Source organism: Balaenoptera acutorostrata, chromosome 2, assembly GCF_949987535.1.
Source record: "Balaenoptera acutorostrata chromosome 2, mBalAcu1.1, whole genome shotgun sequence".
Taxonomy (NCBI): Eukaryota; Metazoa; Chordata; class Mammalia; order Artiodactyla; family Balaenopteridae; genus Balaenoptera; species Balaenoptera acutorostrata.
The window spans coordinates 103569729-103713907 of NC_080065.1; the positions used below are offsets into that span (position 1 = coordinate 103569729).

Genomic DNA, 144179 nt, shown 5'->3' on the forward strand with positions numbered 1-144179 from the left:
CATAGTATAACTTTATGGTCTACAGCAGGATGGTTTGATTTTTTGATTTGCATATACTGTGAAGCAATTACCACAATAGGCTCAGCTCACATATAGATACAATAAAAAGAAAAAATAAGCAAAAAGGAAAAAAATGTTTCTCCTTGTTACGAGAACTCTCAGGGTTTACTCTCTTAACAACTTACCTATACAACACACAGCAGTGCTAGCTGTAGTCATCAAGTTGTACATTACATCCCTAATATTTATTTATCTAATAACTAGAAGTTTGTACCTTTTAACCACCTTCCTCCAGTTGCCCTTCCCCCCACCCTCAGCCTCTGGTAACCACAAGTCTGATCTCTTTTTCTATGAGTTTGACTTTTGTTTTTTAGATTCCACATATAAGTGAGATGACACAGTATTTGTCATTCTCTGTCTGATTTATTTCACTTAGCATAATGCCTTTAAGGTCCATACATTGTCAGAAATAGTAGAATTTCCTCATTTATCTGACTGAATAATATTCCATTTTGTGTATAGATACAACAACTGCTTTACTCATTTTATCTATCAATGTACACTTAGGTTGTTTCCATCTCTTGGCTATTGTAAATAATGTTGCTATGAATATGGGAGGGCAGATATCTTTTGAGTTAGAGTTTTCATTTTCTTTGTATATATTCCCAGAAGTATTAGAATTGCTGGGTAATATGGTAATCCATTTTTAATTTTTTGAGGATCCTCCATATTGTTTTGCAGTGGCTGTACCAATTTACAAGCCCACCAAACCCTTTCTCCTCATCCATACCAGCATTTGGTATCTCTTGTCTTTTTTATAATGGCCATTCTAACAAGTGCGAGGTGATGTCTCATTGCAGTTTTAATGCATTTCCTTAGTTACTAGTAATGTTGAGCATTTTTTCCATGTGCCTGTTGGTCTTTCTTATATCTTCTTTGAAGAAATGTCTATGCAGGTTCTTTGCCCATTTTTTCATTGTTTGGTTTTTTTGCTGCTGATTTGTGTAAGTTCTTTATATATTTTGGATATTAATCTCTAATCAGTTATAGGGTTTCATATATTTTTCCCATTCCATAGGTTGTCTTTTCACTTCGTTGATTGTTTCTTTTGCTGTGCAGAAGCTTTTTAGTTTGATGTAGTCCCACTTGTTTATTTTTGATTTTGTTGCTTGTGCTTTAAGTATCATATTCAAAAAATTACTACCAAGACCCATGTCAAGGAGCTTTATTCCAGGGATGGGGGGGAGGTGAAGTCAAGATGGCAGAGTAGGAGGATGCAGAGTTCACATCTTCTCACAATTAGGGCACCTACCAGGCTCTGGTGGGGGACCTTGGACACCTAAGGGGACGGGAGGAACCCCTGCACAACCAGGTAGGACGTGGGGGGTTGGGCAGAGGGAAGCAAAAGTGGAGGCAGGATGGGACTGGTGCTCCTGAGGGGCGGCTGGGGGAGGGGAGGGGTTCCAACACCCAGAGGGGCCCACTCACCACTAAGGGATCAGCGGGGACAGGGAGATACCTTCGGGGGATCAGAGGGGAATGTGGCCAGCATTTCCCCCACTTGCTCGGGCCCCAGCAAGCCTGCTGGGGTCCCAGGCCTGAACCTCCACCCTCTGGGGCCCCCTCCAGTCACGCATGTCCTGGGGGCATGGGAGGGAGGGGGGGAGCAGAAGTAGAGGCGAGAGAGAACCAGTACCTCAAGGGGCAGCTGGGGGAGGGGAGGGGTTCCCATGCTCGGAGGGGCCCACTCATGGTGAAGGGATCAGTGGGGATGGGGAGAGAACTTTGGGGGATCAGGGAATCAGAGGGGAATGCAGCCAGCATTTTCCCGACCTGCTCGGGCCCCGGCAAGCCTGCTGGGTCCCGGGCCTGAACCTCCACCCTCCAGGACCCCCTCCAGCCACACTGAGCCTAGGCCCAGCTGCCCCTGCCTAAGCCCCGCACCCCCATCTAACCCCCAAAGGCCTTTTCTGGCATTTTTTCTTTTTTTTTTTTTTTTTTGCTGTTGTGGTTCTGTTTTGCCTTCTTGTTGTTGTTTCATTTATATTATTATTTTTTCTAATATATTTTTTATTTTTCTAACTTTATTTTATTTTTTATTCTTTGTTACTGTTCTGCTCCTTTTAGTTTGTTGCCTTCTTTTTTTTTTTTTTTTTTTTTTTTGCTGCACCCTGCAGCGTGCAGGATCTTGGTTCCCAGGACAAGGGTCAGGCCTGAGACCTGTGGTGGGAGTACTGAGTCCAAACAGCTGGACTAACAAAGAACTTCAGACCCCAGGGAATATTAATTGGTGTGAGGACTCCCAGAGGTCCTCATTCTGGCACCAAGACCTGGCTCTACACAACTGTCAGCGTTGGACTGCGAACTCCAGTGTTAGACGCCTCAGGCCAAACAACCAGTAAGACAGGAACACAGCCCCACTCATCAAAAAAAGTGAGATGACAAAAAAATATGTTACAGAAGAAGAAGCAAGGTAAAAACCTAAAAGACCAAATAAATGAAGAGGAAATAGGCAATCTACCTGAAAAAGAATTCAGAGTAATAGTAGTAAAGATGATCCAAAATCTCAGAAATAGAATGGAGGCATGGATTGAGAAAATACAAGAAATGTTTAACAAGGACCTAGAAGAACTAAAGAACAAACAATGATGAACAACACAATAACTGAAATGAAAAATACACCAGAAGGAATCAATAGCAGAATAACTGAAACAGAAGAATGAATAAGTGAGCTGGAAGATAGAATGGTGGAAATAACTGCTGAGGGGCAAAATAAAGAAAAAAGAATGAAAAGAAATGAGGACAGTCTCAGAGACCTCTGGGACTACATTAAATGAACCAACATTTAAATTATAGGGGTCCCAGAAGAAGAAGAGAAAGAGAAAGGGTCTGAGAAAAAAAATTTTTTTTTATTAATTATTAATTTATTTATTTATGGCTGTGTTGCATCTTTGTTTCTGTGCGAGGGTTTTCTCTAGTTGTGGCAAGCGGGGGCCCCTCCTCATCGCGGTGCGCGGGCCTCTCACTATCGCGGCCTCTCTCGTTGCGGAGCACAGGCTCCAGACACGCAGGCTCAGTAATTGTGGCTCACAGGCCCAGGTGCTCCGCGGCATGTGGGATCTTCCCAGACCAGGGCTCGAACCCGTGTCCCCTGCATTGGCAGGCAGACTCTCAACCACTGCGCCACCAGGGAAGCCCCTGAGAAAATATTTGAAGAGATTATAGTTGAAAACTTTCCTAACATGGGAAAGGAAATATCCACCCAAGTCCAGGAAGCACAGAGAGTCCCATACAGGATAAACCCAAGGAGAAACACACGAAGACACATATTAATCAAACTAACAAAAATTAAATTCAAAGAAAAAATATTACATGCAGCAAGGGAAAAGCAACAAATAACCTACAAGGGAATCCCCCTAAGGTTATCAGTTGATTTTTCAGCAGAAACTCTGCAGGCCAGAAGGCAGTGGCATGATACATTTAAGGTGATGAAAAGGAAAAGCCAACAACCAAGATTACTCTACCCAGCAAGGATCTCATTCAGATTCGATGGAGAAATCCAAAGCTTTACAGACACGCAAAAGCTAAGAGAATTCAACACAACCAAACTAGCTTTACAACAAATGCTAAAGGAACTTCTCTAGGTGGGAAACACAAGAGAAGAAAAAAACCCACAAAAACAAACCCAAAACAATTAAGAAAATGGTAATAGGAACACATATATCAATAATTACCTTGAGTGCAAATGGATTAAATGCTCCAAACAAAAGACACAGACTGGCTGAATGGATACAAAAACAAGACCTGTATATACACTGTCTACAAGAGACCCACTTCAGACCCAGAGACACATACAGACTGAAAGTGAGGGGATGGAAAAAGATATTCCATGAAAATGGAAATCAAAAGAAAGCTGGAGTAGCAATGCTCATATCAGATAAAATAGACTTTAAAATAAAGACTGTTACAAGAGACAAAGAAGGATACTACATAATGATCAAGGGATCAATCCAAGAGGAAGAAATAATAATTGTAAATATTTATGCAGCCAACATAGAAGTACCTCAATACATAAGGCAAATGCTAACAGCCATAAAGGCAGAAATCAACAGTAACACAATAATAGCTGGGGGGGAACTTCCCTGGTGGTCCAGTGGTTAAGAATCTGCCTTCCAATGCAGGGGACGCAGGTTCGATCCCTGGTCAGGGAACTAAGATCCCACATGTTGTGGGGCAACTAAGCCCATGTGCCGCAACTACAGAGCCCATACACTCTGGAGCCCATGTGCCACAGCTAGAGAGACTGCGTGCCGCAACTACTGAGCCCACATGCTCTGGAGCCCTGCACCACAACTAGAGAGAAGCCCGTGCACCGCAACAAAGATCCCGCATGCCACAACTAAGACCCAATGCAGCCGAAAATAAATAAATAAATATTTTAAAAATAATAATAATAATAGTGGGGGACATTAACACGCCACTTACACCAATGGATAGATCATCCAGACAGAAAATAAATAAGGAAACACAAGCTTTAAATGACACAATAGACCAGATAGATTTAATTGATATTTATAGGACATTCCACCCAGAAGCGGCAGAATACACTTTCTTCTCAAGTGCACAGGGAACATTCTCCAGGACAGATCACATCTTGGGTCACAAATCAAGGCTCAGTAAATTTAAGAAAACTGAAATCGTATCAAGCATCTTTTCTGACCACAACGCTATGAGATTAGAAATCAATTACAGGAAAAAAACCGTAAAAAACACAAACACATGATAGCTGAACAGCATGTTACTAAATAACCAAGAGATCCCCGAAGAAATCAAAGAGGAAATCAAAAAATACCTAGAAACAAATGACAACAAAAACACGATGACCAAAAACCTATGGGACTCAGCAAAAGCAGTTCGAAAAGGGAAGTTTATAGCAATTCAATCTCACCTGAAGAAACTAGAAACATCTCAAATAAACAATCTAACCTTACACCTAAAGCAACTAGAGAAAGAAGAACAAAAAAAAAAAAGCCCCAAAATTAGTAGGAGGAAAGAAATCATACAGATCAGAGCAGAAACAAACTAAATAGAAATTAAGAAAACAATAGCAATAAATAAATAAGGTCAGTAAAACTAAGAGCTGGTTCTTTGAGAAAATAAACAAAATTGATAAACCTTTAGCCAGACTCATCAAGAAAAAAAGAGATAGGACTCAAATCAATAAAATTAGAAATGAAAAAGGAGAAATTACAACTGACACCACAGAAATACAAAGGATCAAAAGAGACTACTATAAGCAACTCTATGCCAATAAAATTGACAACCTGGAAGAAATGGACAAATTCTTGGAAAGGTACAACTTTCCAAGACTGAACCAGGAAGAATTAGAAAATATAAACAGACAAATCACAAGTAATGACATTGAAACTGTAATTAAAAATCTTCCAACAAACAAAAGTTCAGGACCAGATGGCTTCACAGGTGAATTCTATCAAACATTTAGAGAAGAGCTAACTCCTATCCTTGGCAAACTCTTCCAAAAAATTGCAGAGGGAGGAACACTCCCAAACTCATTCTACGAGGCCACCATCACCCTGATACCAAAACCAGACAAAGATATCACCAAAAAAGGAAATTATAGGTCAATATCAATGATGGACATAGACACAAAAACATTACAATTTGCATTTCTCTAATAATTAGTGTCAATGTTTTTCAAGTTGCCTAGGGCAAACAGGAATTCACTGAAGGGCAGAAAACTCATGTCAGTTTGCCATTCTGTGTTTTTTTTATATGTTGATCTTGCTGTTCCCTGAACATATTGTTCCAGAAGGCAGTATTAAAGGACAATTTCATAGGAGGTTGGAGCACTATATTTTCTTCATCGTGAATATGCTTTCAGGGTTCACACAGATGCAGGTTTTTTTGTTTAAACAGAAAAGAAGGAAATAATTAGTCCTTCCTAGATGCAGAATATAGGGATTTTGATCTGAAAAGAGTGTGAAGAAGTTATGGGGTATCACCTCACACTGTTCAGAATGGCCATCGTCAAAAAATCTATAAACAATGAATGCTGGAGAGGATGTGGAGAAAAGGGAACCTTCTTGCACTGTTGGTGGGAATGTAAATTGGTACAGCCACTATGGAGGACAGTATGGAGTTTCCTCAAAAAACTAAAAACAGAATTACCATATGACCCAGCAATCCCACTACTGGGCATATACCCAAGGAAAACCATAATTCAAAAAGACACATGCACCCCAATGTTCACTGCAGCACTATTTACAATAGCCAGGTCATGGAAGCAACCTAAATGTCCATCAACAGAGGAATGGGTTAAAGAAGATGTGGTACATATATACATTGGAATATTACTCAGCCATAAAAAGGAATGAAATAGTGCCATTTGCAGAGACGTGGATAGACCTAGAGTCCGTCATACAGAGTGGGGTAAGTCAGAAAGAGAACAATATCGTATAATATCTCTTATATGAAGACTCTAGAAAAGTGGTACAGATGAACTTATTTGCAAAGCAGAAATAGAGACAGAGATGTGGAGAACAAACTTATGGATACCAAGGGGTTTGGGGGGGGGGATGAACTGGAGATTAGGACTGACATATATACACTACTGTGTACAAAATAGATAACTAATGAGAGCCTACTGTATAGCACTATAGCACTAGGGAACTCTACTCAGTGCTCTGTGGTGACCTAAACAGGAAGGAAATCTTAAAAAGAGGGGATATATGTATACGCATAACTGATTCACTTTGCTGTACAGCAGAAACTAACACAACATGGTAAAGCAAATATACTCCAATAAGAATTCATTTTAAAAAATAACACTTTTTTAAAAAAGAAAAACATTAAGAAAAGAAATAAGGAAAAGTGACTCTGCCAACCAAATGTAAATTGGAAGAAAATCACAACGTGCTGGAGCTAAAAGCAATCTTAGCAGTTGAAATACATGGCATTAATGTCCTCAATTCTTTACCCTGCCCTTATCCACATCCTTCACATACCACCTGGCAGTACCTTCTCCCAGGAAAGAGACAGAAGATACTTCCCTACCCCTTGCTTTCGGGTTTGCCACATGATCTGCCTGGGTTAATGGAATGTTAACAGAAAACTGTTTGTGCTATTGTGCCTGCTCTCTTTCACACCTGTCAGAGCAGGAGAGTAAGCCTGGGCTAGCTGAGGAGGAGGATTAGAGACCTACAGGGCTGAGCCAGCCAGGGATGTACCCAGCCTAGAACAGGAGACCCTCAGGTGACCTATGGATTTGTGATCTAGGTAAATGCATGTTGCTGTGGGATACTGAGACTATGTGGTGGATCGTGCCATATATTAGTTGATGCCACACCCAACAACGTCAACTCCTTCAATTTATAGAGGAGAAAACCAGACCCCCAAGTGGAAGCAGATGGATAGTAGTGGCAGGGCTGGAAGTTAGGCCCTGAAACAGAACCTTGACTATCTGAATATTTACTCCAGGCTCAGATATGCACTGGCCACATGGACATTGGAAAGCCAATTAGTTTGTCTGAATCTCAGTCTTTTGTTTGAAAATGAAGGTAACATGTACCCTAAATAAAAACTAGAAATTGTCTGGTCTAAATAAGGTATTCGATGTGAAGACACTTTGTGAAAAAGGGATAAAGACGCTCAAGTGGTTAGTGTTTAATGGATGCCAAGTGCGTGATGAAACTTTTGCTTACATGATATTATTTTATCTCATTTAACCTTTTAAATACCTACCTATTAATAAGGTAGGTGTGCACTCATTTGTTGAAAATCAGGTGATTACCATGTGCTTACAGAGCCAGGTCCTGTGTACACGTAACGAATAAAAAATTCATGCTGAGGGAACTTAAGTAACTTACCCAAGTAACTTAACCTCAAAGAACTTGGCACGTTTTTATTAATCAGTAGGGAGCCTGATGATTGTAGCTCAGGAAAACTGTTAACTATTGCAAAATGACTTTCTGCTACTCGTCACCCAGAAACATACTACAAAGTTATTCAAATTAGAGTGTCTGCTTTTAGAGCTTTGATCTGAAAATTTTATTAAAAACATCTGTTTTTACTATCCAAATGTCATGATATATATGCCATGCCACCTACCATTAACAGTCACTGGGGTCTCTAATCACAACATTCCATCTGCTCTGGAAGATGATTACCCTTCTCTCTGGGGCACTCCCAAGGGCATAAGGTGCATTTCAAATGTGCCACATGGCCTATATTTTGATTCAAACTCCACCCAACATACCTTTAAAACTCAACAATATGTATCTTAGGTTTAACTTCTCAGCATGAGAAGGACTGACTCTCTTTTAAGGTATCCCATAACACTTTTCAAAATTAAATACATCAATATAGGCCCCTGCAAATGTGGGGGGGAAAACATAAGAGAAAAACAGATTTGATTTGCACCAACAAATATTATTTGGGAAAACAGGAGGTCAGTGCCCTAAATTACTGGGAATGCTTATTAGCAATAGAGAATCTTGCCCTGAGTGAGACTTAAGAAAAGCCACAAAAAGAATGAAAATTGTGTAAAGGCAAATAAACTTCTTTTCTCAGCTTCAAGAGTACTGAGCTCAAACTCCATTCCTGGCTTCCTAATTGCACTGTGGTTTAACATATGAGAATGTTCTCTGAGGTGAAATCTCATGTAATTTCTTAGGGTCTTCAGGGATTTTAGTTAATCCAGATTAAAGTAAATCGATCAGAATATGAAAGGGTTAAGAAAATATGCTTTTATTCCACCTCAAAATCTCTTTCCCAATAAAACATATTTGATATAGATTCTACTAGCAGGTCTTAAAATTTACAATATTCCAAAGAAAATGAGGGATGATGCTGGAGGAGGACAGTGGAACCCCGCCAGCATTTGAGAGGACTTCCCTCTGGGCAAGGTTTCATTCTGATTATTTTCATTGCACTGAGTCACAAATTTCAGGACACAAAGAAATGAAGGGGCAAGGAGTAAGGGCTTCCTCTTCAACTTCCTGCAAAGCTTTAGTTTTGAATAGAAACACCTTGAAGTCATTATTGCTGAACAAAAATGTGTTGCGGACAAGAAGTCTGCAAACATTTCATATTCTTTTCCTTGTTGAAATATTTATAATGGGTATTGTGGAAAGAAGCACACATTTGGAAAGAATCTCTTTGAAAACTTGCTTAATTGTGATAGCTAAATAGCTTCATAGTAAATAACTAGTTTAATAGTAAATATATTATGTCTATAAAACCACATAAATATAATAGTATATATAATGATATATAATAGTGTAATATTAGTGTGTGTGTGTATATATATAGTATATAGGGACAGTATTCCTGTTCAGAAAGGGAATTTTAACTTAAAAGGTCTTCATTAACAGGCAAAATGCATGGAATTTTCAGCAGGCAAATATTAATACACATTGTGAAAGACAACTGTGACTTTGTGGTAGTATCCTACTTGCATTTTGTAAACTCTATGAAGTGCTTGCTTATCCCCTGCCTGCATTTCAAGCAACACTTACCAGTGACTGTACCAGATTTAAATCATAATTTACAGTCACCAATACAAAAGTGCTCCTGAAAAAAAATTATTCTAGTTTTTAGCATTACTGAGGTATAATTGAGAAATAAAACTAAGATATTTCAAGTGTACAATGGGATGATTTGATAAAAAATATTTATTTTAAATGGAACTCATCTATGGGTAGGAAAGTGAGTTTTGTATTTGTTATGTTTAATCTCTGCCCAAATCAACTTCCCTTTTATTTGAGGTTAAGGAACATAAAAAGTAGAGCTTGGGCTTTTATATCTTTTAAGTGGGTTTCTGCTTAAAGATACTAAAAGACAGCATCTACACTAAAATGCCTTCTTCAGTCAGCATGGTATTTATGTGGTGGCACAATATTTTGAAATATCAGCAGAAGTTCTCCTCTTTTAGTCTTTTTTTTTTTTTTTTTTTTTTGGTAAGACCGTGGCCTTTTCACCATTCACGCACCTAAACTGTGAGACATTCATAAAGAAAATAATTTTATAGCAAAAAGAAGCCATTTGGGATTCTAAAGGCAAAATCCTGAGTCTGAATAGATTTGAAGACAGAGAGTTAGAGATAGACTTCCTACCATGACACCATGACAGCCAAAGATTCTCCTGATTTGATGGTGGCAGGCAGGGGACAGGAAGGGCAGTAAAGAGCCCAAATGGAGAGGAAATAGGAAGTAGAACTTACAGTTCCCTAAGAAAGGTGAGTCCTGTTCCCTGGCCACAGTAAGCTGAATAATTGAAAACCAGATTGTTTGAGGATGGTTATAGATGCACCTGGAGATCATTAAATCTATTTCTAGTTACCATTAAAGGCAGGTGGGAAGGCAGCAAAGTATTCTAAGGAGCCTCTATTCCCGAGGCCAGCATGATATTGAGATCTACTTAGGTGAAACCTGAAGAAAGAAGCACACTAAGGCTTGGCTGTTAGCCTGCGCTGCTCCAGAAATAGTTCTCAGCTACAGAGACCACAGCAAATAAAAAAGGAGAGGACACAGGGTAGAAAGTGAAAGGTTTTCAGTTCTTCTTAAGGTTCTTGGCAACTGGTCTGCAATCCACAGAGACCCACCTTGGTGTGGGGTGGGTGGAGGGATAATTTAATGAGAAAGGGAGAAGCAGGCATGAATCCTCAAATAGTAAAGGAGATATTTGCATTTGAAAGTGATCGGTAGGGCAGCAAGCACAGAGCTGAAATAGGTGGAAGCACTCTAGGCTGGTGTGTGTTATGCCTCCCTTGAGGGTGACTTGGAGGCTCAAAAGAGCCTGACAACCAGGAATGTGTTGCTTACTTATGCTAATTATGAGCAAGAGCTCAGAGTTCACTGCCCCAGAGAAGCTGCTGAATAAATACAATTCATTGCCTCTCATAAAGCACAGCTGTGTGAAATACCCTGCAGAACCAGATAGAAGTTTGGGGAACTAAAAGGGAACAACTTTCTATTTTTCAATCTGGTCTTTGAAAATAGTTTTTATATTTAAAAAAGAATCCACTAAGTACTTTTCAAATGATGCCAATAAAATTTACCTGGGATTCTCTGTAAATATCAGACAACCTGTCCTTTTTTTTTTATCATAGAGACAAAATAAGCCAGACTATCTAATAAATGGTCAAAGAATTTGACAGCTCAGAGGCACTTCATGTTAGGAGCATGAAATATTGTACATGCTTTAAGAGGGGTGTGAATAGAGATTAATATTGCGAAAAAAAATGGAATTGTCAGTGTCAAAAAACTGGGACAGTGTCAAAGAAAAACTGCATTGATGGGGTTAAATAGGCAAGGAAGACTTCATTCAAGACTATTGCTTAGGGACTTGCCTGGTGGTGCAGTGGTTAAGAATCCACCTGCCAATGCAGGGGACACAGGTTCGAGCCCTGGTCCGGGAAGATCCCACGTGCCGCGGAGCAACTAAGCCTGTGCGCCACAATTACTGAGCCTATGCTCTAGAGCGTATGAGCCACAACTAGTGAGCCCACGTGCCACAACTACTGAAGCCCAAGCACCTAGAGCCCGTGCTCCGCAACAAGAGAAGCCACCACAGTGAGAAGCCCACGCACCGCAATGAAGAGTAGCCCCCGCTCGCCACAACTAGAGAAAGCCCGTGTGCAGCAATGAAGACCCAATGCAGCCAAAACTAAAAATTAATTAAAAAAAAAAAAAAAAAGAGTATTGCTTAGGGGTCAAGACTACTGCAATCACGGAGAGAAATTGAACTCAGCTCCGGAAACAAAAGGCAGGAGAGAACATTAAGGCCACCTTGATCAGAAGGTAGAGTTGAGTTTGGAGAGAATTCGGAAATATGTTCCCCTCCTAGCAGAAGCACAGTCATAGGGAAATGGGAACTCGGGACTTGTAGTGTCCTATTCTGTTATTTGGGAAAAGAAAAAAGAGGATTTTCTCTGTCTCTGCCTGGACTCTTGGCAGTGGTGTGCTAGTAAAGGGTTAACAATTTTTTTTCTCCCTCCAGAAGAAAACAGAGCCTTTTTTTGTAGTGTTTGTTAATTTCCACGCTATAAATTTTCCCAAGATGACCTATTTCAAGCTATCAATTTAATGACACTGCAATGTGAATTTGGGAAGAAAGGCTCACAATCAGGTCTTCAGAGGTAGAATCAGCCAACTCAACCACATCACACTGCTTTTTAGCCATACACACTGGCAAAAAACGAGAAGCAACTGGAAATAATAATAATATATTCTAAGGATCCAACTCCTCATTAATGAGGTTTTACACACGTACATAAAGAGAAGACGTTTAGGGTAGGAATAGCTTAAGAATTATAACACAGACATTAATTTATAACACCTTACAAATTGCAGCTGATTTAATTCCCATTACTGAATTCTGATGAGAAAACCGAGGGTCTCAGCTTCACATAACTAGTAAATGGCCAAGCTGGGAATGGACCAGAGGACTAACTGCTTCCCAAACCCTCTCTCTCCATGAGCTCAACTCTGAACAACATTCACAAATCCTTTTCTCAAGACCTACATCCTCAAAAATATGTCTTACCTAGAGCCCACAATTCTTACAGGTAGATATATCCTTTAAGGATAAACACAACCCAGGATGCTGAAAATATGAAAATTTGTCTGTGAGGGACATCCTTATTCCATTAGCATCCCTTGCACATAAGTGGGACATATTCTGACGTGATCCAATGGAAGAAGAAAGGAGTAACTTTTTGATTTGGAAGGAGACAGTTACAGAAACTTCAGTAGTTTGAAGCCCTGTTGTGATAGATGGGAAAGCAAATGTTAAGTCTAAAATGAGAAGAGAGGCAAAAATAAAAGCCCCTGGAAACAATAATCGGCTGACTTATTCATCTTTGTATCCCTCCGGGTCAGAATGTGGCTGAACTCAGAGCAGGTGCTGGCTACTCGTTTGAAGAAAGGAGAGAGAATTGGAGGGAAAGCCAGATGGAAGGAAAGGTAGAAAGACACAAAGAAAAAAGGGAAGGAGAAAATTCAGGAGGGAGCGAGGGGGACCTGGTGGGTGTACTTTTAAAAATGTGAAGAGTGTCCAAAACTGGAGTAGAAAGGCTGTCGTCACAGCTGGGAAACGTGGCCTGACTTTGACATTCACCTGAGCACTGGTTTCTGCAGGCCCACAATTGACTAAATGTTATTTGTAATCTTCACCTTGCCCACCTTGTCACAACGTGGCACTCTCTTGGTCACACCCATTTATAGGACATAGTTATTAAATATTGTGCAAGACAAAGTGGGTTCTCATGTTATGTCTTTATATTTGTCTATTTAATAATAATTAAAATGAAGTCAATAAAATATGTACATATTTTTATTTTAAATTGCATAGACAATGTACATGTGTTTTTTTTACTTTTCTATGAAAAATAAGGGCAATTGTCTTATTTAAAGCACATAGCAATGAGGAGTGAAATAAAAATGCTATAAAATACTCTCTTTTTATTCAGTTAAGTAAATGAACTTTCTACCTGGAAGATGATACTCTCCTTGGCATCACTGTCATAGATTAATGGCAGATTTTTGGATGCAACCATTGATAAAAGATTTTTTCTGGCTTTTAATAAAGTACTGTTCCATGAAGGATATTATAGTCTCCCAACATGGTTCTTTTGTAGAGTGGTTCAGTTTTTTTCCACTTGCATAATTTTCATTTGTTATCAGACAATAAAACATTTTGCTCAGAATATTTCTCCCCTCATCTTGCTTAATTGCAAATAAAATTAATGGGGATAGTATTGGGGGGCAGGGAAGAGAACCAGAATGTGAATACTCATATCATAATTCCTGTTACACACATACATCTTGAATGTGATTATCTAAACTGACTGAGATAGTCATCCCTGAAGGGGTCTTGCATGTCATAGATGTTGAACGTGGATTTGTGGGGAAAAAAAATGAACAGAAAATAGTTCTGTCTAGGAAGAGTTCTCCATTCACTAGACACCTCTGCCCTTCCCAAGTTATCGGCGCTACGTCACACTGTGTAGTCAGCCACGAGCATAGTCAACTATCAGAACTGGAAAAGAAACATTAATGAGCCAAATTCCTTTAGACTCACAGATGTTTGTTGCATACATTCTAGAATGGCAGTATTTTTTCCTCTTTTAACTGAATCTCCTAGGATGATAGAGTTCGTGCAAAGCTAGAGAAAAAAAAGAGCATTATTAAATTCACTCAGTAAACACTTTTCAATACCTACGATGTGCTGACACTAAATCACTAAAAATCCTTTTGAGAAGTAGGTAAAGAAGGATGCACCAGGCACTAGTCAGCCATTAGAGATGCTAGACAGGCAACGACGACTATCATACAGTATTGATAAGTACCAAGATGGGGATAAATGTTTGGGTACTAGCTATCGGCGCAACACAGCATGACAGTGCATGCAGGGATAGGGGACAACTTTGGAAGTTTTTTGGATTTACTGATGCTGAGCTGAGTGAGTAGCAGTGAGCCCCTCAAAGGGAAGAGGGAAAGGGTGCTCCAGGCAGTGGTGGTTTAAACTAGTTATAAAGGAAACAGGCTGTAAAGTTATAAAGGGCAAAGGAGGATCAGAGTCTGAACTCCCTGGTTTAATAACTATTGGGTCTGGGCAGATGACTTTTCTTCTACGCATCTATCTACTCATAGGGAGCCTTAGAGAGAATGAGAGAGTAAAAAAGAAAAACAAAACAAAAAAGAGTACTTGGGGACTGCCCTTGTGGCACAATGGTTAAGAATCCGCCTGCCAGTGCAGGGGACATGGGTTCGATACCTGGTCTGGGAAGATACCACATGCCACGGAGCAACTAAGCCTGTGTGCCACAACTACTGAGCCTGCACTCTAGAGCCCACGTGCCACAACTGCTGAGCCCATGCACCACAACTACTGAAGCCTACGCACCTACAACCCGTGCTCTGCAACAAGAGAAGCCACCACAATGAAAAGCCCGCACACCACAATGAACATTAGCCCCCGCTCTCCGCAACTAGAGAAAGCCCGCGCGCAGCAACGAAGACCCAACACAACCAAAAGTAAATAAATAAAATAAATAAACTTATTTTTTTAAAAGCACTTGGCAGCATGTAATTACTTAATAAATTGTATTTTATCTGCAAAATTTTGGTGATGCATTCAGGTAACTGTATTTCTATAAATCTGGAGTGAAAAATTATCAACTTAGATAATGATCATTGAGGCAGAAAAGAGAGTTGAGGGTTAAAGGACTTTCTGCTAGAAATTACTAGTTGTTGCAGGTTGTAATTTCCAGAAGCAGATACCATGTAGAGTATGCGGTACAAGATGTTCATAAAGGATCAAAACCTATGAAAGAAATGGTGAAACAGGATAGAGAAGAGGAAGAAGTCAACTGTGAAGCAAGCACAAGGAAGCCCTGGCCACCCCAGCAGGGAGTCCTCAAGTGAGCAGTGCCTCTCGGAGTTATATGCATGGGCCAAAACGGCCATGTCTTTATCCCTCTGCCTCACTCAGTTACAAGTGGGCTACCCCAGGAAAGTCGTGACCTCAGACAAGGCAGCTCTCAGCCACTGAGACAGACAAGTTCTCTGAAATTGGGCAGCAAGCCCTTCCTTGAAGGGGGATCCGGGAGGCACATCTCTGGATCTATTACAATAGTGTTCCCTAGAAGTATGTCCTCCTCCCCTTCCGGGTGAATGCCAGATGGTGCTTCTCAGCCCCTTACAGATGGGCTGGGCACCCCACTCTTTGTGGACAATGGAGACCCTACTTGGGAGTCTTCTGTTTCTCTCCTGCTGCACCAAGGGGACTGTATGTTCCATACGGCAGAGCTGAAGGACAGAGAGCCTCCCTCCACCTGCACTGAAGAACAACTACATGGACATGATCCTGAAGAGGTCAACCTTCAGATGTAATGCAATGAGGAACTGTGATAAGCTCTTAAGGAAGATGGTGACATGATTAGATCTGCCTTTAGAAAGATCAGTTTGGGGCTTCCCTGGTGGCGCAGTGGTTGAGAGTCTGCCTGCCACTGCAGGGGACACGGGTTCGAGCCCTGGTCTGGGAAGATCTCACATGCCGCGGAGCAACTGGGCCCGTGAGCCACAGTTACTGAGCCTGCGCGTCTGGAGCCTGTGCTCCACAACAAGTGAGGCTGCGATAGTGAGAGGCCCGCGCACCGCGATGAAGAGTGGCCCCCACTTGCCGCAACTAGAGAAAGCCCTCGCACAGAAACGAAGACCCAACACAGTCAAAAATAAAAATAAATAAATAAATTTAAAAAAAAAGTTTAAAAAAGACAGATCAGTTTGGCTACAATATGCAAAAATTTTGAAAATCGATGAGGCTGGAGGCAGACAACTCATTAGCTACCACTTTTTGAGACAAACAGGACGACAAGGGAAAAGGATTTACAGTCAAGGAAAGAAAGTAAAGCTACAGCTAAGGGGTTAACTGTACTATTTGATGACAGATTGGATGGAGGTCAGAATACATAGTCTGGGGTGTGAGGCTGGGGTCTTCTATTGTGTTTCCCAGAAGAGCGGCTTGATAGGACAACAATAGCAGCTAATATTTACTAAATGCATTTGGGCACCAGCCACTCTGCTCATCACTGCGCATGCATTGCCCTCTCTTCTCAGCGGTCACAGTTATCCTTTCTGCTCTGCTGGCAGAAAGCCAGCTCTATTTAGGAACTAGTTTTTTGTGTATCTTTAAGGGGCTTCCCTACCCCCAGGGGTAGATGCTCATCAGTCTATGCCAGCCATTATAATTTCATTTCCCTTATCAGTGATTTGTTACACATGGTCAAGTATTAGAAAAACAAGACAAAGAGGAAAGTCTAGTGAGAGGCCTCTGGGATTGTTTTCCTCATAATTAAAAAAGGAGAAATAAAATAGGGACTTGCTTGTTCCTGCCTTTGACACTGCCACGTGAGGCCTCTATGTTAGGACCTACTTGTATTCTTTTTGTGCCCCAAAGGGGAAAGTCAAGAGACTCCCAGAGAGAGTGACCAGGAGCCCTCACATCATGGAGCTGAGGAGGTAACCAACTCTGATAGCGCCGACCTTGGGACTTCCTGTTATGCGAGGTAGCGAATTATTCTCGCTGTTGAAGCCACTTTTCATTTATTCAGTGACTTGCACCTAAAGGATCCTCGCTGATACACCTGTTTTAGTGTTATTATCTATGTTTGAAGGAGGTAGGAGAAGGAGTGAGGGGATAGCCCAAGCTCCGCAGATCTACCAGCAAGAGTAGGAGATCCTCTCACGACCTTGGTGGTCACCCCCGTGGAAGTACTAGCAGCTTAAATGCCAGTATTTGGGAAAATAATCTGCTTTTTTCACTTTCTTTTTTCCTGAGACCCGACCTCAGGCTTTCACAGTCTCAAGTTTTCTTCTCATTTGTAAGACATCCTTTGTTTCTGGGGATTTTAAAGTCACAGCTTTTTTCCTCACTTCTTGCTCTGGCCCTTAAGTATTTCATTAGCTCCATTCACCACATTAGATGAAGAGTGTCTTTAGCTCCGAATGATTATTAGTGGCTGTTCAAGAACTGACAATAAAAAGTCAACATTTCGGACTTCCCTGGTGGCCCAGTGGTTGAGTCCGCCTGCCAATGCAAGGGACACAGGTTCAATCCCTGGTCCGGGAAGATGCCCCATGTCTCGGAGCAACTAAGCCCATGCGCCATAACTACTGAGCCTGCTCTCTAGAGCCCACGAGCCACAACTCCTGAGCCCATGTGCTGCAACTACTGAGGGCTGTGCACTTAGAACCTGTGCTCCGCAACAAGAGAAGCCACCACAATGAGAAGCCCGCGCACTGCAACAAAGAGTAGCCCCCGCTCGCCACAACTAGAAAAAGCCTGCACACAGCAACCAAGACCCAAAGCAACCAAAAAAGAAAAAAAAAAAAATTCAACCTTTCACTAGTGACTGGCGTGCAATGGTGTATAATTTTGTGACACCTAACAGGGTTCTATGCTCTGTAGATCACAGGACTGGGAATGGCTGTTACTATGGCTGCAGATTTTTCAAGGACGGTATTCTTTTGAACAGAAGACCCTGCAAACAAATTCTCAGATTCTGTCTTTTGTTTCCAGTCTCATTTGTGGCTCAGGTGAAACTATTTTTTCCAACAGGATAAAACTGTTTAGAAGTTTTTTTCCTTCAATAAATACAACCGTAAATAGTATAACCTTTAGAAAATGCTCTCTTTTCATTTTAACTTTAGAGTAGTTATCTAATGAAGGCAAGATATTCCTGAAGGATAGGCAAAACTGGGAAAATTGTGTGTTCCAAACCAAAAAAGAAATCACAGAATGTTAACCAAATCTTAACTTGAACCAAATCTTATTTTGCTAAGTCTTCTTTTTTAGTTCTAAATTGAGTATTAAAGCATAGAGCACAATGACATCAATACATTCTCTTAGCATAATGCTATGTATCCCAAAATGAAGCATGGTATTAAATACGAATTCCTCCACTTGGGGTTTGCATCCCATGTTTTCTCAAAGACTTTCCTCAAACACCCCCTCTCCTGCTTCAACCAATTCTCAGTTCTTGATGGAATATTACCATCAGCATACAAACAAGCACTAATACTGGTTTTTTTCAAATCAAATCAAATAAAACCTCCCATGACTTTGACCTGAATCATCTTCCCACCACTCTTCCATTCCTTCCCAATTCATTGTACGTTTTCTTGACAAATATAGAGTCATGTCAATATGATCTTCTACATCCAGTCCAATCAAGTTTCCACCCCTTCTATTCCAGAAAAAGATCTTGTCAGGGTCACACACACACAAATTTATCCAGTGGTCACCGTTCTTTCCTTAACCAGACCTTTCCATTGCTTTCAACATAACTGCTCACTTTTCTTCACAAAACTCTCTCATCTCTTAATGTCTAGGACCCCATGTGCTTGTAACTGAGTGCCTGCATTGTTAGCTGCTTCATCACAGTCTCCTTCGCTGGTCCTTTTCTCCTCCTCCACCACTAAATGTCCTGGGCTCTCTAGGTGACATTTTTTCAAGCCTATGGCTTGAAATAGAACTTGTCCGCTATCACTTCCACATCTGTACCTTAAGATTCAAACATGCCCTAGAACTCCAGAATCATATACCCAACACCCTGCTGGATATTTGTCCACAGGTTTTTTAAAAAGCATTTTAAAATTAACACAGCCAAAATAGTACTCTTGATTCTCCATAGAACTCAATTACCAAACTCTTTTCTCACATTAACTGTTCTGAATAAATAACACTATCCAATTTTTTAAGCCAAACTTTCAGGGATTTTTCCTTATTTCTCACTGTCCATCAGAATCCCCACTCCCAAATGTACACATATAAATTATCCACGTATCATGTAAAATTTGCCTTCAAAACATATCCTAAATTTATCTTCTTGTTTTCCATTTCTACTGTTTAAACCATCATTGCTCAGATTATTCACAGCACTTTAGCTAGTCTCCCTGCTTCCATTCTTCTCCCTACACAATAGTTTTCTGTTTGTTTTTCCTTATTAACTTTATTGAAGTGTGACTTACATGCAATAAAAAAGCACCTATTTTAAGTTTGCAGTTTGATGAGCTTGTCAAATGTATACACCCATATGATCATCAACCCCATCAGGATACAGAATATTTCCATCACCCCCCAAATTTTCCTTGTATCCATTTGCATTTTACCCACCCTCACCTCTGGCCTAGGCAACAACTGATATGTTATCAGTTGTTGCCTAGGCCAGAGATTACTATAGATTAGGTTTACCTCTTCTGTAATAGTATATACATGGGTTCATATGGTATGTGTTCTTTTGTGTCCTAGGTAGCTCAGCACATTTTTTGAGATTCGTCAATGCTGTGTGTCTAGTAGTTTGTTTCTTTTTATGGTTTGGCTATACCACAATTTGTTTAAGAAAATATCAAAGAAAATCTTTGTGATCTTAGAGGATAAAACTACTAAATAGGCTATAATAAAAAATTAACACCATCAGTTCATCATGATGAACTGCCCAAAATTAATGTATTAAATAACTTAGAGCCCAGGGAGATGATGCTAGGAAATCTACCAAATAAACCATCTAGTCTAAAAATCATATAATCATGAGGAAGTATACTTATAAGCCCATTCTTCAATGGGGAAGTACTAAGGTTCAGTAATTAAACATAAGAAGTACATAAATAGTGAGTTTGGGGGAAAAGAGATTGTTTTCTGGGATAATCACACATAGGTGACAAGCTAAAAATGGCATAAAGTCCATTGAAATTGGTTACATAAAATTACAAGGTATCTGAGGCATCTGCATTCGAGACAATATTCTCCTCCAGTTAAGGTATGGAAAATTAGACATAGGGCATTTCCAAGTAATGTAGTCAATACTACTGTAGTATTAAGTGGACAGGAAGTCCTGCTTTTAAACTGAAATTGTTCCTATTAGCTTTAATAACTGATGTGAGCACTTTTAAAGTCTGGATAGCCATTAAGGATTCATTTCCACAATATGCCTCCATTTAATGTGAAATCAGATGGAAGGTGTCCCAAACAACTGTTCAGTTTCTTTTTTTTCAGTTATTCATTAATTAATTTTATTTTTTGTTCCACCTGTTGAATGTGCTCTTTAAAAAGACTTTGTATGTTCCATTGTTCAGTGAATTATTCTATAAATTTCAGGTATGTCCTGCTGGTTGATATTTTATTCACATCTTTTATATCCTTAGTAATTTTCTGCAGAAATTTCAACTATAATGTGGATTTGTCTCATTTTGTTTGCAGATTTTTTGCAGTTTTTGCTTCATAGATTTATGAATCTCTGGTACTAGGTTCACAGGGATTCAGAATTGACACTTTTATTTTTATGAAATTCCCCTTCTCATCTTTGTCAATATTCCTGGTTGTGAGGACTTCTCTGTATATTTTCCCATTCTCTTACTGTTGGACTATCTGTAACTCCATATTTAAAATGCACTTCCTCCAGATGATATAAAATTGGATTTAGCTCTTAAATCCAGTGTAATATTCTTTGGCTTTTTTTAAGAAAGTTTAGAGCATTTATAATTAATCTAATGATTTACATGGTTGTTTCTAAGTGTACCATCCAGCTATTTGTTTTCAATTTGTCCCATACGTATACTTTTTTGAGTTTTATGGTTTTATTAACACGAATACAATGTGCACACAAGCTGCCTCTTCATTTTCTTCGCTGTGCAGCCTGGCATTGGGATTAGTACTGACAGCCAGCTAGGCTGCTTTTTCCACAATGGCTCTGTGGTTCTTAGAGGAGACGATGTGAGAAATCACAGCCCAGTAATATATGTTCCAGATCAGCAGCATTTCAAGCTCCTTGACATTGTGGACAGAAACTTTCAGAAGTCACTGGTCAGCAAGTGCTTTGTTTTCTTGTTGTTCCAGTAACCAAAGTTGGACATCAAAATCTGGCCCCTGAATCTCCTGCACACCCTATTGTCATGACCCTGGGCTTCTGCCAGTTCTTAATTATGACATATCGGTCTGACTGGTGCTGGATGGATTTGTTGGTTCTCTTTTTGAACTTTGGCTTCATGAGAGGTCTGAGGGTGGCCATGTTGCTGAGGAGGACGTGTCCCATATATTTTTTGTTCTCCGTCCCTGCATTTTTTATGACTATTTAAATATTTTCAATATTCAATTTTTCTTTACCATGGTCTTACTAGCTATAACTTTTACGTTTATGCAGTAGGAGCTCTAGGGTTTGCAATATGCATCTTATCACAGTCTTTCTTCAAGTAATATTATGCCTCTTGAGTTTTAATGTAAGAAATGTATAACAGTATATTTCTATTATGCCCTCCTCTTATTTATACTTTTATTGTCAAATAATCTACATCTTCATATGTCATAAACCCCACAAATATATTATTTTATAATTTAAACAATAAAATACACTTTAAAGAAATTTTAAAATGAAGGAATTTTTAAAAAATTTACCTACATAGTGACTATTCACAGTATTTTTTATTTCTTAGTAAAACTCTGGTTTACTCTTTCTTCAGCCTGAAGAAATTTACTATAAATTTTCTTCTTGTGCAGATCTTTGGGTGATGAGTTCTCCAAGGTTTTCTTTTCCTGAACATATTTTTATTTTAGCTTCATTTCTGAAGAATATTTTTTCTGGATATAGAATTTTAGGTTGACAGACCTTTTTTCAACATTTTAAAGATGTTGTTCCAAAATATTCTGGTTTGCATTGTTTCCGATAAAAAGTCAACAACTTTCTTATGGTTATTCCCCTGCATTTAATCTCTCTTTTCTCTGACTGCTTTTAAAATTTTCTCTTTAACAATGATTTTATAAAATTTGAATTATGTGCCTTTGCTTTTCTTTTTCTTGATTAGAATTTTTTGAGCTTCTAGGACATGCAGCCTTATAATTTTGAACAAATTTGGAAAATATTAGCCATTATTTATTCAATTCCTGTAAACCTCCTTCCTGGAACTCTAATAACACTATTGTTAGAGTTCTTAGTACCATCCCATATTTCACCAAAGCTAAATATATCTGTATGGATAATTTCTATTGTTATGTCTTTAAGCTCACTGATATGTTTTCTGTGGTGTTTAATCTGCACATAACGTATTTTGGGTTCTAGACATTCTATTTTGTTCCTTTTAATATATGGAATTTCTTCCTCACTATGTTCATGTTTACATCAACACTTGAATGATCTGGACATTTCCCTTTTCCCAGTGCTGAGGCACCTGAATTAAAGTTCAGGGGTCACCTAGGTAAAGTACAGGGGAATTACTGTTATACATTTGTCACAGTGAAAAATGATCTTTCATCATAGGCCTCTCTTCCAGTCAATGGGTTCATGGTCTGAGAATCAGATCACATCTGGAATCTAGGGGGAAAAAATTGTGGGCAGCTTTTTAATGGGCAGCTTCCCTCTGCTTCCTTATCATTTATTTTTATTTATTTTGATTGTACATATTATGCAAAATGCTTGCTTGCTGCATATTCAGATTTCTGTAAGGACTAACATATCCTGTTAACCATTTCTATATCTCACTGTGAGTCAAGCTTCCTCATCTGCCACACAGATCTTGTTGCTCGTTGTGATCATTGCACTTACCTTGCTTTTGATTGCTAAGCACTACCATCTCCGCTTTGTTATTTTGAGATGCAATCAAATTAATTGCTATCAGGATTCCCAGTCCTAAAACAGCATCTTTTACTGTCATTCATAGCCTAGAGAGAACAGCCATCCCTGAGCTCCTAAACAATTTTTGTTCCCCTTTCACCAGTTACTTGCTTAGTACTGTCACCTGGCATGTCCTCTAGGCCTTCGCATGAAATACTGTCAGCTGTTTATCCAGCTTTATGTAATATATCCTACCTACCTCTCTTTCGGAATCCTTTTTCCATCATCAGCCCTGATAACTCCGACATTCCTACCTAATTTATTTTGTGTCACTATTTTTTTTTTACATGTTTCTAATAGCTATCCTAGGAGAGAATAGCATGATCTCCCACTGTAGATGCCAGAGTGTTAAATTCTATTTCACAGGACTATCTCCCATATTGATAAACTCCCCCATCCCCAACTTTCTTTTTTGTTCTGTTCCCCCTCATTCAGCATCCTCAACATATACAATCCTGTGCATCTACTCTTGTCTCCTCATGCTATATTGGTACATATTAGCCAAATCCTGCAGCAACGGCAGCACATAGTTTTCCTCATTCCTTAGCAAGCCTAATAGTTCTCCATATGGATGTTCTGGGATTTGTGCTGGTACTATCTTAGATCGGGTTTCCTGAAAATGGGGCTTTTTAATGGGAAAGTTAATGGACAATGCTCTTAGGAAGTTCACCTGGAAGAATGTGAGAAAGGCAGAATCTGGCAGAAGGAGAAGCTGAATCACAATGTACAGTTGACCCTCGAACAATGAGAGAGTTGTTGAACAACCCTCCACACAGTTGAAGATCTGAGTATAACTTATAATTGGCCCTCCTTCTATGTGGTTCCTCCTTATACACAGTTCTGCATCCATGGATTCAGCAACTGCAGATCGTATAGTACTGTAGTACAGTAATGACCTATTTCTGGATCTCAGTGCTGGTTACACAGTATGTTTAGTGTAAGAAAATCCACTGAGTTTTAAATTAACAATAGATGGAAATTAATGCAGCATATTGTAATTCAGTGAGTTTTTTTTATGGGTTAGAGGTTTAGAAAACAGTTTTTAAAAATCTTTATTAAAAGATACTTTTCAGAGCCAATTATTTTCAGAAAAAAAAAGTTTTCTTAAATGAAAATAAAGATGAAAAGACAAAACTTTAAATACTCTAAAAAATTTCCCCAGAGTTGGATTTTTTCAGTTTATATAATGCAATCTGCTTAAGCTGATCTATTCTAAACAGTCTTTCACCACTGTGACAGTCCAAAGTTAACAACTTTTATTTATATATGTAAGGTCCTTCCAGGGTACATTTGAATCATCAAAGACAGACAAAGATGTGTTTAATTTCATTGAAGTCTATTTGGTTAAATTTTCTCTCTTTGAACATCAGTAGAGCCATGTGTGATATCTAATGGAAAATATTTCAGATTATTTGCTTAAGCAGATGGTCATGTGTGAGTCTATCGTCTATTATTTATATTTTAAAGTCATTTAATTTTAGAACTATATAATTTTGTTCTCTATTTTCTTCCTTCCTTCTTAGGTGTACACCTAATACATAGATGGATTACAAAAGTATAGGAACTAGAATGTTTATAACATCACTGTTTATAATAGGCCAAAACTGCCAACTACACTATTAATGCGTATCAGCACTAGAATGGATAAATAAACTGTGGTATATGTCCATAATCGTAGTATGTAACAATGAGAATAAAAATCAAAATCCACGTACAACAATATAAATGAAACTCACAGACATATCAATTGAAAGAAGTTCAATTATTCATGAAATACTCATGAATTCAAAGTTCAATTATTCATGGCTGAATAATATTCTGATGTGTGTGTGTGTGTATCAAAATTTGTTTATCCATTTAGCTGTCAACACTTAGGTTGTTTCCATGTCTTGATTATGAAGTAATGCTGCAATGACCATGACACTGCAGATGTCTCTTCAACATAATGATTTTGTTCTCTTTGGATATACACCCAGAAATGGAATGGCTGGATCATATGGCAGTTCTATTTTTAATTACTTGAGGAACCTCCAAACTGTTTTTCATAGTGACTATATTAAAACACTTCCTGATGTGAAATTCCTATACACTAGCAATGAAAGATCAGAAAGAGAAATTAAGGAAACAATCCCATTTACCATTGCGACAAAAAGAATAAAATACCCAGGAATAAATACCTAAGGAGGCAAAAGACCTGTACTCAGAAAACTATAAGATACTGATGAAAGAAATCAAAAATGACACAAACAGAAGGAGAGATATACCATGTTCTTGGATTGGAAGAATCAATATTGTGATAATAACTATACTACTAAAAGCAATCTACAGATTCAATGCAATCCCTATCAAATTACCAGTGGCATTTTTCACAGAATTAGAACAAAAAATTTTACAATTTGTATGGAAACACAAAAGACCCTGAATAGCCAAAGCAATCTTGAAAAAGAAGAAACGGAGCTGGAGGAATCAGACTCCCTGACTTCAGACTATACTACAAAGCTACAGTAATCAAGAGAATATGGTACTGGCACAAAAACAGAAACATAGATCAATGGAACAAGATAGAAAGCCCAGAAATAAACCCACACACCTATGGTCAACTAATCTATGACAAAGGAGGCAAAGATATACAATGGAGAAAAGACAGTGTCTTCAATAAGTGGTGCTGGGAAAACTGGACAGCTACATGTAAAAGAATGAAATTACAACACTCCCTAACACCATACACAAAAATGAACTCAAAATGGATTCGAGACCTAAATGTAAGACCGCACACTATAAAACTCTTAGAGGAAAACATAGGAAGAACACTCTTTGACATAAATCACAGCAAGATCTTTTTTGATCCACCTCCTAGAGTAATGGAAATACAAACAAAAATAAACAAATGGGACCTAACGAAACTTCAAAGCTTTTGCACAGCAAAGGAAACCATAAACAAGACGAAAAGACAACCCTCAGAATGGGAGAAAATATTTGCAAACGAATCAACGGACAAAGGATTAATCTCCAAAATATATAAACAGCTCATGCAGCTCAATATTAAAGAAACAAACAACCCAATCCAAAAATGGGCAGAAGACCTAAATAGACATTTCTCCAAAGAACACATACAGATGGCCAAGAAGCACATGAAAAGATGCTCAACATCACTAATTATTAGAGAAATGCAAATCAAAACTACAATGAGGTATCACCTCACACCAGTTAGAATGGGCATCATCAGAAAATCTACAAACAACAAACGCTGGAGAGGGTGTGGAGAAAAGGGAACCCTCTTGCACTGTTGGTGGGAATGTAAATTGATACAGCCACTATGGAGAACAATATGGAGGTTCCTTAAAAAACTAAAAATAGAATTACCATATGACCCGGCAATCCCACTACTGGGCATATACCCAGAGAAAACCGTAATTCAAAAAGACGCAGGCACCCCAATGGTCATTGCAGCACTATTTACAATAGCCAGGTCATGGAAGCAACCCAGATGCCCATCGACAGATGAATGGATAAAGAAGATGTGGCACATATATACAATGGAATATTACTCAGCCATAAAAAGAAATGAAATGGAGGTATTTGTAATGAGGTGGATGGAGTTAGAGTCTGTCATACAGAGTGAAGTAAGTCAGAAAGAGAAAAACAAATACAGTATGCTAACACATATATATGGAATCTAAGGAAAAAAAAAAAAAAGGCCATGAAGAAGCTAGTGGCAAGACAGGAATAAAGACACAGACCTACTAGAGAATGGACTTGAGGATATGGGGAGCGGGTGGGTGAGATGTGACAGGGTGCGGGAGTGTCATGGACATATATACACTACCAAATGTAAAATAGATAGCTAGTGGGAAGCAGCCGCATAGCACAGGGAGATCAGCTCGGTGCTTTGTGACCACCTAGAGGGGTGGGATGGGGAGGGTGGGAGGGAGGGAGATGCAAGAGGGAAGAGATATGGGAACATATTGTATATGTATAACTGATTTACTTGGTTATAAAGCAGAAGCTAACACACCATTGTAAGGCAATTATACTTCAATAAAGATGTTAAAAAAAAAAAAAAACCAAAAACACACATGCACCCCAATGTTCATTGCAGCACTATTTACAATAGCCAGGTCATGGAAGCAACCCAGATGCCCATCGACGGACGAATGCATAAAGAAGATGTGGTACATATATACAATGGAATATTACTCACCCATAAAAAGGAACGAAATTGAGTCATTTGTTGAGACGTGGAGGGATCTAGAGACTGTCATACAGAGTGAAGTAAGTCAGAAAGAGAAAAACAAATATCGTATATTAACGCATGTATGTGGAACCTAGAAAAATGGTACAGATGAGCCGGTTTGCAGGGCAGAAGTTGAGACACAGATGTAGAGAACAGACGTATGGACACCAAGGGGGGAAAACTGTGGTGGGGTGGGGATGGTGGTGTGCTGAATTGGGCGATTGGGATTGACATGTATACACTGATTTGTATAAAATTGATGACTAATAAGAACCTGCAGTATAAAAAAACAAACAAAACAACTAATACTAAACTTTCATTGGGTTAACTGTATGGAAGTATGTTAATATAAATGTTTCAGACATTACGTGAAATTTCTAAAAATCTTGTATGTTCTGGTATAATGTCATAATTCATAATTCTAGTTATTACTTTAAAACTTATATCTCAGAAAAAACTAAATTTCCTTATCAATTGCACTATTATGAAGTTTCATCAAATCTTTAACCATGGTCCTTTTGAAGTCTTTTGTCAGTTACAGACACTTCTGGGTGTACTCTGATGCTTTTGCAAATATGTTCCTATAAAAGGGTTTCATCTCCAAGGAATTCATAGAAAAGACTCTGACAAGTACAGGTTTCTGATAACTGACTGTACTGCTGAACTGAATGAATAAGCATTTTCAGAACTCTAATGAAAAACTGATGAACTCATAAAAGTGTTAACAAAAGATCAAGATGAAAAAGAAAATTAATTACATGGGACTGAGTGAACTGATGAGGATGATTATAATTTTAGTGATTTTCTGCTTCAAATTAAAAAAAAAATCCCCACAAGGACTCAGAGGCAAAGAATATAGAAATCAATTTTCACTGCAAAGTAAAGGAGCTGTTACAGTGGAGGATTGATTACTGGACTGAATGTCAATATTATGACATAGTATGAGTGTGTTTCGTGTTTGGTAATTGCAATCATTGTTGCTTTTGTTGTGGTCATCCATTTACAATGCTTGGTGTCAGTCTATTTATCTCTTGTCAATAAAATACAGTGTGCCTGTGTGAAAAAAAAAAAAAAAAAAGGCGAACTCATAGAAACCGAGAGTAGAAAAGTGGTTGCCAGTGGCTGGTGGTGGGGGAAATAGGGAGAGGTTGGTAAAAGTAAAAGGGTATAAATTTTCAGCTATGAGATGAATAAGGCCTGAGGATCTGATGTAAAACGTGGTGACTCTAGTTAATAGCACTGTATAGTGTAATTGAAATTTGCTGAGAGTACAGCTTAAATGTTCTCCCACATACAGAAAAGGTAAATATGTGAGGTGATGGATATGGTAATTAACTCACTGGGGGAATCATTCCACAATGTATATGTATATCAAATCAGCACGTATGCTTTAAGTATCTTACGATTTTATTTGTCAACTAGACCTCCTTAAGGCTGAGGTGGAAAAAAAGAACAGACACACGGGAGGAAGCCACAGGTGAGTGGGGGAGGAGCCTTCCAGGCAGAGTCCAAAGGTGCTCAAGGTAGAGGCCTAGAGGGTTTTGAGATAAGACGTGAGAGATAACGAAGGCATCAGCCATGCAAAGAGCCAGGGCAGAGGGCCCTGGGCAGAGGGAACAGCGTGAGGTGTGTTCAAGGAACAGAGAGGGTCCAACCAGGAGAGCAGCGTGGGCAGCTCTTGGTGGGGATCCTCCTCTGCCCTCTCCCCTTGGGCGGAAAGACTCGCTCCCTCTCCAGAGTGTCCTCACTGACGGAGCTCCAGCCACATTAAATAACAGTTAGTCTAGTAAGAAAGACAGTAGTTTAATATCCCCAGCAACCGCTCAGTGCCTGGAGCTTAGTAGGTGTCTGTAAGATGAGTGTTTGTTGACTGACTGACTGATGGACTGACTGGTAGACGACAGGCTACTTCTATCTGACTACAGACAGCCTAAGAGGAATAATGTCTGGCTCTAGCTTTACTCTCTGCTCTTGATATTTTCCCTTGTGAGAGCCTATTCCCCTGAGGCACAAAGCAGCCAAGACACCAGCATATTCCTCCCTTTGAGCGTCCTGCCCGTGGCTGGAGGAAAGGCAGCAGGTGTACGCACTCCTGTGTGGAGTTTCTCTCCTGCCCAAGCGGCAGTCATGACCCCACCTCAGTCCTGCCCTTGTTCCAGGGTTTTCTGCCTTTTCCGGTCCTACCAGCCCTCAAACCGCCAGCTCCTGCCCCTTCCCTGCCTCTTACTGGTGACCAGCTTTTACTGCACAGAGGAGGCCGAAGCCACTGGAGGGAAGCCCACAGCCCCTCTCCCGCCCCCTCCTCTGCGCTCTGCCTCAGTCCCCTCTCCCTCTGGTACCGGAGAGGGACCTCCGGCCCGGGTCCCCATCTCCTCTCTCAGTGCTTAACACACCAGCAACTCTCCCCTCTCCACTGCAACCTTCCACCGCCACACAAACATGGTCTTATTTCTTCTCTTTAAAGGACAACGACCCTCTCCTAGCCCACTTCCCTCCCAGCTGTTGCCCCATTTCTCCTCCCCTTTGCAGCCCCGTCCTCGAAAAGCTGCGTGTAATTCTGTGAGAGAACGAAACCGCCCGCCTCGGCCCGGCACGACGATGACCACTTGCCTGAGGCGTCTCACAACAGGAGGTCCCGACACGGAACTCGGTGCTGCCGAGGAAAACTAACCAGCAGGACTCGGGAGGGGCCAGAAGACGGCGGAGACGACCAACCTCGCAGAGCCCTTCGCACTGGAATCCATCTTGGCTGAGAGATGCACGCGCCACCCGGAAGGACCCTGAGGCCGACTACAGGCCAAGCGAGGTGATGGGCCGGAGGCAACCCGGAAACTAACCCCGTTACCGTGAAGCCCGAGACTGCGAGGCACGTGGCAGAGCAGTCCGCCTGGGTTCCCTAACCCTGCTGCTCTCCGCCCGGGCGCTCCTTCCCAATAAAGCCTCTTGCTGTGTCAGCAATTAAAAAAAAAAAAAAAAAAGTCACAAGACCTATATAAATTATTTAGAGTTAAGCATATGTAAAAGTAAATATAACAAACTGAGTATGACCAATTAAACTCTGCCCAACCCAAGGATTAAAAAAAGACTGTTCTTACTTTATGAGAACAGACCCTCTTCTTAAGTAGCAGATCAGAAAGTGAGAGTGAATCAAAGAAACACAGCATTTGAAAAGTCAGCTAGTCCAAGCCTCTTGATCACGCATACAGAAGCTGAAGCCCACATAGGTTGAGTTACTTGGTAAAGGGCCCAATGTCCTGACTCAAGGACTAGCATTTTTCACTAATTCATAAGACACAATCAAACTCAGTACCTTGGAAAGAGATGGGAAAAAATGAAGAAATCAATCATAGAGTTACTCATCTTTAAGTAGAGAAATAGCCATGACAAAATTACAGGTATTGAGGGAAAATTGAAGTGCAGAGTTTAAAATGTCAATAATCCACAGGGAAACGGGAGACTATTTAAAATATTAATATTAAATCCCTATCTAAAAGACATTAAAAGATCTCCAATCAAAATGTTAATTTTAGAATAGATATGGTATGATACAATTTATAAATCAAAAATACTTAGAAGAAACACAATCTGGTTAACAGGTTAAGTCACAAGGCAATTGCAGGAGAAAAAGAGTATCTTTCTCGAAATGTCCATCAATAGGGGAATAATTATATTATGATTTGTCACTAGAAGTAAATAAATAACATTGGCCTAAAAAATGGGATAGACCTACAGCAAAGATTTATACTAAATCTCTATATTAAAGACATCAAAATATCTCCAATCAAAATGTTAATTTTAGAATGGATATGGTATGATATAATTTATAAATAAAAAATCTCTGTAAAGCTATAAATCACATATAAAGCACCTACATATGTAAATTCATGGACCAAAAGTCTTGAAATCAGACAGCTAGTGATCAATAATCTCTACAAAAGGAAATAGTCTTGACAGTGGGGTTGGGGGGTTATGAAGGGAGAATTTTATTGTACTTTTATACATTGTACCCTTTAACATAATTGTTTTTTTAATTAATTTATTGATTTTTGGCTGCTTTGGGTCTTTGTTGCTGCTAGCGGGCATTCTCTAGTTGCAGTGAGCGGGGGCTACTCTTCACTGTGGTGCACGGGCTTCCCATTGCAGTGGCTTCTCTTGTTGCAGAGCACAAGCTCTAGGCATGCAGGCTTCAGTAGTTATGGCACGGGGGCTCAGTAGTTTTGGCATGGGGGTTCTAGAGCGCAGGCTCAGTAGCTGTGGTGCACGGGCTTAGTTGCTCTGCGGCATGTGGGATCTTCCCAGACCAGGGCTCGAACCCATGTCCCCTGCATTTGCAGGCAGATTCTTAACCACTGCGCCACCAGGGAAGCCCAATAATTCAGTTTTTTTATAAAGAGAATATTCCTAATATTATTCCTAATTTTTAAAAATATATAGTTGGATAACACTATGAAAAATTAACTGATATATTTTTTATTATTTCTCTTTGCTCCCTGGATTTTTTTCCCCCATCCAGTCAGCTAGGCACTCTGAGTTCACTGCATTAGGAAGGTAAAGACTCAGCAGAAATGAGGGAGAAAAAAAGAAACTTCTCAGCTTTGGAATGTTAAAAACGGAGGCCACAGTAGAACAGGTGAGAATTCTGTGAACAAAATATACATCTCATCTCAAATGTAAAAAGTATTCTCTGCACTAGGAGGCAGGAGAGGGAGGGAGGGAAGGACTGAAGGAGGGAGATCAGTGTGGCCAGGGACATGGAAACTGTGCTTGAGGACAACATGCCCAGGAAGAGTATCAGAATCTGGAGGAGATCCAGCCTGCACGTGATCATTGCCTCCAGCCAGCACCCCCATCTCAGACCTCGGGCAATTCACAGAGTGAGTGGGAGTAAGTCAGGAGGGCCACGCACATAGTCTGTGTGGCAAGGGTTGTGGCCATTCCCTATTTGTGAGAAGTCCCCAGCAGTTTTCAGGCCTCCTTCTGGAAAATGCTGGTGGACGTCCCTAGTGCTTATGTGAAAGCTTGTTCACGAACCCTGAAAGATACAGATGTAGATGACTGATAGATAGATGCATAGATAGATAAATGTAATTAAATGAAACATCCAGGAAAGGTTTGGAAAATGCCCTTTATTGCCTATGATATTTAGACTGTCATATGATGTTAGACTGAGTGCTGGGCCCTTCATCCTCCTTCAGACCACTGGCACTCTGTCTGCTACTACTATCCCGAGGGTCCTTTCTTCTCCCTGGAAGGGATAAAACAAATGAGGCAGAACAGGAAGAGACAAGAAGCACTATAAGCTCTGCTGGTCGGGGTTACCCTCCAGCGTTGCCTTAAAGCTCAGAGCCACACACACCACAGTGAGCTTGGCTCCAGATCAACTACCGCACAACGAAGCTTCTGGAACATTTCCATATCTCGGGGGACCTCATTTCCACCTGACTCCCTTTCACATTTCCCTTTGTCCCAGAAGGCTAGGTACACTGGTCAGGGTGAGATCTCAGCTCAGGCCACAGGCTCTCAGACCTCAAACTTCTGCTCCTGCGGGGCCCCCTGTCCTCTCTTCAGACCACCCCTGGCTCTCTCTGCCGAGAAGGAGCTGCTGGCAGTACGTCCTCTTAAGAGCTGAGGTCCATCATGCAGACCCTGAGAAAACTCCTAGTCAAAACGCTCCACATTCTTGTTTAAGTCAACAGAGGTCAATTCCTTTGGAAGTGCTGGGTGTGTCCCAAGTTGATGCAACTGCAGAGCCATTAGATAAACCAGCACATCTCTGCGGCCCCTTCCCTTACACTCCTCGGGGCCCTCGTGACATAGGCTCAGAAGACTGTGCCAGCCTCAAGCCTTACCTCTTCCAACAGAAGGCCACACCGTCTTCTAGGATCTTGTCCCATGAATCTCAGTTGCTGTGTGGAAATCAAAAGAGAGAAAAACACTTCTTCGCTAAAGAGAATTTCCTGTGGAAGCTGAAAAGCTCAGGATCAATTCCCACTTACAGTCATGACTTTATTATTACATGACTGGGCCAGAAGCACGGGAGCCGGTTATCTCCCCTTCAGTTCCCCCTGAGGTGCTAAAGCCCCCAACTCTCCCTTATGGAAGCATGAGTCTGGGGTGGAGAGATGGGACTGGCTCGGAGAAGGTACAGCTCCCTCCGCAGCCCAAGCCCCTGCTCACTTCCTCTCCTTCGGAGAATGTAACACGCAGCCTGGACATTGGCTCCACGGTCTCCTCGGGCTGAGGTCTTCCCCCGTGGGCTGCTCCTCCTCATTCTCCTTTGCTCCTTGCTTCTCCTCCTCCTCTCCTCCTCCTCCGCCTCCTCCTCGGTGGTGCTCTCGGATTCCACATCGCCCATCATCTGGGCCATGGTGAGATGAAAGACATGGCAGCTGAAGCCCTCCTGGACGCCGTACCGCACGTGCTGCCGGAGGATCTCCAAGGTGGGGAACACCCGGCAGCAGGCCATGCACCTGAAGCCGGCCTCCATGGTCACCAGCCAGTCCGGTGTCTTGGCCCTGGGTCTCTCCTGGACTGCAGCTGACCCTGATGGGCTGTATGGCTCTGCCCTTTCCTCACACTCTTTCTCCGCCCCAGTGGGCTCACTGTCAGACAGGCGGTTTCTGGTGGACACAGCAGAGCGGGGAGAACCTACCCGCACATCCTCAGGAAGGGTCACTTCTTCTATCCTCAGCCGCTTTTCTAGCAACCCCAAGGGTTTCTCTGTCTCCCAGGAGACAGCTACACCCTTGATCGTTTTCACCCGCATGTAGTATATTTTCATGCCTCTTTCCTCTTTGTTTGTATACAGAGAGGTCTTACTGAATGAAGGGGATGAGAAGGCGACACACTGTGGTGGGGGAGCGGTCTCCCCTTCTTCCTGAACCCGGGCTAGGGCTGCTCTAGGCCAGGGAGTGTCTCGATGTAATCTCCAGATTCCTGGGAAAGGAAATTAAAAACATAATAACATGCGCGGGCCATGCTGGAAGCTGAGGGAGCAGGTGTGGTAGATGAGAGAGGGACATTTGCATGACGTAGCTGTGTCATGAGCTTGGTGTCTGTTGGCCGTAGGATGGAGTGGTGTATCTGGTGTCATCTGTGGGCTTTTCATCTGCGTGTGGGGGGATACTGGAGCGGTGTCTGTATACAGGGGTGTGGAGTATGGTGGCGAGGGCTGTGGTATGTGAGGGATGTGGGAGGATGCGTGTACTACGAGGAGTGTGAGTTTGGGAATATCGGTGGTGCATTACTTGTGGAATGGGGGTGTAGGAGAGGAGCACTGTGGATCACGTGCTTGGGGTTTACGTGTGCACTGAGAATGGCTGTGCCTGGAGAGCGGATGTATGTGTGAGCTGGGTGGACCTCAGCTGGATGGTCCTGCTCTCAGGCTGGAGGTCTATGATGAAGAACTCTGTCCTTCTCAGGAAGCAAAGGCAAAGGCAAACCCTACATTTTCCTCTGAAGATGCTTAATCTGGTCCCTCTGCCCTCCACCTCAAGCCCAGACCTTTCCGGCCCCTGCTCCTTAACTTCCCCACCATGGTGGTACCAGGATTCACACGCCCCCAGACTCAGCTGAGATCCACGCCCTCATACAGCTCAGCCATCCTGCTCAGGCTCCTCCACAGAGCCCTCAGCGCCTCTGATGACCCTGGGTTTCCTCTCAGCCTCCCTGGGATCTGTGTGCCTCCTGCCTCCCAGCCAAGCAGCCCCTCACCTGAGGAGCCCCGCGCCCTTACCACCACGGATGAGCTTGCGTGGAGAAGAAGCACAGAAGTATTCAGAGGCAGAGGGGACCTCCCCTGCCCCTGGGCTGCAGCCTTGGGCCACCACAGGAGATCCAAGCTGAGGGGGATCCTCTTGTGACTTCGAGATTCCTGAGGGAGGAATGAAAGGCTCAGGGTGGGTTCCTCAATCCTCTGGCCACAAATATTTACTGACGGTCTGACATGTGTCAGGTGCAGTGAATACACACAGTTGAGAGTGTGGTTCCCAGTGGATACTCCAGTATTTAATTAAAATCAATACTTATTCTGTCAGTGTCTTGTGGGTAATGTGGGCCTAGGTGGTGACTGTGAGTATGTGTGAAGAGTGAGTGATGTCTATCACTTAAGTCTGTGGTAAGTGTGGGGTTGGCGTGGGGAGCACAGTGCAGATGTGTGTATCTGTATCTGTGGCCTCTGTGTGCATGATTTCTGTTCACAAGTCAGGAATTCTGGGACATGTAACTTTTCCTCATCACACGGTGTGGCTTGTATTTATGGTGTGTGTTCATTCATTCATTCACCAAGGTTCAGTAAGCAGCTACTCCTATGTATCCGGCACTCTTCCATTGTTCTAGTCTCTGGTAAGGCTGCACATTCTAGTAGAGGAAGACAAACACTAAACAACAATACAATCAATATATAACACATCAGCTGGCGGTAAGTATATAAGGGTTGCCAGACTTAGCAAACAAAAATACAGGGCACCCGGTTAAATTTCAATTTCAGATAAACCCAGAATAATTTTGTAGTGTAAGTATTCCCATGCAGTATTTGGTCTTACTTATTTTTCGTGTAAGTATGGCCCGTACAATATTTGGGACATACTCATACTGAAAAATTACTTGTTGTTTATCTGGAATTCAAATTTAACTGGACAGCCCATATTTTATCTGGCAACCCTGACATGGGTTAGTGAGACTGTGCTTTACTGTGGTTTGTACAAAGCGGGTCTGGCATCACTAAAGAATGTGTTAGAAGTGTGGTGTGTATGACATGTGACTGGTTCTTACAGAGGTATTTAGAGATAGCTGAAGTTAGCTGTGTTTGCGAGAGTTGAGGAGATACATATATATATAGTGTGTGTGTCATATATATATAGTGTGTGTGTCTATATACATATCTCATCTCCAGCGTTTGGTGTTGGAGGAGAGGATTGTGACACAGGTGGGTTGTATGAGAACGTAGTACAGGAGTGATGCGTGTATATACCTACATGTGCTGTGTGTGGTTTAATAAGGAAGTTATATGTGGGGTGTGTGATATATTTGCTGTATCAGAGTGTACATGGGTGTATGAGTTACTGCCTCATAAAACACCCCTAACAAGAATTCTGTACACACTCTTACATACACCGAGTGTCACCCAGGTCCAGGCAGGGTGACAAGAACTTTACCATGCAGACTTTATATCTGATGAGCACTCTACCCCCATTCATCCCGCTCTTCTCTCCACTACCACACACACACACACACACTCACACTCACACACACACACACTGGAACATAGAGAAAAATATTCTGAATGGTGAGACAGGGGCAGTCATTGCCTTCCCCAGCCTGTCCCAGCCACTGCCTGAAAATCTGCCTGCTGTCTAGACCTCCACTCCCAGGGCCCATCCTAGTCTCCAGGACCCTAGGCCTGGTAGGAGCTACTGGGCTCTAATCTGGGGCAGAGGCCTCCAGCTGGAAGTCTGGGGTAGGCTCCACTCTGCCCCACTTCCTCACGTGACCACCCCTCTCCCAGGGCAAGCTACTCGCCTACGTTTAAGGCACGCAGGCACCAGGTGGCCCGTGGCTCTCAGAGCTCCCCGCAGGACCCTGAGGACATCTCTCACCCCCGCCCATGCGGGCTCAGTCTCTGGAAAGCCCTTCCCTTCCCTTGATCTCCTTTGAGAAATTCTTCCTGTCGAAGGAATAAAACCTCCTTGCTTTCAATGACACCATCCCTAGACAAACAATCTCCTTTCGAACTGCATTCCACTTCTCAAGATACTTTTCAACAAGGCCTTCAACTCATGGGGCTTCTCTTTCCACTTTGGGAAAAGGGGCCAAGCAGCTCATGGGTCTCTCTCAGCATCCTTGCATCCTTCACACCCCCCACCTCGTGACCCCAGGGGAAGATCAAAGAGAATAAGAGAGAACTCGGGGACTGAGAAAAGCTGCACCTCTAGGTCTGTGCAAGCAGGATGCAGCCTGCTGTGAGTCCGACAAAGCTCCAGGCCCGGCAGCCCCAGGAGAGGGTCCTCAGACCAGCGGAGCTGACCTCCCATCTCCCAGGGGCACCTGGCCGTTCTGTGCCGTCTCACACCACAGGGACCCTCTGCGTGGATACGGCAGCATCAGTGAGACAAGGTCTCTCGCACCCTGCTTCACAGGTGACACGTTCTCAGTACCCCCCTTCCTAGAGAAGGCTCAGTTTGGCAGAAACCCATGTTCCCCCCACAAGTTGCCCCCCACATACCTCCTCCCTTCTCGGCAGTTTCCTGGGACTCTTCACTTTCCAGATGTTTCCTCTTTTGTCGCCGTCTCATCGTACCAACTGGAAGATTCCCTTAGAAGATGCCTCACGTCCAACTCCTCCTCTTCCCTACAGGTTGGCCCTTCTTGGCTTTTGGGAAATCCGTTGAAATGATTCAATACAAATAAAAATAGTCAAGTCTCCTAAATGGCTGAACAACTTGGACCACTTAGTGAACAAGCAGTACTGCTTAGTGCTCACCAGGGCTGTTAAGTTTCAAAGGTTGCCAGGCCTACAGCAGAATTCTCTAACCTCAGTGATGACATCAGAGCATTCTGTGGACCTAGGTTCAACAGTCTCTGCAACAGCACAGACCCCATTTTCAAGAACAACTCCTTTTTCCCAGCAGAACCTTTCCCATGAATTCAACTCTCACATCTTTCAAATGTGGCAGGATACTTTGAGATGTTAATCTGTTCCTGTTCATTTTTTTCCTTTTCTTCCTTTATTTCACGTTTTCCCTTCTGCATTCAAGTGGGTAGCAGACCCTATGTTCACTGGCCAGTGGAAGAGCCCGGCAGGGCATAGCAGAAATAGCATGCTGATCATCTTGGCTTTTATTTCTAAAATCCCAAACTCCATGGAAAAGAGAGGATACTTGAGCAGAAACATAACAGAAGCAGGTTTTTGAAATTAGGTACTGTCTTGTTTCCCTACTGGAGTGTTGAAATGTGCTAATTAAGTCAGAGAGAGATGTCTGTAAATCCTGGAGGAGAAAAGGCCTCTCAAGTGTGGCTGGAGGGGTAAATGGAGCAAAAATTCCAAAAGGAGATGGCTGTAGCGTGCATACAAGCAGAATCATGGCAACCTGTCCCACGCATGGCACAGGAGCCACCAAACCTACAGGAGGCACGGCCCCCGAGCTGATGGGCATCTACACTTACAACTGTGGGCTCCAGTCCACAATGATCATGCTTCCACCCACTCCCTCAAAACCTTGGCCCTGTATGACTTCCAAATAGGGATGGCGGAAATCCAAACAGGACACCAGCAGGATCAAGGCTTCAAATACAAATTACATGGAGTTATAAAAAAATTTTCGTACTATTTCTTGCACACCTCTGCTTGTGGGCTGTAATTTATACCAGTTATAAGTGGCAATGCATCTGGATCCTCCTGATTCCACTCTAGAATTAGAGACACCTCATTTTGAGGTAGTGGCCAGGATGATCCAGTGGGAAGATTGGTGCACGGGATGAGGTAGCCTCCCAGAAGTCACTGCTTTCATTAGAAATACCACATGGACTGAGGCGGGTCCCAATTTGAAAAGGCACTGCAGAATGACTTAAAGTTTCAGGCACCGAGAGAGTGAAGAGAGGACAACCTCAGCCTTGTGAGGGTTTGCTGATGAGATTCAATCTTCCTGCTTCTTGGAAAATCTCTAGAAAAGAAGGGACAAGGAGGATTTTTTTTCTTAATTTTTTTGTGGTAGAAATTTTCAAACATACACAAAGTAAAGAGAATGATATAAAAGGAATGCAGCACCATTTACCCATCACCCAGTTTCAACAATTATCAAAAGTCTGCCATTCTTCTTCTGCTACACACACACACACACACAAACACACTCACTCACTTGCACACTTTCATTTCTTTGTGTATTTATTTTGGTTTAGGAGTTTGGGGAGGGTGGGGGAAGTGCTGTTTTTTATTGTAAATCTCAGACATTATGTCATTTCTCCTTACATGCCACAGTATTTACCTCCAACAGATAAAAACTTGTTTCTAACATAACATCATTCTCTCGCCCAACAAATTTAATCATCATTTCTTTTACCACAATAACTAAGCCATACTCAATTGCCTCCCAAGGTGTTTAAATGTCTTTTTTATACATGATCTATTGAAATCAAGATCTAAAGAAGGTCCACGCCTTGCAATATGTCCATGTGTCTTTTAGTCTACAACAGTTCTCCCTCCCTTTGATTTGGCACCGATTTATTGAAGAAACTAAGTAATTTATCCTGTAGAATTTTCCACAGGAGTCTGTTGATTGTATTCCTGTGATGTCATTTAAGATGTTCCCTATTACCTCGATTTCCTTATAAACAGGTAGTTATAGCTAGAGAATTAATTAGATTTAGATTCGATTTCATGTTACTACAAGATTATTTTATAAGTGATGCTGTGTACCTTCCTATTGCTTTGCAACAGTAAGTACAAAAAGTTGTCCGGTTTTTAATGAAGTTAAGATTGATCAGTGAGCTCAGGTACTGTCACCTTGGTCCCTCCATCCATAATGATGAGGAACCACAATGCTCCTCACCAACCATTCAACAAAGAGTGTTATCAACCGGTGATAATCACCACTTCCTTAGGAGCTGAACTTTCATTAGAAGTTCTAATGCCGTCATTCCAAGGAGGATGATTCTTAAGGCATCTTTCTTAGACCCTGAATTTCTGAAAGAAATGAACCTCTCCTCAGAAAAGGAAAGATGATTCCAAACGTACCAGCTCAGGTTCTCCAACCTAGAGCCAATGGGTTCATCACAGCAAGCCCCAGCTAGGTTGGGACATACTTTTGTCATTCCTTCATTTCTCTGTCCATTCTTCATTATAGAAACCGTTATTTAGCCCCTACTATGTGCCAGGCTCTCTAGATTCTGTACTTGAACATTTAAGAACAAAAAAGATGCAAAGAGTTTCTCTCAAGGAGCTTAATTCTAGAGGAGAAGATAGACCATTTTTTTTAAATAAGTAAAATACCTAGTAGGTTAGATATTTGCAAGTACCATGATGAAAAAGAAAACAAGCAACTGGATATGGGACTATAGGAAATAGGGCAATTTCTATGCTGAATGGGAGATCATGGAAGGCTTCACTAAAAGGGCCTCATCTCAGTAGTACCTGAGGGCAATAAGGGAGCTTAGAGCCAAGGTTACATTTTTCAGGCAAAAAGAGACTGGAGTCTGGGTCAGGGGTTGCCTGGCCTGTTTGAATACCAGGAAGAAAGCCAGTGTGGCTGAGGGAGGGAGAGAGTGGTAAGAGGGGAAGTCAGAGGGATAATGAGGAACCAAATTATATAGGGTTTTAGAGGCTACTGCTCAAACTTTGGCTTTTACTCTGAGTGACATGGGAAGCTTGGAGAGTTTTAAATGAGAAATTACATGTTAAAAGATCACTCTAATTGCTTTGTTAAGAACAGACTTTTGGGAGGCAAGGTCAGAATCAGAGAGAACAGTGGGCCTATTGCAATAAACCAGGAAAGAGATGAACCATAAAAGGAAAAATAGGTAAACTAGACATTATCAAAACTAAAATCATTTGCTACGTGAAAGATTCTTTTAAGAGTATAAGAAGTCAAGCTAGAGACTGGGAGAAAATATTTACAAACTACATAGCCAACAAAGAAGTAAGTCTATAACATATAAAGAACAGACATATGGACACCAAGGGGGGAAAACTGCGGTGGGGTGGGAATGGTGGTGTGCTGAATTGGGCGATTGGGATTGACATGTATACACTGATGTGTATAAAACTGATGCCTAATAAGAACCTGCAGTATAAAAAAACAAACAAAACAACTAATACTAAACTTTCATTGGGTTATTTGTATGGAAATATGTTAATATAAATGTTTCAGACATTACATGAAATTTCTAAAAATCTTATATTTGTATTTGTATGGAAATATGTATGGAAATATGTTAATATAAATGTTTCAGACATTACAGGAAACTTCTAAAAATCTTATATGTTCTGGTATAATGTTATAAGTAATAATCCTAGTTATTACTTTAAAATGTATATCTCAGAAATAACTAATTTTCTTGTCAACTGCATTATTATGAACTTTCATCAAATCTTTAACCATGGTCATTTTTAAGTCTTTTGTCATTTACAGACAGTTCTGGGTGTACTCTGATGATTTTGCAAATATGTTCCTATAAAAGGGTTTCATCTTCAAGAAATTCATGGAAAAGACTCTGACAACTACAGGTTTCTGGTAACTGACTGTACTGCTGAACTGAATGAATAAGCATTTTCAGAACTCTAATGAAAAACTGATGAACTCATAAAAGTGCTAAGAAAAGATCAAGATAAAAAAGAAATTAATTACATGGGACTGAGTGAACTGATGAGGATGAGTATAATTTTTGTGACTATCTGTCTGAATTAAAAAAAAAATCCCACAAGGACTCAGAGGCAAAGAATATACAAATCAATTTTCACTGCAAAGTAAAGGAGCTGTTACAGTGGAGGATTACTGGACTGAATGTCAATATTATGACCTAGTATGAGTGTGTTTCATGTTTGGTAATTGCAATCATTGTTGCTTTTGTTGTGGTCATCCATGTACAATGCTTGGTGTCAGTCTATTTATCTCTTGTAAAAATAAAATACAGTGTGTGTGTGTGGAAAAAAAAAAAAAAAAAAAGAAACTAAAAATGCAACTACCATATGACCCAGCAATCCCACTACTGGGCATATACCCTGAGAAAACCATAATTCAGAAAGACAAATGTAGCACAATGTTTATTGCAGCACTGTTTACAATAGCCAGGACATGGAAGCAACCTAAGTGCCCTTCGACAGATGAATGGATAAAGAAGATGTGGCACATATATATAATGGAATATTACTCAGCCATAAAAAGAAACGAAATTGAGTTATTTTTACTGAGGTGGATGGACCTAGAGTCTGTCATACAGAGTGAAGTAAGTCAGAAAGAGAAAAACAAATACCGTATGCTAACACATTTATATGGAATCTAAAAAGAAAAAAAAATTGGTTCTGAAGAATCTAGCGGCAGGAGAGGAATAAAGATGCAGATGTAGAGAATGGACTTGAGGACATGGGGAGGGGGAAGGGTAGGCTGGGACGAAGTTAGAGAGTGGCATGGACATATATACACTACCAAATATAAAATAGATAGCTAGTGGGAAGCAGCCACATAGCACAGGGAGATCAGCTTGGTGCTTTGTGACCACCTAGAAGGCTGGGATAGGGAGGGTGGGAGGGAGACACAAGAGGGAGGGGATATGGGGATATATGTATACGTATAGCTGATTCACTTTGTTATACAGCAGCAACTAACACAACAATCAAAAGCAATTATACTCCAATAAAGATGTTAAAAAAAAAAAAAAAAAAGAAATCATGATACAGTAAAAAAAACAAAAAAAAAAGTTAGGGCCTAGGAAGGAAGCCTTGAGCCAGGCAGACCTGGGTGTCTATCCCAGCTCCACCACTTTCTACGTGACCACGAGCAAGTTATTTAGGAGACCTGAACCTAGATTTTCCTAAATTAAATGTAGAGCTGTTACGCACAGTAGAAATAATGGGATAGCCTGCTTATAGGTACTCGACAACTTTAAGCTGTTATTATTGTTGGTGGTGGTATTTAAACTGCTCGACACAAACCATCAATGTAGTACAAATGATCAGGCCAAAAAGTGTCACCCTGGTCAATTGTATTAACAAAAATAATCTGTAAAAAACTTATAAAAGGCTGATTGCATGTCCTTTTAGTATTTTACTGGAGCACTGCTAACAGCCTCACCCCAAAATTACTTAACTCTATAGGGAGATATACTCTGTCTTGTTACTTACTATTAATTAAGCCCAGACTCTGTGACATAAGATGTTAATTTGTGTCACATTTTCATTTTATATCTGTCTGAGAGTCATGCCTTTAATTTTCTGAAGATTATATTCTGACAACAACTTGAATGATGGGTTGAGCCAAAAAGATATGGTTGGTTGGGTTTTCAGAAATGCTATGTAGACAGGCACCAATTTAGCTGAGAATAAAAAACAGAAAATAGCTTCTTTTCGGCCAGAACCTCCATCTTCCAGTAATTCGCCAAAATGACCAACACAAAGAGAAAGAGGAGGGGCACCCGCTACATGTTCTCTAGGCCTTTTAGAAAACATGGAGCTGCTCCTTTGGCCACATACATGCAAATCTACAAGAAAGGTGATATTGTAGATATCAAGGGAACGGGCACTGTTCAAAAAGGAATGCCCCACAAATGTTGCCATGGCGAAACTGGGAGAGTCTACAATGTTACCCAGCATGCTGTTGGCATCATTGTAAACATACAAGCTAAGGGCAAGATTCTTGCCAAGAGAATTAATGTGCGTATCGAGCATGTTACGCACTCTAAGAGCTGAGATAGCTTCCTGAAACGAGTGAAGGAAAATGATCAGAAAAAGAAGGAAGCCAAAGAGAAAGGTACTTGGGTTCAGCTGAAGCGCCAGCCTGCCCCCCCAGGGAAGCACACTTCGTGAGAACCAATGGAGAGAAGCCTGAACTGCTGGAGCCCATTCCCTATGAATTCATGGCATGATGGGGGTAAAGAAAATAAAAGACCTGGACTGTAAAAAAAAAAAAAAAAAAAACAGAAAATAAAAAACAAGGTACGGAGGCATCTTATTTTCAATTAAAAGTTACCACTGATTTTTTAAAAAAAACTTTCTAAGTTTTATCTCATATCCATAATATTAACCAAAACAATGCTAGGATGGAACATAATTATAGGATACAGTGAAGAGGGTAACGAAACAATGTACCTCTAACTACGTTATCCATACCTTGGTTTGGAAATGGATTCTATTTCCTTCCTTCCACATCTCAGTTTGTAGAGTTTGTCCTGGATATACTGGTTTTGCAAAACGAACCTTTAAAAAAAATGTGTTTTAGGGTTAAGAATGTTTTAATATGAAACTTTTCCACTTTGCAGGGGGGTGGTATTTGGGGGGAAGGTTGGAGAGCATAAAAGGAAGAAACAGAGACTGGACTATACTTAAATTCATAAAAATAGTAGTATGATAAAATTAGTAGAGATATAGTTAGTAAAAGTTAATTCTTTATCTTTTAAAATATAGAATCAATAAATAGTTTAATCTTGACAAATCAAAACACAGAAGAATAATCATATTAAGTAGAGTTATATAGGTAACCACCAGAACAACTTAAGAGAAGCAGTTAAAAGTAGCACTAGGGGCTTCCCTGGTGGTGCAGTGGTTGAGAGTCTGCCTGCCAATGCAGGGGACATGGGTTCGAACCCTGGTCTGGGAGGATCCCACATGCCGTGGAGCAACTGGGCCCGTGAGCCACAACTGCTGAGCCTGTGCGTCTGGAGCCTGTGCTCTGCAGCGGGAGAGGCCGCGACAGTGAGAGGCCCGCGCACCGCGATGAAGAGTGGCCCCCACTTGCCGTAACTGGAGAAAGCCCTCGCACAGAAACGAAGACCCAACACAGCCATAAATAAATTAATTAATTTAATTAATTAATTAAAAAAAAAAAGCACTAATTAAGTCTGAGGAATAAGACCTGGGGTTGTTGTATAGGACAGAATAATTACATTTTTTATTTCTTAATTTTCTATACTATTTTATTTGCTCTGTGTATATATTATTCGCTGGTTTTTAAAATAATTATAATAATAACTATAAAATAGTTATAATAATGAGAATAATCAGTGTTATCAAAGGCAAGACATCAGAAAATAAATTTCCACTGCTGCATGGAGTACAAACTGATAAAAGCTTTTGGAGCTATTTGACACTGCCTTAAAGTTTTGTTTTGTTTTGTTTTAAGTGTATGTCTTTCGATTTATGCAAAACTGTGCAGAGTCAGTTTTCTTTGCAATTTATAATGGATGAAAACTTGAAGCTAACTTAAAAGTGCAAAACTAGGGCTTCCCTGGTGGTGCAGTGGTTAAGAATCCGCCTGCCAATGCAGGGGACACGGGTTCGAGCCCTGGTCTGGGAAGATCCCACATGCCGCGGAGCAGCTGGGCCCGTGAGCCGCAATTACTGAGCCTGCACGTCTGGAGCCTGTACTCTGCAACAAGAGAGGCCGCGATAGTGAGAGGCCCGCGCACCGCGATGAAGAGTGGCCCCCGCTCGCCGCAACTAGAGAAAGCCCTTGCACAGAAACGAAGACCCAACACAGCCAAAAATAAATAAATAAATAAACTCCAATCTCTTTAAAAAAAAAAAAAAAAAGAATGGAGGCAGAGAGAACACTTAGAAAGTGAGAGATGATGGTGGTCAAAGTGAGGGGGACAGAAATAGGATTCTAAATGTATTGAAGGGAGAGAATCAAAGAACTTGGTACCTGCCTGGGTGTGAAAGATGGTAAAAGAAACGCTAAGGATACCTAGATTGCTGTCACTTTCACCTCCTAAATCTCTCTCTGCTTCTCCCACTTCTCTCCATCTCTCCACCACCACCTTAGCCTAACCTACCATCATTTCATTTGAACTACCACAACAGACTTCTAACTAGGTACCTGCATGTCCACTCTGACCAACTTTAAAACATGCTCTCCTATTACGTCTGAAGTTATTTTTTCCCAAAGTCAACCTGATTACCAACCTCATTATGCCAAATCCTTCTATTTTAAGTTCTAATGGTATCATGTATGTTTCATCTGTAATGTTCATCACATATAGTTGCAAGTGTACATTTATTTGTGTGGCTTTTTGATTACTGGCTGCCCTCCCCACCAACTAGGTTATAGGATCCATGAGGGCAGAGTCCAGATTTGTTTCCATTCTCCATTTATTCACAACCCTAGCAGAAAGCCTAGAAGTTAGGAAGTAATCAAGAAATAATTGTCAAATTGCTGATGATCTCCTCAGGTGATCAACTCCACATCCAATCAAACACCAAGCCCACTCCCTACATATCTCTATAATTTCTCCACTTATATCCATCCCCATGCCCACAATCCTATTCAATCAACCACGGTCTCTAACCTAGATTATTACAACAGTCTCTTAGAAAATCTCCTTCTCTCTATCTCATTCCCTTAAAATCCAAGCATTACAAACATGAGCCAGAGTTGATGCTTTCTAAAATCCATGTTTGATCATATAATTCTCTCCTTTCAGTCCTTCAGTGGTTATCTATTGTCTTTAAAATAAAAGCCAAACTTCTTCACCTGACCACACACTGCACACTGCCTCAGGTTAAAAAAAGGGCTGTGTGAAAACTTAGGCTGTAATACTAAACTGAAGACTCAAACTGAGACGGTGGAGCAGGAGGACACGGAACTCACCTCCCCACCAACAAACACATCAAAAATACATCTACATGTAGAACAATTCTCACCGAAAACTAAGTGCAGACTAACAGAAAGACCTGTACAACCAAGACTATAAGAAAGACCCACCGGTAATTGGGTAGAAAGGGAAGAAAAGCGATCAGGTCAGGACCTGTGTCCCTGAGAGGGGACTCAGAGGAAAAAGGAGATTACACGGGAAGAGACCTTCCCTGGGGAGTGAGCAGTTCAAGTCACACATTGGGCGCCCCAGCCCTGGTGTCCAACAAGGGGAACACGAGTCCCCTTGGCTGGTTGGAGGGCCAGTGGGATTAACAGGAGGGCTGTGGGAAGCCTGGACTCCGGGAGCAGGTGAACACTTACGTGCCCCCGAGGCAGGGCAGAGAGGGCAGACTGAAACCACTTGGGTAGCTGACTGGTTTCCTACGACTGCCCTGGTCGCCAGCCTGAGCTGAGAGAACACGCCAGCACCATGAGCCTCGTGTCGCAGCTTCACACTCTGGGCTGCCATGATTGAGGAAAATGCTCAGCCATGAGACACTGAGGAGGTTCAAACTCTACGTGGCAACTGAGCAGTGAGGGGGCAGCAATTACTGGTGGCTGCACAGGGGCCCCAGATCTCTGATGGTGGCCATGCCAAACGAAACCCATGCTCCGGGAGTATTACTCAGCCATAAAAAGAAACGAAATGCAGTTATTTGTAGTGAGGTGGATGGAGTTAGAGTCTGTCATACAGAGTGAAGTAAGTCAGAAAGAGAAAAACAAATACTGTATGCTAACACATATATATGGAATCTAAGGGGGGAAAAAAAAAGGGTCATGAAGACCCTAGTGGCAAGATGGGAATAAAGACACAGATCTACTAGAGAATGGACTTGAGGATATGGGGAGGGGGAAGGGTAAGATGTGACAAAGTGAGACAGTGGCATGGACATATATACACTACCAAACGTAAAATACATAGCTAGTGGGAAGTAACCACATAGCACAGGGAGATCAGCTCTGTGTTTTGTGACCACCTGGAGAGGTGGGATAGGGAGGGTGGGAGGGAGGGAGATGCAAGAGGGAAGAGATATGGGAACATATGTATATGTATAACTGATTCACTTTGTTATAAAGCAGAAACTAACACACCATTGTAAAGCAATTATACTCCAATAAAGATGTTAAAACAAACAAACAAACAAAACAAAACCATGCTCCGACCGTCACTGACCGTCACCATGCTCCACACCCGCCCCTCTTGCTCCACCACTGCTCCCCTCTGGAGTAAGGGTGCCAGTGCTGGGAGGGGGGGGAAGCACACACTTAAAGGAAACTTAGCCAGCTCAGACCCGACCCTCAGGGCTTCTGCTCCAGCAACTTGGGACCTGCCCCCGCACCAAATAGTGGGGTAACAGCCACGAAGCAGAGGGGAAGCTCTACCTAACATCTGGCTTGGCCCTACCCCTCCATCTCCAGCCCCACCCCCTACCAAGATGACAGCTGCCAGCACACCTTGAGAAAAGACATAAGTTGTGCTCACATCAAATCCAGCTCTCCCATCAATGCCACTGGGCACATGCAGACTGTATAGGGACATGCCCACAAAAGAACACCCCTTCAAGACCACCATAGGTAACTATTTCACCAAATTTCAATAGATAAAGAAATAGATAAGCAAAATGAAAAGACAGAGGAATCTGTTTCCACTGAAAGAGCAAGAGAAAACTCCTGAAAAAAACAACTAATGAAATAGAAATAAACAATTTACCAGATAAAGAATTCAAAGCATTAGTAATAAGAATGCTAACTGAATTATGGAAAAGAATAGCTGAATACAGTGAGAGTTTTAACAAGGAGCTAGAAAATTCTAAAAAGAACCAATCAGAACTGAAGAATACAACAACTGAAAAGAAAAACACACTAAAAGGAATTAACAGCACACTAGGTGATACAGAAGAACACATAAGTGATCTGGAAGATAGAAAATGGAAATCACCCAATCAGAACAGCAAAAAGAACAAAGATGAGAACATTTTAAAGGATCTTTGGGGTAACATCATGCATACCAACTTTCCATTATAGGGATCCCAGAAGGAGAAGAAAGGGAGAAGGGGGTAAAAATATATTTAATGAAATTATGGCTGAAAATTTCCCAAGTCTGAAGAAGGAAACAGATAGCCAGGTACAAGAAACACAGAGGGTCCCAAACAAGATGAATCCAAACAGACCCGCACCAAGACATATCATAATAAAAATGGCAAAACTTAAAGAGAGAATTCTAGAGGCAGCAAAAGAAAAACAAAGAGCATATACAAGGGAATGCCCATAAGGCTATCAGCTGATTGTTCTGCAGAAACTTTGCAGGCCAGAAGGGAGTGGCATGGTATATTTAAAGTGCTGAAAGGGAAAAACCTACAACTTAGGATACTCTGCCCAGCAAGATTATCCTTCAGAATTGAAGGGGAGATAAAGAACTTCTTGGATAGGCATCAATACTAAAGCAACCCTAAAAGAAATGTTAAAGGGTCTTCTCTAAGTGGAAAAGAAAAAGCTATAACAAGAATTAAGTATATAGAAAAGAAAAAATCCCATTAGTAAAGGCAAATATATAGGGAAGGCTGAGGCTCAACCACTTAAATAAGCTAGTACAAAGACTAAAACACAAAAAATTGTAAAACCAAGTATAACTACAATAATCAGTAAAGGGATAAACATGAAGATGTAAACTATGACATCAAAAACACAAAGTATGGGGGCTTCCCTGGTGGCGCAGTGGTTGAGAATCTGCCTGCCAATGCAGGGGACACGGGTTCAAGGCCTGGTCTGGGAAGATCCCACATGCCGCGGAGCAGCTGGGCCCATGAGCCACAGTTACTGAGCCAGCGCGTCTGGAGCCTGTGCTCCGCAACAAGAGAGGCCTGCGCACTGCGATGAAGAGTGGCCCCCGCTTGCCACAACTAGAGAAAGCCCTTGCACAGAAACAAAGACCCAACACAGCCATAAAAATTAATTAATTAAAAAAAAAACAAAACACAAAGTATGGGGGAAGCGAGTAAAAAATGTAGAGCTTTTAAAATGTGTTTGAACTTAAGGGACTACCTGGTTTAAAACAAATAAACACAGTCATAGATCAACATCTATGAGCCCCATGGTAACCACAAATCAAAAATCTACAACAGATACCCAAAAACAAAAGAGAAAGGAACACAAGCAAAAGAAAAGCATGAAACCACAAAGGAAAAAACTAAAAGAAGAAAAAAACAGGGAAGAACTACAAAAACAACCAGAAACAAGTAACACTAACACTGAAACAGAACTATTCAGCATTAAGCAATACGAATTTTTTTTTTAATTAAAATCTCAAAAAAAATTAAAGTACAATTCTAGCTATTTGCTGACCTCTACATTATATAATGTGAAATGAAAAAGACTTTTTTTTTATTTTACCACCTTACATGGTCAGTATATAATTAATATTCTGACATCAGAGTAGCAACATAAAACAAACATATCAAAGTAAAGTGAAAAGATAATGAGAAGATTTACTGAACAAGTAAGATATTATTGAGAAAAATAAACTGATTATTAAGACAGCCTTGGTTTTACTTACTCTAAAAGAAAATAGAAAAAAGTTAATTACAAGACATTCTGTATCTTTTAACATTGTTTGCGTTCTGAAAGTCAGTACCAACACAAATACCTGACAAAAGAATGAAGAATCATATTCATGGGAATCATAACTGATTATACACAATCACTAAGTTTAGGACACACACAGAATATGCTCCTTTCAACTGTTGACCAGATGTTTAGTATTTTGAAGTAATTTATTAAATAAGACTATTCAAATAGGACAAAGTTTAAGGCAACCAAAATAGGTACTAGTTAACATCAATCTACTCTAATGGCTGACATGCACATGAATAACTTATAATATAGTTTATTTAGGTTGCTCTATGCCAGTTTAACACATTGACACAGTTTGGAAGGTTAGTCAGAAAATAAAACCATCAAGAACTCACCTGCTCTGGGAAGTGGTTTATATAACTCCAAGTACTGCTCCCCATGAAGAACCTACGTTAGGGTAAGCAAAATTTTATTAGTAGACTTTCTTTTTCCACAGCTTCTTCTGTGGATACCGCTAATCACAAGTGGCATTTCACTGTCCACACGTTCACGCGACTACTTCCCCCAAACTATCTGTCTCAAACTATTTGGCTCCCACTTCTTAATTATATGATTCAGAAATAATCAGTCCCCCAATCTAAAGACTGTCAGCTCTCTAGAATAGAAAAGATACATTTGTGTTCTTTCTTGACATTCATAAATTTTTGTTGACTGATAACTGTGGATTATTTGCCAATGGAGACACTAAACTAGGCGTATTTCCAGTGCTCGTCACTGCGCCTAGCACACAGCAGGTATCCAATAAATATCTATTGAATAAAAATGAACAAATAGGTCAGTACTAGTAAAGTAATTTCAGGTCACACCTGCCAAATACAAATGACACAACCAAAACATTAATAGAAATCTTACAACCACATTCAAGTAAAAGCACTGCCAATGTCAACATTTCCTTAGTGTAAGAGTAAATACTAAAGACCCTGTGCAACTTCAGAGCCACTTAACTTCAACGTATCAAAGCAAGAATATAAAAATATATGTAGGAATACAATAGGACAGTAAAAACAAAACCTGACCCATATATCCGAATGACCACACTCAACTGCTATGGGACAGTTTAATTCCCAGTCTTCCTCAGAACCCAGAAGGGAAAAAGAAAATGGGTGAGGGTAGTGATGGGAGGACAAATGAAGGACTGCCTCACTATCATACGACCTGGAAGCTCAAGGTTAGGAAGACTGGGATTCAAATCCCAAGACGGCTATCATTCCCAGTGACAGATTTTGAACACTATTCATGATTTCCAACTCCTTCCAAGTCTGAGGAAGAATTCTGAAACATTTACTTCAATTGTTTGTACTGACATTACCCAAACAGAAGAACTGTATGCAACAAATACAATGAGAGAGTGATGAAAACAACAAACTGCCTGGCATCTATTTCTTGCCTCCCTCCCAACTTCATCGAATACTTTAATAAAATAACCGTAGATTCTCATAGACTCAGAGCAGCAATGAGCTAATCGATCCTCCAGTAAATGGGTTCTCCAATCAGTCAAAATCACAGAAATCAGTTCAAAAGTCTACGATTCAACAATTATCAACTGGACTCATGGTCTGACCCTTACTTCAAGAAATAAAATAACCGCAAAGCCTTCTCACAATTGTTTGCTCCTCCCTTCTTGAAATCATTTATTCACTTTGCTTCTCAAATACCACACTCTCCTGATACGCCTCATACCTCACCAGCCACTCCTTCCCAGTCTCTCTTGCTCACTCCTCCTCATCTCTTCCACCTCTCACCTCTCACCAAACTCAGGCTTTTCTCTACTTACATTCACACATGGGTGATTTCACCCAGCCTCATGTCTTTAAAGCTCACTTAAATGCTACGAATCCCAGTAGGGCCTCCCCCGCAAACTCTAAACTCACATATTTAACTGCCCACTGTATACCTCCACTTGAATGTAGAATAGGCATCTCAAATCTGTCCAAAACCAACTCCTGATCATCCCCACCTTAAAGTAACTGTATATATCTATTTTATTATACATAGTAATATATCATACATGTTACTACTACTATACATGTTAAATACATTGTACATAATTAATTCTAAATATATGGGTATATATGCATATATATCATCCCAGTTAACCAGACCAAAAACCTTCCTCCTTGACTCCTCTTTCTTTCCATGCATATCCAGACTAGTGCTGGAATTACCATAATCAACTCCAAATTGGTTTCCCTGCTTCCATGCTTGGCTCCCATAAATCTATTCTCCACAGAGGAGCAAAAATGAGCCTGTGAGTGAACATAGCCAGATCATACCACTCCTCAGTTCAAAGCACTACAAATGGCCTCCCATGTTAATCAGAGTATGAGGTGAAATTCTTATGATGACTACAAGGCCCTCTTCTCCTACCACTGCCCCCTTGCTCATTCTATAGCTGTATCAACCCCCTTGCTGTTCCAAAAACAAGGTAAGTATGCACCTGCCTCAGGGCCTTTTACACCTGTTCTCTCTGCTTCAAATATTCTTCACTCTTGCTCCTTCATCACTATCGTCAGGTGAGGATTATCATACCCACTTTATACATAAGGAAACTGAAGCTTAGAGAAGTTATTTACCCTTGGTCAAATAGCATGTAATGGCAGAGAGAGAATTAATAACATTATGCCAGGGTTATGGACTGTACATAATTATTGTTGTCTTCTTTTTGCTTGCCTTTTCAACTAACTCTCTACCCTTTTTTTCTTTTTAAGAAAAATCAAAAGACATGCTAAATCTTTATCCTTGAATCAACCACTATAAACTATTGTATTAAGACACCATACACACACACACACACACACACACACACACAGCATGTGACATTTACCAATCATATTTAAAGAAAGAGAAGAAGAGCAAAATAAAGGTTTCTTATTATGCATACCTTTGCCAAGTTGACTGAGAGCCCAGGAATCTCTGCTAATCCTCCACCCATTATAGATTTCTGAGCTAGAATAACTCCGAAGGTAGGCAAACAGGAGAAATCAGAACTCCCTTCATAAATAAATTTCAAATCTTTCGGTTCCTTGAGAGATGCTCCCACTCCAAGGGCATACATAATAGTGTCCAGTTCCGTATAAGAAGAAGGAAATGGAGGAAGTTTATGGCCAATAGCTCCAGCCTATGGAACAATTGTAGAAAGTTATTTTTTTCACTGATATTCTTGTCAAATCTTTAAATTTCTGACTTTTCAAAACTATTAACTGCTACATACTTAGCTTTGTGAATAGAATGTCATTTTACTAAATCTGATAGGGTATCATAATTGTTTCACTATATTTTTTAAATAAAATCAATTATAATGTATGGAAAAAGACCTCATTTACAAATAAGTACTTTTTTCTTGCCCGCTTCTTGCTAACAGATAGTACATCTCATTTTCAACTTTCCTGTCTCTGCTGATGGAAAAGCCTATTAATACAGTGACTGTTAGCTACTCAAAATTACAAAAAATAAAAAAACTTATTATAAACAGGGATAATGAATGGCTCTATAAGATCTATTTTATAAAAGTCAGTATAAACAGATGAGCAAAACACTGCTTAATGCTTGTAAATCAGACTCCCTCATAATGGTTTTGGTTATAATTAGATTTTACTGTAAGCTCCTACCCAGGACTGTCCTTTATCTAATTGGATATTGTATTTTTCTATTTAGTGATGACATGCCTAGCTAATTTGTGAAGCATATGTTAGGTTATAAAAGAATCATGTCCAATTTTTGATCACTTTCATTCTAAAGCAAGAGTCAGCAAACAACAGCTGAGAATTAAGAATGGTTTTTACATTTTTTTAAGAGTGGTCTAAAAAAAGAAAAAGAAGATTATGTGTCAGAAACAGTACGTGGGCCATAAAGCCTAAAATATTTACCATCTGGCCCTTTACCAAAAAACTTTGCCAACCCCTGCTCTAAAGTAAAATCACATTTATAAACTGATCATATTCTCAGGGTTACAATTAGATTGTTTATTTCATCACTATGTCTCCCCTAAGTCACAAAACACCACAACTGAATGTGTCAAATGACTTATTTCTTATTATTTATGCACTATAATTTTTTTTTTAAAAAAGAAGTACTGGAGATAGTTAATCAGCAAACTTCACAAGAGCTATAACCACAGCTCTATTAGAATTTCTGACACAATGGGAGACTTTTTACTTGCAGCCATGTTGAAATATTTCCAAAATACAACCTATCAATGCTTTTCCTTAAAAGAAATGACTCAAAAGAGGCACTAAGTTAAATATCCTTTTCTAAAGAGTTAGAAAGTGACTGAAGGACAATTATCAAAAATGCTCCAAAAAACAAAAAAAAAAACACTTGTTTATTACACTGAAGAAGAGAAAGTAAAAGTTACATTTAATATTTTAGCTTTATGTTCATTCAAATTTTATAAACATTCAGTACATGTTCTATAAAATTTTATGGTCACTCACCTTTCCTATTTAACAATAAATTAATAGCTTGGAAAAGCATTTTTTGCATAAAAGAAAAGAAAAAAGAAAAAAAGGAAAGAAAAGAAAAAAGTTTCCAGAGAAGGCAAAGCGTTAGGCTTTCTCTTCCACTTACAAATCCTGATGTAGCTGTTGATGTCACATTACTGGTATGATTTGCCGAAACTCCTCCATCTGAATCTATTTTATTTAGAGCTTCAATTATACCGCCAATTGAGTCTAAAAAAAGGAATAAATAACAATAATAATGCTTTTTTCCATCAACAGACGAATGGATAAAGATGTGGTACATATATACAATAGAATATTACTCAGCCATAAAAAAAGAATGAAATAATGCCATTTGCAGTGACATGGATGGACCTAGAGATTGTCATACTGAGTGAAGTTAAGTCAGAAGGAGAAAGACAAATATCTATGATATCACTTATATGTAGAATCTAAAAAAATGGTACAAATGAACTTATTTACATAACAGAAACAGAGTTATAGATGTAGAAAACATACTTATGGTTACCAAGTGAGAGGGAGAAAGGGAGGGATAAATTGGGAGACTGGGATTGACATATACACACTACTATATATAAAATAGATAACTGATAAGAACCTACTGTATAGCACAGGGAACTCTACTCAATACTCTATAATGACCTATATGGGAAAAGAATCTAAAAAACAGTGGATATATGTATATGTATAATGGATTCACTTTGCTATACAGCAGGAACTAACACAACATTGTAAATCGACTATACTCCAATAAAAATTAATTAAAAGAAAAATCAGTCCCACTAGGGTGTGGGAAGAGCATTTGCATATGTGAAATATCTAGCCAGTTATTTTACAGTGCTATTGAAATAGTGACCCACAGGACAAACTTCCAGATTTTTCCTATATAGTTGAACTATATTTCATTTGTACTGAAAAAAAATTTAAATCATGAATGATTCAAGTCAATCAACTTCAGGATAAATAAGGATGAACGAACTGAATTTTCTCTTTAGGATCACTGGAATTTAAATAAGACAGAGTGCTTTGGTAAACCTATTACATAAAGATCATAAAAGCATCATCTTTCAAATATCCTAAAGAGCTAACATTCTCCTGGTGAAATCCAAATAAATGTAAGCTATTTCCAAAAAAAAAAAGCTTTTGTTACAGACGTGACTAAGAAAAGCTACAATGCTTTAGACAATCATTCCTATAACATCCAGCAAGCCTGCTGCAGAACCTTCGCTGGCATTCATGAACTGACTGTATGATGTCAGGCTATTGCAGGAAAAAATCGTGAGACTCTGAACAGACCAAAGATAACTGGGTGTTTCCAACATACTCTCCCCACGTTATGATTCCAAAGAGGCTCTGAGCTTTGCAGTCTTTGAGTGATTTTTACAACTCTGTAAAGTCGGATCCTTGTCCACAGATGTGCAATTTCCATCTGGTGGAGGGACAACCAATTTTCCTTCTCTCCCCACCATCACCCCTCCTCCAGGATGCAACAATGTCAAGATTACCCCCCAGGTCTCTGTACAGGTAACTGCTCAGAAAATATTACTGAAAATTCTTCCAGAGAAAACCACCATTATGACCAGTGCCTATGGACAGAATTCAGAAGCTGCTATTCTGGGGTCTAAAAGGTTAATAAAGGAGATTCACAGAGTATCCACATATGCCATAAGGTTCCAAAAGCTCTGGGACCTTTCTAACAAACCTCCTTCTAAACTCAGACAAAAACTATAACTAAACTACAGAATGTGAGATGACCAGGGCTCTCTGCCATTCCTGGTGACACTAGGTAGGTTTCTTGCCTACCAATCCTCCTCTTACCACCCCATTTAGGCTGCTGCCTAGATGGGATGCTATTTAACTGAAAGTAACCTCGGTACAGGCTGGCGGTACTGCACTCAAAGACAGACCACCTGAGTTAACTCTTGGCTCAAACACTGAGAAAGCTTGGGCCACTTACTCAGCTTTTCTGGGATTTAGTTCCATCATCTGTAAAATGAGAATGATGAAATGGGTGCTTGGAAAGTCGTGATTCTACAGAAAGTGTAAGATTTTTTTTCTAACTGTACTTCAAATACTAGGGGTATCTTTTCATTTATAACTATATAATTCATTGTTAGCTTTTTCTTTATATTAGTCTAATACTTCTAAGGCAATAAAATGGAATTCTGACCTCAGAGAAGAGTTTTTAAGATACTTCTTCCTTTTTCCTTTTCCTAATTTTCATTGATAGGTGACTGCTATTCGGAGACTAAATTTATCTCAAATATCAAAAAAAAGAATACAGAAAATGCTACCGCTAATGACATAACAATCATGTTATCCTCTGATTGAGAAAAGTACAATGAATATTTCAGTGAGTGTACCAGCAGACAGGAAAGTAACATTGGGATTAAAAAAAAAAAAAAGAACAGTCATTTTTCAGATATATTCTTCTATCAAACATTAAATATAATACTAGGAAGGGAAAAAAAGATTTTTCTATAAAATAATCCTGATTCATGATCCTTCCCAGAAAGGTCCTTTAAATTTCATATATTATATACATATGTGAGTTATACTAGAAAAAATAATGTGACTTTTATTGGCCATCTCTTCCTGTGGCATATCATAGATGATTCAATAATTCAAGGTAACAAGCATTTACTAAATCCTTTCTATGAGTTCAGCACTATACTAGCACCAAATACAAAAGGACATACAAGATACATTCTCTGCCTCCAAAGGAACTTACTATGCAGCTAAGAAACCACACACTTATGAAACAAAAGCAGTGGAAAGCAGTCATGATTAGACGCTCAAGTTGTAAGAGTTCAGCTAAGAAACAGATCAATGAAGCCCAGAATATCTGGGGAGGTTTTGTTGAACATCTGGGGCTTGAGTTTTTCCAAAGAAGCACCGAGATTAGCAGAGGTGATAAAAGGAATAAGAGGCATCTTAGAAAGGCAGAGAAACAGTAGCAAAGACAAAGTGCTAAAACAAAGCAAAATCTATTCACTAGAGAGAAAAGACCTAAGCCTAAATAATATAAGACTTAAATAAACTTTTGGGGAAATAAAGAAAAATCAGGTCAGATAAGGAGCATGTGATTAGATAAGGCAAGACTTTGAAACCAACCACCAGATGGGGAATAGATGCATTGAGCACAAATGGGTAAACACCTCCTACCATCCTCTCAATCACACATATACCAAAAAATCAGGATCATAAGAAAACTGAAAAACTGACAGTGGGAGTAACATACATACCTTAAATTGGAGAGTTCTAATACCTACTGGAGCAGAAAATGTGCTCTAGATGATTTGAGCATCTAAGTTATCACAATTAAGAAGACAATTCCATAAGAGAAGAGAATGCTTTGTTGCCTCTCATTCCCCAACCAGGACTGAACTGACTTGGGACTCTTTACCTTGAATTCTCTGAGGCTTGGTGGCATTATCAAAGTCACAGATCTTCGTCCAGTTAGCCTTCACCGCCTCAGGAGTCATTGGCTGAGTCCTCTGTCTTACAATGGCTCCAAGGGTCCGCTCCCATTGTACTGGTTATAGAAACAAAACTAAGATACTGAACACACAGTTTAAGAGCGAGACAGAAAGCAGAATTCATGAGTCCCCTGAATTTTTTTTTTTAACTTCAAGAAAAATGGAATTTGGAAAAAAGATTCTAACTTCTAAAGATTTTTACTACAAATTTTTTTTAAAAGAATAACAAACCCATTAGGATGTCAAATTTCTTTTTCTAATATTTGAAGCTGAAGGGAAAACCTCTCCCTCCTCTGACTATGCCAGATACTACTAAAGGTAGGATGAAATGCTGAATCAGAAAGTTAAATTATGTATAATCACACCAAAAGACTGTCTTCGTCACCACAGATCACTTAGATAATACACTTTAAGGTAACAGAACAGAGTAGAGCTTTGTTGAATAGCAAACTGAAAACTAGTGGTGATAACAGGCCAAAGACTCCAGATAATCAAATTAATATATCAGACAACCCCACATAATTCTCCCGTTTCCTCCCTTTGCTCTTCCTCCTTGTCCATGGGAAGTCAACTAGATTGCCCAGATTCACAAAAATCATCATTGCTGCATAAGTTCCATGAAGATAATTTTTAACACTGTGTCTTTTTTAAAAAGCCTGAGGAATAAACAGAACCTTATTTAAACAGAATGGTCAGACTTTGATGATTACTAAATCGAAGATTTGTCCTGGGGAATGACAGAAGCTTCTAGAGATTTCTTATTGATAAAGTCCCATATACAGCTTTTATTGCAACAACTGATCTTCCTTTCTTAAAAGATGTCATAAGACACTTAAAAATGTTTGAATAAGTTACTTCATAACTTAGAGAACAGTCATTAATAATATTCTACAATATGTTGTAACAATGTCATCCAGTAATGGCAGCCTTTTAAATAATTCAATTAATTTTGATACCAGCATCCAACTGAAAACTTGAATTGGGATATTGGAATGTTCACAATTTTTTTTAAACACCATAAAGTAATTATCCAATCTGGAGCTCACAAGGTTTAAGAACTGGGGGAAAAGAGGACTTAAGCCAGATGAATTTACTGTTGGGCTGAAGGAGAATAATTTCTATAGATCAGCTGCAATTTCTCTTCTAGAAAGCTGTCCAGTGTGATTCCCCACTGTCTCCTTCTGATGTCTCATGCTCCAAGGAAGAAAAGAATCACTGAGAGAATTGGAGAACTTGCCTAGGACAGAGCTCTTCCCATCTTCAAAAAACGCCCTCCCTCCCACTCACTACTCTGCTGAACAAGCATGTGGGGTGCCGGAGACATGGGAAGACAAACATCAATATAAAGAGAGACTGTGCTGTCTGAAAAAACAGCCAGTTCTGAATAGGACAGGACAAATATTGAATAAGCACTGCTAATAGGAAAAAAACTGAAAAGATCCTTGAAAATACCACAGGCCTGCAGGACAACTTCCATGTTTTAGAAGACCTGTTGCTATTACAATGTTTGAGTTTGATTATGCGTGCACTAAATCCAATGGTTCGGCATTTGACAAGGTCTTTACCCAGCTCTACCTGGATATGCAGGTTTAAAGATATGGAAATAATGTATGGCAAACCAAAAACCAAAAGAGACTTACATTTTCCAATCCATCCTGCTCCAACCTACCAAAAAGAGGAGGAAGAAGTTATACCATCTAATGTGAAATTACTAATAGAATTTTTATGAAATTAACAAAACAGGCAGCTATCTTTTTACGAGTATCCGAATGCTAGATGACAATGGATGAAAATAATGCAGCTCTACAAAAGTCCGTTGGCCGGCATGACTTTGCACTATTCATGTTATCAGAGTAGAAAAATAAAGCAACACAATATAGCAGAAATGCATGTAGTAGAAAAGCATGACTTTGCACAGAAACCAAGGTGCGATACCAGTTCTTCTACAGACTAGCTGATTCCTGGTCAAATAATTTGACTTCCCTAAACTCAAGATTCCCTTTATATAAAATCAGGATAATAATACACTCTTCATGAAGTAACCATGAAGGTTAAACAATATAAATACCAAATTTGCCCAGCACATCACTTGAAATACATGTCCTTCTAGAAAGACTTAATGAATAAAAAAAAATAAAGAGCAAAGAAAAATAAAGCCAGGATTTGACTTAATGAACTACATATACTCATTTTAATGAAACACCTTTATATAGAAATATGGCAAATGACCAAATACATTAATCACCGTACAGAAAGATGGTATTTTTTCTAGAAGACATTCAAGGAAATCCTCAGAAGAAAATGTCTGATGTAAGAAAATCTGTTTGTCATATCTTCAAACACCACAACTACAGTGTTCCACATGCATATAACAGAAGAAACTGTACCAGCAGACAGCACACTTCTCAGTGGCTCTACGCTCAAGGGTATGGCTTTTTAAAAATCACTCATTCCTTTACGTATATGAACAGGACAATCGGCCTTGATGCTGTCAGAGTAGTTAAAGTGGCAGTGGTACTGATAACAGGCAAGAAAAATATCATCTTTTATCATATTTGGGGAGTGAAGCAACAAGCTGCAAACTCCTCGCAGGTGCTAGAAATGACAGCTCCAGTCGATCCAAAAAATCTCTATCTGCCACTCTAGATATCTATCAAAACTTGGCAAACAAAGTGTCAATTTACATTCAAGGTTTAAGTCAGGATATTACACACCGCTCTTACTGTATTTTGCACTCAATCTCACACAGCAAATGTCCCTTACTAAAACTGTTCACAATATAGTAAAATAAAAGAACAACATACAAAACTTCATCTACAGCATTATCCTAGTTATCTGTGCATGTCTGGGTATGTGTGTAAATTGTATACCTAAAATAAAAAGACTACTCATGTAAAATGCACATCTAATAAAAGACTGGAAAAGAATATCCATAAAAATATTAATAGGAGTTATCTCTCGATAGTGGTAATGTGGGTGATTTTTATTTTCCTCTATAAACTCCCCTATATATTTGAAGTTTTCTACAAAAAGCATATATTATTTTTGTTCACAGAATTAATAACAAATATAAATGTAAAAGACAAAGAATTTTTGTTTAATTCCTTAATGAGATAAAAGACAGGCAGACCAAATTTGGAGCTCCACATGGCTTGATATTATTAAATTTCTCTTCTGTAAATCTAGAGTTGTAAAGTTCTTTCCACCTCTAATTTTCCACAATTCACAATCAACGACTGTGATTAAGAAAGCAGAGGTGCCTATCTCTGCATAGACAGGTGTAGACTGTTTTTCATTTACTAAACAGCTTTTTATTCAAATACATCAGGCTAATATATCATTCACTTCAAACTGAGCCAGGTAATTTTGCTACCAAGAAATATCTTTGGATGTCATGTATTCCGCATGCAACAGGTTTATTATTATATTACCACAGAGAATCAAATAAAGGGGGGTGGCCTAAAATATAACAGTTTATGCTAGAAAAGAAAAAAGAGATCAAACTCAAATGAGGACCAAAAAATATATAAATCAGCATAAGGAAATCTAAAGGGACTTTGATTATAGAGTGAAAACTGAACCTCACTGGATGGTAGGATTATGTGTGGTTTTTATTTTTATAGCAAACTTGTAAAGCTTTGTGATAGGGAAACATAGCAAAGTTTATTTTTAAAGTTAATACAAATAGTAAGTTGTGTTTACTGATCTATCATACCCAGACTGAATTCCTGCTATACTGATATAATAGTTAAAATTGAGGGGTGACTGCTAGGTATGCTAAGAGTTTAAAAATATGATCTCCAGTTCTCACAACAAAACCCCAAGAAAACTAAAACTCAGGGAGGTTAATCTGTACAATATTCCAGCGAGCCAGCAATTACCAGAGCAAGAAATCAAAACCTGGCCTGGCTGACTTTAAACCATCACCTCTGTCCCTTCACTTTACTACTCAGCATCTCTAACCAAATGAGACTTTCTGTATCTGACTAAACACATCAAACCAGCCAGTCACATTTTCATTTGACAAGAATATCAGAAATGAAGAACTAGGGAAGAACAATTTACAAAGTTGCTGTTACTTTCTCAAAAAAGGACATTAGTCATACTTGTTCCTTAATTATAACAAATACATAATATTAAAAAATATACAAGTGATACCAACTGATGCAGATTTTTACGAATGTGAACAACTGGAAAATACTGATTTTTGAATCATTTTTTATATTTAATTACACAAATATTGCTTTGGGAGAAAGTGCAAAGGTGCAGAATACCTCAAACAAGCCACCATTTTCCTCACAACTCTCATGGCAAAGCCAAAGGACCAGGGGTGCCACGTAATCTGGCTTCAGAGCTTCCAGAAGATCTGAAATAAATAGCCAAAAAAAGAAAAAAAAAATCTATCAATAAGAATATATACATATTCAATCAATCATTTTACTTTCTGAAAATTCCTCACTTATAAAATTATAGGTTCAGAGACTTTTTAAATAAATAAGAAAAAAATTAGATATACATAAATAATTAGTATTAACATCCAAGGCTTTTAGAAGAATCTTTTCATCCCAATGGATGTATTCAGGCTTCTAACATAGAAGGCATCAGATATACCTTTCCAAGATGGGTAACATACTGTTTAGAAGACAAGTTAAAGCTGCCTTGGCAAAGACTGGTGAGCAAAGGCATACATAGCATAATGAACTTAGGTACCATTCATTCCCAAAACTATTTTGCTCTCCCAGAAGCTAGAAAACTACAAAACAGCCTTGACAACTGTAATGGCAGTAAGATGATGTAAAATGGACCTTGCAACCGTCACTGATGAGTCACAAAGTGTAAGAAATATTTTCCTGCTGCATACCTTCTGTGAGCAACTTAACAGAGCAGAAAGGTACTACACAAGGAGCATGAACACCTAGATTTTACTGCTGGCCCTGCCATGTAGGCAATTTAGGGCATTGAGCACAGCGCTCAACTCTCTTGGACGTGTGTCTGCATCTGTAAGATGGTAATTAAAATGCGTTACCTGCCTATTCTACTAAGTTGTTGCAAGGCTCAAAGGAGACACGATTTGTAAATACATCTTATAATCTTTAAAGAATCAAATAAATGTAAATTTTAACTGTGAAGGGACAAAATACAGTTTTATATTTTAAAGTGACAAAGATGACATTTACAGTCCCTGTAAATTAAAGAGCAGCTCTAAGAACCTTTCACTTTACAGTATTCCTGACCCCAGAAACTGTGAGATAATATATACTTGTTGTTTTAATCCACAAAATTTGAAGTAATTTATTACACAGCAGTAAATAACTAATACAGCTTGGGAAGTTAGTTCATGGGTATTCATCCTAAGATTATGTTTCATTTCATGTAAGAAACATGTAAGTCACATACATGACTTTCCATTTTTCAAATATATTTCAAAGGGGGAAATGAAATTGCAAATGTCTCCCCACATTACTCATAACACCTGGTTCTTTAACAAATAATTCCTTTGACAGCCTGTAAGTTAATATTTCAGAGGAAAAGAGGAAAAACGCTGAGGCAAAATAAATTTTCGGCTTTTTCTAAACTATAAAAAAGTAATAAATACCAAAATTTAAAATAACAGGAATTCAGAATCTGAAGGGCTTTTAAAAATGATCTGTAACAACTCTCTTCCTTTACAAAAGAGAAAGCAGGTCCAGAAACATTAAATTATTTGTCTAAAGTAGATCTTATTCTCCAAACATCTTTCACTAGGGTTTGGTGGGCATAAAAGATACTACATTAAACAGTGACCTAACATCTCTAGAGGTCAAAATTAATGGAAGCTACATTCCCAAAGGAAAGCAAATTTAAAAGCTAAAGTTTTCAATATTTTCTTGGAAACTTGCTGCTTCCCCAAGAAAGTCTACAGCCAATGGCAAAAAGTGACTAAGGTAGGAGTCTAGCACAGAAATGATAAGCATAAAATTCTAAATAGTGGTTATCTCTTGGCAGGAAGCAGAGGAACAGAATAGAAGGTATAAAGTTAGATGCAAGTAATGTTCCAATTCTTGGGTTGAGCAGTGAGTTCATGACTATGCATTACATTTTGATACTTTACTTCTTGCCAGTAACCTACACTGTTGTGCATATATATGTAGCATTATACTTAAATAATCCAGTTCTTTAACAAGAATTCCTTCAATAAGACATGAGAGTATAAAGTTTTTTTAAAATAAGGGACTTTTTTAAATGGCCCTGTTGACAAAAGAAAAGGAAAAAAAAAAATAGATCTCAGGTACAAATAGCTATTCTACACTAAAGCAAACTGGTTAGGCACAGCTCTTAGGAAAAGCTAGCGAGTACATACTTGGTATTACAAATCCCAAGTTCTAAAATGAATGTTAGCTCAAACGTGGAAAGTAAAATGGTACTGTGAATAAGCATTTGTATGCCATGAAGCAGCTAATTCTAAAGTAATTTCACTCATCAATTGTTTTGTACTGTTTCACAGAAACTACTTTTAAAGTATTACAGATATTTTCATTTTAGATATATGTTAAAACCAGGAGTATCAAAAACCATACAGTTTTCCACCAGTCAAGTATTCTATTTCTTATATAACTAAATAAATAAGCATTGGCTCTCAATCATACATTTAAATTTTTAAATTTACAACTTTATATTTCATGTTTTCAAAGAACAAAGTTGAAAGACTCACATTACTTGACTTCAAGACTTAGTATAAAAATATAGTAATCAAAACATCATGGTATTGGTAAAAGGACAGGCCCATAGATCAATACAACAGAACAAACAATCCAGAAATAGACCCACACATACATACATGGTCAACTGATTTTCCACAAAAGTGCAAAGGCAATCCAAATCAAGAATGAGGAATAGTCTTCAGGACAAATGAACTCGCAGTTTCTTCAACAAATAATTGGCACTTTTTCAAAAAGGAGAATGAACTATCATATGTTAAATAAAACTTAAGAGATACAGTAACAAAACGACTGTGAACCTTGTTTAGACCATTGTGGAATAAACTAACTCTAAAACGATATTTTTTAGATAACGAGGAAGTTTCCATATAAATTTGGTATTAGACAATGTTAATGAATTATTTTATTTGGTGTGATATTGGCATTGTGGTTATAATGTCCATATCTGTTAGAGACACATTTCCAAGTATTTATTAGGTGAAATGCAACATCTAAGATTTGCTTTGAAATGTTACAGAGAAAAAGGGAGAGGGTAACAAAATAAATAAATCAATAAGACAAAATCATTTTGAAATATGCCCAGAGCATTCTGTTCTCCTTAACAAAGGCCTATCCTCAAGGGAAGCTACCAGAGCCTTATTTGACCTAAGGGAAGAGCAATTAGACTAGTGGAACTCCTCTAGCCTTCCTGTCTCAAATAAGGGGAGAAAAAAAAAAAAGGCTAAAAAACTCTACTGAAGCTCAGAGTCCAGAGACTTTGACCTGCTAAAAAACTTGCGGATTTAATCATAAGATTATAGAGCACTTCCCCTCGCCATAATTTACAGACACTTCAACAGGCCTCCAGTGTAACAACAGTGGATTACAACTGAGAGAGCTGCAAACACAAAGAGTACCTAGGGAAACCCAAAGACAACAGGGGACACAAAAACAACGACAAAGAGGAAAATGTAGCCTCTGACACCAACAGCTACAGCAACCAATAAACGCAACCTAACCCTAGCCAGATAAACATGAAACCTCACAATAAAGCTCTGTATACCACACTTTCTACTACCCCAATACATCATGTTCAGTTTTCAACAAAAATTTCAAGGCATGCTAAAAGACAAGAAAAGTACAGGCTGAGGAGACAAAGCAAGCCTCAGAACCAGCTTGAAATATAGCAGAGATTTTGGAATTTTCAAACTAGGAGTTTAAAATAACTGTGATTAACATGCTAAGGGCTCTAATGGAGAAAAGTGGACAACTTACATGAACAGATGACTACTGTAAGCAGACAGAAGGAAATGCTAAAAAAATCAAAAGGAAATGCTAAAAAACAAAAACAATATAACATTTTGAAATGAAAAATCAGTAAGCTTGATTTGAATATATGTCAACAGAAACTTCCCAAACTGAAATGAAATGCAAAGAGAAAAAAGGACAAAAAGATAAGAGGGAATAGAATATCCAAGAACTGTGGTATAATTACAAAAGATACATTGAGACTTCCCTGGTGGCGCAGCGGTTAAGACTCCACGCTCCCAATGCAGGAGGCCCGGGTTCAATCCCTGGCCAGGGAACTAGATCCCACAACTAAGAGTTTGCATGCCACAACTAAGGAGCCCACGTGCTGCAACTAAGGAGCTTGCAAGCCACAACTAAGGAGCCTGTGAGCTGCAACTAAAGGGGCCCACCTGCTGCAACTAAGACCCGGCCCAATCAAATAAATTAATCGATTAATTGATTAAAATAAAAAGATAGAACAGGCACATAATGGGAATACCAGAAGTAGAAGAAAAAAAGAAAACAACAGAAGAAATATTTTAAGCAGTGATGGCTGAGAATTTTCCAAAGTTAATCACAGATACCAACCGCAGATCCAGGAAGCTCAGAAGACATCAAGTAGAATATTGCCAAAAATCTACACCTATTATTATGCATACTATATTCAAACTGCAGAAAAAACAAGGAGAAAATCTTGGAGGAACACAGAGGGGAAAAAATACCTTATGCATAAAGAAACAAGGAAAGAATTATGTCAGACTTTCCTTCAGAAACCATGTAAGCAAAAGAAGAGTGGAGTGAAAGATTTCAGGTGTTGAAAGAAAAAAATTACCAACCCAGAATTCTGTACCCAGTGAAATTATCCTTCAAAAGTGAAAGAGACTAAAGAGAATTAAAAAACAAGCTAAAGACTGGGAAAAAATATTTGCAAAACACATATCTGATAAAGAACTTGTTTCCAAAATATTCACAGAACTCTTAAAACTCAACAACAAGAAAACAAAGAACCCCCCCCCAAAAAAGAAGAAGAAAACAAAGAACCCAATTTAAAAATAAGCAAAAAATAAGAACAGACACATCACCAAGGAAGACAAATAAATGGCAAATAAGCACAGGAAAAAAATGCACAACATCATAAGTCATTAGGGAACTGCAAATTAAAACAATGAAATACCCTACACACCTATTAAAAGAACTAAAATGCAAAAGATAAACAATAATAAATGCTGGCAAAGATGTGGAGCAACAAGAACTCTCACTCACTGCTAGTAGGAATGAAAAACAATACAGCCATTTTTGAAGACAGTTTGGAAATTTTTACAAAGCTAAAGACAGTCTTACCATACAATCCAGCAATTATCCTCTTTAATATTTACCCAAATGAGTTGAAAACTTACGTCCACACAAAAACCTGCACATGAATGTTTATAGCAGCTTCACTCACAACTGTCAAAAACTGGAAACAATCAAAATGTTCCACGATAGGTGAATGAAAAAACAAATTGTGGCACCTACATACCATGTAATATTATGTAGTGATAAAAAGAAATGAGCTTCAATCCTCCCAGACATTTGGGAAAAAAGGGAGAGGATGAAGAGATGGAACACAGGGGATTTTTAGAGTGAAACCATTCTGTATGATCTAGAATCGTGGGTACATAACATCATGCATTTGTGAAAACGCATAAAATCATACAACCTAAAGAGTGAGCCCTAAAGTAAACTATTAACTATAGTTAATGATAATCAATCAGGGACTTCTCTGGTGGTCCAGTGATAAAGAATCTGCCTTCCAATGCAGGGATGCGGGTTCGATCCCTGGTCAGGGAACTACGATCCCACATGCCACAGAGCAACTAAGCCCGGGTGCCACAACTACCGAGCTCACATGCCTCAACAAGAGAGCCAGCGTGCCACAAAATATAGAGCCCACGCACCCTGAAGCCCATGCGCCGCAACTAGAGAGAGAACACCCACGTGCCACAACTTGAGAAAAGCCCACGCACCACAACGAAAGATCCCACATGCCTCAACGACCCGATGCAGCCAAATAAATAAATAAATAAAAATTGATCAATACTGGTTCATCAACTGTAATAAATGTAGCACACTGATGTAAAACTGTGTGGGAGGAGGAGTATATGGGCACTCTCTTTACTACCTGCTCAATTCTTCTATAAACCTAAAACTGCCCTAAAAAACAATCTATTAATTGTTTTAAATAATTATTATTCTAAACCAGTAAGAATGCTATTACCTCATTCTGTAAAGAAAAAATGTATGTATGTCTACCTACACAAAGAGAAAGTTTATTTCAGTGTGGTAGAATTATGGGTCATATTTTGTTTGTTTGTGCTTTCCTAAATTTTCTATAATGAACATAAACTACACATAATGCTTTTTTAAATTGTAAGGAAATTTTTTTAGCTACTCAAAAAATTAAATACTTTTACAAAGCTCACGCCACACAGGTATGTGAGGAACAGCATTAAAAAAAATCTAAACTACTTACCATCAGGCAAAATGTTCTGGGTCAACCGTGATCCAGCAGTAGGGGCAATAGTGTTACAATGAATGTTGCTTTTCTCGCCTTCAACTGCAAGACAATTTGAAAGGCCCAGAAGACCCAGCTTTGCAGCACAATAATTTGCCTGGCCAAAGTTGCCATATATTCCTGAAGCCGATGAAGTCATGATGATCCTAAAAGGAAAATCAATCTCTCAACATCATCTTTTCTATATTTTGATACTGTTGCAACTCTAAGCATTTTTTTTTCTTTTTCATTACTATTATACCTGTCAAAAGCAACTCTGTATACTGCCATTAGGTTCTTAAAGTCATGATTCATATATCTAAATTAATATAAATAATAAAAGTAATCTCTCAAAATTCAACTGTGAGATTTTATTGTTTTAGAAAGAATCCCTGGTCAGGATCAAATGAATTCAAGTGTAAGAATGTATATTCATTATGTACTGAAAACAATAAGTATTTATAAACATAAAATAAACTGCCAATTTACAAGTTAAAATTTTAGTAAGAAATATTAGATCATGAAGTTCTAATTCTTTAGTCCTCAGAACTTTGCTCCTTTCCCTTTCTGGATAATATTAAATGCCTCATATTAAATAATACCATCTCATAATCTGACCTAATCTCACTTACTCTACTTAGTAGAACAAGTAAATCCTATCATTGACTTTCAGAAACTGCTAGTATCAAGATATACTAGAACTCTCCAATAAGAACAGATATCACACGCAATTTACTTCTAGTAGATGTGTGTGAACCCTGAGTTAACAGGAATAACTTTTATGTTAGAGAGCATGGGGCCACTTACTAGGTCTGCCACGTCTGAGTCACACAGACGCAACTATAAGAGTCTTACCGTTCCTAGTTTACAAAGACTAACTCATGTCTGACCAGTGATAGCCAGTAGAAAACAGCCACTCATCTCTCCCCAGTTGGTCACTGGGCACAAAAAATGATATTTTGGTTAGAGAATAAAGTACTGCTGAATCCTCAATGTTTGTACTGCTAAAATATCAGAGAATAGCAGGAGAATCATTAATAATGAAAAGTAGGAGGTGAAAAGAAATACTAAGTTGTCCACCTCGCTAATCTATGACTGACACCAATGTAACGGGGAGGCATCTTCCAAAACTACATTTAAAAAGCCTGTGCATATCTGAAGGTATATTTTTCAACGTCAAAGCAATTCTTTTCCTCTGTACATAAGAACCCACACACGGCATCTCCAATCCCCCTTGACAGCCACATACAACTCTACCTTCCAAATTTCTGTTTCTTCATGTGATCCCACGCTGCCCGGGTCACCAGGAATGAGCCCCGCAAATGAACTCTCTGGATGATATCTAAAACAAGACATTTTTATCATGAATATTGTCAAATTTAGACAGACCTATCTCAGAATCAACATAAGCAAAGACTTACTTATACAAAGATGTTCATTTTATACCTAGCATTCAAAATCAGCTATTGTCACATTGCACTCCGAGTAATCATTTTTGCTTTAGTTCCAGTTACATAACCAATCAATAATTCATACCTATTTTGCCTATAATTTATGATTACATTATTATCTAATATATCTAACTTTATCACAAATATAATGCCACCTAAATACGATGCCTATGCATATCTAAGTGCAATGCCATCTTTAATTTTTGCCTATTTTATATAAAAATTCATAATACAAATAACCAAGAATTTTACATATATAATTGGGACTCAACACAAACGTTAGTTAAAGCATAATCAAAAACCACTCAGTTCTTCATCAAGAAATGTTTATAAAATGTTCAGTATATCCCTAAATCCCTATTTTTAACAGGATTTGCAAATGAGTTAGAGAGAGCTGGGGGTCGGGGCGTGGAGGTGTAGGAAAGAGGGGGAGGGAAAGAGGGAAAAAGAGAGACAGAGAAGCCTGCTTTCTGAAATGTCAATCTAATGAACAGACAACTTGGAGGATGATGCAGATAAACAAACAATTCCAGATTTAATCTTACTCTGATGAAACCAGAAGAGGACACACTCCAGCCCCATCAGAGCTCAAAGCAAAGCACCGACTTAAGTCCCCTCTGCCAACAAATTCTATCTTTCTCAGCTCCTTTTTTTCTCCAGTTATTACAAGGGAATTGGAAGCTAAAAGCCGTCTTTGCTTAATTCTAAGTCAGAAAGATATCTTCCTTCTTCCAAAAGAACTTCTGGCAATATTTCCCAGAAACACACTCTATAAACAATGATGTAATTCATCTCAGTTACCATGCCTGCCACCGTCGCAGCCACCAATGCTTGTTTTAGTTCTGATAGCCAATGAAAGTAAGGGCAAAAAAGAGCAAACAGGATAAAAAAATTTTATAACTGTGACTGTTCATCATCTAAACTCAATCTTTCCAACATGACATTCCTAATGGAAATTTTTCCTACTTATTAGAAGTTTCAAAATTATATCTAGGTTTTTCCCACCCAGTTCTCAGATCTCCATCGTTTTTAGTTTTTGTTTTTTAGCATTTCCTTTTGATTTTTTTAGCATTTCCTTCTGTCTGCTTACAGTAGTCATAGCCTACTCTTGCTCTTGAAATAAGAATCACACAGCCAGACAAGCATGCAAAAGGCTGTTAGAAACAACTAATACTGCAAGAAAACGCTGACAATCTCTCAAAGAGAAAAAGGGAAACGAAAGTCACAAAAGCCTTTTCTTCCAACTGTTCATTTTCAGTTGTAAAGCTTACTCATCACTTATATTAGCAGAAGCAAAAATAGGTAGAAGCAAGTTTTTCCTTAAGTGTGGAAATGTATCAAATATTAGAAGGCTAAATGGATAAGTATGTTCCAGAGAACGTATATTTAAAATAACTTACCCCAGTCTTCATCACTTATTCTACCAAAGGAACGGTCCCTCAAAATTCTAAAAAACTGATATTATATATGTTGAGAAGAGAAAGTCAACACTTAAAAAAAGTTTGCATGTACATTACTTTATTGGAAATTTAAAAAGAAATACTCACCCAGCATTGTTGATCACAACATCTACAATATAAAAATATTCAAGTCACAAATATAAAAGCAAGCATATTAATTTGCCTTTGCTTACAACACATTTCTTTCAAAAGCGTTCCCTGCCTCCCCCCTGCCCATGGAAAAGTAGATATAATAGGTAACAAGTGCTAGCAGAACACAATTTTATACCTATAGTAAAAAAAAATCGGATTCACAAAAGCACAATAAGTACCCCATTATATCAGTGCTTTCGTCTCAAGTCTACATACCTAAATGTTTCCACCTCTACCTCCTGCCAAAATTCTGTGAGCTTATTTACAGAATTAGCAGTCACACAACTCTTAGGTTCTTAGAATTCAGTGGTAATCGTAAACCATCCCTCAATTAACTTCAAAATTCACTGGGAAAGTTAAAAGTTTAAAAGATTTTTCCTTGCCACTCAAAAGTCAAAAGCCCAGAAAGGAAACCATTAGAGTTAGAAACTGATGGCCTGTCTTCATACATAATTGCATTCTCACTATAAAATAGAAGGGATTGTTTCTTAAGGTTCAACCACCATCTTGTGGCTATTTTCACCTTATGACTTCAGAACTTTGTGGTCTCTATCCCTGTGTCAGACACTATGTGAACATGTCTCTCACAAGCTCAACCAAATATAGCTAGAAAAATATATATGCTAGACCAAAAAAAGGGGGGGGGAAACACATTCAAACTATAAAAATTAACATTTTTCAGATTATAAACATGTTGGGCTTATCTGCAGTAGTTTCCCCCTAGTAATTCAATAACCTTTTACTAACAATGTATGGGACTAAGTCAGGAAAATTAAACAATATATTTGAAATGCTTGAAATGCTTCTTAAAAATGAAGATTTTTATTTTATATAATTCATCTTAATTAATTTGCAAGATACTGAATCATTTTCATCTGAATCATTATAATTATCTAAAATATTCCACTGGGTCCTCTATTGCCAAAATACTGATTTATTTTTTATTTTCTAAATATATTTGGGGTATGATTAAATTATTATAAAAAGGAAACTTAGAGAATACTTACAAGTTTTTTTAAAGGCTCTTAAAGTACAAAAAAATATAAAACAAACTCAACACATACATGCATAAAAACTGTCACCTCAAGCCCTTTGTGGAATAAGATTAGGGTATGTAAAAAAATTAAAATTTAAAACAAATCTAAAAATTTGATTACCAAAAAAGAGTTTTTAATAAACAAAAGTGAAATAAAAAATATTTCATTAGAAAGGTAGAAGCAGCTCTGTTAGTACCATAAATGCAAAGAAATATTACCTATTCTTCCAAAAGCATCCAGTGCTGTCTTCACAACCTTCTCTCCTGCTTCCACTGAATCTGATGGAAAGGGAAATTAGGACAAAACTTCAGTAATATCCCTTACAAAGGACTTCTAAATTCTGTGGCTCAGAGCACATGACAGATACTATTCATTCAACAGAACTCATTTCCAAGGAAAATACATTTATATTGCAGGCACGTAGCAAACTAAAATATAAATGATAACATGTTACAAAAGAAATTTAGTCCCTAAGGCAATCCTTTAACCTACCAAAAAAAAAAAAAAAAAAAGAGAGAGGGGGTAAATGAGAAGTACTTGACAAATAATATCCAAGACACCATGGTCGAACAGAACTTTCTGTGAAGATGGAAATGCTCTATTTCTGCACTAACATGGTAACCACAAACCACATGTGGCTCCTGAAATGGGGCTAGTACGACAAATGGAATAATCTATTTTATTTCATTTCTGTTGAATTTTAAATAGCCACATAAGCACTTCCCCTTAAGGATGCAAATGAGACTTTGAGAGGGAGGGAAGGAGAAGCGTGTTTAATTTGAAAAAGCATGTTCAATTCTGTATCACTACATTTGGAAAACAAACCTACTGTTTTTGTAATACTAACTACAAAAAGTAAAGCTCAATGAAATATTACGGATTTGTTATTTTCTGCTAATCAGCCCAGGAGAAGGGCTCATATCCCCAGAGCTGTGTGTCAAATGGTCAGCTGTCAACTCAACATCACCATTGCCTCTTTCTACTTCCTCTGCAATCACAGGCGGAGCCAGGTCCCTTCCCTGGGACCCATAAGCTCCTGAGTTAGATCTGCCAAAAAGAGATACTCGCTTTAAGGGAGGAAAAGTAGGAAGAGACTGTAAACGCAGGCAATCTTGTGAGCAGGCTGCAGATGTGAGACTGACAGCACATCTAGGTGAGCTCTTGAAAACCACCTGCCACAGGCTGAGATGGTCATCGACAGTTTCCCTGACATGCACCTGCCCAGACCTTCCAATGGTAAGTCTCTAATTCTTTGTATAAAACCCTTCACACTTGGAAAACCGAGAGGGGCTTCTGTTTTCTTGACTGAATCCTGATTGATACAGGTTGAATATCAAAACTGAGGGGCAGGGAAGAGAGTCTGAAATCTTTATCTTTACAAAATAGGTTTTAAAACCCCAGAAATTTTTTTAAGTTGAAAACATTTTTCTAGACTCTCAATGTGGAAATAAGATACTAAAATGTCTGTCTCATTATTCCCTTGAACTCTCAAAACAAATCATATCCTATTTCCTTTCCTCTAAAATTTCAGAATAAAGTCACTGGCAATCTAATTTTCTCCCTGGTCCATAAAAACAATCTAATTTGCAGAAAAGTCAGTAAGCACTAGCTTTTTAAAGTAAATCTACTCAAGAGGATTCCTTACAAATACTATTAGAATCAATACATCAAACATACAGGTTGTATTTGCTGTCTTTATTTCTAATGCCTAACTTTGACTCTTACGTTTTCATAAAGATAAGAAAGTTGCATACAGCAATGATCACCTGTGCAGAATGTAATATGAAGGCTGGGTGCAGAAAGGGGGCACTTCACTTCTTACACTATATTACTTTAAGAAATGTTTTTTAAAAGCAATTTTAAAACGAAGAATTTAATGTTACTCTGTAGAAATACATAAGACCTTTTAGCTAAGGCAGGTCTTTTAAGAAAAGAGCATATTCATACTCACATCTACAGTAATGTACTGATTATATCATGCGCTCATTATTAAAAATATTAAATAGACAACTGAATAAAAGTTAGACTCATGAAATAATCTACATCAAAAGTTTAAAAAATACGTCACTAAACATCTTTGGCAGACTTAGGTAAAATCTAATTTCATAATTATACTGGAATGCCAAGATATTTGCTCAATACTTATTAACATGAGAAACAGCATCAGTGGAGGAAATATAAAACAAGCAGTATAGTTCTCTCAAATATTGTACCATAGTTGGCCACTGCTCTTCCGCCTTTCCTTCTTATTTCTTCAACAACCTTATCAGCAGCTAAGGAGCCTTTACCAACTCCCATGAAGTCCCCTCCTAGATCATTCACTGCAATGCAAAAATAAACAAATAAGAATTCAGTTCTAGATCTTAAAAATATGAGTTGGAAATGAAATTATATTATTAGTGTATTTCTTCAGTCATCTTCCTAATTCCCTACTACTATATTCCCATCTTACTGAACACACCATGACATACGTACTTTCAAAACATGCCTCTGTTTTTAAATATAGATATGAAAAAATATATATATATATAGATATGAAGCAGAAAAATATTTAAACACAGGTTCATGTCATGAAATTTTTAACTGTGCAATGCTTCTCCTTTTTTAGAAAGAAAAAGACCATGATTCAACCCACTTTTAGCAAAAAGAAAGAAAAGAAAAAAACCTAAAGATCACTTTTAAGATTAAATACACAGGAAAACAGTATGGACATTCTTCAAAAAATTACAACTAGAACTGCCACAAGATCCAGCAATCCCACTTCCAGGTATTTATTCAAAAGAATTGAAATCAGGAACCAAAGAGATAACAGCACTCCAAATGTTCAATGCAGCACTATTCACAATAGCCAAGATGTAGAAATAATCTAAATATCAACTGACAGATAAAAATGGATAAAGAAAATGTGGTACATAAATACAATGTACTATTATTCAGCCTTTAAAAAAAGAAGGAAATTTTGCAACATGTAACGACATGGATGAGCTTTGAAGATAATATGGTAACCCAGTCACAGAAGGCCAAATGCTGCATGATTCCACTTACATCAAAGTACCTAAAATAGTCAAACTCATAGAATCAGAGAGTAGAATGGTGGTTGCAAAGATTAGGGGGAGGAGAAAATGGGGAGTTGCTAATCAGTGGGCATAAAGTTTCAATAATGCAAGATGAATAAGTTTTATAGATCTTATCTGCCATAGAACATAGTGCCTGCAGCTCATAATACTGTATTGTACACTTAAAAATTTGTTAAATGCTCATATTAAATGTTCTTACCATAATTAAAAAGAAAGAAAGAAAGAACGGTTAAATACACAATGTGAAATATCTTCTCCATGTCAAGAAGGCCTTTGTTTACAGGAATGGTGATAAAGAACAAGCACGGGGCTTCCCTGGTGGCGCAGTGCTTGAGAGTCTGCCTGCCGATGCAGGGGACATGGGTTCGAACCCTGGTCCGGGAAGATCCCACATGCCGCAGAGCAACTGGGCCCGTGAGCCACAGCTACTGAGCCTGCGCGTCTGGAGCCTGTGCTCCGCAACGAGAGGCCGTGACAGTGAGAGGCCCGCGCACCGCGATGAAGAGTGGCCCCCGCTCGCCGCAACTGGAGAAAGCCCTCGCACAGAAACGAAGACCCAACACAGCCAAAAATAAATAAATAAATAAATTTATATTAAAAACAAAAAAAAAAATAACAAGCACAATATTAAACTTTTGGAGAAGCACACGTGAATTTTTATAAAACATAGTGTGTCATGGTCTACCAAAAAAAGAAATAAAAACTATTTATTGAAAGAGGTCAAAAATTACATACACAACTAATATGTGTTCAGTCACTAATTATAGCATATATGTAATTTATATGTTTAACAACTGACCACACTTACCACGTAACATCTCCCTATATCCAATTATATAGATACAAACATTAATTGCACATTTACTATTTGCAAGGAAATCTACAGAAATCTACAGATGTATAAGAATGGTGCCTATCCTCAGAGTTTATAATCTACTGAAAGTTAAGTATGTGGTAACTACACTAATGCACTAATTGCATCATAAAGTTTATAAAAGCCAACATAACTAAATAATATGATAACGAAGGTAATTTATACAATAATTTAATTATTTACAAAATAACATGCAAAAACAAATGAAAAGATATATAGATCAATGCCAAATAACTTGGAAAAAACAGAATTTAAAACAAATACCTGGGACAAAGAATTAATTTGCATTGCAAAGTGATCATTTTTATAGGGTTATTGCACACTGTGCAGAATATAACAATTTAAAAATTACTAATTAATAAATGGCATAGAGGTATATACTAAAATTTAAAGTCTCTTAATATTACCAAATTGATAATTACCATACCTGGGGAAAAAAGAAAAACCCACAAGATCTTTTTTTCTTTTCAAGAATGGGTCTCTTTTGGTGGGGGCTGGAGTGAGGGCTGCAAGTGGGGTTGGGTGGTAAAGGGAGATACAGGGATGATACCGAGCAAAGCTAGCCTAATGTGCTTTTACTCTTAAAGGAAATGAGTTTTTCAAAATGTGGACTGGGATATATTTTTTCTAACAATATAGTCTTAACAGCCTTACTGCAAATAAAAAATGCCGCAAAGACACAAAATAATGGGGGAAAGGCTTACATTATCCCTCAGAGATTAAAAAAAAAAGTGTTAAGCTTCTCAAGACTAAATTCCTATTAATTATTCATTTCTGTACAATTACTCAAATGACAGGAAACAGTTTTTAAAAATCAAGATTTTAAAACATGCGGCTAACAGTCTATTAAGACCCTTTTTAACTAAGCAAGGGAAAGTTCAAGAGCAAACTGGCAAAGGCCATACTTAAGTAAAGAAAGAATTGTTCAATTGTGAAATGAAACACTACCCCCAAGTGGAAACTGTTCAAAGTGCAACCAAGTGCAAGCAAAGGTAAGAACTGAAGACTGTATAAATAATTATTGAGATCAATGATGTGCAGTGAAACAGTTTCAGAATAGATTTATTCAAGACAAGTCTCTACCTTAGAGAGTACAAACTTAACACTGACCCCACTCAGTTATCCCACTATCACCAGAGCTAAATCACAGGGATTTCAGGCTTAACTAGAAAAGCACTGGTTACACGCTGAAGGGCTTGGATAGCAACAATCTTAACAGATTGTATACAAAGAGAAATGTATCCACACTATGTGACACTGTTCAGCTTAAATATATGACTAAAATTCTAATCACAATAATATTTTAAAATACCATTACTGCCTTATACTGGTACGTATATACTTTACATTTTCAAAGACCCATCTATGTACATTGCTGCATTTGATCTCCATACAGCTTTTTAGGAGTTTGGCAGGAACAGTTGTTCCTATTTTCGCAGAAGAGCAAAGTTTAGGAAAGGTTATGTAACTTGTTCCAGGCTCCAAAGCTTGTCCAGGCTCCAAGGCTGTATGAAATGGCAAAATTCAGACTAGAACCTGGACCTACCACAATACCACTCTGCTCCTCTAATGCTGTAAACAAGTTTCTTTTATCCTAATTATTTCCACTAAAAAAAAAAAAAAAAAAAAATCACATGTGCTTGGGGAGAATATAGAAGGAACAGTAAATCAGCCACCCCAGTCAAACAAATAGCTTTAAATTAGGGAGTAAAAATGGTTAAGATTATGATAGTTAAGGACAGAGTCTTTTCAGCTAAAACCATCAAAATATCCCCCAAAGTGATATATTTGTAAATCCTCCATATAAAATCCAGTTTATAGCTCTGAAGAGTTTTGTTTTGTTTTTTTTAAGATGTAAAATCTTTTTCCTATTTCTGTCATTTTAAATAAATCAATGACTTGGATAGTCTACTAAAGACTACATAAGGTTTTTTACTAAAAATCCACCCCAAGATTTTACTAAATACCTGCAATATGCTAACCACTAGAGCAGGGATATAAGAATCCAGAGAATTCTAAAACACACTTGGAGCCTGTAAAAGTACTCTATTAATAGGTAAATGGATACCTAAATACAAAGTATCAAGTTATCAGCTATCCAAGCCTGAAAACAGAACCATGTTTGTGACAATGCCTGTTTCCCCATATCCTCCCAACACTGGACATCATCATTCTTTTCAGTATAACAATTAAATGATTACAAGTTGTAGCTCATTATTTAATTTACATTTCTTTGAGCACTAGTAAGGTAACATTATTTTCATGGGCTTATTGGTCATTTATACTTCTTATTGTTTTGCCTGCTTAAATCACGTTTCATTTGGGGTGTTTTTCTTTCTTACAGATGTGTACGTGTCCCTTACTTATAAAAGATTTTAATTCTTTATATGTGTTGCAGATCATAAGTTCCTTTATTGAAATGTTGAAAGAGAAACAGAGGTAACATTGGAGCATTAATATTATTTGATGAGCATTACATACATTGTTTTCCAGTGTTTTGTTACATAAACCAGATTGAGAAATCTGGATTTGTCTTTAGCAATCCTATTTGTGTACAGGACTTTGCTCTCAGAAGTTGGTTTTCTTGTTCTTTCTTGCTATCCTTCAGCCCTGACTATTGGCTCCAAAGACTAGAGCAAGAAACATGCTTTGGGTCTCCTGATATCAGGGCTGCTAAACCAGCTGAGGGAATATACGTCACTTATAGTTTGATAGGAAAAAAAAAAAAAAAGCAAAGCAAATTGATTATCATCTTCCTCAAACTGTCCCATCTTCTCAACATCAGTTTGCTGGGTGAGTTATTTCCCAGGTACTCTTTCCTTTCTCCCATTTCTGAACAGCACATGTCACTGAGCCATCAAGGCTTGACATCAATTTCATTATGATTCTTCAAATGTTCACTCTGTTCCCACTCTGTATCCAGCACTGTGCTAGGTGCTTTAAGCTCGCAAGGTAGACAGTTTGTGCACTGAGGAGTTTCCAGTTCTTTCGAGGAATCGTTTACTGCCATTTCTTTCCTATTCTATAATTTCATGCCCAGATTACTACAGTTGCCTTCCCGGTGGTCTTCTGCCTCCAACCTTAATCTTTCCAGGCAATCAGCAGACTGTTGCTGGGTAATGGCCCAAAGGCAGCCTTTATACTACGTCATCCCCTTGCTCAAAATCTGCAGTGGAACCCTAATTATTCACTGCCTAACTTTCAAGATCCCTTAAAGTCTGCCCTCACTTTACTGCTTCACTTTACTATAAGTAGTTCGTCCTTTTTGCTGTAGCTCAGTGCGGGAAATTGCTTATATAGCAGTTTCTAACTTGCCACTTAATTATCAAGAGTAATAATGTTATAATGCTTTGTATTTGAAGAGTGCTTTATCACTGTGCTTACACATATTCGTGTTCATATATTTATTCAATCCAAGGGTTTGACACCAGCTGAGTCATATCCACTACCAATGACATATCTATAAACGACTTTTATTTCCAAAGTAAAATGGTGCTTCCAAATTTACAAAATCAAAATAACTTGCATATGTATTGATTCTGTGAGTGACATCCTTTACAATGAGTAATCTGAGAAGCATATAAAAAGATGACACGGGCAATATTATACTACAAGTGTACTTATTTTTTGGAGAGGTTATTTACTTTTTTTTTTTTTTTTAATGCTTTCAAGAAATTCAAACCCTGCAGATTCAAAAAGTCGTTTTAATCCGTGTCTTACCCCAGAGGTAACTGCTATTAACCATCTCTTGGATGTTCTTCCAGACATTTCTGTTTTCTATGCTTGATGCCTTTCCTCCTATTTTGATAAAGTTTCCGATAGCAAACAATAGCATTAAGAATCATTTCATTGATTTTAGAGCTGTGGGCCCAATGGGGATTTCTTCCTGTATTCTGTTCATGTCCTGACTGCTACCAAAAAGTATTTAAGGTGGCTTAAATGTGCAAGGGCTATTAAAAAACGGAAAAATTAAGAAAACGTTACATCAGAGAAAGAGAAGCCTACTCAAACCATATGCTAATGGTAGTTACTCTATTTGGGGACAGTGTCAGGTTTACCCTCAAGCTTCTTGACAGCCAAAGAAAAGGCGGAAAACACAGAGCTGCCATACTATTTTCACGTTTGGTAGAAAGATACAATCACCCTAGTTCATCAGAGTCTTTTCCAGAATGGCCATAAATGTATCTAAATATTTGAAGACCTCCAAAATGTTGTGACAGTTTAGAAAGCAACGTCTTAAATTAGGGCTCTTTAATTTAAGGGACTTAATCTGTCTCAACAACAAGAAGGCATCAAAGGTCTCCTTAAAGGGAGAAGAAACTGAAAATGAGAGACTGAGTCCCCTCCAGAGTTCAGTCCTGGGACCCTATCTCCTGTTTATATGCACTCACCACCTGGGTAATCTAATCCAGTCTCCTGGCTTTGAATACCACCTAGAAACTGAAAACAGATTTACACAGCTTCAACCTGTCCCCCCAACTACAGAGTCCTACATCCCACTGCCTACCTACTATCCCCATCTGAAAGTCTACTGGGAATGTCCCCTCTCTGCGAATCCGGCCCTCCTCCAGTCTTTCCTATCTCGGTAAACCACCACTTTATCCTTCTCTCTCCCTTTCAACCCACATCAGCAAATAAGCAAATCCTGCCATACCTACCTTCAAAATATATCCAGAATTTAACTTCTTTGCACCACCTCCATCCCTACCACCTGTCTGAATCACCCCCATCTCTTATGTAGATTACTGCAATAACCTGACAGATCTCTCTGCTTCCTCTTCTTTTTTTTAACAAAAAATCACAAGTGTGGACAAGAATTGTTAATAGGATAACAGACCCCAATATGCCCAACGTACTTCTCCACTTCCACGCCTGCTCCCCTAGAACCTATTCCTCACACAGCACTCAGAATGATCCACTTAAACCTTAAATGAGGTCATGTTGCTCCTCCACGCTCTCCAATGGCTTCCCATCTCAATCAGGGTAAAAGCCAGTCCTTACTCTGAACTAAATGGTCCTACATGACCTGACCTCCTGTGATCTCTCATCTCTCACTTTGTTCCCCTAGACGACTTCACGCCAGCCTGGGATGCCCCCTAAGCTCACTTTGACATAATCTTGAGCACAGTGCCCAGCACACGGTAGGCAGTCACTATTATTCGCTTTTTACCCCCTTTACAAAAGGTTTTAATTCTTGATGTCATTTAATCCCCACCATAATCCTGGAAGTTATTAGGTAAGGTGGCTACTAATATTCAGAGGTCATGTAATTAGACAGCAGAAACAGGATTTATAGCCTGACCTAACTTCAAAGACAATTCACTTTCCCCACTGCAGTTCACCTTCTGGCTATCAGGATCACACAGCGGTTAAAAACACAGGCTCTGGCATCAGACCACAGGAACTTGTAACTCATCTTTACCAGTGATTATGCAACTGCAGTACAGAAAAGAAATCATGTCGATCTTACTTCAAAAGATTGCAGTTTCAATTACCCAAAAATGCTACTCCTCCAGTTCAAGAATAGAAAGCATTCTGCCTTTCTTACTGTCCAAAAAGAGGTTCTCCTTGCTGGAACACTTCCATCTTCTTTGTGTTCACACCCTCAAGACAAAACTTAATATTCAGAGAACTCGATACAGCTCCCCTACTGAGGAAATCTCAAACCTATTCCATTCCCAACATTTCCTTCAGACATGTGCGAACATTTCTTGAAAGATGTAACGTGTACGAAACCAAATGTCCCTTGTTGTAATTATCAGCCACAGGCTTAGCAGTTCTGATACCCAGATTTAAATCTCCCATAATGCTTTATATTACGGAATATAAAACATAGCAATCATATTTACATGAAGAGAATATCTTAAGTGATACCCTTAACTTTGGGCTTGGCCAGGTGATTTCCTTTGGCCAATGAAAGGTGAGTAGAAATGACATGCCACTTCTAAACAGAAGCTTTATGAGACACCAAGGGGATCCATTTTTATTTTCCCTCTGCTGGAAGAACAGCCATGATGAAAGTTGCTCCTTCAGCTGGGATCCTGAAATTAGTACGACACAAAAGCAGAGACACAGCTGACCAGAAGCTGAAAGGTCAGGTAGGTATGAAATTACCCTTTTTTTTTTTTATGAATTTATTTATTTTATTTATTTTTATTTTTGGCTGTGTTGGGTCTTCCTTCCTGTGCGTGGGCTTTCTCTAGTTGCGGCGAGCGGGGGCTACTCTTCGTTGAGGTGTGTGGGCTTCTCATTGCAGTGGCTTCTCTTGTTGCGGAGCACGGACTCTAGGCACATGGGCTTCAGTAGTTGTGGCACACGGGCTCAGTAGTTGTGGCTCGTGGGCTCTAGAGCGTAGGCTCAGTAGTTGTGGCACACGGGCTCAGTTGCTCCGTGGCATGTGGGATCTTCCCGGACCAGGGCTCGAACCTGTAACCCCTGCATTGGCAGGTGGATTCTTAACCTCTGCACCACCAGGGAAGTCCTGAAATTATCCTTTATTATTATAAACCATTGAGATTTGTCTGTTAACTCGGCATAACCTAGCAAAAGTTGACTTATATGAGAAACAAGGTACTCCATTTCTTAAGGTCTTACTTCTTACTGGCCTCTGAGCTAGTCATAGGATTAACTGATTAGTAATTTTTCCACAAACAAGATACTCTGATGTCATAAATCCTAGGTTTGCTTACTCCTCTTTACTATTTTTTGCTTACTCAGGTAAAAATATGCTGAGCAGAACAAAATTAACACAGGAGAAATGTTAGTGCACATGATACAACCTGGACTCAGGGCATCTGTGTTTTAAAAAAGTTAAAGCAGAGGGTAGTGGTGGTTAGGGAAAAACAAAACCCATTGGTAGCCCAGAAAGTTCTCAGCTAGGTCACAGGCTAAAAAGTGGTAGAAAATATCAGTGAAAAGTTGTACATTTTCACATAAACTAAACTAAACTAAATCTGGCTCTCCAGCCTAGTTTGGTAAATATTTTTCCCAAAACACTAATTTTCTGCCTTTTTGGACTCTCACAAGCACTTGCTGCGATACCATCCCTGAGGCAATGACAAAATAAACAGATACACTGTCCCTGTTTACCTTTTTCTTAGAACTGAAAAACTCCAATCTGAGTTCAACAAATTCAAAGGTAATAAATAAATACAGGAAAACTGATCCACATAAACACATACTGCTGCAAAAGGTTTTACAAAACAAGTTTATAAACTAAGATCATAACTTAGTCACAACAAAAAAAGCAGAAATTTATTCAACCAATCTCAAAGACACACCAACCACTCCCCAGCCAGCCCCACCCCCAGAAAAGGGCTACAGCAAACAATAAAGGAAGGAATGAACAAAGTCCCTTCTTTACAAAAGGCAACATTCTCAGAACTTTAGGAGATACAAAAGATAAAATGAGATACTTGCACTTACGGAATTGAGTGGAAAAGATGTAAATAAATAAAAAGTTTTAAGTATTAATAAATAAATAACAATATTTTTTTTTAAGAAAAAAAAAAAGTAACAACATGTGCCTTTAAGCCCTGACATGAAATATTTTGGGGAAAACCTGGCAAAAAAGGCCTGAACTATACACGCCCTGACCAAATACCACAATATCAAAATTTGTCCTTGCCCCAAGAAGTAGACTGGATTAACAGCCAGTGGCTATGACCTTAAACAAGGAACATCCAAAGTCGCTGTGTCCCTTCCATAAAGATATATGCTAGGTCCGAGCAGCCGAAGAGTGTGGTTAGCAAGATGAACAAAGATGCGCAGATGAGAGCAGCAATTAACCAAAAGTTGATAGAAACTGGAGAAAGAGAAGGCCTCAAAGAGTTGCTGAGAGCTAAATTAATTGAATGTGGCTGGAAGGATCAGTTGAAGGCACACTGTAAAGGTAATTAAAGAAAAAGGACTAGAACACGTTACTGTTGATGACTTGGTGGCTGAAATCACACCAAAAGGCAGAGCCCTGGTACCTGACAGTGTAAAGAAGGAGCTCCTACAAAGAATAAGAACATTCCTTGCTCAGCATGCCAGCCGTTAAGATTGAATTAGATTGTGTTGTTTTGTGGTTTTATTTCTGAAAGTAAAACTTGCCATAAATTAGGAATTGATTTCCCAATATAAAATACTTTTTTGTATGATGGTATACAGTTTTCAGTAATGATGTATACAATTGTATTGATATTTTTCCCTAAATGTGTTATTTTAATAAATATCTCATGAATGAAAAAAAAAAAAAAAAGATATATGCTGAGGAAGAAAAGTATATTCAATATCCTGCTTAGGTCTTCTTTGTTTAGAAAACCTGGCTGCTTGTTCAGTCTTTTATTACACATCTCCGTAAACAAATTGGGAGAAATTTGGCTCTCTGTATTCCCTGATAAGATGTAGGAAAACTCTATCCTTCTCAAACTCTTCCAAAAAATTGCAGAGGAAGGAACACTCCCAAACGCATTCTATGAGGCCACCATCACCCTGATACCAAAACCAGACAAATATACTACAAAAAAAGAAAATTACAGACCAATATCACTGATGAATATAGATGCAAAAATCCTCAACAAAATACTAGCAAACAGAATCCAACAACACATTAAAAGGATCATACACCACGATCAAGTGGGATTTATCCCAGGGATGCAAGGATTCTTCAATATATGCAAATCAATCAATGTGATACACCATATTAACAAATTGAAGAATAAAAACCATATGATCATCTCAATAGATGCAGAAAAAGCTTTTGACAAAATTCAACACCCAGTTATGATAAAAACTCTCCAGAAAGTGGGCATAGAGGGAACCTACCTCAACATAATAAAGGCCATATATGACAAACCCACAGCAAACATCATTCTCAATGGTGAAAAACTGAAAGCATTTCCTCTAAGATCAGGAACGAGACAAGGATGTCCACTCTCACCACTATTATTCAACATAGTTCTGGAAGTCCTAGCCACGGCAATCAGAGAAGAAAAAGAAATAAAAGGAATACAAATTGGAAAAGAAGAAGTAAAACTGTCACTCTTTGCGGATGACATGATACTATACATAGAGAATCCTAAAACTGCCACCAGAAAACTGCTAGAGCTAATTAATGAATATAGTAAAGTTGCAGGATACAAAATGAATGCACAGAAATCTCTTGCATTCCTATACAGTAATGATGAAAAATCTGAAAGAGAAATTATGGAAACACTCCCATTTACCATTGCAACAAAAAGAATAAAATACCTAGGAATAAACCTACCTAGGGAGACAAAAGACCTGTATGCAGAAAACTATAAGACACTGATGAAAGAAATTAAAGATGATACCAACAGATGGAGAGATATACCATGTTCTTGGATTGGAAGAATCAACATTGTGAAAATGAGTATACTACCCAAAGCAATATACAGGTTCAATGCAATCCCTATTAAATTACCAATGGCATTTTTTACGGAGCTAGAACAAATCATCTTAAAATTTGTATGGAGTCACAAAAGACCCCGAATAGCCAAAGCAGTCTTGAGGGAAAAAAATGGAGCTGGAGGAATCAGACTCCCTGACTTCAGACTATACTACAAAGCTACAGTAATCAAGACAATATGGTACTGGCACAAAAACAGAAACATAGATCAATGGAACAAGATAGAAAAGCCCAGAGATTAACCCACGCACCTATGGCCAACTAATCTATGACAAAGGAGGCAAAGATATACAATGGAGAAAAGACAGTCTCTTCAATAAGTGGTGCTGGGAAAACTGGACAGCTACATGTAAAAGAATGAAATTAGAATACTCCCTAACACCATACACAAAAATAAACTCAAAATGGATTAGAGACCTAAATATAAGACTGGACACTATAAAACTCTTAGAGGAAAACATAGGAAGAACACTCTTTGACATAAATCACAGCAAGATCTTTTTTGATCCACCTCCTAGAGTAATGGAAATAAAAACAAAAATAAACAAATGGGACCTAATGAAACTTCAAAGCTTTTGCACAGCAAAGGAAACCGTAAACAAGACGAAAAGACAACCCTCGGAATGGTAGAAAATATTTGCAAACGAATCAACGGACAAAGGATTAATCTGCAAAATATATAAACAGCTCATTCAGCTCAATATTAAAGAAACAAACACCCCAATCCAAAAATGGGCAGAAGACCTAAATAGACATTTCTCCAAAGAAGACATACAGACGGCCACGAAGCACATGAAAAGATGCTCAACATCGCTAATTATTAGAGAAATGCAAATCAAAACTACAATGAGGTATCACCTCACTCCTGTTAGAATGGGCATCATCAGAAAATCTACAAACAACAAATGCTGGAGAGGGTGTGGAGAAAAGGGAACCCTCTTGCAATGTTGGTGGGAATGTAAATTGATACAGCCACTATGGAGAACAATATGGAGGTTCCTTAAAAATCTAAAAATAGAATTACCATATGACCCAGCAATCCCACTACTGAGCATACATCCAGAGAAAACCATAATTCAAAAAGACACATGCACCCGAATGTTCATTGCAGCACTATTTACAATAGCCAGGTCATGGAAGCAACCTAAATGCCCATCAACAGACGAATGGATAAAGAAGTTGTGGTACATAAATACAATGGAATATTACTCAGCCATAAAAAGGAACGAAATTGAGTCATTTGTTGAGACGTGGATGGATCTAGAGACTGTCATACAGAGTGAAGTAAGTCAGAAAGAGAAAAACAAATATCGTATATTAATGCATGTATGTGGAACCTAGAAAAATGGTACAGATGAGCCGGTTTGCAGGGCAGAAGTTGAGACACAGATGTAGAGAATGGACATATGGACACCAAGGGAGGAAAACTGCGGTGGGGTGGGGATGGTGGTGTGCTGAATTGGGCGATTGGGATTGACATGTATACACTGATGTGTATAAAATTGATGCCTAATAAGAACCTGCAGTATAAAAAAACAAACAAACAAAACAACTAATACTAAACTTTCATTGGGTTATTTGTATGGAAATATGTTAATATAAATGTTTCAGACATTACATGAAATTTCTAAAAATCTTATATTTGTATTTGTATGGAAATATGTATGGAAATATGTTAATATAAATGTTTCAGACATTACATGAAATTTCTAAAAATCTTATATGTTCTGGTATAATGTTATAAGTAATAATCCTAGTTATTACTTTAAAATGTATATCTCAGAAATAACTAATTTTCTTGTCAACTGCATTATTATGAACTTTCATCAAATCTTTAACTGTGGTCATTTTTAAGTCTTTTCTCATTTACAGACAGTTCTGGGTGTACTCTGATGCTTTTGCAAATATGTTCCTATTAAAGGGTTTCATCTTCAAGAAATTCATGGAAAAGACTCTGACAAGTACAGGTTTCTGGCAACTGACTGTACTGCTGAACTGAATGAATAAGCATTTTCAGCACCCTAATGAAAAACTGATGAACTCAAAAAAGTGCTAACAAAAGATCAAGATGAAAAAAAAAATTTAATTACATGGGACTGAGTGAACTGATGAGGATGAGTATAATTTTTGTGACTTTCTGTCTGAATTTAAAAAAAAATCCCACAAGGACTCAGAGGCAAAGAATATACAAATCAATTTTCACTGCAAAGTAAAGGAGCTGTTACAGTGGAGGATTACTGGACTGAATGTCAATATTATGACATAGTATGAGTGTGTTTCAGGTTTGGTAATTGCAATCATTGTTGCTTTTGTTGTGGTCATCCATGTACAATGCTTCGTGTCAGTCTATTTATCTCTTGTAAAAATAAAATACACTGTGTGTGTGTGAAAAACAAAAAACAAAACAAAAAAAAAAAGACGTAGGAAAACTGGGATTGGGAGGACAATAATGTGGGCCAACAATTTTAGCCCAGGAAAGATATTAATAAATATTGGGCCATACATATGCCCTATGTACCTACCTGGCATTCATTTAGATATTCCCCACAAAGACTTGACTGTAGACAAATCCACTCCTAGGTCCATACCAACTGCCAAGTACATCAGGCAAACCACTAAGATTACTAAAACCTCCCACTTTTGGTGTATTCTTCAATACACCATCTTCCAACTGATCCCCCCATAATAAAACTCATGCAAGTGCCCCTTTAATTTAAAAACTTTTTAACTGTTATAAAAGCTTCCATTTGAAAAATTTTTATGACAGAGATTAAAAAAAAAATACTTTGGATTCCCTGATTCCAAACATTTAGTTATGAAAATGCACTTATTTCTTACCTTATCAATATATTTACACTTACAAGGATTCATCTTGCACCAGTCTTCTACATCGAAAAATTACAGCCTACAATAGACCAAATTCAAGAATTTCCTTTTATATAATGAATGTCGGCTCATCGTTCTCAGTTCTATTAAGTTGCAAATTCTGTGAAACTAGTTTACTTTAAAAAGTAAGTTACAAAGTTAGCCTCAATGGGGAAAAAAATTTTGCTGGCACAAGAAAAAATTAGTGATGAAATTTGACCTTAACAAATTATTTGATGTGAATACAAAGGCCTCTGGCTTGTGAAGACTGTATTTTAGTTCCCAGCTACTGAATGAAAAGAAAAATGTATCAACTTACCAACAACTGATGCACCTCTTTCTGCAAAAGCCAGGGCATAGGATCGGCCCAATCCTATTGAAAACAAAAGAAAAAAATCAGAAGGTTGAGCAAATGTTAGCATAATTTTTCTGGTCCACTCAACTCAATCCCTATTGCAAAGTAACTGGTGAGCAATTAATTACATTACAAAGGTAGAGCTTTCATTGGTACTCTCAGCCTCTACTTCACCTACTTCTACTTTCAGGGATTGGAAAGCTTAAAACTGTATTTTCCACCTATTCTACCTACCATTTCCTATCATTCTACCTAGCTTCTAGGATGGACGCTAGATGTGAATTGGGTTCCACCATTAAACGCATTTGCATGAAATGTGGAAGGAGGGAATGAGGCAGAAGCCACCTTACTGTGACTTTTGGATGTTACTGTTGGTTAAGAAGCTGATTTCTTGAGGCTTCCTAGGTATTAAGCAGGTATAGTGGCAGCTTCTAGATCTAGCTCCCTAATTTCTGGATGGCGGCTTCCATTCTCTAGATCCCTGGGGCCAGTGGCTATTTGGGCTGTGGCAGTTCCAATGGTAGCCTCAGAGGTAGTGGCTCCCCTAATGGACCAGTTTTATACTGTTCCATAAGGAATTCCAAGAGGAACTGCCTAAAACCCAACTGCTTAAATTAAGTCCTTTCTTGTTTCAAATATCTAGTGGTTTCTATATCCTGCTCTGAACCTTGACTACATAATCACCACACACAGGAAATATTTAATTCAGACTCAAAGGTATGAGGTGTAAATTTATACATCCAAAAATGGATACGTGCCCATATAAATTGTATAGGCAGAGAATATCTCAGGAAGACTATATAAGAGACTGGCAATTAGTGGTTACCTCTGGGGAACAGAATTGTGTAACTAGCAACAAGGAGTGGAAAGCTTACTTCTGCATTGTTTAAATTATTTTAACATGCACACGTTTTTTTGTTTTTTTGTTTTTTTCCTTTTTGCATGGAAATTTAGTGTGCCCAGTTTTACAGAACATCCCTTAAAATTGCCCAGGCCCAGGTCCTTCCCCCCAGATAAGCCTTTGATAACATTCTCCATGTCTCCCATTGTTACTGGTCAGCAGAAGGGTTTCACTTCTTCTGGTGTCAATGTGGATCATCTGAATTTCCCTGAGCAGCCTGGACACCTGAGGGGTGACCAGCACCACCAGCCTCCTGGTGGCCCTGTGGTCCCGCAATGATTGCCCCAGCACCAAGGCCCCCTGGCAGTAGACGTCATTGGTAGCCAGCGTGACAAACGCCTGGTCAGACACCGGCATGGTTTGAGGCCCAGCGCGCCCTGGGCACCGGGCGGCCAAGTGCGCCTGGGCGCGGGGCGGGCTCGAGCAGGGCCTGGCGGAGGCGTCGTCTCCAGGCGACCCGCGCGGACTTCCAGGCCTGCGGCGCTCCGGCAGCCTCTGCCCGGGACGGCGCCCCTGCCCTGCGCCCACCACGCGTCCCCGGCGCCCCAGCGCCTCGGCCCGGCCGGCGGGGCTGCGCTCCGGAACCACGGCCCCGCCCCCGCTCTGCCGCCCCGGGCGCCGGTCCACGCGGCCGCCGCAGCCCCGCGCCAGGCCGGCACCGCCTCGTGCCCCTGACGCCCCGTGCACACGTTTTTTTAAATGTAATTGAGAAATTTAATTGGTAGTTTAAATTTAATTTGAATTAACTGATAAACAAGTAAACAAATATTGAGATGGCTAAATTATCAGGCTCTTCTAAAAAGGACCCAAACTATAAAGTTTTCCAAAACTAAAAGATCACCAAATAATTTATTTTAAAATTTAATCCACTCTGAATGGATGAGAGAGAACCCACCCAATATAATAACTCAAGTCTCCTCATATTTTATCAGATCTAGGCTGAAGCACTTGCTCGAAACATGAGGTTTTCAGAGAAATCAAATACTCATAACCAGAACGCAAAAAAAAAAACAAAGGTAACAAAGTAGAAAATCATCAGATGAAAGGAATGGGGTATGTCTCTCGTAGAGATTGATCTAAGTTAATCAGAGAATTATCTCAAAACCAAGCTATACAATTCTCTGAAAAGATATGTCAGTAATCTACTTTTACCATAAAGGCCCATGCAAACTGTACACAAATCTGTATATAAAGTTAAAAGTGACATTCTCCTCCCGGTTTCCCTGTAATACCACTCGTCCATTAACAGGTTCGTTAAGTGTCCTCCAACGTTTTTATATCTGTGCTTACATAAACATTATTTAAATACTTTATGTGTCTTTGTCTCCCCAACTAAACTAGAAGGTCCTTGTAGGTTGAGATTATGTCGTTCTTTTACATTTCCCACAATGCCCAGCACATCTTTACAGTCAAAATGCACAAAAAGGTAAAGCCAAGAGCCTCTATTTTCTCTTAATCCTCTTTTAAATCCTGTCTTAACTTTCTCCCACACCGAAGTTCATTGTCAACCGTCCTCTCTCCCCCATTTCTCTTCTGACCTTAACTTCTTTAGCACTGTCAAATATCAGTTGATTCTTTTCTCACAGTGCTTGTTCAGTGCTCTCTTCAGTGGGTTAGACTTCTCTCTGCTTCAAGCTGACAGAGCCTCTGAGATTAGCTTCCTGGACTATTTCACCTTCTAGCTTTACCAATCAAAGGAAGTCAAATGACTTCGAAACCTCTCCTGACTCCAGAATCTCCAACTACTCACACACTTCTCACTATCTCCAGAGCTACAGCTTGCTATTTTATAACCATCTCAAATTCACAATGGCCAGACTCCCTTCTTCCACGGCCCACCTCCACCACTCTCACAACTACATCCCCAGCAACTACTACAATCAGCTAATAAATACGAATTCCCGTTATACCACCCATCACGGCAAAATTGTTTCCCTTAATCCTAGACAATTCTAAACCTCTCCTTCCAGGTCTCCCATTAAACTATTCAATATTCCAAGCTAAACAACAGCACCTGAATAGTGCAAAGATATTTCTATTCATCTCTAGAACATGCGTGGGTTGGAGTCAGACTAATTCCCAGACACAGGCCTGGCAGGCATTCACGGACACCCTCCTGGGATGTTTAGCAGTGCCTCAATTCTACAGATATGTATCCTTAAATGAGAACCCCAAGACCTCAAGGACAACAGTCTTCATGAGAGGACTGGAATTAGATCTCAATCTCTCTTTCATAATGATGGCCCAGTGTAGACCTAATGACAGTCTCAACTTTACCACAAAATTATATCTGCCCCACATCAGTATTCAAATCTAATGGCTAGTAATTGTATCATAATCCAGGCTCTTTAAAATATGAATCAGTTCATGAACAGGAGGTGCTAAATTCAGAACTGTCTAGTCACAACCCATTAATACTTCACAAAATCAATTTAGTGGGTTGTAACCTGCATTTACTTAATGAAACAGAATAGAAACGTTCAAAGTGCACTGCATTTACTATGTACCGTGTCATGAGCTTGTTTCAAATATGGTGCGTGTGTGTGTGTGTGTGTGTGTGTGTGTGTGTGTGTGTGTATACCAGGTCCTGGTATAAAATGTATTTCATACTGTGAATCACTCACTGTCAAAAGAGGTTTAAAACATGAGTGCTTTACTTAATTATTTCCATCAAAAGCAAAGTGTAAACAAAATGTTTTCCCAAAAACATAATCATTTTAGAATAAATATAGCTACGGATAGAAAACATTTGGCCACCAATTAATACTAAAGATATTTTCTGAAAGGAAGCATGTGAATCCATTTTATAAATGGAGACGTGAAAATACGTATGAATTAACTGTCAGAATTCCACTGTTTGTGACTTCTAATAGATAATTCATATTAATTCTGCATTAGGTCCATTCTAGGTATAAGGCACTACCAGTGGGTAATCAAAGGCCCGTAAGGTCAACATCCCTGCACTTGGAGATTACAGAGATCATGGACAGGTGGGAAATAGTGTAAAACCTCACTGCAAAGCATCCGTGTGGGTATGAGTGGTTTGTCTTAAATTTTGTCCTTTAAAAATAGGGTTATTTGGGGACTTGCCTGGTGGTGCAGTGGTTAAGAATCCGCCTGCCAATGCAGGGGACACGGGTTCGAGCCCTGGTCCGGGAAGATCCCACATGCCCTGGAGCAAGTAAACCTGCGCGCCTAGAGCCCGGCTCTGCGACAAGAGAAGCCACCGCAATGAGAGGCCCGCGCACCGCAACAAAGACCTGATGCAGCCATAAATAAATAAATAGAAATAAAAATAGGGTTATTTCACATAACCAATCTCCACTTGGCTTCTGAAATACAGGAAGATCTGGCCCACTTCAGAAAGGCCTCTGCTCTCCAGTTCCTACTGCCCCCACCCCACTCTCATTTTATTCCTCTATCACCTGCCTGAGTCCTGCAGGCATTGGAGTTTACAATCCGCTTGATAAACACACAAAGTCCAAAAAGGAGGACTCTTATCAGATGCCTTTTTTTAAAGAAGGTCCTCTCAAGAACTTAAAATCATCTGACAGAGGGAAAGATGATTGACTTTTCAAAGGCAAGGGGCTGACATCTCTACTACTGCGGGAGTGATTCCAGCCACCAGACGGCTTTCCCGCCACGTTTAAAACACTTGACAGAGGCCTAGGGAGTCTATTAACAGGAAGAGTCGCAATCGATACGCACAGACGGGCGTCGGGATGAATTTTACCTAGTTTTGCAACCCGCAGCCGAGCCGGGCCTCTCTCCTCTCAAGACCTGAAGCCTTGAGAAGCTCCCACAGGGTTGGGGGCGGGTGGAGAAGTGGGCTGCACCAGGAGTTTCTGGCGCCCCACTCAAGGCTGGCCAGCCCCTCCTCACCATCCTCAGCCGATTAGGCGCCCGGAGAACAATCGTTGTCCGTCCTCCCACCCTCAACCCCACCGAGTCCAGTCGCTCGCTCCCCAAGCCGCCCCGCCACCGCTGCCCGCAGCCCAGATGCTGAGATCGCAGCTACAGCTGCGTGCGGATCCCGGACCGCTGGAGGACGCCGGCCCTCTAGCCTTCGCGTACTCACCTCCCCCCGCGCCGGTGACCAGTACCACCCGCCCGTCGAACCTCAACGGCGACGCCATAAGTCCAGCCTGCAGCGACACACATACACTAGCAGAACTACTGGAGTTCAGACTGCGGGACAAGGAGGACAGGAGGACAGGCTGGGGCAGGACGGCAACGACCTGCCAGTTTCTGCGGAGGAGAGAGACGCCCGAGTTTTCCAAGTGCGCCTGCGCAGCGATCCCTTGGAACTCTGGGAAATGTAGTCCAGCATGCCTCCAGTCGCGGCGAGAGCCTGCCCAAGAGGCTTGGCTTGAAAGGGCCCGTTCTGCGGCCGTAAGTAACGGGAGCTGCTGGGACCTGTGTAGTAAAATGATTGACTCCCCTAACTTCATTCATACTTTCATCCATCGTTTTGTCATTCACTCAACAAGCGTTTTCTGGATTTAGGCGAGGATGCAGCCCCTATCCTTAAGTAGCTTTCAGAAATAGCAAGGGGTAAAAAAGATTTCTTAGAATGTAATCCTTGGACCTCTTGGATGGAAACCACCTGGAAAAATGCAGAGTCCTGGGACCCCAGGCTGACCTCCTAAATGGAACTGTTACCAAACTGGTCAACTGGACCCTCACTAAAGTCCTAGCCAGGCGCCGACACCCAGGGAGGTTCTTTTTCCGCGCAGATTCGCACAGCCAATAATGAAACCTATGCTGAGACTGGAACAGCACAAGCTTTCATTAATGGCCAAAGAATGGAGAAGCGCAAATTTAGTTCGCAAATCAACTTCACAACCCAATTGGGACAGAGACACCATATGTTTAGGAGGGCCGAGGTAAAAGGGAGGGAATTGGAAAGAGTGGGAGGCATACTCACGTCTTATCTGAGAACAGGGTTGTGGTTTGGACACAGAACTGATGCAACACTCTTTTTCAGTCCTTGTATGGGCTTTTCCAGGTGTTGTCAAGGCGATCGTCACCTGTCATGGTGCCGGTGGATGGGCCCTTTAGCATGCTAACGTATTACAATGAGCGTATAATGGGGATCAAGGTCTACTGGAAGTCAAATCTTCTGTCATCTTGGGTCTAGTTGTTCTAACCAGTCCTTGCTTTTCTCTTTGCAGCTTCCTCCTGAACTTAGATAAGAACAACTGGTTTCCATTCGAGGGAGGGGCAGGGGTATGATTCTGGGGCAACAGCCTTGGTAACAGAATCTCAGGGGACAAAAAAATGTCAACAGGTGCTCCTAAACGATTTTTGCTTTTGTATGGTGAGTACAGTCAAATGATGTAGGTTTTCTCAATTTTGACACTATTGAAATTTGGGGTCAATAATTTTTTTGTTATGTGGGGTTGTTCAGTGCATTGTAAGATGTCTAGAAACATCCCTGACCTCTACCCACTAGATGCCAGTAGCACCCACCCCCAAGTCACAAAAATCAAAATTGCCTCCAGACATTGCCAAATGTCCTCAGTTGGGGTGGGGTGGGGATAACCCCTGAAAGAGAACAACTAGTTTATACTAAGATAAACTAAGCCTCAGAAGTAACATTTTTGGAAACATAATTTTACTAGAATAAATAAACTTTAATGTTTATTTTCCAAGGTGAAAATAATGCTTTCTAAATAGTTACTAAATAGCTTCAGTGGTGTCCAATTTTCAAGCGTGAAATTTCATTTTGGGTATTGTCATGCACTTTAACACAACTGAATTGAACATATGAATCCTCATGTTGTATCTCATAAGTCAATATCTTAGGCAAAGAGGAATCTGAAACTTTTTGAATAATGGCTATGCTTGGTTTCCGATTAAGTCTCCATTTGTTCACACTCTCAATATACTATCTCTGTCCAAAAGACATAGTGATGATATGGGCTTCCCTAGTGGCGCAGTGGTTAAGAATCTGCATGCCAATGCAGGGGACACGGGTTCAAGCCCTGGTCCGGGAAGATCCCACAGGATGTGGAGTAACTAGGCCCGTGCGCCACAACTACTGATCCGGTGCTCTAGAGCCCACGAGCCACAAGCCACAACTACTGAGCCCACGTGCCGCAACTACTGAAGCCCTGGCACCTAGAGCCCGTGTTCCACAACAAGAGAAGCCACCACAATGAGAAGCCCGTGCATTGCAACAAAGAGTAGCCCCTGCTCACCGCAACTAGAGAAAGCCCACGTGCAGCAATGAAGACCCAACGCAGCCAAAAATAAAATAAATTTTTAAAAATAATAAATTAAAAAAAGACATAGTGATGATAAATACAAAAAGAGAATTATAAAGCTAGGATCAAACAAAAATCTGTGTATTTCCAGAGAGAAACCCAAAGCAGAGAATGGGGCTATACTCACAGACCTATCCTCACAACTTACTGGAATCCAAGTGCAGAAGCAGGAAAACATACCTGGAAGGTAAAGGTGATAAAGAAGATTGGGGCTCAGCTCTCTGAGAAGTCATCAGTTAGTGTCCTTCTGTTTATAAAAAAAAATTGTTTTAATAGCCATCCTGAAATTCTGCCTGGGGTTCAGTTGATATATAGAAAGAAACTTCCTCCATGAATGTCAGACATTCCTTATGAGATCATTTTACTTCTTCCTGAAGTTTATCCTTTAGAAAAGAGCTTCCCAGATGAGGTGTCATGAATGGGTTACAGATGTGCATGAAATATTGATATCCTCAACGCTTAGTGTGGCTGTGGAGAACAGAATGGCTAGAACCCCCTGGCTGATCTCTGGCCTGTGACCATTCTTATCTAGAGTTGACCCTTGAACAACATGAGTTTGAACTGTGCAGGACCACTTATGGGTGAATTTTTTTTCAATAGTAAATGCTACAGTACTACAAGATCTGAGGTTGGTTGAATCCATGGTGTGGCACCATGGATATGAAGGACCAACTATAAATTATATGAGGACTTTCAACTGCACAGAGGGTCAGCGCCCCAACCCCTGTGCTGTTCAAGGGGTTGTTCAACCCCTGTGTTGTTCAGCGCCCCAACCCCTGTGTACTTCTGTCAGAATACTGCAGGAATATTTTATATGTGTGATGCGATTTGAAAATATTTAGGAGTTAAAGTATTAGTACTTCTTATAAGAATCTTCATTAGCTTGCTAGGGCTGCCATAACAAATACCACAGACTACTGGCTTAAAAACTGCAATTTATTTTCTCACAGTTGGAGAGGTTGGAAGTTTAAGATCAAGGTGTCGATTGGTTTGGTTTCTTTTGAGGCCTCTCCTAATGACTGCAGATGGCTGCCTTTCACTGTGTCTTCACATGGTCTTTTCTTGCAGCAGATACCCTGGTGTCCCTTTGTACGTCCAAATTTCCTCTTCTTACATGACACCAGTTAGATTGGATTAGGGCCCACACTAACAGCCTCATTTTGACTTAATCTTCATTTTAAAGGCCCTATCTCTAAATACACTCACATTTTCTGGTCCTAGGGGTCAGGGTTTCAACAGAAGAATTTTGAGGGAACACAATGCAGCACCAACAGAGATTACTGTTGATAAACTCTTCCTATTTTACTTGAAAATATCTTCATTTCACCCTCAGTATTAAATGATAATTCAGTTGGATATAAAACTGTCAATCATAAACTATGATCAAGTGGGATTTATTCCAGGGATGCAAGGATTTTTCAATATCCTCAAATCAATCAATGTGATACAACACATTAACAAATTGGAGAATAAAAACCATATGATCATCTCAGAAAAGCATAAAAGCAGAAAAATCTTTTGATAAAATTCAACATCCATTCATGATAAAAACACTTCAGAAAGGGAGAAAAAAGGGAACATACCTCAACATAATAAAGGTCATATATGACAAACCCACAGCTAACATCATACTCAATGGTGAAAAGCTGAAAGCATTTCCTCTAAGATCAGGAAGAAGACAAGTATGACCATTCTCACCACTTTTATTGAACATAGTTTTGGAAGTCCTAGCCACAGCAATCAGAGAAGAAAAAGAAATAAAAGGAATCCAAATTGGAAAAGAAGAAGTAAAACTGTCACTGTTTGCAGATGGGATGATGCTATACGTTGAACATCCTAAAGACACTGCCAGAAAACTACTAGAGCTCATCAATGAATTTGGTAAAGTTGCTGGACACAGAACAAATACACTGAAATCTGTTGCATTTCTATACACTGACAACAAAACATCAGAAAGAGAAATTAAGGAAACAATCCCATTTACCATCACATCCAAAAGAAATACAGAGGAATAAACCTAAGGAGACAAAAGACCTGTACTCTGAAAACTATAAGATGCTGATGAAAGAAATTAAAGACCCCACAAACAGATGGAAAGATATACTCTGTTCTTGGATTGGACGAATCAATATTGTTAAATGACCATACTACCCAAGACAATCTATAGGTTCAATGCAATCCCTATCAAATTACCAATGGCATTTTTTCACAGAACTAGGACAAAACATTTCACAATTTGTACGGAGACACAAAAGACCCCGAATAGCCAAAACAATCCTGAGAAAGAATGGAGCTGGAGGAATCATCCTCCCTGACCTCAGACCACACTACAAAGCTACAGTAATCAAAACAATAAGGTACAGGCACAAAAGCAGACATAGAGATCAATGGAACAGGATAGAAAGCCCAGAAATAAACCCATGCATTTATGGTCAATTAATCTATGACAAAGGAGGCAAGAATACACATTGGAGAAAAGACAGTCTCTTCAGTCAGTGGTACTGGGAAAACTGGTCATGTAAAAGAATGAAATTAGAACATTCTCTGACACCATATACAAAAATAAACTCAAAATGGATCAAAGACCTAAATGAAAGACTGGATACTATAAAACTCCTAGAGGAAAACATAGGCAGAACACTCTTTGACATAAATCGCAGCAATACTTTTTTGGATCTGTCTCCTAGAGTAATGGAAACAAAAACAGAAATAAACAAATTAAACTTAAAAGTTTTTGCACACAAAGGAAACCATAAACAAAACGAAAAGACAGCCTACAGACTGGGAGAAAACATTTGCAAAGGATGCTACTGACACAGGAGTCATTTCCGAAATATATAAGCAGCTCATACAGCTCAATATCAAAAAAACAAACAACCCAAACAAAAAATGGGAAGAAGACCCAAATACATATTTCTCCAAAGATGACATACAGATGGCCAACAGGCACATGAAAAGATGCTCAATATTGATAATTATTAGGGAAATGCAAATCAAAACTACAATGAGGTATCACCTTACACCGGTCAGAATGGCCATCATTAAAAAGTCTACAAATAATAAATACTGGAGTGGGTGTGGAGAAAAAGGAACCCTCCTACACTGTTGGTGGGAATGTAAACTGGTACAGCCACTGTGGAAAACAGTAGAGAGATTCCTTAAAAAAATAAAAGTTGATGGGCTTCCCTGGTGGCGCAGTGGTTGAGAATCTGCCTGCCAACGCAGGGGACACGGGTTCGAGCCCTGGTCTGGGAAGATCCCACATGCCGCGGAGCAACTGGGCCCGTGAGCCACAATTACTGAGCCTGCGCGTCTGGAGCCTGGGCTCCGCAACAAGAGAGGCCGCGACAGTGAGAGGCCCGCGCACCGCGATGAAGAGTGGTCCCCACTTGCCGCAACTAGAGAAAGCCCTCACACAGAAACGAAGACCCAACACAGCCATAAATAAATAAATAAATAAATAAATAAATATTAAAAAAAAAAAAAAAAAAAAAAGTTGAGTTACCATATGATCCTGCAATCCTACTCCTGGGCATATATCTGAAGAAAACTCTAATTCAAATATATACATGTACCCCAATGTTCACAGCAGGACTATTTACAATAGCTAAGACATGGAAACAACCCAAATGTCCATCAATGGATAACTGGATAAAGAAGGTATGGTATATATATATATATATATATATATATATATATATATATATATACAATAGAATATTACTGAACCAAAAAAGGAATGAAATAATGCCATTTGCAGCAACATGGATGGACCTAGAGAATATCATATTAAGTGAAGTAAGTCAGTCAGAGAAAGACAATTATCATATGATATGACTTATATGTGGAATCTAAAAAAATGATACAATGAACTTACTTACAAAACAGAAATAGACTCACAGACATAGAAAGCAAACTTATGGTTACCAAACGGGATAGCAGGGGGCATAGGGGGAAGATAAATTAGGCGGTTGGGATTAACATATACACAATACTATATATAAAATAGATACACAATGAGGACCTACTGTATAGCACATGGAACTATATTCAATATCTTGTAACAACCTATAATGGAAAAGAATCTGAAAAAGAATAGATATATATACATATGTATAACTGAATCACTTTGCTGTACATCTGAAACTAACACAACATTGTAAATTAACTATACTTCAATTTTTAAAAATTGTTTAAAAAATGTCAGCTGGTGTTATATAAAGTCTAGCGTATTATATATTATGCTAGATAATATGAATATTATGCATATTATACTATATTAAAAACTTTAAATTATCTTTCACATATACATATATATTTAACATATGCTGAATATACATATTTAAATATACTCTAGAATATATTATATATAAAATAATATACATATGAATATATATATACATTCATATGTGTGCATGTGTATGTGTGTGTGTGTGTATATATATATATATATATATATATATATATACACACACATATATATTCCAGCATATAGTTTTAAATGGCCAGGCATTTGAAGAAACAAGACAATGTGAACAAAATCCAGGAGAAAACAAAGGTTATAAAACAGACACCAAGGGCTTCCAGATAATAGATTTCAAAATAATTATTCTTATTTCGTTCAAGGTAATAAAAAATGATTGAAAATTTAAGCCATGAATGGAAAATTTTAAATGATCTAATGGATTTTTTAAAATAATAATAAAAATATAATGACTAGATTAAGAATTTCAAAAATGTATTTACTATCAAATTACACATGATAGAATTAGTGACCTGAGATAGGTCAGATAAAATACGTGAAATAAGCACATGGAAAAAATAAAAACATGAAATACTGGAAAAACTTAAAGGTCAAAGAGATGTGTAAGAATTCCAAAGTAGAGAAGAGAGAACATGAAGAAAAAGCAATATTTGAGTAAATAATGACTGACAATTAACCAAAACTGATGAAAAATATATAAAGCATCTAACTTTAGAATATTCAGGTAAGATAAATACAAACAAAACTAAACCTGACTACATAATGGTAAAATTACAGAATATTGAAGAAAAGATGAAATCTTCTAGGTAGCCAGAAAGAAAATGTTCAAATGAACAAAAGTTTAATTTATGTTTGGTTTTTTATTTCTCTATTTTTTCCAGTTTTCCAATTATTGAGAAATAATTGACATACATCATAGTATAACTTTATGGTCTACAGCAGGATGGTTTGATTTTTCGATTTGCATATACTGTGAAGCAATTACCACAATAGGCTCAGCTCACATATAGATACAATAAAAAGAAAAAATAAGCAAAAAGGAAAAAAATGTTTCTCCTTGTTACGAGAACTCTCAGGGTTTACTCTCTTAACAACTTACCTATACAACACACAGCAGTGCTAGCTGTAGTCATCAAGTTGTACATTACATCCCTAATATTTATTTATCTAATAACTAGAAGTTTGTACCTTTAACCACCTTCCTCCAGTTGCCCTTCCCCCCACCCTCAGCCTCTGGTAACCACAAGTCTGATCTCTTTTTCTATGAGTTTGACTTTTTTTTTTTAGATTCCACATATAAGTGAGATGACACAGTATTTGTCATTCTCTGTCTGATTTATTTCACTTAGCATAATGCCTTTAAGGTCCATACATTGTCAGAAATAGTAGAATTTCCTCATTTTTCTGACTGAATAATATTCCATTTTGTGTATAGATACCACAACTTCTTTACTCATTTTATCTATCAATGTACACTTAGGTTGTTTCCATCTCTTGGCTATTGTAAATAATGTTGCTATGAATATGGGAGGGCAGATATCTTTTGAGTTAGAGTGTTCATTTTCTTTGTATATATTCCCAGAAGTATTAGAATTGCTGGGTAATATGGTAATCTATTTTTAATTTTTTGAGGATCCTCCATATTGTTTTGCAGTGGCTGTACCAATTTACAATCCCACCAAACCCTTTCTCCTCATCCATACCAGCATTTGTTATCTCTTGTCTTTTTTATAATAGCCATTCTAACAAGTGCGAGGTGATGTCTCATTGCAGTTTTAATGCATTTCCTTAGTTACTAGTAATGTTGAGCATTTTTTCCATGTGCCTGTTGGTCTTTCTTATATCTTCTTTGAAGAAATGTCTGTGCAGGTTCTTTGCCCATTTTTTCACTGTTTGGTTTTTTTGCTGCTGATTTGTGTAAGTTCTTTATATATTTTGGATATTAATCTCTAATCAGTTATAGGGTTTCATATATTTTTCCCATTCCATAGGTTGTCTTTTCACTTTGTTGATTGTTTCTTTTGCTGTGCAGAAGCTTTTTAGTTTGATGTAGTCCCACTTGTTTATTTTTGATTTTGTTGCTTGTGCTTTAAGTATCATATTCAAAAAATTACTACCAAGACCCATGTCAAGGAGCTTTATTCCAGGGATGGGGGGGAGGTGAAGTCAAGCTGGCAGAGTAGGAGGATGCAGAGTTCACATCTCCTCACAATTAGGGCACCTACCAGGCTCTGGTGGGGGACCTTGGACACCTAAGGGGGCGGGAGGAACCCCTGCACAACCAGGTAGGATGTGGGGCGTTGGGAAGAGGGAAGCAAAAGTGGAGGCAGGATGGGACTGGTGCTCCTGAGGGGCGGCTGGGGGAGGGGAGGGGTTCCAACGCCCAGAGGGGCCCACTCACCACTAGGGGATCAGCGGGGACAGGGAGATACCTTCGGGGGATCAGAGGGGAATGTGGCCAGCATTTCCCCCACTTGCTCGGGCCCCAGCAAGCCTGCTGGGGTCCCAGGCCTGAACCTCCACCCTCTGGGGCCCCCTCCAGTCACGCATGTCCTGGGGGCATGTGAGGGAGGGGGGAGCAGAAGTAGAGGCGAGAGAGAACCAGAACCCCAAGGGGCAGCTGGGGGAGGGGAGGGGTTCCCATGCTCGGAGGGGCCCACTCATGGTGAAGGGATCAGTGGGGATGGGGAGAGAACTTTGGGGATCAGGGAATCAGAGGGGAATGCAGCCAGCATTTTCCTGACCTGCTCGGGCCCCGGCAAGCCTGCTGGGGTCCCGGGCCTGAACCTCCACCCTCCAGGGCCCCCTCCAGCCACACTGAGCCTAGGCCCAGCTGCCCCCGCCTAAGCCCCGCCCCCCCCATCTAACCCCCAAAGGCCTTTTCTGGCATTTTTTTTTTTTTTTTGCTGTTGTGGTTCTGTTTTGCCTTCTTGTTGTTGTTTCATTCATATTATTATTTTTTCTTTGTCTTTAATTTTTTGCCACTTTGATTACTATGTGTCTCGGCGTGTTTCTCCTTGGGTTTATTCTGTATGGGACTCTCTGCGCTTCCTGGACTTGGGTGGCTATTTCCTTTCCCATGTTAGGGAAGTTTTCGATTATAATCTCTTCAAATATTTTCTCTGGTCCTTTCTCTCTCTCTTCTCCTTCTGGGACCCCTATAATGCGAATGTTGTTGCGTTTAATGTTGTCCCAGAGGTCTCTTAGGCTGTCTTCATTTCTTTTTATTCTTTTTTCTTTAGTCTGTTCCGCAGCAGTGAATTCCACCATTCTGTCTTCCAGGTCACTTATCCGTTCTTCTGCCTCAGTTATTCTGCTATTGATTCCTTCTAGTGTAGTTTTCATTTCAGTTATTGTATTGGTCATCTCTGTTTGTTTGTTCTTTAATTCTTCTAGGTCTTTGTTAATCATTTCTTGCATCTTCTCAATCTTTGCCTCCATTCTTATTCCGAGGTCCTGGATCATCTTCACTATCATTATTCTGAATTCTTTTTCTGGAAGGTTGCCTATCTCCACTTCATTTAGTTGTTTTTCTGGGGTTTTTTCTTGTTCCTTCATCTGGTACATAGCCCTCTGCCTTTTCATCTTCTCTGTCTTTCTGTAACTGTGGTTTTTGGTCCACAGGCTGCAGGATTGTAGTTTTTCTTGCTTCTGTTGTCTGCCCTCTGGTGGTTGAGGCTATCTAAGAGGCTTGATGGGAGGCTCTGGTGGTGGGTAGAGCTGACTGTTGCTGTGGCGGTCAGAGCTCAGTAAAACCTTAATCCACTTGACTGTTGATGGGTGGGGCTGGGTTCCCTCCCTGTTGCTGTGGCGATCAGAGCCCAGTAAAACCTTAATCCACTTGACTGTTGATGGGTGGGGCTGGGTTCCCTCCCTGTTGGTTGTTTTGCCTGAGGCAACCCAACACTGGAGCCTACCCGTGCTCTTTGGTGGGGTTAATGGCAGACTCTGGGAGGGCTCACGCCAAGGAGAACTTCCCAGGACCTCTGCTGCCAGTGTCCTTATCCCCACGGTGAAACAGAGCCACCACTCGCCTCTGCAGGAGACCCCCCCAACACCAGCAGGTACGTCTGGTTCAGTCTCCCCCAGGGTCACTGCTCCTTCCCCTGGGTCCCGATGCACACATTACTTTGTGTGTGCCCTCCAAGAGTGGGGTCTCTGTTTCCCCCAGTCCTGTCACAGTCCTGCAATCAATTCCCACTAGACTTCAAAGTCTGATTCTCTAGGAATTCCTCCTCCCTTTGCCGGACCCCCAGGTTGGGAAGCCTGAGGTGGGGCTCAGAACCTTCACTCCAGTGGGTGGACTTCTGTGGTATAAGTGTTTGCCAGTCTGTGAGTCACCCACCCAGCAGTTATGGGATTTGATTTTACTCTGATTGCGCCCCTCCTACCGTCTCACTGTGGCTTCTCCTCTGTCCTTGGACGTGGGCTGTCCTCCTTGGTGAAGTCCAGGGTCTTCCTGTCAATGATTGTCCAGCAGCCAGTTGTGATTCTGGTGCTCTCGCAAGAGGGAGTGAGAGCACGTCCTTCTACTCCGCCATCTTGGTTAATCCTCTCTATTTTTTCTAATATATTTTTTATTTTTCTAACTTTATTTTATTTTTTATTCTTTGTTACTCTTCTGCTCCTTTTAGTTTGTTGCCTTCTTTTTTTTTTTTTTTTTTTTTTTTTTTTGCTGCACCCTGCAGCTTGCAGGATCTTGGTTCCCAGGACAAGGGTTAGGCCTGAGATCCTGTGGTGGGAGTGCAGAGTCCAAACAGCTGGACTAACAAAGAACTTCAGACCCCAGGGAATATTAATTGGTGTGAGGACTCCCAGAGGTCCTCATTCTGGCACCAAGACCTGGCTCTACACAACTGTCAGCGTTGGACTGCGAACTCCAGTGTTGGACGCCTCAGGCCAAACAACCAGTAAGACAGGAACACAGCCCCACCCATCAAAAATGTGAGATGACAAAAAAATATGTTACAGAAGAAGGAGCAAGGTAAAAACCTAAAAGACCAAATAAATGAAGAGGAAATAGGCAACCTACCTGAAAAAGAATTCAGAGTAATAGTAGTAAAGATGATCCAAAATCTCAGAAATAGAATGGAGGCATGGATTGAGAAAATACAAGAAATGTTTAACAAGGACCTAGAAGAACTAAAGAACAAACAGTGATGAACAACACAATAACTGAAATGAAAAATACACTAGAAAGAATCAGTAGCAGAATAACTGAAACAGAAGAACAAATAAGTGAGCTGGAAGATAGAATGGTGGAAATAACTGCTGAGGAGCAAAATAAAGAAAAAAGAATGAAAAGAAATGAGGACAGTCTCAGAGACCTCTGGGACAACATTAAATGAACCAACATTTAAATTATAGGGGTCCCAGAAGAAGAAGAGAAAGAGAAAGGGTCTGAGAAAATATTTGAAGAGATTATAGTTGAAAACTTCCCTAACATGGGAAAGGAAATAACCACCCAAGTCCAGGAAGCACAGAGAGTCCCATACAGGATAAACCCAAGGAGAAACACATGAAGACACATATTAATCAAACTAACAAAAATTAAATTCAAAGAAAAAATATTAAATGCAGCAAGGGAAAAGCAACAAATAACCTACAAGGGAATCCCCATAAGGTTATCAGCTGATTTTTCAGCAGAAACTCTGCAGGCCAGAAGGCAGTGGCATGATACATTTAAGGTGATGAAAAGGAAAAGCCAACAACCAAGATTACTCTACCCAGCAAGGATCTCTTTCAGATTCGATGGAGAAATCCAAAGCTTTACAGACATGCAAAAGCTAAGAGAATTCAACACAACCAAACTAGCTTTACAACAAATGCTAAAGGAACTAGGTGGGAAGCACAAGAGAAGAAAAAAACCCACAAAAACAAACCCAAAACAATTAAGAAGATGGTAATAGGAACACATATATCAATAATTACCTTGAGTGCAAATGGATTAAATGCTCCAAACAAAAGACACAGACTGGCTGAATGGATACAAAAACAAGACCTGTATATACACTGTCTACAAGAGACCCACTTCAGACCCAGAGACACATACAGACTGAAAGTGAGGGGATGGAAAAAGATATTCCATGCAAATGGAAATCAAAAGAAAGCTGGAGTAGCAATGCTCATATCAGATAAAATAGACTTTAAAATAAAGACTGTTACAAGAGACAAAGAAGGATACTACATAATGATCAAGGGATCAATCCAAGAGGAAGAAATAATAATTGTAAATATTTATGTAGCCAACATAGAAGTACCTCAATACATAAGGCAAATGCTAACAGCCATAAAGGCAGAAATCAACAGTAACACAATAATACTTGAGGGGGAACTTCCCTGGTGGTCCAGTGGTTAAGAATCTGCCTTCCAATGCAGGGGACGCAGGTTCGATCCCTGGTCAGGGAACTAAGATCCCACATGTTGTGGGGCAACTAAGCCCATGTGCCGCAACTACAGAGCCCATACACTCTGGAGCCCATGTGCCACAACTAGAGAGACTGCGTGCCGCAACTACTGAGCCCACATGCTCTGGAGCCCTGCACCACAACTAGAGAGAAGCCCGTGCACCACAACAAAGATCCCGCATGCCACAACTAGACCCAATGCAGCCGAAAATAAATAAATAAATATTTTAAAAATAATAATAATAATAGTGGGGGACTTTAACACGCCACTTACACCAATGGACAGATCATCCAGACAGAAAATAAATAAGGAAACACAAGCTGTAAATGACACAATAGACCAGATAGATTTAATTGATATTTATAGGACATTCCACCCAGAAGTGGCAGAATACACTTTCTTCTCAAGTGCACAGGGAACATTCTCCAGGACAGATCACATCTTGGGTCACAAATCAAGGCTCAGTAAATATAAGAAAATTGAAATCGTATCAAGCATCTTTTCTGACCACAACGCTATGAGATTAGAAATCAATTACAGGAAAAAAACTGTAAAAAACACAAACACATGATAGCTGAACAGCATGTTACTAAATAACCAAGAGATCCCTGAAGAAATCAAAGAGGAAATCAAAAAATACCTAGAAACAAATGACAACAAAAACACGATGACCAAAAACCTATGGGACTCAGCAAAAGCAGTTCTAAAAGGGAAGTTTATAGCAATTCAATCTCACCTCAAGAAACTAGAAAAATCTCAAATAAACAATCTAACCTTACATCTAAAGCAACTAGAGAAAGAAGAACCAAAAAAAAAGCCCCAAAATTAGTAGGAGGAAAGAAATCATACAGATCAGAGCAGAAATAAACTAAATAGAAATTAAGAAAACAATAGCAATAAATAAATAAGGTCAGTAAAACTAAGAGCTGGTTCTTTGAGAAAATAAACAAAATTGATAAACCTTTAGCCAGACTCATCAAGAAAAAAAGAGAGAGGACTCAAATCAATAAAATTAGAAATGAAAAAGGAGAAATTACAACTGACACCACAGAAATACAAAGGATCAAAAGAGACTACCACAAGCAACTCTATGCCAATAAAATTGACAACCTGGAAGAAATGGACAAATTCTTGGAAAGGTACAACTTTCCAAGACTGAACCAGGAAGAATTAGAAAATATAAACAGACAAATCACAAGTAATGACATTGAAACTGTAATTAAAAATCTTCCAACAAACAAAAGTTCAGGACCAGATGGCTTCACAGGTGAATTCTATCAAACATTTAGAGAAGAGCTAACTCCTATCTTTCGCAAACTCTTCCAAAAAATTGCAGAGGGAGGAACACTCCCAAACTCATTCTACGAGGCCACCATCACCCTGATACCAAAACCAGACAAAGATATCACCAAAAAAGGAAATTATAGGTCAATATCAATGATGGACATAGACACAAAAACATTACAATTTGCATTTCTCTAATCATTAGTGTCAATGTTTTTCAAGTTGCCTAGGGCAAACAGGAATTCACTGAAGGGCAGAAAACTCATGTCAGTTTGCCATTCTGTGTTTTTTTTTATATGTTGATCTTGCTGTTCCCTGAACATATTGTTCCAGAAGGCAATATTAAACGACAATCTCATAGGAGGTTGGAGCACTATATTTTCTTCATCGTGAATATGCTTTCAGGGTTCACACAGATGCAGGTTTTTTTGTTTCAACAGAAAAGAAGGAAATAATTAGTCCTTCCTAGATGCAGAATATAGGGATTTTGATCTGAAAAGAGTGTGAAGAAGTTATGGGGTATCACCTCACACTGGTCAGAATGGCCATCGTCAAAAAATCTATAAACAATGAATGCTGGAGAGGATGTGGAGAAAAGGGAACCTTCTTGCACTGTTGGTGGGAATGTAAATTGGTACAGCCACTATGGAGAACAGTATGGAGTTTCCTCAAAAAACTAAAAACAGAATTACCATATGACCCAGCAATCCCACTACTGGGCATATACCCAAGGAAAACCATAATTCAAAAAGACACATGCACCCCGATGTTCACTGCAGCACTATTTACAATAGCCAGGTCATGGAAGCAACCTAAATGTCCATCAACAGAGGAATGGGTTAAAGAAGATGTGGTACATATATACATTGGAATATTACTCAGCCATAAAAAGGAATGAAATAGTGCCATTTGCAGAGACGTGGATAGACCTAGAGTCCGTCATACAGAGTGGGGTAAGTCAGAAAGAGAAAAATATCATATAATATCTCTTATATGAAGAATCTAGAAAAGTGGTACAGATGAACTTATTTGCAAAGCAGAAATAGAGACAGAGATGTGGAGAACAAACTTATGGATACCAAGGGGTTTGGGCGGGGTGGGATGAACTGGAGATTAGGACTGACATATATACACTACTGTGTACAAAATAGATAACTAATGAGAGCCTACTGTATAGCACTATAGCACTAGGGAACTCTACTCAGTGCTCTGTGGTGACCTAAACAGGAAGGAAATCTTAAAAAGAGGGGATATATGTATACGCATAACTGATTCACTTTGCTGTACAGCAGAAACTAACACAACATTGTAAAGCAAATATACTCCAATAAGAATTCATTTTAAAAAATAACACTTTTTTAAAAAAGAAAAACATTAAGAAAAGAAATAAGGAAAAGAGACTCTGCCAACCAAATGTAAATTGGAAGAAAATCACAACGTGCTGGAGCTAAAAGCAATCTTAGCAGTTGAAATACATGGCATTAATGTCCTCAATTCTTTACCCTGCCCTTATCCACATCCTTCACATACCACCTGGCAGTACCTTCTCCCAGGAAAGAGACAGAAGATACTTCCCTACCCCTTGCTTTCGGGTTTGCCACATGATCTGCCTGAGTTAATGGAATGTTAACAGAAAACTGTTTGTGCTATTGTGCCTGCTCTCTTTCACACCTGTCAGAGCAGGAGAGTAAGCCTGGGCTAGCTGAGGAGGAGGATTAGAGACCTACAGGGCTGAGCCAGCCAGGGATGTACCCAGCCTAGAACAGGAGACCCTCAGGTGACCTATGGATTTGTGATCTAGGTAAATGCATGTTGCTGTGGGATACTGAGACTATGTGGTGGATCGTGCCATATATTAGTTGATGCCACACCCAACAGCGTCAACTCCTTCAATTTATAGAGGAGAAAACCAGACCCCAAAGTGGAAGCAGATGGATAGTAGTGGCAGGGCTGGAAGTTAGGCCCTGAAACAGAACCTTGACTATCTGAATATTTACTCCAGGCTCAGATATGCACTGGCCACATGGACATTGGAAAGCCAATTAGTTTGTCTGAATCTCAGTCTTTTGTTTGAAAATGAAGGTAACATGTACCCTAAATAAAAACTAGAAATTGTCTGGTCTAAATAAGGTATTCGATGTGAAGACACTTTGTGAAAAAGGGATAAAGACGCTCAAGTGGTTAGTGTTTAACGGATGCTAAGTGCGTGATGAAACTTTTGCTTACATGATATTATTTTATCTCATTTAATCTTTTAAATACCTACCTATTAATAAGGTAGGTGTGCACTCATTTGTTGAAAATCAGGTGATTACCGTGTGCTTACAGAGCCAGGTCCTGTGTACATGTAACGAATAAACAAATTCATGCTGAGGGAACTTAAGTAACTTACCCAAGTAACTTAACCTCAAAGAACTTGGCACGTTTTTATTAATCAGTAGGGAGCCTGATGATTGTAGCTCAGGAAAACTGTTAACTATTGCAAAATGACTTTCTGCTACTGGTCACCCAGAAACATGCTACAAAGTTATTCAAATTAGAGCGTCTGCTTTTAGAGCTTTGATCTGAAAATTTTATTAGAAACATCTGTTTTTACTATCCAAATGTCATGATATATATGCCATGCCACCTACCATTAACAGTCACTGGGGTCTCTAATCACAACATTCCATCTGCTCTGGAAGATGACTACCCTTCTCTCTGGGGCACTCCCAAGGGCATAAGGTGCATTTCAAATGTGCCACATGGCCTATATTTTGATTCAAACTCCACCCAACATACCTTTAAAACTCAACAATATATATCTTAGGTTTAACTTCTCAGCATGAGAAGGACTGACTCTCTTTTAAGGTATCCCATAACACTTTTCAAAATTAAATACATCAATATAGGCCCCTGCAAATGTGGGGGGAAAACATAAGAGAAAAACAGATTTTATTTGCACCAACAAATATTATTTGGGAAAACAGGAGGTCAGTGCCCTAAATTACTGGGAATGCTTATTAGCAATAGAGAATCTTGCCCTGAGTGAGACTTAAGAAAAGCCACAAAAAGAATGAAAATTGTGTAAAGGCAAATAAACTTCTTTTCTCAGCTTCAAGAGTACTGAGCTCAAACTCCATTCCTGGCTTCCTAATTGCACTGTGGTTTAACATATGAGAATGTTCTCTGAGGTGAAATCTCATGTAATTTCTTAGGGTCTTCAGGGATTTTAGTTAATCCAGATTAAAGTAAATCGATCAGAATATGAAAGGGTTAAGAAAATATGCTTTTATTCCACCTCAAAATCTCTTTCCCAATAAAACATATTTGATATAGATTCTACTAGCAGGTCTTAAAATTTACAATATTCCAAAGAAAATGAGGGATGATGCTGGAGGAGGACAGTGGAACCCCGCCAGCATTTGAGAGGACTTCCCTCTGGGCAAGGTTTCATTCTGATTATTTTCATTGCACTGAGTCACAAATTTCAGGACACAAAGAAATGAAGGGGCAAGGAGTAAGGGCTTCCTCTTCAACTTCCTGCAAAGCTTTATTTTTGAATAGAAACACCTTGAAGTCATTATTGCTGAACAAAAATGTGTTGTGGACAAGAAGTCTGCAAACATTTCATATTCTTTTCCTTGTTGAAATATTTATAATGGGTATTGTGGAAAGAAGCACACATTTGGAAAGAATCTCTTTGAAAACTTGCTTAATTGTGATAGCTAAATAGCTTAATAGTAAATAACTAGTTTAAAAGTAAATATATTATGTATATAAAACCACATAAATATAATAGTATATATAATTATATATAATAGTATAATAATAGTAGTGTAATATTAGTGTGTGTGTGTGTATATATATAGTATATAGGGACAGTATTCCTGTTCAGAAAGGGAATTTTAACTTAAAAGGTCTTCATTAACAGGCAAAATGCATGGAATTTTCAGCAGGCAAATATTAATACACATTGTGAAAGACAACTGTGACTTTGTGGTAGTATCCTACTTGCATTTTGTAAACTCTGTGAAGTGCTTGCTTATCCCCTGCCTGCATTTCAAGCAACACTTACCAGTGACTGTACCAGATTTAAATCATAATTTACAGTCACCAATAAAAAAGTGCTCCTGAAAAAAAATTATTCTATTTTTTAGCATTACTGAGGTATAATTGAGAAATAAAACTAAGCTATTTCAAGTGTACAATGGGATGATTTGATAAAAAATATTTATTTTAAATGGAACTCATCTATGGGTAGGAAAGTGAGTTTTGTATTTGTTATGTTTAATCTCTGCCCAAATCAACTTCCATTTTATTTGAGGTTAAGGAACATAAAAAGTAGAGCTTGGGCTTTTATATCTTTTAAGTGGGTTTCTGCTTAAAGATACTAAAAGACAGCATCTACACTAAAATGCCTTCTTCAGTCAGCATGGTATTTATGTGGTGGCACAACATTTTGAAATATCAGCAGAAGTTCTCCTCTTTTAGTCTTTTTTTTTTTTTTTTTTTTTGGTAAGACCGTGGCCTTTTCACCATTCACGCACCTAAACTGTGAGACATTCATAAAGAAAATAATTTTATAGCAAAAAGAAGCCATTTGGGATTCTAAAGGCAAAATCCTGAGTCTGAATAGATTTGAAGACAGAGAGTTAGAGATAGACTTCCTACCATGACACCATGACAGCCAAAGATTCTCCTGATTTGATGGTGGCAGGCAGGGGACAGGAAGGGCAGTAAAGAGCCCAAATGGAGAGGAAATAGGAAGTAGAACTTACAGTTCCCTAAGAAAGGTGAGTCCTGTTCCCTGGCCACAGTAAGCTGAATAATTGAAAACCAGATTATTTGAGGATGGTTATAGATGCACCTGGAGATCATTAAATCTATTTCTAGTTACCATTAAAGGCAGGTGGGAAGGCAGCAAAGTATTCTAAGGAGCCTCTATTCCCGAGGCCAGCATGATATTGAGATCTACTTAGGTGAAACCTGAAGAAAGAAGCACACTAAGGCTTGGCTGTTAGCCTGCACTGCTCCAGAAATAGTTCCCAGCTACAGAGACCACAGCAAATAAAAAAGAAGAGGACACAGGGTAGAAAGTGAAAGCTTTTCAGTTCTTCTTAAGGTTCTTGGCAACTGGTCTGCAATCCACAGAGACCCACCTTGGTGTGGGGTGGGTGGAGGGATAATTTAATGAGAAAGGGAGAAGCAGGCATGAATCCTCAAATAGTAAAGGAGATATTTGCATTTGAAAGTGATCGGTAGGGCAGCAAGCACAGAGCTGAAATAGGTGGAAGCACTCTAGGCTGGTGTGTGTTATGCCTCCCTTGAGGGTGACTTGGAGGCTCAAAAGTGCCTGACAACCAGGAATGTGTTGCTTACTTATGCTAATTATGAGCAAGAGCTCAGAGTTCACTGCCCCAGAGAAGCTGCTGAATAAATACAATTCATTGCCTCTCATAAAGCACAGCTGTGTGAAATACCCTGCAGAACCAGATAGAAGTTTGGGGAACTAAAAGGGAACAACTTTCTATTTTCCAATCTGGTCTTTGAAAATAGTTTTTATATTTAAAAAAGAATCCACTAAGTACTTTTCAAATGATGCCAATAAAATTTACCTGGGATTCTCTGTAAATATCAGACAACCTGTCCTTTTTTTTTATCATAGAGACAAAATAAGCCAGACTATCTAATAAATGGTCAAAGACTTTGACAGCTCAGAGGCACTTCATGTTGGGAGCATGAAATATTGTACATGCTTTAAGAGGGGTGTGAATAGAGATTGATATTGCAAAAAAAAATGGAATTGTCAGTGTCAAAAAACTGGGACAGTGTCAAAGAAAAACTGCATTGATGGGGTTAAATAGGCAAGGAAGACTTCATTCAAGACTATTGCTTAGGGACTTGCCTGGTGGTGCAGTGGTTAAGAATCCACCTGCCAATGCAGGGGACACAGGTTCGAGCCCTGGTCCGGGAAGATCCCACGTGCCGCGGAGCAACTAAGCCTGTGCGCCACAATTACTGAGCCTATGCTCTAGAGCGTATGAGCCACAACTAGTGAGCCCACGTGCCACAACTACTGAAGCCCAAGCACCTAGAGCCCGTGCTCCGCAACAAGAGAAGCCACCACAGTGAGAAGCCCACGCACCGCAATGAAGAGTAGCCCCCGCTCGCCACAACTAGAGAAAGCCCGTGTGCAGCAATGAAGACCCAATGCAGCCAAAACTAAAAATTAATTTAAAAAAAAAAAAAAAAAGAGTATTGCTTAGGGGTCAAGACTACTGCAATCACGGAGAGAAATTGAACTCAACTCCGGAAACAAAAGGCAGGAGAGAACATTAAGGCCACCTTGATCAGAAGGTAGAGTTGAGTTTGGAGAGAATTCGGAATATATGTTCCCCTCCTAGCAGAAGCACAGTCATAGGGAAATGGGAACTCGGGACTTGTAGTGTCCTATTCTGTTATTTGGGAAAAGAAAAAAGAGGATTTTCTCTGTCTCTGCCTGGACTCTTGGCAGTGGTGTGCTAGTAAAGGGTTAACAATTTTTTTTCTCCCTCCAGAAGAAAACAGAGCCTTTTTTTGTAGTGTTTGTTAATTTCCACGCTATAAATTTTCCCAAGATGACCTATTTCAATCACTCAATTTAATGACACTGCAATGTGAATCTGGGAAGAAAGGCTCACAATCAGGTCTTCAGAGGTAGAATCAGCCAACTCAACCACATCACACTGCTTTTTAGCCATACACACTGGCAAAAAACGAGAAGCAACTGGAAATAATAATAATATATTCTAAGGATCCAACTCCTCATTAATGAGGTTTTACACACGTACATAAAGAGAAGACGGGGGCTTCCCTGGTGGCGCAGTGGTTGAGAATCTGCCTGCTAGTGCAGGGGACACGGGTTCGAGCCCTGGTCTGGGAAGATCCCACGTGCCGCGGAGCGGCTGGGCCCGTGAGCCACAACTGCTGAGCCTTTGCGTCTGGAGCCTGTGCCCCGAAACGGGAGGGGCCGCGATAGTGAAAGGCCGGCGCACCGCGATGAAGAGCGGTCCCCGCACCGCAATGAAGAGTGGCCCCCACTTGCCGCAACTAGAGAAAGCCCTCGCACGAACCAAAGACCCAACACAGCCAAAAATAAATAAATAAATAAATAAAGTAGCTATAAAGGGGAAAAAAGGGAAAAAAAAAATTGCTGTTTAAAAAAAAAAAAAAAAAAGAGAAGACGTTTAGGGTAGGAATAGCTTAAGAATTATAACACAGACATTAATTTATAACACCTTACAAATTGCAGCTGATTTAATTCCCATTACTGAATTCTGATGAGAAAACCGAGGGTCTCAGCTTCACATAACTAGTAAATGGCCAAGCTGGGAATGGACCAGAGGACTAACTGCTTCCCAAACCCTCTCTCTCCATGAGCTCAACTCTGAACAACATTCACAAATCCTTTTCTCAAGACCTACATCCTCAAAAATATGTCTTACCTAGAGCCCACAATTCTTACAGGTAGATATATCCTTTAAGGATAAACACAACCCAGGATGCTAAAAATATGAAAATTTGTCTGTGAGGGACATCCTTATTCCATGAGCATCCCTTGCACATAAGTGGGACATATTCTGACGTGATCCAATGGAAGAAGAAAGGAGTAACTTTTTGATTTGGAAGGAGACAGTTACAGAAACTTCAGTAGTTTGAAGCCCTGTTGTGATAGATGGGAAAGCAAATGTTAAGTCTAAAATGAGAAGAGAGGCAAAAATAAAAGCCCCTGGAAACAATAATCGGCTGACTTATTCATCTTTGTATCCCTCCGGGTCAGAATGTGGCTGAACTCAGAGCAGGTGCTGGCTACTCGTTTGAAGAAAGGAGAGAGAATTGGAGGGAAAGCCAGATGGAAGGAAAGGTAGAAAGACACAAAGAAAAAAGGGAAGGAGAAAATTCAGGAGGGAGCGAGGGGGACCTGGTGGGTGTACTTTTAAAAATGTGAAGAGTGTCCAAAACTGGAGTAGAAAGGCTGTCGTCACAGCTGGGAAACGTGGCCTGACTTTGACATTCACCTGAGCACTGGTTTCTGCAGGCCCACAATTGACTAAATGTTATTTGTAATCTTCACCTTGCCCACCTTGTCACAACGTGGAACTCTCTTGGTCACACCCATTTATAGGACATAGTTATTAAATATTGTGCAAGACAAAGTGGGTTCTCATGTTATGTCTTTATATTTGTCTATTTAATAATAATTAAAATGAAGTCAATAAAATATGTACATATTTTTATTTTAAATTGCATAGACAATGTACATGTGTTTTTTTATTTTTCTATGAAAAATAAGGGCAATTGTCTTATTTAAAGCACATAGCAATGAGGAGTGAAATAAAAATGCTATAAAATACTCTCTTTTTATTCAGTTAAGTAAATGAACTTTCTACCTGGAAGATGATACTCTCCTTGGCATCACTGTCATAGATTAATGGCAGATTTTTGGATGCAACCATTGATAAAAGATTTTTTCTGGCTTTTAATAAAGTACTGTTCCATGAAGGATATTATAGTCTCCCAACATGGTTCTTTTGTAGAGTGGTTCAGTTTTTTTCCACTTGCATAATTTTCATTTGTTATCAGACAATAAAACATTTTGCTCAGAATATTTCTCCCCTCATCTTGCTTAATTGCAAATAAAATTAATGGGGATAGTATTGGGGGGCAGGGAAGAGAACCAGAATGTGAATACTCATATCATAATTCCTGTTACACACATACATCTTGAATGTGATTATCTAAACTGACTGAGATAGTCATCCCTGAAGGGGTCTTGCATGTCATAGATGTTGAACGTGGATTTGTGGGGAAAAAAAATGAACAGAAAATAGTTCTGTCTAGGAAGAGTTCTCCATTCACTAGACACCTCTGCCCTTCCCAAGTTATCGGCGCTACGTCACACTGTGTAGTCAGCCACGAGCATAGTCAACTATCAGAACTGGAAAAGAAACATTAATGAGCCAAATTCCTTTAGACTCACAGATGTTTGTTGCATACATTCTAGAATGGCAGTATTTTTTCCTCTTTTAACTGAATCTCCTAGGATGATAGAGTTCGTGCAAAGCTAGAGAAAAAAAAGAGCATTATTAAATTCACTCAGTAAACACTTTTCAATACCTACGATGTGCTGACACTAAATCACTAAAAATCCTTTTGAGAAGTAGGTAAAGAAGGATGCACCAGGCACTAGTCAGCCATTAGAGATGCTAGACAGGCAACGACGACTATCATACAGTATTGATAAGTACCAAGATGGGGATAAATGTTTGGGTACTAGCTATCGGCGCAACACAGCATGACAGTGCATGCAGGGATAGGGGACAACTTTGGAAGTTTTTTGGATTTACTGATGCTGAGCTGAGTGAGTAGCAGTGAGCCCCTCAAAGGGAAGAGGGAAAGGGTGCTCCAGGCAGTGGTGGTTTAAACTAGTTATAAAGGAAACAGGCTGTAAAGTTATAAAGGGCAAAGGAGGATCAGAGTCTGAACTCCCTGGTTTAATAACTATTGGGTCTGGGCAGATGACTTTTCTTCTACGCATCTATCTACTCATAGGGAGCCTTAGAGAGAATGAGAGAGTAAAATAGAAAAACAAAACAAAAAAGAGTACTTGGGGACCGCCCTTGTGGCACAATGGTTAAGAATCCGCCTGCCAGTGCAGGGGACATGGGTTCGATACCTGGTCTGGGAAGATACCACATGCCACGGAGCAACTAAGCCTGTGTGCCACAACTACTGAGCCTGCACTCTAGAGCCCACGTGCCACAACTGCTGAGCCCATGCACCACAACTACAGAAGCCTACGCACCTACAACCCGTGCTCTGCAACAAGAGAAGCCACCACAATGAAAAGCCCGCACACCACAATGAACATTAGCCCCCGCTCTCCGCAACTAGAGAAAGCCCGCGCGCAGCAACGAAGACCCAACACAACCAAAAGTAAATAAATAAAATAAATAAACTTATTTTTTAAAAAGCACTTGGCAGCATGTAATTACTTAATAAATTGTATTTTATCTGCAAAATTTTGGTGATGCATTCAGGTAACTGTATTTCTATAAATCTGGAGTGAAAAATTATCAACTTAGATAATGATCATTGAGGCAGAAAAGAGAGTTGAGGGTTAAAGGACTTTCTGCTAGAAATTACTAGTTGTTGCAGGTTGTAATTTCCAGAAGCAGATACCATGTAGAGTATGCGGTACAAGATGTTCATAAAGGATCAAAACCTATGAAAGAAATGGTGAAACAGGATAGAGAAGAGGAAGAAGTCAACTGTGAAGCAAGCACAAGGAAGCCCTGGCCACCCCAGCAGGGAGTCCTCAAGTGAGCAGTGCCTCTCGGAGTTATATGCATGGGCCAAAACGGCCATGTCTTTATCCCTCTGCCTCACTCAGTTACAAGTGGGCTACCCCAGGAAAGTCGTGACCTCAGACAAGGCAGCTCTCAGCCACTGAGACAGACAAGTTCTCTGAAATTGGGCAGCAAGCCCTTCCTTGAAGGGGGATCTGGGAGGCACATCTCTGGATCTATTACAATAGTGTTCCCTAAAAGTATGTCCTCCTCCCCTTCTGGGTGAATGCAAGATGGTGCTTCTCAGCCCCTTACAGATGGGCTGGGCACCCCACTCTTTGTGGACAATGGAGACCCTACTTGGGAGTCTTCTGTTTCTCTCCTGCTGCACGAAGGGGACTGCATGTTCCATACGGCAGAGCTGAAGGACAGAGAGCCTCCCTCCACCTGCACTGAAGAACAACTACATGGACATGATCCTGAAGAGGTCAACCTTCAGATGTAATGCAATGAGGAACTGTGATAAGCTCTTAAGGAAGATGGTGACATGATTAGTTCTGCCTTTAGAAAGATCAGTTTGGGGCTTCCCTGGTGGCGCAGTGGTTGAGAGTCTGCCTGCCACTGCAGGGGACACGGGTTCGAGCCCTGGTCTGGGAAGATCTCACATGCCGCGGAGCAACTGGGCCCGTGAGCCACAGTTACTGAGCCTGCGCGTCTGGAGCCTGTGCTCCGCAACAAGTGAGGCTGCGATAGTGAGAGGCCCGCGCACCGCGATGAAGAGTGGCCCCCACTTGCCGCAACTAGAGAAAGCCCTCGCACAGAAACGAAGACCCAACACAGTCAAAAATAAAAATAAATAAATAAATTAAAAAAAAAAAGTTTAAAAAAGAAAGATCAGTTTGGCTACAATATGCAAAATTTTTGAAAATCGATGAGGCTGGAGGCAGACAACTCATTAGCTACCACTTTTTGAGACAAACAGGACGACAAGGGAAAAGGATTTACAGTCAAGGAAAGAAAGTAAAGCTACAGCTAAGGGGTTAACTGTACTATTTGATGAAAGATTGGATGGAGGTCAGAATACGTAGTCTGGGGTGTGAGGCTGGGGTCTTCTATTGTGTTTCCCAGAAGAGCGGCTTGATAGGACAACAATAGCAGCTAATATTTACTAAATGCATTTGGGCACCAGCCACTCTGCTCATCACTGTGCATGCATTGCCCTCTCTTCTCAGCGGTCACAGTTATCCTTTCTGCTCTGCTGGCAGAAAGCCAGCTCTATTTAGGAACTAGTTTTTTGTGTATCTTTAAGGGGCTTCCCTACCCCCAGGAGTAGATGCTCATCAGTCTATGCCAGCCATTATAATTTCATTTCCCTTATCAGTGATTTGTTACACATGGTCAAGTATTAGAAAAACAAGACAAAGAGGAAAGTCTAGTGAGAGGCCTCTGGGATTGTTTTCCTCATAATTAAAAAAGGAGAAATAAAATAGGGACTCGCTTGTTCCTGCCTTTGACACTGCCACGTGAGGCCTCTATGTTAGGACCTACTTGTATTCTTTTTGTGCCCAAAAGGGGAAAGTCAGGAGACTCCCAGAGAGAGTGACCAGGAGCCCTCACATCATGGAGCTGAGGAGGTAACCAACTCTGATAGCGCCGACCTTGGGACTTCCTGTTATGCGAGGTAGCGAATTATTCTCGCTGTTGAAGCCACTTTTCATTTATTCAGTGACTTGCACCTAAAGGATCCTCGCTGATACACCTGTTTTAGTGTTATTATCTATGTTTGAAGGAGGTAGGAGAAGGAGTGAGGGGATAGCCCAAGCTCCGCAGATCTACCAGCAAGAGTAGGAGATCCTCTCACGATCTTGGTGGTCACCCCCGTGGAAGTACTAGCAGCTTAAATGCCAGTATTTGGGAAAATAATCTGCTTTTTTCACTTTCTTTTTTCCTGAGACCCGACCTCAGGCTTTCACAGTCTCAAGTTTTCTTCTCATTTGTAAGACATCCTTTGTTTCTGGGGATTTTAAAGTCACAGCTTTTTTCCTCACTTCTTGCTCTGGCCCTTAAGTATTTCATTAGCTCCATTCACCACATTAGATGAAGAGTGTCTTTAGCTCCGAATGATTATTAGTGGCTGTTCAAGAACTGACAATAAAAAGTCAACATTTCGGACTTCCCTGGTGGCCCAGTGGTTGAGTCCGCCTGCCAATGCAAGGGACACAGGTTCAATCCCTGGTCCGGGAAGATGCCCCATGTCTCGGAGCAACTAAGCCCATGCGCCATAACTACTGAGCCTGCTCTCTAGAGCCCACGAGCCACAACTCCTGAGCCCATGTGCTGCAACTACTGAGGGCTGTGCACTTAGAACCTGTGCTCCGCAACAAGAGAAGCCACCACAATGAGAAGCCCGCGCACTGCAACAAAGAGTAGCCCCCGCTTGCCACAACTAGAAAAAGCCTGCACACAGCAACCAAGACCCAAAGCAACCAAAAAAGAAAAAAAAAATTCAACCTTTCACTAGTGACTGGCGTGCAATGGTGTATAATTTTGTGACACCTAACAGGGTTCTATGCTCTGTAGATCACAGGACTGGGAATGGCTGTTACTATGGCTGCAGGTTTTTCAAGGACGGTATTCTTTTGAACAGAAGACCCTGCAAACAAATTCTCAGATTCTGTCTTTTGTTTCCAGTCTCATTTGTGGCTCAGGTGAAACTATTTTTTCCAACAGGATAAAACTGTTTAGAAGTTTTTTTCCTTCAATAAATACAACCTTAAATAGTATAACCTTTAGAAAATGCTCTCTTTTCATTTTAACTTTAGAGTAGTTATCTAATGAAGGCAAGATATTCCTGAAGGATAGGCAAAACTGGGAAAATTGTGTGTTCCAAACCAAAAAAGAAATCACAGAATGTTAACCAAATCTTAACTTGAACCAAATCTTATTTTGCTAAGTCTTCTTTTTTAGTTCTAAACTGAGTATTAAAGCATAGAGCACAATGACATCAATACATTCTCTTAGCATAATGCTATGTATCCCAAAATGAAGCATGGTATTAAATACGAATTCCTCCACTTGGGGTTTGCATCCCATGTTTTCTCAAAGACTTTCCTCAAACACCCCCTCTCCTGCTTCAACCAATTCTCAGTTCTTGATGGAATATTACCATCAGCATACAAACAAGCACTAATACTGGTTTTTTTCAAATCAAATCAAATAAAACCTCCCATGACTTTGACCTGAATCATCTTCCCACCACTCTTCCATTCCTTCCCAATTCATTGTACGTTTTCTTGACAAATATAGAGTCATGTCAATATGATCTTCTACATCCAGTCCAATCAAGTTTCCACCCCTTCTATTCCAGAAAAAGATCTTGTCAGGGTCACACACACACAAATTTATCCAGTGGTCACCGTTCTTTCCTTAACCAGACCTTTCCATTGCTTTCAACATAACTGCTCACTTTTCTTCACAAAACTCTCTCATCTCTTAATGTCTAGGACCCCATGTGCTTGTAACTGAGTGCCTGCATTGTTAGCTGCTTCATCACAGTCTCCTTCGCTGGTCCTTTTCTCCTCCTCCACCACTAAATGTCCTGGGCTCTCTAGGTGACATTTTTTCAAGCCTATGGCTTTAAATAGAACTTGTCCGCTATCACTTCCACATCTGTACCTTAAGATTCAAACATGCCCTAGAACTCCAGAATCATATACCCAACACCCTGCTGGATATTTGTCCACAGGTTTTTTAAAAAGCATCTTAAAATTAACACAGCCAAAATAGTACTCTTGATTCTCCATAGAACTCAATTACCAAACTCTTTTCTCAGATTAACTGTTCTGAATAAATAACACTATCCAATTTTTTAAGCCAAACTTTCAGGGATTTTTCCTTATTTCTCACTGTCCATCAGAATCCCCACTCCCAAATGTACACATATAAATTATCCACGTATCACGTAAAATTTGCCTTCAAAACATATCCTAAATTTATCTTCTTGTTTTCCATTTCTACTGTTTCAACCATCATTGCTCAGATTATTCACAGCACTTTAGCTAGTCTCCCTGCTTCCATTCTTCTCCCTACACAATAGTTTTCTGTTTGTTTTTCCTTATTAACTTTATTGAAGTGTGACTTACATGCAATAAAAAAGCACCTATTTTAAGTTTGCAGTTTGATGAGCTTGTCAAATGTATACACCCATATGATCATCAACCCCATCAGGATACAGAATATTTCCATCACCCCCCAAATTTTCCTTGTATCCATTTGCATTTTACCCACCCTCACCTCTGGCCTAGGCAACAACTGATATGTTATCAGTTGTTGCCTAGGCCAGAGATTACTATAGATTAGGTTTACCTCTTCTGTAATAGTATATACATGGGTTCATATGGTATGTGTTCTTTTGTGTCCTAGGTAGCTCAGCACATTTTTTGAGATTCGTCAATGCTGTGTGTCTAGTAGTTTGTTTCTTTTTATTGTTTGGCTATACCACAATTTGTTTAAGAAAATATCAAAGAAAATCTTTGTGATCTTAGAGGATAAAACTACTAAATAGGCTATAATAAAAAATTAACACCATCAGTTCATCATGATGAACTGCCCAAAATTAATGTATTAAATAACTTAGAGCCCAGGGAGATGATGCTAGGAAATCTACCAAATAAACCATCTAGTCTAAAAATCATATAATCATGAGGCAGTATACTTATAAGCCCATTCTTCAATGGGGAAATACTAAGGTTCAGTAATTAGTTTAAACATAAGAAGTACATAAATAGTGAGTTTGGGGGAAAAGAGATTGTTTTCTGGGATAATCACACATAGGTGACAAGCTAAAAATGGCATAAAGTCCATTGAAATTGGTTACATAAAATTACAAGGTATCTGAGGCATCTGCATTCGAGACAATATTCTCCTCCAGTTAAGGAATGGAAAATTAGACTTAGGGCATTTCCCAGTAATGTAGTCAATACTACTGTACTATTAAGTGGACAGGAAGTCCTGCTTTTAAACTGAAATTGTTCCTATTAGCTTTAATAACTGATGTGAGCACTTTTAAAGTCTGGATAACCATTAAGGATTCATTTCCACAATATGCCTCCATTTAATGTGAAATCAGATGGAAGGTGTCCCAAACAACTGTTCCGTTTCTTTTTTTTCAGTTATTCATTAATTAATTTTATTTTTTGTTCCCCCTGTTGAATGTGCTCTTTAAAAAGACTTTGTATGTTCCATTGTTCAGTGAATTATTCTATAAATTTCAGGTATGTCCTGCTGGTTGATATTTTATTCACATCTTTTATATCCTTAGTAATTTTCTGCAGAAATTTCAACTATAATGTGGATTTGTCTAATTTTGTTTGCAGATTTTTTGCAGTTTTTGCTTCATAGATTTATGAATCTCTGGTACTAGGTTCACAGGGATTCAGAATTGACACTTTTATTTTTATGAAATTCCCCTTCTCATCTTTGTCAATATTCCTGGTTGTGAGGACTTCTCTGTATATTTTCCCATTCTCTTACTGTTGGACTATCTGTAACTCCATATTTAAAATGCACTTCCTCCAGATGATATAAAATTGGATTTAGCTCTTAAATCCAGTGTAATATTCTTTGGCTTTTTTTAAGAAAGTTTAGAGCATTTATAATTAATCTAATGATTTACATGGTTGTTTCTAAGTGTACCATCCAGCTATTTGTTTTCAATTTGTCCCATACGTATACTTTTTTGAGTTTTATGGTTTTATTAACACGAATACAATGTGCACACAAGCTGCCTCTTCATTTTCTTCGCTGTGCAGCCTGGCATTGGGATTGGTGACTGACAGCCGGCTAGGCTGCTCTTTCCACAATGGCTCTGTGGTTCTTAGAGGAGACAATGTGAGAAATCACAGCCCAGTAATATATGTTCCAGATCAGCAGCATTTCAAGCTCCTTGACATTGTGGACAGAGACTTTCAGAAGTCACTGGTCAGCAAGTGCTTTGTTTTCTTGTTGTTCCAGTAACCAAAGTTGGACATCAAAATCTGGCCCCTGAATCTCCTGCACACCCTATTGTCATGCCCCTGGGCTTCTGCCAGTTCTTAATTATGACATATCGGTCTGACTGGTGCTGGATGGATTTGTTGGTTCTCTTTTTGATCTTTGGCTTCATGAGAGGTCTGAGGGTGGCCATGATGCTGAGGAGGACGTGTCCCATATATTTTTTGCTCTCCGTCCCTGCATTTTTTATGACTATTTAAATATTTTCAATATTCAATTTTTCTTTACCATGGTCTTACTAGCTATAACTTTTACGTTTATGCAGTAGGAGCTCTAGGGTTTGCAATATGCATCTTATCACAGTCTTTCTTCAAGTAATATTATGCCTCTTGAGTTTTAATGTAAGAAATGTATAACAGTATATTTCTATTATGCCCTCCTCTTATTTATACTTTTATTGTCAAATAATCTACATCTTCATATGTCATAAACCCCACAAATATATTATTTTATAATTTAAACAATAAAATACACTTTAAAGAAATTTAAAAATGAAGGAATTTTAAAAAAATTTACCTACATAGTGACTATTCACAGTATTTTTTATTTCTTAGTAAAACTCTGGTTTACTCTTTCTTCAGCCTGAAGAAATTTACTATAAATTTTCTTCTTGTGCAGATCTTTGGGTGATGAGTTCTCCAAGGTTTTCTTTTCCTGAACATATTTTTATTTTAGCTTCATTTCTGAAGAATATTTTTTCTGGATATAGAATTTTAGGTTGACAGACCTTTTTTCAACATTTTAAAGATGTTGTTCCAAAATATTCTGGTTTGCATTGTTTCCGATAAAAAGTCAACAACTTTCTTATGGTTATTCCCCTGCATTTAATCTCTCTTTTCTCTGACTGCTTTTAAAATTTTCTCTTTAACAATGATTTTATAAAATTTGAATTATGTGCCTTTGCTTTTCTTTTTCTTGATTAGAATTTTTTGAGCTTCTAGGACATGCAGCCTTATAATTTTGAACAAATTTGGAAAATATTAGCCATTATTTATTCAATTCCTGTAAACCTCCTTCCTGGAACTCTAGTAACACTATTGTTAGAGTTCTTAGTACCATCCCATATTTCACCAAAGGTAAATATATCTGTATGGATAATTTCTATTGTTATGTCTTTAAGCTCACTGATATTTTTTCTGTGGTGTTTAATCTGCACATAACGTATTTTGGGTTCTAGACATTCTATTTTGTTCCTTTTAATATATGGAATTTCTTCCTCACTATGTTCATGTTTACATCAACCCTTGAATGATCTGGACATTTCCCTTTTCCCAGTGCTGAGGCACCTGAATTAAAGTTCAGGGGTCACCTAGGTAAAGTACAGGGGAATTACTGTTATACATTTGTCACAGTGAAAAATGATCTTTCATCATAGGCCTCTTTTCCAGTCAATGGGTTCATGGTCTGAGAATCAGATCACATCTGGAATCTAGGGGGAAAAAATTGTGGGCAGCTTTTTAATGGGCAGCTTCCCTCTGCCTCCTTATCATTTATTTTTATTTATTTTGATTGTACATATTATGCAAAATGCTTGCTTGCTGCATATTCAGATTTCTGTAAGGACTAACATATCCTGTTAACCATTTCTATATCTCACTGTGAGTCAAGCTTCCTCATCTGCCACACAGATCTTGTTGCTCGTTGTGATCATTGCACTTACCTTGCTTTTGATTGCTAAGCACTACCATCTCCTCTTTGTTATTTTGAGATGCAATCAAATTAATTGCTATCAGGATTCCCAGTCCTAAAACAGCATCTTTTACTGTCATTCATAGCCTAGAGAGAACAGCCATCCCTGAGCTCCTAAACAATTTTTGTTCCCCTTTCACCAGTTACTTGCTTAGTACTGTCACCTGGCATGTCCTCTAGGCCTTCACATGAAATACTGTCAGCTGTTTATCCAGCTTTATGTAATATATCCTACCTACGTCTCTTTCTGAATCTTGGAATCCTTTTTCCATCATCAGCCCTGATAACTCCGACATTCCTACCTAATTTATTTTGTGTCACTATTTTTTTTTACATGTTTCTAATAGCTATCCTAGGAGAGAATAGCATGATCTCCCACTGTAGATGCCAGAGTGTTAAATTCTATTTCACAGGACTATCTCCCATATTGATAAACTCCCCCATCCCCAACTTTCTTTTTTGTTCTGTTCCCCTTCATTCAGCATCCTCAACATATACAATCCTGTGCATCTACTCTTGTCTCCTCATGGTATATTGGTACATATTAGCCAAATCCTGCAGCAATGGCAGCACATAGTTTTCCTCATTCCTTAGCAAGCCTAATAGTTCTCCATATGGATGTTCTGGGATTTGTGCTGGTACTATCTTAGATCGGGTTTCCTGAAAATGGGGATTTTTAATGGGAAAGTTAATGGACAATGCTCTTAGGAAGTTCACCTGGAAGAATGTGAGAAAGGCAGAATCTGGCAGAAGGAGAAGCTGAATCACAATGTACAGTTGAACCTCGAACAATGAGAGAGTTGTTGAACAACCCTCCACACAGTTGAAGATCTGAGTATAACTTATAATTGGCCCTCCTTCTATGTGGTTCCTCCTTATACACAGTTCTGCATCCATGGATTCAGCAACTGCAGATCGTATACTACTGTAGTACAGTAATGACCTATTTCTGGATCTCAGTGCTGGTTACACAGTATGTTTAGTTTAAGAAAATCCACTGTGTTTTAAATGAACAATAGATGGAAATTAATGCAGCATATTGTAATTCAGTGAGTTTTTTTATGGGTTAGAGGTTTAGAAAAAAGTTTTTAAAAATCTTTATTAAAAGATACTTTTCAGAGCCAATTGTTTTCAGAAAAAAAAGTTTTCTCAAATGAAAATAAAGATGAAAAGGCAAAACTTTAAATACTCTAAAAAATTTCCCCAGAGTTGGATTTTTTCAGTTTATATAATGCAATCTGCTTAAGCTGATCTATTCTAAACAGTCTTTCACCACTGTGACAGTCCAAAGTTAACAACTTTTATTTATATATGTAAGGTCCTTCCAGGGTACATTTGAATCATCAAAGACAGACAAAGATGTGTTTAATTTCATTGAAGTCTATTTGGTTAAATTTTCTCTCTTTGAACATCAGTAGAGCCATGTGTGATATCTAATGGAAAATATTTCAGATTATTTGCTTAGATGGTCATGTGTGAGTCTATCGTCTATTATTTATATTTTAAAGTCATTTAATTTTAGAACTATATAATTTTGTTCTCTATTTTCTTCCTTCCTTCTTAGGTGTACACCTAATACATAGATGGATTACAAAAGTATAGGAACTAGAATGTTTATAACATCACTGTTTATAATAGGCCAAAACTGCCAACTACACTATTAATGCCTATCAATACTAGAATGGATAAATAAACTGTGGTATATGTCCATAATCGTAGTATGTAACAATGAGAATCAAAATCAAAATCCACGTACAACAATATAAATGAAACTCACAGACATATCAATTGAAAGAAGTTCAATTATTCATGAAATACTCATGAATTCAATGTTCAATTATTCATGGCTGAATAATATTCTGATGTGTATGTGTGTGTATCACAATTTGTTTATCCATTTAGCTGTCAACACTTAGGTTGTTTCCATGTCTTAACTATGAAATAATGCTGCAATGACCATGACACTGCAGATGTCTCTTCAACATAATGATTTTGTTCTCTTTGGATATACACCCAGAAATGGAATGGCTGGATCATATGGCAGTTCTGTTTTTAATTACTTGAGGAACCTCCAAACTGTTTTTCATAGTGGCTATATTAAAACACTTCCTGATGTGAAATTCCTATACACTAGCAATGAAAGATCAGAAAGAGAAATTAAGGAAACAATCCCATTTACCATTGCAACAAAAAGAATAAAATACCCAGGAATAAATACCTAAGGAGGCAAAAGACCTGTACTCAGAAAACTATAAGATACTGATGAAAGAAATCAAAAATGACACAAACAGAAGGAGAGATATACCATGTTCTTGGATTGGAAGAATCAATATTGTGATAATAACTATACTACTAAAAGCAATCTACAGATTCAATGCAATCCCTATCAAATTATCAGTGGCATTTTTCACAGAATTAGAACAGAAAATTTTACAGTTTGTATGGAAACACAAAAGTCCCCAAATAGCCAAAGCAATCTTGAAAAAGAAGAAACGGAGCTGGAGGAATCAGGCTCCCTGACTTCAGACTATACTATAAAGCTACAGTAATCAAGACAGTATGGTACTGGCACAAAAACAGAAATATACATCAGTGGAACAGGATAGAAAGCCCAGAGATAAACCCACGCACTTATGGTCACCTTATCTATGAAAAAGGAGGCAAGAATATACAATGGAGAAAAGAAAATCTCTTCAACAAGTGGTGCTGGGAAAACTGGACAGCTACATGTAAAAGAATGAAATTGCAACACTCCCTAACACCATACACACAAAAAAACTCAAAATGGATTAAAGACCTAAATGTAAGGCCGGACACTATAAAACACTTACAGGAAAACATAGGCAGAACACTCTGACATAAATCACAGAAGATGTTTTCTGACCCACCTCCTACAGTAATGAAAATAAAAATAAAGAAATGGGACCTAATTAAACTTAAAAGCTTTTGCACAGCAAAGGAAACCATAAACAAGACAAAAAGACAACCCTCAGAATGGCAGAAAATATTTGTAAACAAAGCAACTGACAAGGGATTAATCTCCAAAATATACAAACAGCTCACGCAGCTCAAAATCAAAACAACAAACAACCCAATCAAAAAATGGGCAGAAGGCTGAAATAGACATTTCTCCAAAGAAGACATACAGATGGCCAACAAACACATGAAAAGGTGCTCAACATCACTAATTATTAGAGAAATGCAAATCAAAACCAAAATGATGTATCACCTCACACCAGTCAGAATGGCCATCATCAAAAAATCTACAAACAATTAATGCTGGAGAGGGAGTGGAGAAAAGGGAACCCTCCTACACTGTTGGTGGGAATGTAAATTGATACAGCCACTATGGAGAACAGTATGGAGGTGCCTTAAAAAACTAAAAATAGAACTACCATATGAACCAGCAATCCCTCTCCTGGGCATATACCCAAAGAAAACCATAATTCCAAAAGATACATGCACCCCAATGTTCATTGCAGCACTATTTACAATAGCCAGGACATGGAAGCAACCTAAATGTCCATCAACAGAGGAATGGATAAAGAAGATGTGGTAAATATAGACAATGGAATATTACTCAGCCATAAAAAGGAACAAAACTGTGCCATTTGCAGAGATGTGGATGGACCTAGAGACTGTCATGCAGAGTGGGGTAAGTCGGAAAGAAAAAAACAAATATCATATGTTAACATATATATGTGGAATATAGAAAAATGGGACAGATGAACCTATTTGCAAAGCAGAAATAGAGACACAGATGTAGAGAACAAACGTATGGACACCAAGGGGGGAGAGGGGAGTGGGATGGATTGGGAGATTGGGATTGACATATGTACACTACTATGTATGAAGTAGATGGCTGGTGAGGGCCTACTGTATAGCACAGGGGGGTGGGGGCGGAAAGAAGGTACAATCTGTTTGCAGGACATATATTAAGTTAACCTTAAAAATGCATTCCAATATACATTAGGTGCAGACAAATACTGTTTGATTCCACTTACACAAGGTACCTAGAATAGTCAACTTCATAGAGTCAGAAAGTACATTGGTAGATACCAGGGGCCGGGAGGTGGGGGGGGTGGGGGAGGGGGAATGGGGAGTTAGTGTTTAATGGGGACAGAGTTTCAGTTTAGGCAGGTGAAAAATTCAGGAGATGGATGACGGTGAGAGCTGCACAACAATGTGAATGTACTTAGTGCCACTGAACTGTATGGTTAAATAGGGTTAAAATAGTATGTTTTATACTACGTGACTTTACCACAATAAAAAAACATTAAAAAAATTAAAACAAATGTTAGATTTGTTACTTCTCAGTATTGCTGTAAAACCTGCCTAACAAATACTATCGTCTATTTGTTGAATGCAATTGATATTTGCCTAGGAAAGCTGATGTGTCCGAAATAACAATATTATAGCCAGAGTATTCAGTGTTTACCTTTCCCACATATCTTAAGTAAGAAACTTAAGTTCAGGGAAGTGAAACAATTTGAGGGAATAATGGAATTAGTAAAAAGTAAAACAGATCTGTCTCATTTGAAGTTTTAATATTTACTCTATACCATCTCTCCAAAAGAAAAGAAACTGTATGTAGAAGCCATGTGGGGTTTTCTGTTTATATCCCACCACCCAACCAAATAAGTTATTAACATACCATATTCCAATAACAAAGAAACATGTTCCTGCAATTACCCTAATATGGGCATCAGAGCCACTATCTGAGCTAAAATCGATCGGACTTAAGAGGCCAGCATCACTCCTGTAACACGTTAAGTAGCTTCCTGGGGAGTGGAGGTTGAAGAAGTAATGATCCTCTGAGAGGAGGTATCTGGAATATGCTTGTGTCTGAACTTACCCACATTTATATGTGACATTCCAGAGTCACACCATCATAGCTCTTCTCCTTAAATCAGAGAAGTTGTCAAACTATACAGAGAGTCATTGTTGAAGTTACTTTTTAGTCCATATAAAATTACTTAGTGTTTGTCCAACAAACGAAAAACTAAACAAAGCAAACAAACAAAAAGCAAAAACAACTGAAATAAAAGTTTTTTTAAAATGTTTCATTGATAAAAGTCAAGTTCCTGGAAACAAATTTTGGTAAAAATCTATGCCTTCTCCCATGAAATGATTCACAACAAAATAAAACGAGAAGCATTGAAAAAGATAATCAGGAAATAGCAAAAATAAAATACATAAAATGACACAGGAAAATCACAAACCTTTCAACATCGTCTATAGATAAGCAGTTCTTTTTCTCTTCTCAACAAAAATTAAGAAACATTAATACTGCATCACATCAAGTTTAAATTCTAATTTCTGAGGTTAACAGAAATGTTTGCAAATGTTAAGTTATAGCTAATGAACTAACATAAATGAACCAGTATCCTAATAGTTTTCATTTATTAAACCAGGCTGATCAAAATCAGAAAAAGTAAACACAATGAGCTATGTGCTGTAGACATTGCAAATATTAAGCGCATTATTAAAGTTCTCTTTGATAATCTTTTCTAAAATTAATTTCAAAACCTTTTCTCAAGCCAGAGTCTATGCACTAACAGACAAAGCAACCCATGTATGATTTTCTTATTGTTTTGAATTTCTATTCCAGCTTTTCTCTTTCCTCTGGAACTGATAAGAAAAAGTGTAAGTACAAAGAGGTTGAGCAGAGCAAACTAAGCACATGCACATAAAAAACACCCATTAACGTATGTTGACACACAAGTTGCCCATAGGCAGTATCTTTTAATGGTTCTTAATTTTGTTGCTTCCTACGTTGATGGACTTAGAGATTCTCATACTAGGTGAAGTAAGTCAGAAAGAAAAAGACAAATACCATATGATATCACTTATATGTGGAATCTAAAATATGACACAAATGAACCTATCAACAAAACAGAAACAGACCCACAGACATAGAGCAGACTTGTGGTTGCAAAGAGGGAGGAGGGTGGGGAGGGATGGATTGGGAGTTTGGGGTTAGTAGATGTAAACTATTATATATAAAATGGATAAACAACAAGGTTCTACTGTATAGCACAGGGAACTATACTGAATACTCTTCAGGCGACAGAAGTACTAGCTAGATTGGAGACAGGGTTGGGCACGAAAGCAAGCAGAGTCAGAGCACATTTAGGTGTTTGAATTTTGTGCTTAAAATATTTTAAGCAGGATTACTCCAGAGAAATGTTTACATCATGGAAAGATCACTCTGCTCCATAATTGAGAATTGATTGTACGTGGGCAGGGGTAACAGATAGAAACCTATTGGGAAAAATTGAGACCAGAAGTAATGCAGAGGAAATGTTGAAGAGAGGGTAATTTGGAGATTTTTTTTAAAATTAACTTTTATTGGCGTATAGTTGATTTACAATGTTGTGTAGTTTCTGCTGTACAGCAAAGTGAATCAGTTATACATATACATATAGTCACTCTTTTTTAGAGTCTTTTCCCATATAGGGCATTACAGAGTATCGAGTAGAGGTCCCTATGCTATACATAGGTTCTTATCAGTTACCTATTTTTAGAAATGGAGTCAATAGGTCTTTTTGATTAATAGGATGTACGAGAAGAACGACAGAAATAACCCCCATATTTCTGGCTTGAGAATCTAGGTTATGGTGGGCCATTCATCAAAATAAGGAATAGTGGGAGAAGATCAGCTTTTGGAGGGAACACGATTTCAATTTTGGGCAAACTGCCTACAGTAAGCGAAGTGAAGCTACGGCTGGAGATGCCAAACAGACAGCTATGGTTCTACAACTCTGAAAGTTTGGTTTCAACTCTCAGGCAGAGCAAGAAAATCTCTCTGTAACTCAAGCCTAAATCTCCAACGCAGTCCCGTCACCAGCCCCTTGCACTCTTAGCCCTTTGTCCACATCTGCCTTTTGACGTTGTACCCCTTAATTCTGGGGCTCACCGAAACCCGGAAAGGCTAGCCTCCAGGGCGCTGAAAGATAAGAAAGCCCTTGTAATAAGAAAGGTCACTCCTAGGCTTTGAGCCAGGACCTCGCTCCGCCCCCGCGCTGCCTCCAACCAGGGGGGTGCGTGGCCTGGAGGCGGGGCCCTCTTCTCCCGGAGGGTTGGTGCCCCTGTCACCCCGCCCCCTGCTCCCTACAAAGGCGCGTGTACCCGTGACGCTATCCTAGCACCAGGCCAACGGCGAGTTTCTTTGCTTACTGGGCACAAGGAAGTCCGCGGGCATTCCGAATGCAGACTCGAATCAAGGTGTAAAAGTGAGCCTTGGGCATGGCCATCAACGGTAAGCCAGTGAGACAACTCAGTAAACTGTGGTCTCCACGCTCCCGGTCGCTGCTGCGAAGGGTGTAGCTACGGCGACTGAGCAGCGCCAAACTTCTTCAAACGAAATCTCACGAGGGAACCGAGCAAGCTGAGTATCGGCTCCGTCGCCAAGCTCCACCTGGCACAAGCACCCAGATCTTCATGCGGGGTATTTGCTTCAGTCTTGCGTTGTCATCTTTCCAATAATCCCGTTCTTCTGTTTACAGCAAGAAAAAAAAAAAACTGCAAAAAGAGTAAAAGAAAAAAAAGGTTGTGTGCGTTATTCTTACTTTCAGAAATGTCAGTGCAAAATCAACCCAACTGTGATCTTCCATGAGGTGTGCTCAGCCACAGGCCCACAAGAGCGAGAATGAAGGCTTTCTCAGCCATTGCTGGGAAGCTAATACACCACTTCCCAGACTCACAGCTGGGCTCTGGCTAGTCACAGAGTGAGGTGTATGATACACTGCCAAAGAGGGTTGCTTTATTCGTGTACACTGTTCTCTAATGCTCTTAGCTTGTTCTCATGTCCTCGTTCTTGTGGGGGGAACCAGAAGAAGAGACTTAAAGGTACCAGTTAAAGGTGAGTGGTGGCGTCTAGTATCCAGCTGCAAGGAGAACGGTGTCTTCACTAGACCACCTGTGGCATGATTGGGGCGTGGTTCCTGGCTGCAGAGCCCCCGACCTCACTCACTGGCTCTCATAGTAATTCTGTCAGCTGTCACTGAGCTGCAGCTGGTTTGAGATTGCAGCTGTGCAGGGTGATTGAGCACATATAGACCACAGTAGCCAAGTTTAATACGAAAATGGATTCATTTGGGAACCAACACAGGCTTTCCAGGAACTCATACTGCATAAGTCAGAATCAAGCCTTGGACGGAGATAGAATTTTTTTCCCTGGAATCACAAGATGTTCTCTAGGGGACCCTATCCTGTAAAGGCAGCTGTAATTTGCATGAACTTAAGACTCATTAATTTATCCCATACACACTACTAAATATAAAATAGATAACCAACAAGGACCTACTGTATAGCACAGAGAACTATACTCAATATTTTCTAATAACCTATAAGGGAAAAGAATCTAAAAAAAATAGATATATGTGTCTGTATAACTGAATCACTTTGCTGTACACCTGAAACTAACACAACATTGTAAATCAACTGTACTTCAATTTAAAAAAAAAGATCCATTGATAGCACCAGGAATGAAACACCTCAGACCTGGCTTTTCCTCAAGCTCAGTTTAGTAGGTAGCAATCTAATGGATTTTTTGCTAATTTTTTTTCTCTTTTATCTTGTTTCTTAGCCTTGGATAGATGGCCCAGTTTGGACCTAATGCAGCAAGAAAATATCTGCAGGAAAAAAATCGTTTTTAAATGCATCTTTCAGAGTAGGAAAGTTTATGTCCATGTGGCCTTACTGGACCTCTGAAGCACCCACCATCTTGGTGGTGACAGTAGCTACAGCACAGCTGGAGAAAGCTTGGGTTTCTGCAAGAGGAGCGCATGAAAGCACAACTAACCTCTCTACAGAAGATTTTTCCCAGTAGAGTTTAGGTTCACAGACCCTGGCCAACCAGCACAGTATGACTAGTAACCTGACAGGCTTAAACAAGAACTTTTCTCTTTCCTCCATCCCACAGATAATCCTAAATAAATTGGCTGGCAACTGCAGTACAGGTCTGGATTGTGCTGGAATCTGGGAATGTCATTTTTGCTTATGATAACTGCTGCTAGTGTTTTTCTAGCAGTGAGGCTGCTACTACACTGACCTTCTGTATGCGGTGCTCTTTGTTTTTTGTTTGTTTGTTTTTTCAGCAATAGAAACATCAATGGTTTAATGGATGGGTGATCTTGCACATCTGAAGCAAGGTCCTGGAGCTACATCCCACCATGTGCTGCGGACAGTGGGCAGGATATGTTAGCAGTCTTTGCTCTGCTGTGCTCTTTGGAAAAGTAAGACACATGAGAGTATTGCAGCTGGGTTAGGCCTACTTTGGAGGTTAGAGGAGTTACGTCCATTTCTAGTATAACAGGGCAAGATATGGTGATAGCACTAAGTGGTGGACAGTGTATTAAAGTTAAGTTTTTAATAAAAGCAGGACCATGTTTTCCATTTTAAACTTATCTCTTGGTACTTGCCTGGCTGTCCAGTGGTTGAGATTCCGCACTTTCACTGCAAGGGGCACGGGATCAATCCCTGGTCAGGGAACTAAGATCCCACATGCAGTGAGATGCAGCCAAAAGTTAAAAAAAAACAAAAAACAAAAAAACTTACCTCTTGTGCACTCAGAACCCTATGCAGGAGGTAAGATCTGAACATTCATACATTCAGCCTTTACTTATTAAGGGTGCTATGAGTCAGGCACTCTTCTTGGCCTAAGAACAGAATGGACAAGGTCCCTGCACTTACAGATCTTACATTCTGGAGAAGGGAGAGGATAAACAGCAAAGGAAGAAATGATTTCCTCTCATTGCAAGTGCTAAGGAAAAATTGTATCAATTTATCAAACAGAGCGCATTACGTTCTAGGCAACTTGTTCATGGTTTACAAATATTAACTCATAACACCCTAAAAAGTAAGTGCATAATTATCCTCAGTTTTCGATGGGAAACCTAAAGCGCAAAAAGGTGAAGTAATTTAGCTAGCATGGAGTAAAGAGAGGATTCAAACCCCAGTGGTAGAACTCTGTTGCCTGAAACAAGGTAACAGGATTCAAAAGAGATAGAAAGTTGAGACAGAGGAGGGAAGTACTAATTTAGAGAGGGCATCCAGGAAAGGCTTATGAGCAGATGAATTTTGAGCTGAGACTTGAAAGTTGAGAAGAAACGGTCAAGCAAGGATTGTGACGGAACTCTCCAAGCAGCATGAACAGCACATGCAAAGGCCCTGTGGGGAGAACACCGTCACACCTCCTGGCACAAGAGGAGGTCACAGAGGGAGGCAGGGACCGGATTGTGTGGAATCTTGGAGGCCACAGTGGAAAGTATGGATTTTATTCTAGTTATAATGGGGAGCGCGTCAGAAGCGGGGGAGTAAAATGATCCGTTGTGCAAAACTACATATTCCCCTCTGTGCACTTATAAGAATGTAAATGCGTAGAGAAAAGCCCAGGAGAACATATCACCTGATTAAGTAGTTAGTTCTGGGCATGATTTGGGACCATGGCAATGATCAAGGGGACTTTGGCTTTTTCCGGTTTTTACCTGAAAAGCTACTTGTGTAATTATACAAATGAATAACTTCTAAAAACAATTTAAGCTCCATAAAATCCCATATGTTGTGTAGCTTAAAACCCTCTCAGTTACAAGCAGCTGCATCAGTCTGAATTAAACACAATATCTGTGGAGCTTGTGAACTCTGCTTCAGACACAAACCTGAATTACAGGATGTATATCTCCCTTAGAGAAACCGCAAGCAGTCGTGTGTATCGTGCAGTGAGCAAAACCTCTTAGGGAGAAGTTGGTAAGACTGAAAAGAGGCACAGTAAGTAAAGCTGATTGTGAGGCTGAGAAAACCCAAATAGGGAGTAAGAACTTGATAAATGAACTTGTTTACAAAATAGAAAGAGACTCACAGACAGAGAAAACAAAACTTATGGTTACCAAGGTGGGTGGGGGGATAAATTAGGAGTTGAGATGAACAGATACACGCTACTGTATATAAAATAGATAAATAACAAGGACCTACTGTATAGCACAGGAAAGTATATTCAATATCCTGTAATAATCTATGATGGAAAAGAATTTGAAAAATAGATAGATATGTATAACTGAATCACTTTGCTATACACCTGAAACACAACATTGTAAATTAACTATACTTGAATTATTTAAAAGGGTTAAAAAAAAAAAGAGTAAGAACTTGGCTGGTTTCTCCCAGTGGGAAGCAATTGATAATTCTATGCATTGTCTAAACTATGAAAACCAGTTTTAGTATATAGGGAGCTACAGCCAGTTTTAGTATACAGTGAGCTATTGCCAGTTTTGTCTTTCTTTGTAGAATATACCTGATGAAATGTGCTTTAAGAGTAACCCGGATTATCCTGGACACCTACTCCCATGACAGTTGAGCCACTTGGGATTTACTACCCACTTTCACATCTCATTGCTTTCAATCTTCCTCCTTCCTGTTCACAACCTCTCACTCATCACATGGCTTATTTCCTGCTACGTGACTCTTCACCTCAGCTCCTTGCATTCTGCTTGGAGACTTTAGAAGCCCTGTGCATGATCCAGCCAATGCCCTGCTTCCTAGTTGCTTAATGCCCTGGCTTCCAGTGACTTTTTTATCCAGTCAACTTTGGCAACTTTTTGCTATAGTCACACCCTGGACACGTTCGTTACCAGTTACCACTTTGGCAATCTCACATCCAAACCTTTCCAGCTCAAGTACTCCCGCTGCAGAATCCTTCCCTATCATGGCAACTTCCAACGTGTCCCTCCGTGTCTCTCTGGACACCCAGAGCCTCTTTCTGTCTTCCTCTCTGTCTTGCTTAGACACCATGACTCATCATTAGAATCCACAACCTTGCTTCTCTTTTCCTCCTAGAAAACTTTTTACTCCTAGAAAACTTTGAGATTTTCCAGCTTAAAATGTTCTCTAATTTCCATGATCATTTCTTTCTGGATGCATGAGTTATTTACAGGTATATTTCTTCATATCAAATATATGGGGATTTCCTAGTAATCTTTTTGTTGTTGATTTTGAGCTGAATGCCTTATTATCAGAGAACATACTCTGATTTCAATCCTTTTAAACATATTGGGGTTGGCTTTATGACCCAATTTTAGTAAAATTTGATTCAATTTTAGAAAAGATTCCATGTATATTTGAAAAGAATGTGTAATTTGCAGTCTGGGGCTCAGGCTTCTATACATGGCTATTAGGTTAAGTTTGCAGATCATATTATTCAAGCTTTTTATATCCTTACTGATATTTTGCCTGCTTGTTCTATCAGTTACTGAGAAAAATGTGTATAAAATACCCCACTATGACTGTAGACTGTGAGGAAAGCCTAATGATTTAACACAGATTAGTGGAAAATATAGAATGAGAAAATGCAAGGAAAAGTTCTGGAAAGAGTGATACAAGTTATTTTTACTTGGAAGTGACACCTCGATTTTTTTTTAATGAATTTATTTATTTATTATTTATTTATTTCATTTGTTTGTTTTTGGCTGCGTTGGGTCTTCGTTGCTGCGTGCAGGCTTTCTCTAGTTGTGGCGAGCGGGGGCTACTCTTCGCTGCAGTGCCTGGGCTTCTGATTGCAGTGGCTTATCTTGTTGCAGAGCAGGGGCTCTAGGTGCGCGGGCTTCAGTAGTTGTGGTGCACGGGCTCAGTTGCTCTGCAGCCTGTGGGATCTTCCCGGACCAGGGAATCGAACCCATGTCCCCTGCACTGGCAGGTGGATTCTTAACCACTGTGCCACCAGGGAGGTCCGACACCTCGATTTTAATCCCATCTTCTTCTCTTTCTATCTTCATAGACTTGGATAAATTTTTTAACTGCCCATAATCTCCTCCTAAAAGATATCATTTAAGTGCCTAGTAAGTAGTAAATGCTCAGTAAAATTTAATTTTCTTCCTTTTATGCAGAGGAACTGAAGGTTTACTCTAGAACAACACAGAGACTATAACTGTAGTCACCTGTAGTCACAGGTGGTTGGATATATTTATGCTTACCCGTGGGTAGAGTCCCTGGCGTGAACCATAGGTTCAGTACTTTCCATCTAATTCTCAGTATTAAAGAATCTCTTCAACATTTGTATATGACAGGTGGCTTAACAAGTTTATTCGTTATCTGTCATTACACAACAAATTACTACAAAACCTAGACAGTTTAAAATCACAAACATTTGTTTATTATTTCAGTTTCTATGAGTCATAAATCTGGACCTGGTTTAACAGGGTACCTCCAACTCAGAGTTTCTCAAAATGTCTCTCACAAGGCTGTAATCAAGGTGTCGACTGGCATCAGTCATCTCAAGGCCCATTTGGGGGAGGCTCCACTCTGAGCCCACTCCTGTGGCCACGGGCAAGCCTCCGGTCTTTGCTGGCTATTGGCTGGAGACATGAGTTCCTCGCCACGTGGGCCTCTCCAGAAAGCTCCTCACAACTTGGCAGTTGTCCTCCCTCAGAGTGAGCAAATGAGAGAGCAAGAGAAGGCACCTAGACAGAAGCCATAGCCTCTTTTTTTTTTTTTTTAATAGACTTCATTTTTTAGAGCAGTTTTAGGTTCACAACAAAATAGAGCAAAAAGTACAGAGGGTTCTTATATAACCCCTTCCCTGACACATGTACAACTACGCACACCGTGGACATCCCCCGCCAGAGTGGTAAATTTGTTACAAGATGAGCCTATATTGACACAACATTATCACCCAAAGTCCACGTTTAGGTATGGTACATTTTATTGGTTTTGACAAATGTATAATGACATGTATCCTCCATTATTGTACCATACAGAATAGTGTCACTGCCTTAAAAATCCTCTGTGCTCTGCCTGTTCATCCCTCCCTCTTCCTAACCCCTGGCAACCACAGATCTTTTTACTGTCTTCATTTTTTTTTTCTTTTTTGTCCTTTCCAGAATGTCATACAGTAGGAATTATACAGTGGGGAGTCTTTTCAGATTGGTTTCTCTCACTTAGAACATGCACTTAAGTTTCCTCCATGTCTTTTCATGGCTTGATAGCTCACTTCTTTTTAGCACTAAATAATATTCCATAGTCTGGATGTACCACAGTTTATTTACCGTTCCATCTGCTGAAGGACATCTTGGTTACTTCCAAGTTTTGGCACGCCATAGTCTTTTTGTAACCTAATCTTAGAAATAACATCCCATTACTTCTGTGGAATGCAGTTCATTGGAAGCAAATCAATAAATCCAGCCTGCACTCAAAAGGGAGAGATTACACAAGGGTGTGAATATCAAGATGGGGGAGGGAGGATCACAGAAGCTATCTTGGAGGTTCCCTACCACACCAGGGAAGACGAGTGTTTACAGCTACCTTGACCATGCCCAACCAGCCACATCAGTGAAAGGATGCCCTTTATAGAGGCTGTGCCTGGAAAGAGTCTACTCTCGTTTCATTGTAGCGTAATTTACCAGAGTACTAAGACTACTGAGCAACACAAATGGATGCTCTTTTTGCTTTTTGAGAATGATCCTAAAGCAATGCACAGCACTATAAAATGTGCTGCCAGCTCGTTTTACTACAAAAATAGAATCTACTTCTGGCACATTCTCTTGTACAGCTGCCCATTCCATTCCAGTTTTTAAACAAGAGAGAGACCTCCCAATTACACTGTGCCATTTATCCCACTCCTCCCTGTACTGCAGAGTGGAGTATAGAATAGAGGCCAAAATATCTGATAAATAAAATAATTCCAGGATTATTGCACATATTATATCACATATATTTACTTATACTTCTGTACAGAAATGACAATGAGCTGAATAGACGGTTTTACAAAGTAGGCATCCACTTGAGAAATGTTTGGATGTAATGTTAAAGTGCAATGTGCAAAATTTAAAATAAAGAATATTTATTAACGCTCACAGTAAAATACGTATATATGTGATATCATGTTATATACAGATTGATAAAATATCACTGGAATGGATATATGAATTCAGATTCTACATTTTTTTTTTGTAGGGAAACTTTATACTATTTACCCTCAAGTGGAATGGAAGGGTGACATCTGGTGCTTTTTCTCATCTGCAGATTCTAAAATCCCCATACTAGTCCAACATTTGGGGAAAAAGTATTTGTGAAACCATCTCTCGGTGGGAACAGTGGATCTACATGCTTATTTACAACTTTTAACAGATAAATCCCTTAACTCTCTGAGAGATGTGTCCAAATGTAGCATGGAACCTCTGCTCTTTGCCGTATTGGATAGTTACATCCAACCTGAATATGTTAAACAATTTGGTGATTTCTGCCTCAGGTGGAAACACGAAGGTCCACGATAGTTAGAAAACAGTGGCACCACGTCGCCACAAGAGGGAGTAAAGAGCCACAAAAACATCTCATTCAGTATGTTTAGGGCTAGGCTCTAGCATTTTGGAGAAAACAGAACTTTTGCTGTTTCTATTCCCCCCACACTCTCACCTCTTCTAATAATCCAGAGACTTTCTTCTGGCCAAAGGCAGGCCCAATACCTGCAGATCTCTCTGTAGAGATGAAGAAAATAGAACCGGGAGCAGCTTACTTCTCCTGTGCTGTCCCAGGCTGACTTTCCAGAGGAGTGCTCCCAGATACCGATTCACACAGAAGTGGGTTCCTGTCTCATGGTTGAAGACACCCTTCAGTGCCTGTCTCTGCTCTCTGATTCACCACCCAGGCCCAAATATCTGGTTTATGAGAATACATGCAATGTTCAGTGATTCAAGTAGTTTTGTTTTTTTAATTTATTTACTTATTTATTTATGGCTGTGTTGGGTCTTCGTTTCTGTGCGAGGGCTTTCTCTAGTTGTGGCAACTGGGGGCCACTCTTCATCGCGGTGCGCGGGCCTCTCATTATCGCGGCCTCTCTTGTTGCGGAGCACAGGCTCCAGACGCGCAGGCTCAGTAATTGTGGCTCGTGGGCCTAGTTGCTCCGCGGCATGTGGGATCTTCCCAGACCAGGGCTCGAACCCGTGTCCCCTGCATTGGCAGGCAGATTCTCAACCACCGCGCCACCAGGGAAGCCCCTCAAGTAGTTCTTGAATTAACTTGCCACAGCACTAAAGTAACTAGGTAATATAGTGGCCAATGAGTAACTTTGAAAGGCCACCAGTAAGCGCTCAATAAGCAGAGAAAGGTCAGACTTTGAGCCTAAGAAAACACACCTTTCTTGGAATGACATAAATAGAAATCCTCAGTTATAATCCACAATCATTGCTGAGTCCTTTGTGCCTGGGGAAGTTCTAAAACTCCGAGCCCCATAAATGGTAACACATTATACCCAATTAACCATACAGGGTGTTTGGGGATTTTTTTCATTGTTAGCACAGCCTGGGGAAAAAAAAATGAATAGAGCTGAATAAGATAGCTTTCCCTCATCAGAGTTCGTCAGACGCTGCAGGCAGAATGTCAGGCAAAAAATACAGGGAAGAGTAAATACAATGGGAGATACCTTATGACTGTGACCACAGAAATGTGATTCCTTGAGTCCTGACTGATGCTTACTAATCCTGTTTGGATTCAACAGAACAGGTTTCAAAACTACGATTTAAAACTTTTCTTGAAAATAAATTATCAAATCACTGCCGCAAGAGTTCCCTCTTTTACTAGATTTCTATGATAACTCTTCTCCAAAGAGTTCAAAGTGTTGTACTGAATAGAAATGTGAATTTTTTCAAAACACTGTCAGAGGCAAAGCTTAATCTAGTCACGGTGCTGGGAGAAAGGTTGGGAGATGGGAAAAACCATAACCAAGATGTCTTAAAGACTGAAGATGACTCCAGATGGCTGAAGAAAGAGCAATGGCGAAATCTTTTGGCCTGAAAACATTCAGCTAGCTAAAGGAATGAGAATACAGCCATGGCCCTGTACAACAGCAATCTTGAAAGCTTGGGGGTGCTAATTGCAACTCGGGAGACACGTCACAACTTGAATCTTGGAATCTTCCAACAGACTTCAGATCCAGAACGTTTCATGATACAATCCCAAAACTCCTCTCCCTAACACTTTTCTGCTATGAACACTGGTCCCTCTTCTACAATGCTCATTTATTATGAAGAAATATATGCCTCCAACTCACCACATACTTGTATTCCTGCCATTGTATCAGTGTTCCTTCCCAGCTTTAGATCTGCTCAAGTCAACAAGATTTTACAGTTGGGCCCCAAAAGCTCAGAAATGCCTGAGAAGCAGGCCAGCCTGGTACACAGGCCAAGTCTCTAAGTCAAGCTCTCTCTCAGAAGCCTCAGCAAAGGAACGTGAAGTCCCGGTGGCTTGTCATGATCCCTCTCTGCAGTCAGGGGAATATGAAGCTTTGATTGGTCAGACCTGGGTCACAGGCCATGTTTAGAGCTGGGGGTGAAATTAGATCTACACTGAGAGTAGGAGAAGAGTAGATTCCCAGTTAATGTGAGAAGCTATTAGAAATAGAGTAAATGGGGACTTCCCTGGTGGCACAGTGGATAAGACTCTACGCTCCCAATCCAGGGGGCCTGGGTTCGATCCCTGGTCAGGGAACTAGATCTCACATGCATGCCACAACTAAGAGTTTGCATGT

General features: G+C 39.3%; 1 protein-coding gene and 3 pseudogenes across 1 annotated transcript; 1 reads left to right on the plus strand and 3 right to left on the minus strand.

The window, feature by feature from the left end:
- Nucleotides 1-21150: 21150 nt before the first annotated feature.
- On the minus strand, nt 21151-21589 carry LOC130707138 (60S ribosomal protein L32-like; annotated as a pseudogene).
- An 11985-nt stretch (nt 21590-33574) lies between these two features.
- Nucleotides 33575-38473, minus strand: LOC130707401 (protein FAM170A-like; annotated as a pseudogene).
- Nucleotides 38474-38578: 105 nt separating this feature from the next.
- On the minus strand, nt 38579-76800 carry LOC130707139 (peroxisomal multifunctional enzyme type 2-like). The gene is made up of 14 exons (XM_057540369.1): nt 76791-76800; nt 75119-75226; nt 73124-73183; nt 71824-71845; nt 71677-71723; nt 70083-70167; nt 68805-68992; nt 62600-62691; nt 59966-59990; nt 58253-58381; nt 54953-55056; nt 53268-53504; nt 50722-50773; nt 38579-38700 (listed from the first exon to the last, which is right to left on the minus strand). Exons 1-14 carry the CDS (start codon nt 76798-76800, stop codon nt 38579-38581), a joined length of 1281 nt encoding a protein of 426 aa, XP_057396352.1.
- Nucleotides 76801-84586: 7786 nt separating this feature from the next.
- Nucleotides 84587-84897, plus strand: LOC130707140 (transcription and mRNA export factor ENY2-like; annotated as a pseudogene).
- Nucleotides 84898-144179: the final 59282 nt, after the last annotated feature.

What these genes read in the sequence shown, in the direction of transcription:
- LOC130707139 (XM_057540369.1), bottom strand. An exon ending in TCTCAGTCAACTTGGCAAAG is followed by an intron (nt 50,774 to 53,267) that starts GTATGCATAATA and finishes ACCCTAACGTAG; the next exon opens with GTTCTTCATGGGGAGCAGTA. An exon ending in TAAACCACTTCCCAGAGCAG is followed by an intron (nt 38,701 to 50,721) that starts GTGAGTTCTTGA and finishes TTGTATTTGAAG; the next exon opens with CCTTGATCCTGCTGGTGTCC.